At 49.9% G+C, this 122,659-nt stretch overlaps 2 protein-coding genes and 1 pseudogene across 2 annotated transcripts; 1 reads left to right on the top strand and 2 right to left on the bottom strand.

Annotated features, from left to right (window-relative positions):
- Positions 1–8,197: 8,197 nt before the first annotated feature.
- On the bottom strand, positions 8,198–68,478 carry UBASH3A (ubiquitin associated and SH3 domain containing A). The gene is made up of 14 exons (XM_058296285.2): positions 68,348–68,478; positions 67,028–67,081; positions 52,037–52,223; positions 48,309–48,507; positions 45,346–45,515; positions 44,093–44,301; positions 32,329–32,455; positions 27,354–27,453; positions 18,925–19,047; positions 17,121–17,213; positions 14,361–14,505; positions 13,987–14,093; positions 10,993–11,102; positions 8,198–8,753 (listed from the first exon to the last, which is right to left on the bottom strand). Exons 1-14 carry the CDS (start codon positions 68,458–68,460, stop codon positions 8,616–8,618), a joined length of 1,875 nt encoding a protein of 624 aa, XP_058152268.1. The 5' UTR covers positions 68,461–68,478; the 3' UTR covers positions 8,198–8,615.
- On the bottom strand, positions 36,616–39,680 carry LOC139438805 (pre-mRNA-splicing factor 38A pseudogene; annotated as a pseudogene).
- Positions 68,479–76,756: 8,278 nt separating the features above from the next.
- TMPRSS3 (transmembrane serine protease 3) lies at positions 76,757–108,933 on the top strand. Its single transcript, XM_023587180.3, has 13 exons — positions 76,757–76,845; positions 78,149–78,293; positions 81,718–81,828; positions 82,695–82,811; positions 83,267–83,390; positions 87,242–87,367; positions 88,738–88,781; positions 89,531–89,696; positions 100,800–100,969; positions 102,049–102,144; positions 104,600–104,742; positions 105,373–105,525; positions 108,306–108,933. The coding sequence occupies exons 1-13, from the start codon at positions 76,828–76,830 to the stop codon at positions 108,321–108,323; spliced, it is 1,431 nt and encodes a 476-aa protein (XP_023442948.1). The 5' UTR covers positions 76,757–76,827; the 3' UTR covers positions 108,324–108,933.
- Positions 108,934–122,659: the final 13,726 nt, after the last annotated feature.

Raw genomic sequence — 122,659 nt, 5'->3', positions numbered from 1 at the left:
TGGCTTTCTGTCTCTCTCTCTGTAATCATCCTGTTTATGAAGGACCCCAGTAAGAGGATTAAGACCCACCCTGGCTCATGCCTTAACTGAAGCAACATCATCAAAAGGTTCTACTTACAGTAGGTTCACATGCTGGATGGATTAGCTTTAAGACCATGATTTTCTGGGGTACATACACTTCAAACTACCACAAATGTCATTCTCCTTTATGTCACCAGTCTGTGCTCCACAAAATGACTGAATTTTTTCCCCAAGTTGCAAGCTCTCTGCTGGATTCAAAATGCCGATGACCTCACCATAGCCTTCCTACCCCTAGCTTGCCCAGCTGGGACACCAGGCAGGGCCTCTGCTCAATACCAAACTGTGAGACTGCCTTCTCTATGTTAATGTCCATGCAGATCCCTTGGAGGTCCTGCGGAAATGCACCTTCTGATTCAGGAGCTCTCCGGGGGCCTGCATTTCCAACCAGCTCCAGGCTACTGGTCCTCAGACCACAGCTTGAGAAGCAAGATGACAGATGACTTCTTTGGAGTTCCTTCCCTTTCAGAAAGGCAGGCTACATTTCTCCAGATAATAAACTCTTGGGTACTCTTATTTTTAATGATATTGAGGTGACCTGGAGCACAGAGTCAACCCCCAGAGCAAGAGCGCAAAATGGTTAAGCTATCACTGGGGCCAATGAAATACAGTGTACTTTCCGAAATCTATCATAAAATATAAAAAATATGGATTAGATAATTATATAAATAGTATTAATAATATATTTGCAATAAAATGTGTTGCCTTTCAGGAGAGTGTTTTGGGAAAAGTCTAGCTTCAGCTAGCTCACTCATAACTATTTCTCCTTTGGGATTTAAACTTGCTTTTGTGCTGTAGCTTCTGTGTAAAATAGTTTATTGAGCTAACAGATTTTCATTTCATTATAGATCACAGTGAAAGATAACGAGTTAATGATTGAAATAAATAAAAATGGGGGGGGGGGGTGAGGTGGGAAATCTGACCTGTCTAGTGATTAGTTTTTTGAATGACTTCTTGGAGACCTTCTTGCACGAAGGTCCACCAAGATTTGACCTTACTGAGTGTGGGTATGTGTGTATAGCTGATTCTTAGCTTTTTTTGTGGGGAGGGGGGCACTTAAGTCCTAGGGTGTAAATAGCATTCAACAGCTGGAAGTAGCATTTCCTTGGAATCTAGTGGGGATGAAAAGATAATTCTGGAAAGTTCCTGTGGCTGCAAAGATGTTTTGACACAGCTGGATTCTTGTCAGTCTTTGTGAGGGAGCAGGCTGCAAAATCAATGAAGGCTCTACAAATTAGGTGCAATTTGCTTATTTGATTCTCTCCACCTCCGCAATTTTCACTTTCAGTGTAAGTGGCTGACTTTGTCTTGCTTTGGAGGAAGCACGTGGCTCATCTAGAGTGGCTGAGGCCATGGGGCACCGGGGGTGAGGGAGGGCAGGAGGCTTCCAGCTGACCAGGAGGCTGGATGGCGGCAGAGAGGGGGGCCCTTCCCAGGTGTGGTCCAGATGCCAGACCAGAGGGAGCCCTGAGTTTATGCAACGGTGGGTTCTAGGAACCACTGTCCATCCCTGCCCTGCTTGCTGGCACCTCGCCCTGCTTCCATGCTTCCCCTGCCCTGTGACCTGGTCTCCTCTCTCTTCTGACCTTGTCCATATGTAGGTCTCAGTTCTGTCCTCATCCCATTCCCCTCTTAGCTAGACAGAATGTTGTTTTCTTCTGCAGGGAGTGGGCAGTGGGCTGAAGTGCCTGGCAGGTCGACCAAAGCCCCTTTCCACTAAAGCTGACCTCTCCCCAAAGCAGCATTCATGAGCAGCCAGTGGTGGCCTGGAGCTGGCTCATACCAGATGGCGAGAGCAGATTTTCAAGATTTCAGGCATTGTGAGAACAATTGCTAAACTATTGACAGCTTAAAATCAGCCACGGAGCATTTATACCACAAAAATGGGCAAACACTACAAACCCTACCTAACAGCCCACTTCCAAATCTGCTGGGGGAGAGAGGGGCTAGCCCTTCCTCTGGAATAGAGGAATGGGTGGCTGGTGCCCCCACTACAGAGCCGGTGAGCCTGAGGCACAAAGGGATCTGCCTAAGGTCGGGACAAGTAAAGAGCAGAACTGGGGCTCAACCCCAAATCTTCTGAATCCCAATTCGGTTCCTTTGGACAGTGCTGTCATTGATGTTCACATAAGTTGAATAATGTCCCATCTGTCACTGGGAACCGGTTCCGGAAGTTCCATGAGATTTACATGCATCTGGTGTCTGCTGGCACTTGGGGGATGGGGCAAGGGGAGTGAGGGACAGGGTGGGGGTGGGGAGATCCTGTTGCAGTTTTATACTGTGTTGAATCATACCTAATTCTGGGTCAAGGAGTCCACTCCAATCGTTTCCATCTTTGGGTGCTAATGGCACACTTCCAGGTTCTAGAATTTGGAGGGTGGGGGATTGCGTTGAAGGGACTAAAAAGACTAGAAACATTGCCACACAACCACCCAGAGAACGACCCTCCTCACAGAGCTCAAAGCCCTGTGGGGGTCGTGCTGCTCTCGGCCTCGCCCCAACCAGACTCCCCTAAATGGTCAAGGGCCATGTTCTCCTGAGGTCCAGCTCACACTTGGACTTCTAGTGGGCGGGGCCCCAGGATGCTGCCAAACATCCTATCAGGACAGTTCCATGATGACGAGCCACCCTAATGTCAAAGGGTCAAGGTCGAGGGCAGCCCTGAATGACCCGAGAGGCACTTTTGCGTGTAAACCACTAATCATAGATATGACCAAAAGGCATGTCCTTCCTGGGTGCTGGGGCTTGCAGGGAAGTATGTCCCCAGCCACCACTGCTGCCCATTGTGGGAAGCCAGGTCTACGCAAGCAAATCTCATCCCGTAACAAGGTGAGCCAGGCCCTCAGCGCCCACACTGAGCTCAGGGCGAGGTCCCAGAGCTGGGTGGAGGTGGTGGCCTTGCACGGGGTTACAGGAGAGCAAGAGCTGTTATACCCTATGGTTTGCTTTTTAACTTTGTTTATGGTGCTTTTTTTTTTTTTTTTTGAAGCAGACTTTAAAATTTTTAAGTTGATTGTGTCAGATTTTCCTTTTATAGTCCTGGATTTTGTGACCTGTATAGAAGAAACTTGTCCCACTCTGAGATCTTTTTTTGTTTTTTTGAGATTCTCGTGGTTTCTTCAACTAGTTTCATGATTTCATTTTTTTATACTTAAATCTTTGATTTGCCCAGATGGTGACCCAGTGATCAGAACATCATTTATTTACTCATCTAACTTTACCACACTGATTGATCACCAACTTTCTCCTATACCAATGCCCATGCCTTTTAGAACCTATTTTTTATCTTTCTGTTTATACCACTGAGCTCTCTTTCTAATTAAGCACTATTTTACAATGTTTTGATAATTATAATAAAATTTGATATGTTTAATATCTGTTGAGCTAGTTCTCTTTTCTTCCACTACTCTTCTTAGAATTGCTTTGTCATTACTGCATGTTCATTTTCCCACATGAAATTTGGGATCTCCTCTTCTCTCCTTGAACTATACTGTTCATGAGTTTATTGAGATTGCATAACTTGACAGATTGATTTAGGGAGTTTGGCATCTTTGTGATGCTGAATCTTGCTACTCAAGAACATGGTATGCCTTTCCAACCATTCGAATCTGCTTTTGGTTCCCTCAGCAGTATTTTAAAGTTCTAATCAGTTAACAGTAGGTGTATTCCTAGGCATTTGATCTGCTTTATTGTCATTGCCATGCCAATGGGATATTTTCTGTCATCATCATTGGTCATGAAGGCTATTGATTTCTGGATTTTCAGCTTGCGCTCAGCCACTTGTTGGAACTCTCTTCTCCTGGTACTTGCATGCCAGCTGATTTTCTGGGGGTTTCTCAGCATGTGCTGCCACCATCTGCAAATACTGACAGCTGGGCTTCTTTGCATGGGCTGGAGGGAGAAGGGACTTTGACTGTGGGAGGGGTGGGATGGCCTCTGCTCCCCCACCCCAGGGGGCTCCTTGGACTGATTTTGAGGCCTGAAGAAGTAGGAGGAGCAGTTAGGGCTGGAGGTGAGGGGCTGTTGTGTGGCTTTGCAAGACCCCGAGCTCAGGTGACAAAATATGCCCTCTCCCCCCATCTTCCTTCTCCCACCCCTGTTTCCCCCACCTCCATCTCTGTGGAGAGACGAGTGCAGCTCTGCCTCGTGAGGCCTGGAGCCCCAGCAGCTCTGGGCAGCAGGCTGTGCAGGGTCCGAGGGCCTCCAGGGGCCTCGAGGAAAGGGGCTCGAAGAGGGTGGGGGGTCCTGCAGGGCAGTGTGGGTGCCTGCAGCCACAGCTTCTTCTTGGGCCCCTGTGAGCCTCCCTCTGTCCCTTCCACCTGCCCCTGGGGCTGCCGGAAATACTTGGGGGAGGGTGTGGGAGGAAGAAGCCTGGGAGTCCAGCAGAGGTGGTTTTTCCATTTGTTTGTTTTAGGAGGTACCAGGGATCGAACCTGGGACCTTGTACGTGGGAAGCAGGTGCTCAACCACGGGGCTGCATCCGCTCCGTCTATGCTTTTTTAAATCCACCAACACGAATAAAATGTCTATAAAAATGTCTCACGTTAGCTGTGCTTTGGTGGAGGATGATGATGGCTGCTGCTTCTCTGATAAGGAAAGGGATCGGCAGCTGGACGTGTCCACCCCAGAATGCCTCCTCAGCTCTTCACCCGCAGAGGCTGCCGGCTGGGGAACCAGCACCCCAGGTAAGGGGCTGAGGGCCACCCAGCCCCTGGCCGCCCCTCCTTTTCCTTCCCCGTGAGCTACAAGGTCCATCCAAACCAGCATCCACGTCCCCCACGCCTCTGCGGGAGTGTGCCTTTCGAGGTCTGTTTCCTCGAGCCCACGGGCCAAGGCCATGGAGGCAGGCTCCCCACCGTCAGAGGACCCCACAGGGTCAGGGAGGCTCAGGAACACCCAAGGCTCAGCTCACGGGCAGGAAAGAGGAGGGGCTAAGGGACTAAGGGTTCTTTGTAGCACGGGATGACAGGTCACAGGGAGTAATGATAATCTTCCATAAGATACTGCCTTCTCGGCCATGCCCCAGCAGTCGTGGGCCCCAGGCCTCAGGCCTTTTTCAGAATGCTTCTTCTGGCACCTAAGAATGGCGGGAGTGAAGCTATCTGCAGCAGTCAGGACAAAATCACAGGGGAGAAGGAAAATGCTGTTTCTCACGTGCTTGGCTTTTTTTTTTTTTTAAGATTTATTTATTTATTTCTCCTCCCCCCGTTATCTGCTCTCTCTCCATTCACTGTACATTCTTCTGTGTCTGCTTGTCTTCTCTTTAGGGGCACCAGGAACCGATCCTGGGACCTTCCAGAGTGGGAGAGAGGCACTCAGTCTCTTGCACCACCTCAGCTCCCTGGTTTGCAGCGTTTCTTATTGTCTCTCCTCTGTGTCTCTTTTCGTTGCTTCATCTTGCTGCGCCAGCTCTCTGCTCAGGCAGCACTCCTGTGCAGGGCAGCCTTCACATGGGCCAACTCTCTGCTCGGGCCAGCTTGCTGTGCCAGCCAGCTTGCCTTCGCCAGGAGGCCCCAGCAATCGAACCCTGGACCTCCCATATGGTAGATGGGAGCCCAATCGCTTGAGCCACAGCTGCTTCCCTCACCTGCTTGGCTTTGAGATCTGAGATTCGAGGCCGTCTCGTTCTCCTTTGCACCCCACCCCAGCAGGGTCCCTAAGGGAGGCTCCTATGACATCCCATTACCAAGTCTCAGCCCTGGGCAGGGGGATCCGAGGCATGGTGGACCAACCCAAGCAGGTGACCGCGATTTAAATTCCGTTTGCTTTATTAGTACAACTTTTGCTCACAAGCACAAATCTGTCCTAGGAAAGGCCAGTGATGACTTGGCCCGGAGCAGTCCACACTGAGGAAACAACAGCGGACCTGGCCCGGGGCCGCGGGGAGGAGAAAGGCCTGCCAGACCTCAGTAAAACCGCGGGCTCTAGTGAGTAGGACAATTACTCGAACGGGCTTCCGCCAGCTGAGCCAGTGTTCTGCACCAAGGCAGGGTGCCATGACGGGGGTGTAGGAGCCTTGCATTTTGTGCATGACTGTTCTGTCAACCCACAGCTTCTCTGATTAAAGAAAAATGGAAGAAGGAAGGTCCTCCCAGTTTTCACTGCATCATGGCAGGATTTTCACTCTCAGTTGAAGACATCGTTGGGGTACCAGGGGGTCCAGTGTGGGGTGGGAGAGAAGACCCACTGGGGGGACGCCTGCCAGCTGCCCGGGCAGTGCCACGGCCTGAGCTACAGCGTCCCGGGCTGGCTTTCTGTGCCAGGCCCCCTCCTGGCCTCTCCCTCCTCTACCTGGCAGCACCCACTGCCCTTACCCCTAACCCCCCTCCACCCACCAGAAGCGAGTAAAGGGGAGGTCAAAGACCCCCGCGGGGTGTTGGCACAGCAGAACGCCACTGAATGTTTCACTTCAAAAGGTTTACTCTTATGCAATGTGCATTTTGCCTCAATTAGAAAAAAAAAACACTGGGAAGCAGATGTGGCTCAAGCGATAGAGTTTCTGCCTACCATATGGGAGGACCTGGGTTTGATCCCTGGGGCCTCCTGGTGATACAGAAAAAGAGAAAGCATGCCTCCATGACGAGCACAAGTGCTCGCAAGAGTGCCTGTGAGAGTACCCTCGTAGTGAGCCAGTGCCCGCATGAGTGCCTGCTTGATGAGCCAGTGCCCTGCGCAAGTGAGCCACACAGCAAGATGAAGAGGCATCAAAAGATAGACAAGGGGAGAGTCAAAGTGAAGTGCAGCAGAAACCAGGAACTGAGCTGGCACAATTGACAGGTGTAGCAGTTTGATATGTTATAAATTCCAAAAATAGATATTGGATTATGTTTGTAATCTGATCTGTACCTGGGCATGATTGAGTTATGATTAGGGCATTGAGTCTCCACCCCTTGGTGGGTGGGGACTCACAGATAAAAGGCACGGCAAAGAACAGAGTTGAGGGTTTCTGATGTTGGAATTTTGATGTTGGAGTTTGATGCTGAAGACTTAAGCTGGAACCCCAGGAAGTAAGCTCCCAGAGGAAAAAGAAGCCAGCCCCAGGAAGAAGGGAAGCTTGAACCCAGAGAAAAGCCCAGCAACGTAGGAACCCAGGAAGCCTGAACCCTGGCAGATGTCGGCAGCCATCTTGCTCCAAATAGACTGGGGTGAGGGAAGGAACTTATGCTTTATGGCCTGGTCTCTGTCAGCTCCTACCCCACATAAATACCCTTTATAAAAACCAACCCGTTTCTGGCATTTTGCATCAGCACCCCTTTGGCTGCCTAATACAACAGGGAACCTCTCTCCCCATCAGAGGTCTCCAGGATCGAATCCTGGTGAATCCTAGAGGAGGGAAAATGAGAAGAGAAGGTGACACAGACAGCAAAAACCAGCAGGATGGGAGGAAGGGAAGGGGGGACATAAATAAATAAATCTTTTAGAGAAACCAAACAAACCTCGTTGGTGCGAAAAACGTCACAGTACTTGCTGAAGGCATTTCATGAAGGGGTCGAGGTTGACAAGCCACAGACATGTACATGCCTACTTTCTTAAAAAAAGAAGTGAGGCCTGCACCAAGGGACCTCACACCTGGGCCCCCGTGTGTTCCGAAGGATGACTGTGTGTCACCTGAGCCACAGCCCCCAAGGGTGTCCCCAGCCTCAGCCCCAGGACCTGGGACCTGGCAGATGTGATGAAGTTAAGGATTTTAAAATGCTGTGCTGAGAAGGGTCCCTTTAAGAGGGAGGCAGGAGTGTCCGAAGCAGACACGAGCTGACAACGGAAGCAGAGGGACTGAGCGGGGCTGGTAGAGGCCGTGCTGCTGGCTTTGAGGATGGCAGGTGCAGGGCCCCGGGCCAAGGAAGGGGGCAGCCTTGAAAAGCTGGAAAAGGCAGGAATGGGTTCTCCCTGGAGCTTCCAGTCCAACCCATTCGAGGACTTCTCAACTGCAGAACTGGAAGGGAATAAATCTGTGTATTGTCAAGCCCCCGAGTCTGTGCTAATTTGTCACAGCAGCAAGAAGAAACCGACACACAGGTGTCGGCCCCAAGCAGCGGCTCCTGCTTTCACTTTGGTGGGTTTCTTGCATCATTTCACTGAATGTTATACCTTTTCAGGTCTGTGTGGGCATCGTTAAAGCATGATAGAAAAAGAAAAAGGAAACAGCATGGAAACTTGATCAATAAGAACATACAAAACGAATATATCCTTTTATGAGAATTTGCGATGGGTCTTTAATTCCTGGAAATTAGAGTCACGGCTACTCATTTCCACTCCAGCCAACACCGGCCTTCGTGCCACGGCCCCTTGGTGCACGTGCCGGCAGCGTGGCCCGTCACCCGCCCTCTGCTCTGAGCTCTGTGCGGATTCTCACGTGGCAGGCTCAGAGGTCAAAGCCAAGGGCAAATGTTCTGGAATGTGAAAGTGCACTGTGTGCTTCGACAAATGTCGTTAGGTGAGACCAAACTACCTTCCAAATAGCAGCAGTTTACAGCGTCTGCAAGCAGTTTGCCCCTCTTCATTATGAAGTGACTGAAACAACAAGGAACAGCGGCCAATCAGCTGCCCTGGATCCAGTTCTTCCAGTTGAACGCGGCGTTGGCCCCGTGGGTCAGGGTCCGCACGGGCGGGCTCACCAGCTCCCACTTCCCCCTCTCTCTATTTTCTTCGCAGAAGCACATACCCAGGGACGGGATCTGGAACAGAGTGTTAAATCCGTTAGGAATGTTTTCTGACACGTCGGTGGATTTCAGCCCGGTTTTCAGGCTAGCTGCTGGGAGGGCGGCGGGTGCAGCTGCCTGGAGCCCGGCGCCGCATTTCCCGCGGCCGCTCTCCACCGGGCAGGGGCTCAGGGCCACGCCTGGCACAGCTGGTGGCATCGGGCGGGTGGGGCCCGGGATGCACTCCACACCCTGCAGGGCACGACGGCCCCAGTAAGCAACTGTCCAGCCCAGCAGTGCGAGGCTGAAACCCCCGCCCAACTCTAAGGAGCGGTTCCCGCTGTCGCACACAGGGTCACAACAAGATACAGATCGGAGGAAAAATTCAGGCCAACATTTAGACGTCAATTCCGTCATCTGGCAAATGACTGCATAGGACCTGCTCTCCGTTTCAAATCCATTTTGATGGCATGTTTTCTTGTTTTTTCTAATTTTTCTCTCTCGTTGTAACGTCTAGGCGTACTTTGTCAGATCAGAGTGGAGGCTGGCGCTGACTCAGGGACGGCTCCCTTCTGCGTATGGGGGTGCCAGGGCAAGGCCCTGCAAAGCTTGTTTCCAGCTGCCCCCATTTGGAGGCCCAGGCTCGGCCGAGCCCCTGGGTGGATTTTGGGTGTGCCCGGGCAAGTCCAGCCCGTGTTGGGGGTGGGAGGAGGAATGCCAAGGGGTCCACCAAGTTTGGAAGTTCAAGGCTGGCATCTCAGGAGGGCGGGAGAGGCAGGGAGAGGGGGGATGAGGCCACCCAGATTTCGGGAGCAGTGGCAGCCACTTGCAGTTCTCGGCCAAGGTCTGGCGGGGGCAGTGCCATCATCCTTGCTGGGTGAGCAGACGGGAGGAGAGCCCCGGGCTGGGGGGCTTGGTGCAGGGGCACGAGGGTGAGCGGGGGGTGCAGGGAGAGAAGCTGACCGCATCGGAGCCCACTGGCCGGGGAGACAAGGCGGCATTTGCAAGGCCAAGAACAACGTTTCCCAAACAGGTGGCAGCTGGGACAGACCAGAGGGTGGGGTCCCCAGAAACCTCTGGGAGAACCGGGTCTCCTGTTGGGCGTCAACCATGGCCCAGGACCCTGGAGGGCTTGGGGGCCGCTGGGCCCTAACCGGGAAACGCCAGCTTGGAGACTCTCGGAGGGGAGAGGGCTTTCTCCTCAGCTCCAGAGGAAACGGAGCAAGGAAAGGGGAGCCGGCAGCCACCACTGGACACAACCGAGGGCTCGGGGCACCGGCTCTCTGACTCTCACCCACCCGGCGGCGGGAAGGCATGCTCTCTCTTCGGCAGGAGGTGACTCAGAGAGGCAAGGCACGGCGGGCGGTGGCCGGCCCGGGCCTGGGGGTCTGGCTCCCTGAAGCCCCCAGACCTTTGCAGGGGGCTCAGTGACACCTCTCTGCCTGCGCCTTGTGGCTAATAAGCTCTGGCTGGCCGTGGTCCTGTGACAATTCCACGCGGGGAGCAGGTGGGGGCGCCTTATGTCCCGGATGCAGCCGCTAGTGCACGGCCAGCTGCAGGTGCAGGGCTCACCTGGGGTAACTTGACCCAAAGAGACCGGGGAGCGGTCCGCCAGCCCTGCGCAGGTTTTGGGGGAGAGGCTGGGTCTGCGTGCCTGCCCTCGGCTCCCTGAGAAGAGCCAAGCCCTGCTCTGCGGCCGGTGCTCACCAAGCCCCCACCGTCCTGTGTTCCTGTTTGCCTTCTGTTTACTTTCTTGGCAAGTATTTTCAGGCAGCCCCCAACTAACGCCAGGTGCCCCAGCAGCCACTCCCAACCCATTTGTCCTGTGGCCGGATCTCTGTGAAGGCAGGAGGGCTGGAGGGTCCTTCATCTGTAAACTGTCCCTGGGTCCCCAAAGAGAGTCAGCCCAGAGCCTCTCCTTCCTCCAACTGCTCATCCAGATTGCTCACCTTTATGCAACAATTGTCTGACTACGGGAGTTGCAAAGAATTATAATATGACTTTAAAAAAAAACCCAAACGACCCTGTGCCTTGCTCTTTCTATTGTGCCGGTAGCAAATGAGCAAGGTTGCAGCGATGGCCTGAGGACGGACGCGCTCGCCGCCAGCCCCGCCGGCAGCTGTCCTTTGCAAGAGCGGGGGCGGGCTCTTGGGGGACAGACAGGGCCCTGCCGCCCGGGGTTAGCCCGGCCCTTGCTCATTCTGAAAAGGAGTGTGATGACCCTGCATCTTCGGGTGCTTGGCCCAGGGGCCCAAGAAGCAGCGTGTGCACCTACCTTCCTCACCAGCTGGGCAAAGTCCCCGCTGCCCCGCGGCGGCAGTCCGAGGAGGGGCCGCGTGCAGGAGTCGAGCGCGGAGCCGTGGCTCACGACCAGGATGACGCCCGCTAGAGAAGAGAGAGCACCTGTAGGGGACCAGGGGCGCCCGGCCCACGGGGTGGAAGCCCGTTCGAGTGCTCCCAAGCCTCGGGGGCGGGGAGAAGTGGAGAAGAGGGGAGGCGGGTGTGGTGGGCAGGAGCTTCATTTGCATGGCATAGGGTTCTTCAGAGTGCACCCCAACTCTCACGCAGGGTCTGGGGGCGGCAGGAGCTGCCCATGAGCCTGCCCTGGATGCACCTGCTCGTGGGCAGATCTTCTGGGCTTCAGGTTTCTTAGCCGGTTGATCACCAGGTGCTTTAGATAAGAACATCCAGGATCCCGAGCCTCCCTCAGGTGACAGGGGGTGTCCTGAGCCAGCCTGGGGGAGGGTGTGGGAGGAAAAGCCCTGTGCATCTGCTCCAGCCCGGACAAACTGGAGCCGGGAGCATTGGAGCCGGGCTTGGCGGGTCAGGGAAGATGTCCCAGGGCCCCCCACGGCTGCCAGGCAGGGCATGTCAGAACTGGGTGCTTCCCTCTAAGGATAGTCCTGAAGCAGAGCGATCCGTTCAGGTCTCCTGCGTGACTGTACCTGCTGCCTGGTGACACTGAGGGTGAAGCCCCAGTCTACTTCTGCTGTGTTGTTTCCTGTTAACTCCCTAGCCTTCTCTTTGCTCCCCAAAACCACCATGTGGCTGCCAGGAGCTGGACTGAGCCTGGACCCGCGGATCTGACCCTTGTCCTGCTAGCTCTAGCTGGGCACCCAGGGCTGTGAGCCCTCTGAGCTTCAAGGTCACCCCGTGTAAATGGAGGTGCCCATGCTCTGCACGCTGTCTGGCAGACAAAGTTTGGGGCAGGGTGTGGTATGTCCCGGCGATGGGTGCTTGGTAGCTTTCCCCCGGCCCAGCTGGGTTTTTTGTTCGCCTGCCTCTTACCTCCCTGCCTTCACTCAGGCTCCCCTTTCCCGGGCCACCCTTTGCCTTCCAAATCCTGCTCATTCTACCGCTCAAATGCCGCATCCCCAGAGCCCAAGCCATGCATGCTGAGGCCACGTGTGAACGGGTCCCGTGCACACTGCAGCGACAGTGCCCAGACAGCAAGGGATCTGTGCTGCGTTCCAGAAGAGCTTGGGGTCATAGGGAGCCTCTGATGGTGGTCCTTGAAAGAGGACCATCCTGTGGACATGGGAATGCACCCAGGATGGAGGCTTGGCACGGGGGAGCTCCAAAGATGGGATCCCAGTTGTGCAGTTGAACAATTTCATCTCATTTCCTCTCTCCTGGGAAACTGTGGCAATAATTGTGAATGATGAGTTGGACAGTTTGTCCAATGCCACCAAGGCGTGGATTCTGAAAGAATGTGCCCCAGGGTGCTGATGGGTCAAAACAGGCAGAGTGAAGGAGCCTTCCACTCAGGCAAGTCTGGGGGATGCCGGGTTGGAGAGGTTAGAGTCTCTGCAAGTTGTCTCGTGGCCCTTCCAACCTCAGGGTGCTCAGGGCTTCGTCAAGGGAAGGCCAGCGCTCAGCTGGCCCCCAAGTTGTTGCCAGTAGCCCCCACTGTCCCTGGGATGAGGGCTGGACAGTGCACGTGGGGCAAAGCCGGCGTGGTGGAGCCCGGTCTCCTCCTAAATGCCTTCCTGCAATGCAACGTAACTGAACATTGCACGCACTTGTGCTTCTTTCTCTGACAACATTCTGAGCTTCTCGAGGGTAGTGAGTGTGACTTATTCACCTGTATTTTTCTCAGAACGTTCTATTTGGGAGTTGGCACATAGGTGTGTTCACTATACACTTGCTAATTTAAATTTATAGAGATTAATTTTTAACTTTTTCTTATGGAAAATTTCAAATATACACCAAAGATAGGTTTAGTGATTCCCCATGGACCCATCACTGTGTTCCAAGGATTGTTAACATTTTGCCCACCCTTTGCCATCTGTCTACCCCACCCCCTTTCCCCTGCGGTGCTGTAAAGCACATCCCAACCACAGCACGCCGTAGACTATATCTCCAAATGATAAGCGCTTTTTTTATTCTCCTCTAACTCTCATGCCATAATCATGCCTAAAAAAGTGAACAAAATTTCCTAAATATTAATGTATTAGTCTTTTGGTTTCTAAGAAGCGGCTGTAAGTTATTTATTTGTTTTAGGAGGTACTTTTGAGAAATAAAAGCATAACCTTGCAAAAATATCTAACGAGCCACTCCTGCCCCCACTTCTGTGAATCAGCCCGTGAGAACATGGCCTTGCAGGAGAGTATCAAACGAACGACTCCTGCCCCCTGCTTCTGTAATCTAACAAATGACTCCTGCCTCCCGCTTCTGTAAATCAGCCCACAAAAGCACGACCTTGCACCTGCCTTCTGCTTCTGTAACCCCGCTTGTAAATTTCGCTTAGCAATGCATTAGCCAATGAGCAAAAGTCATGCTGCTCCCACATAAAATCCTATGTAAACCTATGGAAACTAAAAAATGGGGCTCAGAATTTGGCGATTGACTCTCCTCTGAGCCCGTGCATAATAAATCTGTTCCTCCACCTCTCTGAGTGTCGTTCTGGGTTTCTCTGTCATTCAGAACTCCTGGCTTTGCTGCAACAGTACCAGGGATTGAACCAGGGACCTCGTACACATGAAGCACGCACTTAACCACTGAGCTACACCTGGTCCGTGCCGTAAGTTATTGTGTGTAGACCCTGCTGCCCTGGGTCTCAAGGCACCCAGCCTGGATTTGGCGGAGGCAGTGAGTATGTACCTGGGCACCCCACTACTGCAGGGGCTGTGATGTCAGGTGCCACTGGTAGGGGCCAGGGGTAGGGACATGACTAGTTCAGAAAATCGGCCAGTTTCCTCCCATCCCAGAGGTAAGACCCCAAAGCCCAGAAGGGGGGAGCTCACCCCGAGGAGGTGGAGGCACTCACCGTCCTGAGGGCAGCTGCTGACGATGCGTTCTATGCTCACGGAGCACCTGTTGATGTACTCGTCGTAGCCCTCGGCCGGCGTCAGGGAGGACAGTGGGAACACAGGCCTGCAAGGAGCAGAGAGGGGTCGCGGCCACCCGGCACACTCGACCGGCTCAGCTGGAGAAGAGCGCAGCCTTCAGCACGGCTCTACCTCTAGGCATGGCGCACAGCCAGCAGGGAGACTCCAGCTTGGCACTCAAAAACTGGCAATAGGCTGCAGTTTAAGGTCAAGTATGCCTTTTTACTGTGTACTAGAGGGGTTTTGGCAAAGAGCCAGACGTGGGAAAAGAACTAGAAAAGTCTCCGGAGCAGAGGCCTTGAGAATGGCATACCTGTAATCAACGTCGACGTGGAAATTTGCCTCTTTCAGCTCTGCCAGTGTCATGAAGTTCGGGATGATTTTGCCAGCTTCCCACTTGGTCCATTCAAAGATTCCAGGTTCCACTCTTACCTTCACCCTTTTCTCCAGCCTGAGCTCTGCTTTCGACAGGATACAGTTGTTTACCATCTTGTATGTCCATTTTGGAACTACGTAAATAGCTTTCCTTCTAGGTTCTAGACTGTTAAACACACATCTAAGTCATACTCAAAAACTGTTATTTTCCATGGCAAATAGTGTCCTGTGGTTAAACACAGCTGGGCTATTTATGAGACAACAACTGCCAGGAAAGTGGAAATCCCCTGTCTATCAGGGAGGTACAGACAGACAGCAGGAGCCCTCTGAGAAATGTCAGCCAGTGGGAGAGTGTGGGGGAGCCTCCCAGGAGCTGGGAAGGGGCCCCCACCAGCAGACCCATCCTGCTGCTCACCCTGAAATGCTGCTCTACAGCTAAACCCAACACCATGGGCCTCGGGGCTAAAACTCTGGGCCAAGATGGGAGCAGACCCATAAGGAGTTGGCCAATCCAGTGATGAATGGAAAAGATGTGGCCAAGCCAGGGAGCACCAGCCCGATGAAAACTTAGAGCAGGCTGAGCGAAAGGTAAAGGGTGGGAGGAGACCATCTCCTGGGCCATTCTGTTCCTTGTAACTCACTTTTCCCAAGCATTCTGTACCTTAACTGATAAAGAGCTTATAAAAGGTAAGGTCATCTTTCATTGATTGGGGGGCACCTTCATATTTTTATTCAAAATGAAAAAAGTGTCATTAAACTCAAATGCTAAAAATAAAATGATTTCCTAAATGTATTCTATGCCATTGGAATGGGCTCCTTTGTCAAATACGTTCAAAAAGGTTGTTAAGCCAAGTTGAGCAGGCCCCTGAGTTCTCCCTTAAGCCTACAATGTGCTCCTTTCACTGAGAGTAGACTTTAGGCAGAAGCAATTTGGAGAGCTCCCCCAAGGGCGCTGGCCCAGATGTCTTTCTCTTAAGGACATCTCATAGGCCGCTGTTCTGTGGGTCAGAATTTGGGAAGTGGGTCCTATGGACAGCCAATGACCTGGCATTTAAATTAAGTTTAGCATATTAGCATTTCAGGTGCCAGTCCAGAAAACAGGTGGTTGATCATGGTTGGGACTGAGAGAGGAGGTAGGTGTTGGGGATTCAATCGTGCCCCCCACAAAAGACTTGCTCAGGCCTGAATCCTTGTTCCTGTGGGTGAGAGCCCAGTTGTGAATAGGTTGGAGATGCCAGCATGAGTGGAGGAGTGGGCTCGTCTGTGAATAGCATTTTCTTGGGACTTATTTAGACCAGAGCCAACCGAACCAGGTGGGCCTCAATCCACATGGCTGGGGCCCTAATAAGGAGAAGAAATCCAGACAGAGACACAGAAGACTGATCCCGACAAGCAGAAGCTGGAAGGAGAAGCCATGTGCCGGAGGCCGAGGCACAAGCCGAGGAGCCCCCAGGATCGGGGCAAGCCAGGGTCCCACGCTACAGACTTTGGAGAAAGCATGGCCTCTTGAGACCTTGGTTCTGGATCTCTAGCCTCCAAAACCACAAGACAATACGTTCCTGTTGTTTAAGCCAACCCATTGTGTGCTATTTGTCAAAGCAGCCTAGAAAACCAAGCGAGCTGGGTATTCTCGTTTTTCTGAACTAACACAGAATTGACAAACCTGCATTCTTTAAAAAAGCTCTAGATCTTAGTATGTTCACAATATTCTGCTTATGGAGTGAGAAGGCAATGAGATGCCATGTTAAAGTCACTGTCAGAAAATAAATTTAGGAGCTTTTAATGTATTAGAGACAGAAGTAATAGAAGTCAGGAAAATCTTCACAAAAAAGGGAATTACATAGAATAAAGAGAGCCATGAATTGTAATAAAGAAGGAATAAATTTATGAGAAGTGTTTTTGAAGGTCGAGGCCATGTGCTTTGGTGATGAAGGCTAGCCAAAAGAATATTCACCTTCTTTTTGTTCCTATGATGAGAGGTTGGGCAGAAAAGGGATATTGAGGTCACTATGGGAGGAAATCTTAGCTGCACCGTTGAAGTGCCAGCCAGGTGGGAAGCAGGGCTGTCTGTGATGTTTCCCGCATGCTCACTGGTGGGCAGCTAGCCGAAGACCAAAATCAAGCTGGATTGGAAGGTCCGTGGGAAAATAACAAGCATCTTACTAGGCGTAGAACCAATCGAGAGCCCTGGGTATTGAGCGGTCCCTCCTCCCACACACAGGGAGGGGGCAGGGCCTCAGGGAGGGGAGCAGAGTGGGGGACCCCCTACCAGGCTGCCTCCTCTGGGCAGGACCTTGCTGCTTCTGGAAGCTGTAGTGGCAATGGTCTCCTAATGGAGGTCAGCTTCGGCCATGCTGGACAGCTCCTCAGGCAGGTTCCCTGCCAGGGGAAAGTCACGCATTTGAGCTTAGAAGGGACCATGGGAATTCCCAGGGCTATGGGGTTTTGAATGGCTCTTTCCAGGTGTTTTTCAAAAAGTCAACAAGTGCTCACAGACCTAACGACACTGCATTCAAGAATCGGTCACGGGACCGTGCCTGCTAGCAGTTCTCAGAGGGCTGCTGCCTAAGTGCTTTACGCTTTTGATGTGGCCACTCATTGCCAAAACTCCAGTGCTTACCTCCGCTCACTCCCTCTCCCCTTGAGAATAACCACAGATTCGAGGCAATGCGAGACTCTCGCTGAAGCTCTCACCCACCTTCCAGGATGTGCTTGGCTGTCTGCACGCAGCGGAGGGCCGGGGAGGCAAAGACGGAGGTGATTCTGACGCCACTGTCCAGCAGCGCTTCCCCTGGAAAACAGCAGGTGCACGAGCCCCTTCAGCGTTCTCACCTGTGAGGGGTGGCAGCTGGCTTCCTACCTGTGGCCGGCAGGACCCAAGATGCCCCAAGAGTGCTGCCCCCTTATGTAAATACCCCGTATGATGCCTCGGGTAAGGAAGGAAGCTGTGACTGGGATGAGTTGTCACTCCCACGATGTAGTCACAGTGCATGGAGAAAGGAGATTACCCTGGGTGGGCAGGATCCATTCAGGTGAGCTCTTCCCAAGCAGAGGTTTCCTCTGACTGGCCACAAAAGTCAGAGGGATATAAAGCAAGAGGGCCTCAACGTGCAAGAAATTCTCCCTTGCTGGTATCGCACATGGAGGGGTCCACGTGGCAAGAGGTGAGGGCAGCCTCAGGAGGCAGAGATGGCCCCTGGTTAACAGCCAGCAGGGAGAGAGAGCCTCAGCCCTACCCCCCACGGAACCACAGTCTCCCAACAACTAAAATGAGTTTGGAGCTACTTCCAAGAGCCTCCAGATGGGAACTCAGCCCAGCGCTTGGAGATCCTCTGCTCAGGATCTCAAAGCGTCCAGCCACCAAACTGTAGAACTGCGAGCTAATAATGGTGTTGTTTCAAGTTTGTGGCAATTGCTAAGCATCAATAGAAAACACACACCACCCAAAGTTCCTGGACGCACAAGCCTGTAGGCCATATTTCTTCTTGTAATATTAAAAGGCCTGGTCTCCCTGCATCTGGAAAGGAGACGGTCTCTGCAGTAGAAACCCTGCACAGTGCCACAGGCCGGTGAGGTTAGTTGGAGACTGATGGTGGCTCACACAGACACCCATGCACAGACATGACCAGATCCAGAACAGCGACGGGCTGGCATCCTCACCAGCCATGAAACGCACCTGCGAAGTACACTAAGACGCACACACGTAGATGCACGTGTGCTGCACACACACCCAGGTGCGCACACACAGCATGGGCAGACCAGAGTGTGCTGTGGTGTGTGAAGCTGGCTCACGCAGACCTGTGTCCGTGTCTTCCCAACTCCACGTCCAGTGACCTCTTATTGGCAGCTTGAAGTAAGTCATGGCGTGAGGGCAGTTTTGACACCACTGAAATCAGCAAGTGCTACAAACCAGGGCTTCCCCTCCCTGCCCAGAGAGCTGGATGCTAAGCGTATACCAGCCCACCACTGGGAGAGGAGTGGGAGAGCTGGGCTCTAGTCACTTCCTTCAATCAACCAGCTGTGTGGTTTGTCTCTCTAGATTTGAGTCTCTTGATTCATAAAATGAAGACCAGATGAATCTCACGTTCTCTTTTGTCCTTAAAAGGCAATTGTGTAGCGTTAAAGCCCCAGACATAAAGCAAAAGCCTAAAGTGACATTTCGAAGGAAAGCCATTTTTCGTTAAAAATGACATCATTCGTGCGCGCAGCGGTCGTTGATTTTTCCTCCCTTCTCTTGTCCTTTCCACACCTACCTTCCATTTCGAGTTTCAACATGAATCCCCCCAGCACCCATTCCCGGTTAAAATCTCTGCTCACCCATTTACTAGCTGAGCGACCTCGGGCAAGTTACTTGGCCTCTCGGGGCCCCAGCGTTCTCATAAGCAGAGTGAAGATCAGCTAAAGCTGCCCTCAGCTTCAAGTCGTAAGGACCCAGCACACCTGCGCTCTAATCACAGCTCTGAGTATCGTTACCATTCCTGCGGCACGGCCCTCAGACGCACCTGCAAGCCTGGCCTGGAAGATTCCACACGATGACAGCGGCGGATCGTTCTCGAAGTCCCTGCTTCCGTTCCTCCGTCTGGGCAGACTGCAGGGGAAGTTCAGGTCTGGCCTGTAGTATTTTCCTAAAGCGGAAGCAAGGGTCAGACGTTCAGCTTCCTCAGTTGGGGTGCTCCCCAAATCGAGACCCGTGGTTATTGTTATGGTGGAACTGTGTCCCCCAGAAAGATCCAGTAAAGCCTGCACCCCGGTTCCTGTGAGTGTGACCTTATCTGGAATTAGGCTCTTTGCAGGTGCCGTCGGGTTAAGAAGAGGCCATACTCGGGTGGCCTAACCCAGGGGCTGGGGTCTATAAGAGGAAATCTGGACACAGAGATGCGGAGAGGAGAACCCACGGGAAGGTGGGTGGAGATGGGTGGGCGCGTCCACAAGCCGGGGGTCGCCAGCAACAGCAGCGGCCAGGAGGGGCGCACGGAATAGACCCACCTCCGCGTGCACAGGAGCAGACCTGCCGAGGCTGTTCAGACGCCGCCAGACGGTGGAGAGCGCGTCCTTGCTTTAAGCCACCCGCCTTCTCAAGGCGGTTTTGGGAAATGAATGCAGTGTGCATTTAAATGATTGCTGCCTGCATTTGTTCTTGAATATGATCCATGATGTGGCTCCATTTTAGAAGGAAGTGCGGCCCTGCTGCGCTGGCAGCGTTTCCTCTAGAACAGGAAGCGTAGGCTGAAGCCCTAGGAACCGTGAGAGCCTCTTTGTCCTCCCCCAACTGTCAGGAAGATTCACTTGTGTTACCTTCCCGAGAGCTTCCCCGAGAGACCAGGTACCTTCCCGGAGCGATTTAGCTTGACAAGAATTGAAGTTGGCCTCAGTTAATTAGCTGACATTTGACCCATTCCCATGGCTTTGAGCGTATCAGATTGCCTAAGGGACAGAACGCATATGGCAGGAAATGCTCCTGCATTGAGCACTGTGCAGCCAACTGCTTGAAGGCTGGACTGTAGATCAAGGGGATTCACTGGGACCCTCCCGTTCCCTAAGAGGCTGCACAGCATTATGTATGGCTCACTTTGGGTTTGACCTTGACCTCTAAGATCCAACAGTCGGGCCACAAATCCCAGACCAGCAGTTACTAGTTGTGTGACTGGAGGCAAATTATTTCATCTCTCTTAATAAAAAGAGGAAAATGATAGAGTGTTTTGACGCACCTGTGAGAAAATGCAAAGAGCCTCTTGTCTTATTGCAAGTGGTCAGGTAGTGAGAGGACTGCTCTGTCACCACGGCGACCCTTCCAGAGGAGACTACGCCCCTGGAAGCCCCCCACTCCCGCCTTCTCTGGTTTGCCCCCAGACCTGGCTACCCCCTGGTTCTGGCACCCTGACTTGCCCGAGACCCACTTCGTGCTCCAGGGCAGCCCATTCCCTTGCTCTACCTGCATCTGCCCTGCCCGCCCTCCTCACGACCCTTCCAGCCTTTCATAAGACAGAGAAGAGGCGGCAGCCGCTTCACCTGCCTGCATTCTCAGGTTCCGTGGAAACTTTGGATTTCCCTTGGCAGGGTCATAGCCTTCTGACTCATGAGCTGTCGAGGCCTGTACTAAATACCAAAGCCCCAGCTGGAGTTGTCTATTTTCTGTTTTTCTCCTGAGGGACGGTCTCTCAACTTCACCAAGTGGCCCAAGATGCTACTTTCTCTATCTAGGTCTTTTGCTTTCGCCGACACATCATCGGTGGTCACTGCGGGAGGCTGAGAGCAGAGCTCAGAAGACGATTCTGGTGGGAGATGTCTGCAGAGTACAGGGTGCTTGGAGCCCACACAGCTGGGGTGTGGGCGCCTTCCGAGAGTGTGGGTGCTTGGGCCAGAATGGAGCAGAAAGGAGGGAAAGTGGGATCAAAGGAGAGGCCAGCAGTCCCTCCCCCAAAATGCTTTTGTGTCCACTTGGGTTGGCCACTCCAGGGAAGCGTGCAGCCAAATACCCCATTGCAATTTATTTAAAAATGTAACATGCAAAATTCAGACAAATTAGACTGTTGTTATGCACTTTACCAAGGTCTTCTTTACCTTATAAAAAGATATACGGGTTTCCTTTAAGTTGGGGATTTCTGATGCCTTTAAAATTTTTTCCTGTCTAGGTGACTTGAATTTTGTCCAGATGACCAACTATTTTTTTTCTTTTTTTACAGAGCCTGAGAACTACTTTTGGTGTTGATTGTTTTGTGTTGGCTTTCCACGCCCATCTCCCCTAACACACCCTCCCCCCCACACACACACCGACAGTGTGCCAGTTCAATCTGCAGTTTCAAGAATGGTTTTCATTACAAGAAAGTTTCTTACAATTATCGCCTTGAATGCCAACTCATCCTCACCTCCGCCTGTGGCCTTGTTATTTCTTCTCGAGCCTCTGTACCTCTACTCGATCTTATTTTCTTGAGACGACCATATCCTCAGTTATTGGAGTTCCTGGAGATGTTCAGCTGGGATGGGATTTGCTCAGAGGTTTTCTGGTGTGTGCTTGTCCTCTGCCAATGGGCTTCCCTGTTCAGAGTCCCCTTTGTTGTCTCAGGCAGGTTCCTTGAGATGACTGCTCCTTTCTGAGTGAGTGGAATTACTCTAGAGCTGCCGTTTGCCGGAAGGCAGTGCAGGGCAGGGCAGGGCAGCATCTGTCAGCAGGAAATCCTCCTGCTAGTGGTGAAGGCCTGGTGACTGGTGGTTTCGGTGTGACTGTGTGAACTGCCTTAGCCTTTCATTCGCCTCTCTCCAGGTTTCCCCTTCTTGCAGCTCAGCTGCAAAGATTGCATATCTGCACATCTCCTTCTTGGTCTGTGTTTCTGTCACCAGTCTGTGGTGACCTATAGGGTTTGGGGAAGCTTTTTTTTCATATAATAAACTTTATTTTTAATCAGGAAAGCCTTTGCTCTTGGTCCATGCACCCTGATCTTGTTGGTCAAAGCAAGGGGTAATCCAAATGGTCAAAAAGCTCATGAAAAGATGCTCGACATCACGAGCCATTAAGGAAATGTAAATCCAAACCACAATGAGATCCCATTTCATACCTACTAGAACGACTGCTATTAAAAAAGTGAAAAATAGCAAGAGTTGGAGAGGAGGTATAGAAAGTCTTATCCACTTGTTCTTTGTTGGTAGGAGTGTAAAATAGTGCAGCTGCAGTGGAAGACAGTTTGATAGTTCCTCAGAAAAACAGCATAGAATTACCACATGACCTGGCAATCCCACTTCCAGGTATATAGCCAAAAGAATTGAAAGCAGGATCTTGAACAGATATTTGCACTGTTCATAGTGACATTATTCACAATTGCTAAAAGATAGAACCAACCTGAGTGTCCATCAACTGAGGAATGGCTAAAAAAATTACATAGAATGGAATATTAGTCAGCTGTGAAAAAGAATGACGTTCTGAAACATGCGACATGGTTGAACTTGAAGACATTATGTTAAACTGATAAGAACAGATAATACATTTGATCTTAGCTAAAAGGCCAGAGGACTGGAAATAACCATCCCAGGGTCCACAGGATGGAGTAATAGAATATGGATTAGAGTGGACTTACTGGTGTTCTGCTGTGGAACTATTGTGATTAGTAATGGAAGATATTGTAGCACTGATGTGGAGAAAGTGGCCATGGTAGCTGCTGATGGTAGGGAGAGGGAAGAAGAGATATGATGTGGGGGCATTTTCAGGATTTGGAGTTGTCCTGGGTGGTGCTGCAGGGATGGATGCTGGACATTGTGTGTCCTGCCATGGCCCACTGGGTGGACTGGGGGAGAGTGTAGACTACAATGTAGATCACTGTCCATGTGGTGCAGCAGTGCTCCAAAATGTACTCAACAGGTGCAGTGAACGTGCCACGATGATGAAAGAGGTTGTTGATGTGGGAGGAGTGGGGTGAGGGGCATGGGGGCATATGGGGACCTCATAGTTTTTAAATGTAAATTTAAAAGAAAATAAAGAAGAAAAAAAAAGACATCATGTTGAATGAAATAAGCTGGACATAAGAGGATAAATATTGTGTGATCTCACTGATATGAAATAATTAGAATAAGCGAAATTACCAAGTCTGAAGTTACAATTCAGTTACCAGGGGCCAGGGTCGGGGTAGATAATGGGAATCCATTCTTTTTTCTTTTTAATAGGAGGTACTTGAGATTGAACCTATGACCTTGTACGTGGGAAGCAGGAGCTCAACTACTGAGCTGCATCTGCTCCCTGGGAGTTAATTTTTTTTTCTTTTTCTTTTCTTTTCTTTGTGATCTGTTTTATTGGGGTATAGGAGATAGGGCTTCTACTCCTCCTAGAACAGTTTCTGCAGCTTTTTCTTCTTGGAGCTGCTCTTACTGCTGGCAGCCTCCTCGGGTCTGCTGCTGGCAGGCTCCTCCAGCGAGGAGAGCTCCTCTTTTTCTTGGAGGCGCCTCTTCCGCATCACTAACTGGCTTCTCTTTGGGCAAAGACGTCTTCCTCCTGGGGACACTTGGGCTGCCAGTGGTCTCCTCAAGGTCACCACTAACCAGCTCCTCCTTGGACTTTCTCTTCTTGGCTTGGAGTGCGAGGCAGACAGTGCTCCCATCCCGTTCTCCTGAGGCACCTCCCGAAGCTTCTGCTTTTTCTTCTTTTTGGGTTTCCCAGTTGTCTCCTCACACTCTTCTGGAGTACTGCTGTTGATTTCTGAAGATGTCAGAGCAAGCACAGCCAGCTGCTGCTTTTCCTTCTTCAACCCTTTCTTCTCCTGTTTTTCTGGCTTCCTAGTAACCTCTGCAGCTGCTTCCTCTGCCTGAAGCACCGCCTCCTTCATGACATCGGATTCTTGCGTGGAATCTCTCCTGTCATGTAGGACAGCCGCCTCTCAACCTGCTCTCGAAGCTTCTCCCCAAATACTCTTCTTTTTTTAAATTTTTTTTATTTTTATTTTTTTAAAGATTTATTTATTTATTTAATTTCCCCCCCTCCCCTGGTTGTCTGTTCTTGGTGTCTATTTGCTGCGTCTTGTTTCTTTGTCTGCTTTTTTGTTTCTTTGTCCGCTTCTGTTGTCGTCAGCGGCACGGGAAGTGTGGGCGGCGCCATTCCTGGGCAGGCTGCACTTTCTTTTCACGCTGGGCGGCTCTCCTCACGGGCGCACTCCTTGCGCGTGGGGCTCCCCCACGCGGGGGACACCCTTGCGTGGCACGGCACTCCTTGCGCGCATCAGCACTGCGCATGGCCAGCTCCACACGGGTCAAGGAGGCCCGGGGTTTAAACCGCGGACCTCCCATATGGTAGACGGACGCCCTAACCACTGGGCCAAAGTCCGTTTCCATCCCCAAATACTCTTGTGGGCACCTCCGAGGAGCAGCCAGTCCGTGAGGCGAAGCTGCGTTTGTTCGCCAGGTCCCCGGAGAGGCGGCCCCTGCTCTTGGTGGCTGCTCGGCCAGTGAGAGTGGAGTGGAGAAAGGGTCCATATTTGGGGGTGCTTCCCCTCATCTTCAGGGCTCTGGAGCTTGGTCCCCCTTGCTGGGCCCTGGGAAGTCATTCATAATTGGGGCAGAGTTTCTGTTTGAGGTGACAGAAATGTTTGGGTGATGGTCGCCCAACATTGTGAATGTAATTACATATCTGAATGTGGTTAAAAGGGAAAATTTTAGGTAGTGTATATATTGCTAGAATAAAAAATTAAAACAAAAAAAAATCCGCAAAAAATAACAAGCACAGGATTATACAACATAAAGAGCCAACCCTAATGGAACCTATAGATTAAATAATATTCTCTCATCAATTGTAACAATGGTACCACACTAATGAAGTGTTGAAAATGGGGGTGATACACAGGAACTCTATTTTCTGCATGATCTTTCTGTAAACCTACAACTGCTCCAATAGATAAATAAGTAAGTAATTTAAAAAAAAAGCCAGGGGTAACTGCCCTTGTTCCTCTGGTGGAGGGGCGCTGCATCCGCCGAGGTCCGCTGGTGGCAGCACAGTGTCTCCATGTTCCCGTCACGGGCGGGAACTCTCATCGTCCTTGACTCTTTCTTTGTATACATAGGTCAAGGTTTGGGATTTCAAAGAGCTCTCTCACTGTATTAGAGTCTCCTGCTTCTCATTTTTCTTCTCTGCTTGTGGGAAAGAGAGGAGAAGGGACAGAGAAGTCTTCCAGCTTTAAAACTAGAAAGCGCTGGGATGGGTTTGTCAAAACGACTTGGCCCTGACGTTTGGCACTGCCTCAGAGCGGGATTCTCTGCCCGCGGAGCTCTCCCCAGCCCCTGGTCCCCGGGAGGCTCCGTGCGTGTCTCGGCTCCTAAGTCTTGAGGGAGGCCCTGTCTGGTAGCCTTGGCAGTGACGTCGGCCTCTGTGCCACGGAAGCCTGCAGCCGGCCTCGGGGAGTGGAAACCCTCTTGGTCTGATGAAGCAGTGGGCGCCTGCTGGCGTTTGAGGGTCCCCCGCTGCCCTAGAGTTGAACAGCCTCTCTGCGCTGTGTGTTGCGATGGAGGACCCCCTGAAAGTGTTTCTGGTGGGGCTGCTCCTCAGACAAGCACACACGCAGCCTCCTGCAAGGTCACCCCACGTCTGCAGGGCTCGTGGGCCACGTGCTCGCCTGCACCACTCCAACCCGCCCGCCCCCAGTGGTCAACCAGTGGTGGTATGTGGACACTGTCCAGTGACATCCTGTGGGCCCAGATGCTGGATGGTCAGTAATCCCAGGCCCCAGCACCAAGCCTGCGTAGCACTTTGTTGTGGCCATCCCATGGTCGTGGCTCTGGGCCATGCTTGATGTGACAGGGCAGGCCCTGGTTCCTCCAGGCCAGGAATGACTCTCATGGTGGCCCTTCAAAAGGTGGGTAGTCACAAGGGTGAAGCTGGGGCTCCCTGAGTTTGGCCACAGTCACTAGGCTGGGCCTTGCCACTTGCTACTCTCGGGGTGCACAAGAGAAATGCAGAACTCTTCCCTCAACAACCTTGTTCCCCGGGAAATCACCAGGGCAGATGAGCCCACCTTAGGTGGGGTCAGCCATTGTCTCCTGACCTCGCCCTGGACGTGGAGATGCTGACCTGACCTTCCAGGGTCTGGGACAGGTGTGGGCCTCCTGGGGGACCCAGAGGGCTCAGCTAGCTCAGCTGCTGGGATTGGATTTTACGCTACGCTCAATGCTTAGTCTATGTACTTAGACCTGGCTTGAGATGGTGGCACTCTAGACCACTGTGGCGGTTGGATATTACTTATGAATTCCAAAAAGGAGATATAGATTATGTTTGTAAACTGGTCTGTTCCTCTGGGTGTGATACCCTTTGACTGTATTAGAGTCAGCTGAGAGGTCTGATTAAATTATGTTAAGATTAGGGCTGTGATTCAACGACATCATTAGAGTGTGACTCAGCATCGAGTCCCAGCCTCCTGTGGGCTGATAAAACAGACTCTCACTCAGAAGGAGACACACAGAAGCAGATACGCAGGAAGAGGGAGTGCTCCACAGACATGGTCCCAGGAAGAGAGATGAGCCTGATGCTCTACAGCTGACCTTGTGGGGAGACCAGAGCACCTGAGCCCAGACAGAAATGAGCCCCCTGGAAAGAAATGAGCCCCATCCCTGGGATAGAAACAGGCCCTATGCCAGCCTACAGCTGAGATGGGAGGAAGCTGGGACCACGGAGCCTTAACAGAAGGGAGGAAGGCTGAACCCTCACAGATGTCGCCCGCCATCTTGCTTCAACATGTGGCAACAGATTTTGGATGAGAAAGTACCTCTTATGGTACCTTGAGTTGGACTCTTTAGGGCCAGGTGACTGTAAACTCTACCCCAAATAAATCTCCTTTATAAAGCTCACAGATTTCTGGTGCTTTGCATCGGCACCCCTTTGGCCAACTAATACAACCACCCACGAGGGGAAGTATGTCATTTAGATACGGGCCTGTGGACTTGTACTTACAAGAACCATCCTTGACCTTGGTGTCCAGAAGGACAACGTGGGGGTGAGAAAGACACAAGTAGGAGAATACGCCCACCTACTGGGCAGCACAGTCCAAGGGACAGCGGCAGTTAGGATCAGCTTGGAGGGATGGAAGACCGAGAGACGTGGCATATGCCAGCAGCTGGGGGTCAGAGACCACAGGCCAAGGAGTCCTGCTCTGAAGTCGGGGCCACAGCCTCCAACCAAATGCCGTAACCAGGACCACCCGGGCACTCAACTGGCAGAACTGCTCATAATTTGTAGCCATCCCTCCACCTTCCAAAAGCACTGGGGGCAAGAGGCTCACATACAGCAGGTACATTCAAGTGCAGCTGTGTGATGCCTGTGGAGAGAGGTGTAGCCTATAAACCTCCCACGTCTGTCATCTCCACACAGACGTTCTAAGGGAATGGTGCCGTCCTAGGAAAATTACAGAGGTGGTCCAGGTTAGACCCATCCTGGTCCGTGCTGGGGTGCTGCCTGGGCTCTACCTACCGTCTGGGGTGGAACACTGCTGGAGCCACGACTTCCCGAAGATCTGGTCCACTCTCTCCCCGTGGCGCACCACCAGGACGCTTCTCCTCATGATCGTGGCCTGGGAGCAGGAGAGAAAGAGGCAGGCGGGCTTCAACATCAGAACGCCCGACTTCTCAAACAACGTCTCTCCTAGGCAGCCCGCAGCTGGCCTGGACGTCGAGGCTCTTCCTTCCTTGCTCAGCAGCTAGAGCACGACTTACCAAAGCCATTCCAATAAAATCACACCTGCCATTGGAGGCAGGAACCCCTTTAACTTCTTCTGGTTTTTAATTTCCTGGGCACTATAATAACACCGTGAAGGAAATGAAGAGAACAGCCCACCCCATAGCACTTTCCTCTGTTTGCTTCTGTTTGCTTTTTCCCATGGCCTCACCCCTCTTTAGTGCCTGTGACTCCTGAGGACATTACACATATGTATTTACAGCCTCTCCTCTTTGCCGGCACACCTCCTCTCCTGAGGAGCCTTCCAGGACCATCCCCGTGCTGGTCCATGAAGGACGGTCCCCACTCTGAGTCCCTTTGCTGCCTTCTTACAGCTGATCTTCCTCAGTTGGGCTGAGAGCTGGGGAGGGCAGAGTTCCATTTTGCTTTACTTATGCCCCTGCCCCAAGCCCAGGAGAGTCAGAGTGATTCACTGTTTCCATGGCCACTTGTCAGGGCCATTCTCCTGCAAGGCCCAGGTGGCCACTGAGCCTCCTAATTGCCTGGGGGGCACACATCCACCCCCTGGTCTTGGGGAGGCCTGCACTTGGGAGAAGCAATCCAAGGCACACACATCAGGTGGTGATGTGGGGTGTGGTCTGTGGTGGGATGTGGGATTTGGAGCTGTTGGTACGCCCAGAAAATCAAGTCCTTAAAGCTAATCCATTCCTGTGGGTGGGAACCAACCTTGAGTAGGACCTTTTGATGAAACTGCTTCAGTTAAGGTGTAGCCCAGGGTGAGTCTTAATCCTCTTACTTGAGTCCTTTATAAGAGGAGTGAATTTCAGACAGAGAGAGAGAAAGGTCCAGAAGCAAGAAGCTGGAGGCAACAAAACCCAGAAGAGAAGGGAGAGCCCAGCAGGTGCCATCACGAGCCTGGCCATGTGACAGAGGAGCCAAGGGTCACCGGCAGCCAGTCTTCAGAGAGAAAGTATCACCTCTGATGCTTTGATTTGAACATTCCCACTGCCCCAATCTAAACGAATGAATGCCCGTGCTTTAAGACACCCCGTTTCATGGCATCTGCTTTGAGCAGCCTAGGAAATTGAAACCCCATGGAGGCCCCTCCTCAGGGGAGCTGGGCCTGGCTCACACCCCCGTGCTGGGAAGGAAGGGTCCACTTGAGAGGTACCCTGGGCACACTCCCTGAGAACAAGGGGAGGGAGTATGCATGAGAGCTGGTGGTGAGCCCCTGGCCAGAGGGTTGGGGGGCAATGTGCTAGGTGCCGAGGGGCCAACACAATGGCTGTGTTGAGGACAAACCCCTCTGGGAGCCAGAAATAACTGGCTGAGACCCAGGCCCCACCCTGGCAGCCGGCGTGGACCCCCCACTTGCTCCCTGATCTTGCCCAGCCCCAGCGAGGCCCACGCAGCACCAGGCCGGGCTGTCTGGGGGACTATTCTAGATTGAGGGGCCCCCTTCCTATTGATGGCACAGCGTGGGGGCCCCATGCTTGACACCGGGAGCAAAGCCACAGATGCGGGGTCCGGTCCTTGGGGGTCCCCAGTCCCGCTGGGGTGTAAGGACAGAGGTGGAAGACGGGTCACAGGTGGTGGGGAACAGGGTAAGACAGATGACACCTGCTCGGGGGCGGGGGGCAGGAGGGTCTCTGGGGCCTGGCCAAGCCTGGAGCCAAGGTCCCTGGGTGGGAAGGGTGGGCAGGCTGCCCTTAACGAGGGGGTCTGCCTTTTTGTCCCCCTTGCTTTTCTCAGGTGGAGCCTCCTCCTCCAACCCCGCCCCACCTCGGACCACACAGCTCTCCGAGGCAGCGCTTCGGGCTTAAAATGAGAGGTCATCTTTTTTGTGTCTTTGCTACTGAGTGGGGCAAAGCAGGGAGGTGACCAGACATGGTCATCTGTGCCTAAACTAGCACGCCAGCCCAGGGTCCCTCTCTGATTCCCCGAAACCCCAGGAGAGGCAGTGACTCATTTCAGAAGTAGCCAAAGCTACTCATAATCTCTTTTTGGATTTGGATTCTGCTAACAGTGGCTGAACCTCAGGGCTCTGGCATCAACCAGCTGTTTCCTTGGAGACGGTCTCGGCTTGAGATCAGCGAGGAGCAGGTGGCCCCAGGGTATCTCTGCACAATGGGAAGTGATGGTGGGGCTGGGACAGAGGGGACCCCATTAAGTAGGGCTCTGATGAAGGGTGGGGGCAAGCTCACCTGCCCACAGGTGTGCTGGGCAGCCCCACGGGCTTTTCCTGAGAGCTCAGCAGCTCCTGCCAAGTCCCCCCAACTCCTCGCGGAGACCACGCTGACTCTCCAACTGCTTAACGCACTGGACCTTTTCTGAGGGTCTAGCTATATTTTGAGAGGTGCACGAGATGGGGTACCTGTGAGCCGATGAGAACTTTTGAGGTCCCTGGACATAATCAGCCAGGGCTGCTGGCAGAAGTCGAGGCAGACCTTCTCCTGGGAGGACCGCGGCCGTCTAGCTGGGCCCACAAACCCGCCCCACGGGCCAGCTGCGTTTGTCTCACGATTCTGCAGCCGGCTGCGCAGGCCTTGCCGACGGGGAGGCGGAGATGCTCGTTTTGTTCCTTTTCCCGAGAATGGATATTAGAATTGAAAGACCCTCCCCCTGCCTGCCAGCTTGCAAGACACACACTCTCAACCTCAGTCCTCCCGGGGACAAGCTCAGGGGACGGTTGAGGCACGGGATTGAGCTGTGGGGTTCGGGAGCTGAACCTGAAGAGCTCAGGATGTGAACTTTGAAACACGGAGGGTCATCAGGATGAAGAGAAAGCTCCTCGGGGACCGGAGGGGACCCAGCGCTGGGCCTTGCGGGTCAAGAGAGGGCTGCCCTGATTCTCCAGCCCGAAGGCGCGGCTGGCTTCCCGCGGCTGCCGTGGCGAGCTGGGGGCTGACAGCTCTGGCATTGACTCGTCTTCGTTCTGGACACGTGAAGTCTGCAAGCGGGTTCCCTGGGCACGGCTAAGAGGCTGGCAGGTCCGCACTGGCCCCAGCGACTCTGGGGAGGGCCCCACCAGCTGGCTGCCGGCGCCAGCATCGCGGCCTCCGTGCCGTGCTGTCTCCTCCTCTGTCCGCCACGTCGTCCTCTGCCCCCTCTCTAAGGCCACCTGGTCGGATTTAGGGCACCCCTGGCCAGGGCAGAACTATCTCCCCATCTCAAGACTTGCACCCGCCACGCCTGCAAACCCTTTTTCCTTATAAGGGAGCTTTTATGGGCTCCTGGGATGAGGAGCAATGCCTTGGCACCACTGTGCAGCCCCTTACAGGTGCTGGGTAGAACCTGCTGCCCACACAGAAAGGGCGACCTGGGACAGGTGAGGTGGGCTCAGTTCTCAGGGAGGCAGGTGTCAGGGTTTATCCGGCGAACGCATCGGCTCATTTAGCCACAGCCAAGCCACGAGCTGACTTTTCTTCCAGAAGCCCCCTTCTTCAGTCTGGAAAGGGCATAGCCTCTGGGGGGACCCTGGTGGGTGCTGGCTCTCAGCAGTCCCCCTCAGGGTCTCTGCTGGGTCTCCCGGCCTGGGCAGCCGGGTCCGGGGGGCTCCCGCTGCTTGGCTGCTCCGTGACCTGCAGGTCTCCGGCTCCCCGTCAGGGGCGCTCAGCCCAGGGCCGCCCTGCTCGCCACCTGTCCCCCTGGCCCACGAGGGCTCAGTGTGGCCTTCCAGCAGTGGCCGCCAGCACCTTGTGCTCAGCTCCTGTTTGGAGCCCCAAGGCGGCCTCCGGGAGGCGGGTGGGTCCTTGGAGAAGGAGCGCCACCCGCGGGCCCGGGGAGACCCAGGAACGTGTCGCGGCCACCCGTGGACATTCCACCATTCGCCGGGCCGGGTGCACGGGCCGAGCCAGCTCCAGGGATCCCAGAAAGGGCCAGGGCGGCCGTCGCCTGGCCCTCCGGACAGGCTGGCTCACTTGGCCGTGGGCACCTGGCGCCGGGATCGTCGTCCTCCCCACCGCCCAGGGCAGGAGGCCCCAGGGCAGTGGGGTCCCAACCAGGCTCCCGGACCTCTACGAGCCCCAGGAGTTGCGTCCTCCACACGGGCAGGAGGCGGGGATAGCCCCTCCTGGGTGCGGGGGGCGCCCCGGGCGCCCAGTCATCCCACAGCACGAGGGACACAGGGTGGGCCGCGGAGCCACCGCGTTGGGAACAGCGCAGCAAAGAGGCGGCTCCCCGGGAGTGGGACCGGCCAAGGTCCTGCCTGCTGGGAGAGGGGCTCTGGCTCCGTGCTGCAGCCCACCCTGGCACCCATGGGGCCCGGCCAAGGATGCAGGGCCCTTCGGTGTCAGAGGAGAGCCTGTGGCGAGGCCCTGGCGGCCTCCTCCCCTCGATTGCCCCCGCGTGGGTGGCAGTGCTGGCGGCTCCCACCTCGCCCCAGAACCCCTCACCCCGCCCAGCCCTGACTTCAGAGATGGGGAGCAGAGACCCCGGGACGTCCCCAGGCCACACGTCAGCTAAGGGGAGGAGCGGGTGAGAACTCGGGGTTCCAGGCCGTGCAGGGGGGTGGGAAGCGGCACGCACGGGCCGTGGGGGGGGGTCACCCCTGCCTAGGCCGCAGAGGAGGGCCCGGCCCCGTCTCGCACCAGCAGGAAGGGCCGCCTTACTGGGCCACCCCCAGGCTGTTCTCTAGGGGAGCAGAGAATGTGCTTCTGCAGAACAGAAGTGATGCCGGAGAAGCTGCGTCTGTCATGCAGTTAATATAAAAGTGCGGTTTTGCTTCATTTATGTAAAAAAGAGAGAGAGAGAGAGAACCATGAGTGCACACCTGTAAGGCTTGCACACTGCTGGGATTCCTCGGCGTCGGAGACGGAGAAAATTCCCCGTTTCGCCTGCCGCTGGCTTCGCCGTCCCTTCTGGAGTTCAGGTCCATGGCCAGACTGAAGGTGTACGTCCTGCGGGAGGAAAGAGACGCTGTGGACAGAGAAGCGATGGATGGCCGTCATCCCAACGAGGGAGAAGCCTCTGCCTGCCCCTGGGCGTGCCTGAGCTTGAGGGGCTGCGTGACAGCTGAGCAGACGCCGCTTCTGGGGGGATAAAGCGACACAACGCGCACCAGGTAAGCGGGGGAGCGGCGGGTGGTGACTCCCGAGTAAGGGGTGCTTGTTCCGTCATCACTGCCCCCGGCCTCTTGGCTCTACCTTCTAAAGGGGTCAAAAGGGGTGAAGGTAGACAGAGGTGGATGTGGGGATTCAATCATGTGCCCCGAAAAGATGCGTTCCAGTCCTAACCCCCTGCTGCGGTGTGAGACCATGTGTAAACGCACCTTTAAAATCGATTCTATTAGTTAAGGTGTGAAACCAGGTGTAAACGCACCTTTATAGATGTCAGTATTAATGGTGTGTAAATGCACCTTTAAAGATGCTCCTGTTACAGTGTGGACCACGTGTAATGCATCTTTAAAGATATTACCGTTAGTTGATGTGTGGACCGTGTGTAAACCCGCCTTTAGAGATGTTGCTGTCACTTAGGGTGTGTAGCTGCACCTTGAAAGATGTTACTCTCGGTGAAGGTGGGGACCCGCGTGGACCCGGTGGGAACAGCCCGAGGAGAGGGAGCAGGCGGGCTGAGGGCACTGTCAGGCCAGCTGAGGCCGGGGTCTGCGGCCGTGTGTGGGCCAGCAGGACGCTTGGTGGGACTTTAAGGGCGAAGACCTGCTGGCAGAGGCTTTCGGGACAGCGAGAGGAGAGCGAGTGTGGGCGGCAAGGAGCTCAGCAGTAATGAGAGCTGAGAGATGGGGCGCTGGTGGCTGGCGGTGGAAACGCCGAGAAAAGTAGTGTTCGCCCCCGTCTGGGAAACCACAGCAGCTGGCTTGCCGGCGAGCACGGCCCAGGGGTCCCGGGGCGAGCTGCTGCCTTGAGGAAGGGGCCGGGGAGGGGGTGCAGCTCCCCGGGGCGGGGGCCTGCACCAGGGGGCCGGCCGGCTCTTCTCCGACTCTGCGTGCAGGTGCAGAGGCTGGCAGGTGGGCGGTGGGAGCTTGTGGACACTTTCCTCTGACGCTTTCACCTGTTGTGGTGAACTGGCAAGCAAGGGCATCTGAGCAGAGGCGCGCGTGGGACGTCCAAACGGACGGTTTGGGTGGAGGTGCGGGGGGCGTGGGTGGACTAGGGAAATGGGTGGGGATCAGTCAGCACCCCAAGGGAGGCCAGCGCGGGGGAGGAGAGCCTCCTCCAGCACGTTCCACTGGGCAGGTGCCGAGTTGGCTCTCAGAGGGTTGGGATTTTCTAGGTGAGTCAAGGAAGCAGAAGAGGGAGAGGGGGCCGAGAGGGTCAAGGAGGGATTGCCGTGGCGGATGCGGGGAGGGCTGGGGAACAGGCGTCGCTTTGAGGGGTGGCTGCTGCTGGGGCGGTGGGGTAGGGTGTTTGTGTGCTTTTGTCCACTTAAGTTGCAATACTTGGTCTATATGCAGTGCTGTGCTCCAATTTCCAGTGTTACTAAGATGTACTAGAGAACACTTTAATGGCTGCATAATATCATGTATCATAATTTCAATAACCATTTTCCTAACAGAAATGTGGCTGCTTCCGTTTCTCAAAACAAATTTCAGAACCTGACGAATATCACTGTCTGTAGACCTGACGTGCTCCTTAGATTGGATTCCGGAAGGTAACCAGAGGTCAGGACTGTTTCCACAGTATATTAGTACACTATATACTAGTATCCTAGTACATTCTATTGGTATATACTACTAAATTGCGTTCTAGAAATGTCCACCCTCACCAGCTCTGCAGCGTGCACCTAATTTAAGACTCCCTTTCCGGGGTCAAGGGGAAGGCCCAGATACCTCCAAACAACAGGCCTCCTCACTGGTCCCCTGAGAACTAACGGGCGGGGGTCACAAGGCCACCAGTGAGGACAGCCAACAGCTGAGCCCCTCCCCAGCATCAGGAGGGGAGGGGCGGCGTCGCCCCTGCTGCGCGCCACCACCTGTCTCCTCTTGCTACTATTTCTCTTTTCTTGTTTCTTAACAAATCCTTTACTCCCTTGCCCACCCTAAAAAACACAAAAAGCCATGCTCACCAGGTTAACATTGCCGTTACATTTTAAAAAACGATCTTTTCCGACTTAAGAGGTGAAAATGGCACCTCATTTTATTGGGCACCTCTTTTATTACTAGTGAGCGGGAACTTTTATTTTCCATGTATATCTCAGCCAAATGGGTTTTCTCTCCTCCTCACGTTCTTTGGCCATTTTCCTCCCGGTCTTACTGCTTTTCTTAGCAGTGCTGGAGTGAACTCCTCATGCAGGAAGAGCCCGGGGGACGCCCTCTCGGCCAGTTAAATGAAAAAGCCAGGCGCGTGCCCGCAGGCACAGAGGTGCCCGAGGCCACAGAGCTCCGGGAAGGGGGCCGCGGGCGCAGAGGTGCCCGAGGCCACAGAGCTCCGGGAAGCGGGGCCACGATCAGGGCGGGGAGGAGGAAGCGGGCGCCGGGTCCTCGGCTCGCGTGCCACCGTGGAGGGAGCCTGGCTTTCCTCGCACTTTGCTGTTCTGAGAAAGGCGTTTTTCTCTCCTTGCTGTGTGCATTGTCATACGCTTTATGATTTTTTAACATACAGGAATCTGAAATTTTTAAGCACTTAATCATTATTAGAGACAAATCTGTTAAATCTTAGTTAAAATCCCTCCCATTACTTCTGTGCATTCAAAGTTCTCAGCCACACAGAAACGGAAATAGATCTATTTAAACTACCTTCTATTTTTAGATGATTCTCTTTCTCCTATTTAATTCTCGAGGCTATCAGGACTTGATGTCAGAGTCTGAGGTGAGAGGCTATAAATAACATTTATTTGATATGCATTTCTCCATACATCAAGCCGGCTCTCTCTTATCTAGTCCATCCCACCGAATCCATTTTTGTTTTCCTGAGGCCAGGACCATATACAGATTTATCACATCTCATTAACATCTGGCAGGATAAGTAGCTCCTTTCATTATTTTTGTTCTTCAAATTTTTCTCAACTCTTCTCTTCTTCCAGATGAACTTTACATTCAACCAGTGAAATTCTAACAAATGACCCCTGCGGGCTTTAGCCTGGAATTTCATTAAATCTAAAAATTACTCTGGGAAGAATCCATGTAGCCACACGATTGGCTTTTCTCAACCATGACCGTGGCTTGTTTCTATTTATTCAGCCCGTTTGCAAATGTCTGTAGTTCTCTGACAAAGGGCTTGAGTCCCCAAGATTCTCATAAAACCAACCAACAGTAGCTCCAAAGCTCCCATGCCGAGAGCCTCCTACAGGTGCAGAGCCTGGAAATGCCTCCTTTCTCCAGTTCTCCAGCCCACAGGCTCCACCCGCAAGCCCTTCCCTCTCCCTGCCCGGTGGGGCTTTGGTTTAGTCGATGCCTTTCTCAAATTGTCTGCCAGTTGTATCTTCCCTTCTCACCTCGTCGTTGCCTGTCCTGTCTGGACCTGTGAACCCCTTTTTGGTGGGGTCCATTTCCAATTGACCTACTTTGCTTGAATCCTCTCAGTGTTAGCTCCTGTGACAGCCAATTTTACATGTCACCTCGGCTGCGTTAAGGGTCTAGTCATTTGGTCAACTCTGGCCTGGATGACACCGTGGCGGTGTCTTGTAGATGGGCTTGGCTTCGTAAAGAAGGTGACCCTCAGAAGGTGGAGGGGCCTCAAGCAATCAGTTGAAGGTCTGGAGAGCAAAGTCCTGAGGTTTCCAGAAGGAGACGCTCTTCTGCCTCAAGACACCCCATCTACTCTTTCAGGGGCAGGAATGTATCAGGTTTAATAACAAGTTAAAAAAGGAAAGGGCCGGAAGATGGCCACATACTCTTCTTTAATCCATACCCCTCCCCCCCAAATCCTCTCTGTCCTTATAAATTTAATCTGAGTACAGTTAAGGCTGTGTGTACAAAAGGGGTCCAAAGCAGCCCTTAGGAAGCATCTTCTCCTAAGCATGTGGATTGTTCTTCAAAAAGAGTTACCTTTACCAAGCTCAGCACCTCTTCATTTAAAAGGCAAATAAAAACAGGAGGTGGAAAGCTGGCAAGTGAGAAATCAGATGTTCTCACAGCTACCTGGGCGCAGCCCTCCATCCTTCACACAGACACCCTCATGTCCACTATCATCCCTCTCCTGCTCTTCCTGTGGCTCCTCTTAGACCCTTCTGGGGACTCTGAGTGGCTCCTACGTGTGTGACCATGGCTATGACCTGGGGACTTGAAGCAGGAGCTTTGCTGTCTGTCTTGGGACCTGCTGCGGTGACTTCTCTGACTCTTGCTCCGTGGCTTTCTCGGTGACAGAAAGAGCTCCTCTTTTGGGAGATGGACTCCACCTTCTGGGAGACCAGCTTCTACTCCTCCTGTCACAGTACTGGGCTTGTCCATGTCGCGGTCGCGTTGTGGGTGGTGCTCGGGTGATGGCACTCTCTCTGCCTGCTCGTCCTCCTCCTCTCCTTCGCTGGGCCCCACCATCCACGTCCTCTTCTAGGGCACTAACCTGAGGCTCCAGGGGCTCCGCTTCGTCCAACACACTACGTTGCTGCAGCCGGCACAGACTGATGTCACCCATCTCTCACGGTGCAGCAGCTCGTCACACTCATCCACGTGCATCTGTTCAAGCTTCCCATTTCGTTTCTGGCTCTTGATTTTCTAAGAGTCATTGTACAGAGGTTCCAAGGACTCGCAGCAATCAATTGCAGTGCCCATCAGCCTCATGCAAAGTGCCCCCAACATGTGAACATACTCAAAATGTTCATTTTTGATAAACCCTACAGTGGTATCCTTCTTGGGTTGAATGTGCAACATCTTCAAGGTCAAGCACAGAATGGGGAGTTGGCTTTATGCTGTCTCCATGGACGCCATCTACAAATCTTAACTCCATGGCTTTATCAACTACTAGCTTAGCAGTAAGTCCAAGGTACCCTCTCTCCAGTACTTGGACTCATAGACTCATGCCTGAATGATCTTCTCCACCAGATGTTGAGGGGTGGTGCCATGGATGCTATTCCCATCTTGCCCACACTATCTACTCTTCTCCAAATTTCCAACTTGTTGGCCTCTCCACTGGATTTCAGACTCAAACCGTAGTATCAGCTCTTGGTGGAATTTCCAGCCTGCTGCCCACCCCACAGATATTGGGCTTGCCAGCTCCCACATTGCATGAGCCAATTCCCTAGATAAATATCTTAATATATATACATATTTCTCTTTATATATCCTGTAGGTTTTGTTTCTCTGGAGAATCCTGACTGACGCAGCGGCCAACAGACATGAAACACACACTTCCATCGATCAATGATCATATGTGTTGACCAAGAACGTATTTCCCTTTTCAAATGAACGCACTGTGAGTCCAGTTCCTGCAGTCCCATGTAACACAGGAAACGTGCTTTTCCCTCCTTCTGGGGGAAATGCGGGGGCGCTGCACCTCACTTGTGGCTCCTTGTGCAGGCAGCAAAGCGTTGCTATCTATAAATAACACCTGTGAAGCTTTACAGTCAGAGAGAAAATGGAAGTTTTTTTGGCTAGTCTTTCAAATGAAATGTAATCAATGGTGGTGGTAGGAGAAAAGACAGAGTTAGCATTTAGTATTTCTTGTGTTTCTCTTTAACTTCAGAGAATCACTCAACGGTTGATTTATACTGTGGGAATATACGTGTTTAAATTCTCCTTTGTCTGTAAAAAGGGCATAGCTGCAGCTTGTGGGATTGCACGGGATGCGTATCTTGATTACGTTGGCACTACTTGCCGCCAACGAGCTCTGTGGTTTTCGAGAAGCGATTGACGTATTCAGTGTTGAAGATCTCATCTTGGCTAGCAGATGATAAGCTTCTCCTCAAGCTCCAGGGTTCGTGGGCCTTTTGTGCTTTGTCTCAAATTTTGCTCCCTCCATTCTGCGATACGGAGAATTGAAATCTGCGTTGTGATTTCTGAACACACACCCTCTGCCTCCCTCACCCTACCCCACCCCCTGACGAATCAATCTCCAGATCCCATCTGATTGCTCTCTTTATCAGAATGGGCAGATATTGTGGGATTTTTGTTGCAGAGGAAATCTAAAGAGTCCCAGAAGCATCTGGAAGAAAGGCTGGCAGAGTTGTATCGGTGATGGGAGGCTGTTGTCCTATTGGCCAACTAGCAAGCGTCCTATCTGCAGTCATAGCTGGAAATGCGCTCTGCATTATAGAGAGGGTGGGAGGTGCCTCGCGGCGGAATTTGTGACACCAGCCACTCTTGTTATGGGGCTGCCCATGCTGAGATGAGTATGGAGGTGCAGGCTTGTAGGAGTACCCATCCGAGCACCTCCCTGTCTGTGCCCACAGGTGTGTGCTAGGCTTGGGATCTGGCCATCTGGCCCCATCAGCCATGCGTGTATGCCAAGACATTCAGAGACCATTTTCTGATTTAAATGTTTAACAGAGTACATTTTGGGAGGCTTAAAAATGCATAGCTAGTAACATTGAGCTGAAGAAGGTCAACCACCACACCAGGGAGCCAAGAGTGCCTACAACTGAAAGCAGGAGGATTGCATCCTGCATCCAGGTGGAATCTAAGCCCCCTCTTGATATAGATGTGGAGTGGACACAACCATTCTAAGGTCCACAGGATGGAGGAATAGAGTATGGATTAGAGTGGACTTGCTGGTATTCTATTCATGAACTATTGTGATTAGTAATCGAAGAAAATGTGGCATTCGTGTGGAGAAAGTGGCCATGGTGGCTGCTGGAGGTAGGGAGTGGGAGGAAGAGATGTGATGTGGGGGCGTTTTCGGGACTTGGAGTTGTCCTGGGTGGTGCTGCGGGGACAGTTACTGGACATTGTATGTCCTCCCATGGCCCACTGGGTGGACTGTGGGAGAGTGTGGGCTATGGTGTGGACCATTGACCATGAGGTGCAGTGGTGCTCAGAGATGTATTCACCAAGTGCAATGAATGTCTCATGATGACGGAGAAGGTTGTTGTTATGGGGGAGGAGTAGGGTGAGGAGGTGGGCGTATCTGGGGATCTCATATTTTTTGAATGTAACTTTAAAAAAATAAAGACAAAAAAATAAAATAAAATATAAAATGAAATAAAAAAAGAAAATAAATGCCACCCTTAAAAAAAATGCTTAGCTAGGACAACTGAGTCCATCAGCCCTTGTTACCTGTCATTCTGGCCCATAATCCCATATCACAAATAAAATTTGTCAGGGTATCTCACTGCTCCCCAATGAGAAGGGGGGAGCTTAAAAAATGGAACCAATCAGATACCCCTCCACATCGAGCCCAGCACTTGTATTTTCTCTCCGCTTTTTGTGACTTTTGTTAACGTTTATTAATTCCCAAGGAAAACATGTCTCTAGAAAGAATAGTCCCAGAAACATCAGGGCCAGAGGCTGGGGGTGTTATGTTGGTGATGGGTAGCCCATGTCTAAAGTATGAAGCCGCACATATCACAGCCACAAGCTATAGCCTTCACTGCACAGTTCTAAAAAGGCTTGGGTTGCCAATTGTCGGGTGGTTCTGCCGTGATCAAGAAACTCTCCTGGAGATGTGCAAGGCAGCAGGGGCTGCTGCTAGAATTCAGATGGCCAGTTCGGGTATAACTTGTGTCTGCTCACCTGCTAGTCCCTAAGTGAGCTATTGAATTGGTGACTAAGGAAGTTAGTTCTAAAAGGAAGTAAGCGGCTCCGTAAGTCTTTGCCCACCTACGCTTCTCATCTCTCCAGTAGCAGCCTGCATGGATTATATCACAGACCTTTGTGATTTTGATGTGGCCACTAGACCCAGGGACAGGTCTCCGCCAGCAAAACTGTGCTGCTCCAGAACGAGGGGTCTGCACGTCCCTGGGCTGGCACCGGGTACAGGAAGGCTCGGCCCAGGACCCCTCAGCACTGGGTGGAAGCTCCGTCCCAGCTTTGTCTTACTTCTCTACCTTTATTCTCCCTTTGGTTTGCTTAAATTTAAAATAATTAATGCATTTTTTAGAATAAGTAATAACTTTACATGGTCCAAAAAGGAAAACATTGTAAAATAATACAAAGTATAACTTATTTCAATGCCTTATTTTTACTTAATCGTATCTTCTATTGGCAGCTTAAATAATGGTCAGAAGCGTGAGGTTTGGATCAGGATGACGTTTTGAGTCCTGCTTCCTCTACCCGCTAATGAGGTGAACTTGGACAAGTTATTTTCTCTCTCTGTGCCTCAGTTTGTTTCATCAGCTATAAAATGGAATAATAATAGTGCCTGCCTCATGGATTAAATGAATTAATAAAGGTAAACATATGAGACAAAGCCTGGCACAGGGTAAATGGGATATAAGCATCTAGAGCTATTATGCATCTCTTAAGCTGCTTTAAAATCATTTTGAATGGGATGGATTATAAATCAACACATCAGTAAATAAACCACATGACTGTTGCTGCATTTTCCTTCCCTATTTGTATTTTATGGTTCCCAGTGTTTATTAATTAGGGCAAGGAGTTAAATGGCTGTAAGTTAATACAGAAGATCACACTGTTCCCAAACCCCAGAGATGCTGGAATGTGCTGTGCATTGACTTGTTATGTTTAGTTGGAAAGCCTAGGGGCACAAGTGCTAATGAAACTTCAAGGTATTAGTAGATTAGCAGGAAGGCATGTAACACTTAAAGAAATCGGTCCTATCACCTATCTCTTTATAAAATTATTTCCAGAAAATACTTCCAATTTTTAACAACTCTTTCTTGCAAAATCCAGTCATTTGTTCTAAGAGCTTCTATTAAACACTAGTGTTAAAATTTTTTCTTTTCTTCTTCTTCTTCTCCTGTTTATTTGTTTTTTGGTTTGGGATAAAGTGATAAGCAATCATTTACTTCAGTTCTTCAAAATGCATTATATCTTAATTTGCTCAAAATGCTAGTCCTATTAGTTATGTATCAATTCCCTGGCGATTTTTAAGTAGCTTTCAATGACTATCCAAATAAGACAGCATGACTTTCATGGTTTTGCCTTATATACCACTCTCCATAGCAAGTAGTATGGGAAAATGTTCTGTGGCTGTAGAGATGCTGGGAAACTGTTTTCCACAGCCAATGTCCAGCATGGATCTGAAAATGTGTAGATTGAGTAGATGGTTAGTGCATTGTGTTCAACATAATAATTTGTTTATTTGTAGGAGGAAAAAACACCTAACTGAGTCTGTGGAGGTTTTTAGGAGAGAATTAAGAAACCGAGTGAAATAGTGAAGCAGTTTATAGCATCCTGCCTGGAGGCAGGGGACGGCCGCGCTACGTCACACCCCTCCGGAGGCCCAGGAAGCCCCAGACCACAGCAGAGGGTGTTTGTGTGCCTTCTCCCCTGCTCCTCCCGCTTTTATTCAGTTGTTCCAACCATCTGTTTTATCAGAACCTCCTGCATGATCCTCTACCAAGTACCCACACGAAGTGGTGCACCCCCTCCTCTCCTGACCACGGGTGGTGTCACTTATGCACTTTGCCTTCCACTCTCCCAGCCCTCGGAGGAGTGAAGGCCTCACAATAAAGCTCTTGGAACACCTTGCAAGAGCTCTGTGGTGTGTCAAGTTGGCGAGACTGAGCTGCTGCTTCCAGAATTTCCTTCCTAGCACGTGTCTGATCAGGGTGGGCTGACAGCCCCATGAAGGCTGGGGGAGGGAAGGCAGGCGGCCGTTACTTTATGGCATACACACACCTTCTCCCATGTATTCAGTCGAATGCTAATCAAGATGCTGCTGGGAAGAGATTTTGCAGATGTTGTTAAAGTCCCTAAGCAGGTGGCCTTAAGTTAAACAAAAGAGAGATTATCCTGGCTGGATCTGACTTATTTAGTAGGAAGAACTTAAAAGAGAGCTTAGGTCTTCTCTGAGCTTCTCTGAGCCGTGTCTGCCATCACCCACCCATCTCCCTGGACTGTCCTTCCTATTTGTCACTCGTGGACAGTAAGCTTTGGCTCCTGCCCACGGGTTCCTGACCCGCTGGGATCTCCCCTTTCTGAGTCCCTGCTCTCTCTCGGCTCCAACAATCGCATCACGCAAGTCCTTGCAACAAAGCCACATATTTATTTAAATATGTACGTGTGTATATAGAAATCACCGGTCTGCTTCTCCAGCGAAATCTTACTGATATTGAATTTGGTATCAGGAGTGAGATGCTGCTGTAACAAACAAAATAGGGAAGCAACTTTGAATCTGTCAGTGGGCAGGGGCTGGAAGAAGGTTGAGAATTATGATAAAGAAAGCCTGAATCACCTAGAACAGATTGTTGGTAGAAATATTGTAGGGGTCCCCGAAGTAACGTGCAGGGCTCAAACGATGTTGCTAGGGAGGATCAATGAGTGCAGAGAGATGAGGGTGTGGTCACACGTGTCTGTACCTGCAAGCAGGCAGAAAGGAGCTGATGTCCCGATAAGCAGAACTCTAAGAAAACCTTCTTCAAAGAATTTCATGCCTGATAGCCCCTCTTCTGAGAACAATGACCTAGTTCACTGCTTTAACTAAAGCTTGTGGTGCCAGCTCGGGGCCTTGGCTTTGCCACCAGCTAGCCCTGGCCCACCTGGCCCTCTCTAATCTTGTCTTTGTCTCGATGTGTCTTTCTTCAGCTCCCGTCACCTCCTCGTAGGTTCTCAGTTCCCCCGCGCAGGTCGTGGCAAATATACAGGTGAAATGTGCTCAGAGAGTAGGGAGACGCGTGAGATGGGAAACTGGAGGAAGGGGATCCTTAGGTGGTGGCCAAAAGCTCACTTAGAATTTCTGTCTGTGGAAAGCAGAACTTCTAAGCAATGAAGCTGGTTATGTGAATAAGTTTCCAAACAAAGTGATGAAGGTACCATCTGATTTCTTCTTGTTGCGTAGAGTAAAATGTAAGAGGAGACAGGTACACTGAAGGAAGAACTGTTAAAAAAGAGACATGCCCTGATGAGGCTGAAAATTCTCAGCCTTTCCAGATGATGCTGAAGACGATAGGATACAGAGATTCTCAGGCTGACCACGAAGCAGCAAACTGCCCAGGAAGGGAAATGCATTCTGCCAATAACCCTGTGAGCATGGCAGGGGACCCCGGGCTTCAGGTGAGATGTGGTCCCAGGGGACACCTTGATTACGGCTGGTGAGACCCAGAGCAGAGGATCCAGCTAAACCGTGCTCGGACCGTGACCCATGAAGACGGCGAAATAAACAAGTTCTGGGTTAGCTGTTATGTTGGGGTAATTTATTACCCAGTAACAGAAAACCAGTGACACATCTCAGGACTCTACAGTGATCGGGGGAATAAAGAAACCCAAGCTGGGGGACCTCCGATCCTAATTTATTGTGCCCATAGGAAGGAAGTAGCGTTCTGTCATTGTTTCGGATTAGCATCTCAGAAAAGTAATAGGTGGAATAATTCCTATTTTGAGTGCACCAGCAGAAAGCCACAGATCGATCGAGATGTTTACTATACACATACAGAGCAGATTTTGTCACCAAGGAGAGCACAGTCCTTATCCAATGACGGAATGTTCTAGAAGCACACACACACCTCTACCACGGTTTCCACTTGGGTAGTCTCAGACCCCTGCTCTGAGAGCTGCACGGGCTGCTCCCGGAGGCGGCACTCACCTGTGCTTCACCCAGGTGTGGGACTCGCCGACTCTCTCGGTGTAGTTCTCGGGCAGGAAGCCCCGGCAGCCGGTCCGCTGGGAGGTCCCGATCACCCAGCCCTCGCTGGCTTCCTCCTGCTGCGTTGGGTCCACGAAGATGTGGTCCCCGGGACTTAGCATCAACTCGTCCTCGTTCTGGGGATTGTACTGGAAAAGGACCCTCAAGGTCTGGGAGACAGAGGAGCGGGGTCATTTCTCCAGCCAGGTTTGCACGGGGAAAGTCGGCTTTGTCTACGCCCGTGCACATTCTGCCTCTGGCTTTCGGGCCCCCCTGATGTGTCCTCGCCCCCGAGACGTCACCGCAGCCTCAGTCTAGCAACGTACACCGTAGAACCTAATGGTATGTACGACTCGCGTTCTTCCAGGAGATTTAGAAATAAATTCTGTTACACGTATTTCTGTCTTAAAGTATAACCAGACTGTCACAGCCACCTTCCTCCCATGAGGTTATGTCTAACTTCTCTTACAATAAGGAACGAGGTGGGTTCATTCATCCGCCTTTCTTGGCTCAGAAAGGAGTCCCGCATGCTTGCTTTCTAAAGCCAGCAGTTTATGGGGGAGTCTTGGCATGAGGCTTCACCCGAATCATTATTTAAAACAAATCCTGGCATAACCCACTGAATGCACTGGGGGAGAGTGTGAACTACAGGGTAAACTATTATCCACGTGGTGCAGCAGTGCTCCAGAATGTGTTCACCGAGTGCCATGAGTGTGCCACAAGGACGGGGGAGGTTGTTGGTGTGGGAGGAGTGGGGTGGGGGGATATATGGGAACCTCTTATGTTTTTTAATGTAACATTTTTTTGTGATGGATGTATCTTTAAAAAAATACAATTTACAAAATGATGGGTGTGGGGGAGTGGGGAGTGGGTTATATAGGTTCCTCTTAGGTTTTTTATGTTTTTTAATGTAGTGTTCTTTGTGATCTACTAACTTTAATTTAAAAAGTGTAAAAAAATGTTTTTTAAAATGAAACAAATCCATAAGCAAACTGCATTTGTCATCCTTTGCAGGGCTCTCTTTTCATATCAGAAGTGTTTCCGTCTGATTCTGACGTATACACATCCGCAGCTAGGACGTGCAAGTGTTGCACCAATGGCACAAGAAAGCCAGCAGCCCTAGAGAAGGAAGACCAGCCCCGCGCCCGCAGCCCTGAGCCCGCAGCCCCGCGCCCACAGCCCCGCGCCCGCAGCCCCGCGCCCGGTCAACTCGCCTGGTAGTGCACGAAGCGCATGTCTCGGGAGTAGAGCGCGGCCGTCCACTGGCAGCCGGGGTCCGGGTGGACGGCTCTGGCCAGCTGCTCCAGCGTCCTCTGGTGGTGGGGGTAGAACTTGTGTGCCAGGGTCAGGTGCAGCTGCTTGGTGCAAGGCTTCACGATGCAGTCTGCGAACACCGGCACCACGTGGGCCATGTCAGGACCCCGGCCCTCCGGCCACACCCGCCCCCACCCCAGGTCAGGCAGCGGGGGGGCCCCTGCGCCTTCTGCCCCTCCTCACTCCTTCCTCCGCTGCCCCGGCCGGCCCCGCACTTGGGGACCTCTCTCACGTGGCTCACCTTGTAAGGGGAGATGGTCACAATTCTGCACATTGTCCCAGGAAGTGGGAAAGAGGGGCGTGTGGGCATGAGGGTTTAGGGCCTTGGGGCCCACCGATTTGCAAGTCATTTGCCCAAGCAAATGGTTGAGGTGCACAAAGAGAAAACGCTTTCCTTTCCTTCCCGCCTCTCCGTCAGTCCCTGGGCTGTGGGAAAGGCCTGCTCCCCGAGCCGGTGGCTTTTCCTTAGATTTTAGAGTCGGGAAGAAAATCCACCGGCTGCCAGACTCTGTAAAACGTGGGGCACAGGCAACACTTGGCTCCCTTTGGTCACAGAGGAAGCGCCCAGAGGTCCGTCCCAGACCCCCTGCCAGCCCCGCCTCTCTGTCCAGCCCTAGCTCATCCCCCCGGGTCGCAGGCCACTGGCGTCACCAGAGCAGCTGGGATCTGATTTCAGCCGGCCGCAGAGCAGTTAAGGTCCCGGGGAGGCGGCGTTTTAATGGAAACAGCGCAGGCTTTGGTATCAGGTAGACTTGGCCTTCAACCTCATTCTGCCGGTGTTAGCGTCTCGGCCTGAATCAGGCTCAGTTTCCAGCTCAGCGACACGAGGATGACAACGGCTGCCTGCTGGGCTGCTCTGGGACATCAGCCTGCACACTTAGGCCTCGAGGACCTGCTCGGTCAATGTTAGTTGCCTGTCCCCTCTCTTATTCTAGGAAACACGCAGCCAGGCTCTCCTCCTAGAAAGTGCCATGGGGCGAGGGCCTCAGGCCGGCAGCCCGAGGCCCACATGCCCCTTCCATCCAACACCCTCGAGTCCTTGGGGCAAAACTGGCCATCGAGGTCCCTAAGCAAGCCCTGAGCTGCAGGGGGTGGGAACGCTAAAGCAGAAGAGCGTGTGGGCGCTGGGGAAAATCCTTTTCTCAGATTATCTAGCGGTGGGGGAGGAACGGCCCTGCCCCAAGAGTCAGCGGGGGCGGGGAAAAGGCCTGGGGCTGGTTTCAGCGGAACCGCTGAGTCACACCCAGCCTCCCGGGGGGGGGGGGGGGGGGGGGGGGGGGGGGGGGGGGGCCCTGGGTCCCTGGTCTCCGCTTCTCTCTGTGGCTCGTGTCCGTGGGGACCGGTCTCTGGGGAGGGCCAGCATGATCAGGGTGCCTCAGCGGACGGGGACACTCAAGGTCAGACCAAGGGCACAGGCCACCGCAGGGCAGGGCAGAGTGGCCTTGGGGTCAGGGACGGACGTGAGGTCAGAGCCGGCTCCTGGGAAACAGGGCCAGTCAGTGGGGAACTGGCTGGGTTCTAAATGGCTGCTCAAGTGACCACCGCAGGCCGCTTTAGCTGTCCCAGCCTCAGTCTCCCATCTGTAAAATGGGACCAGGGGTGGGAAAGTGAGATGCTGAGCCTCAAGGCAAGTGGCTGGTATATGGTATGCTTGTGTCAAGAATCCCATTGTCCTTTTAGAGGAGAGGACATAAGAGTCATCATTTAAACTCACATTTACTTAAAGGAGGCTCATCCAAATAGAGAGGCAGTAACTCTAGTCGCCTGTCGGATGTGGCTCATGGGGGCATCAGGACACCAAGGGAAGCCCAAGTGCCCGGGTTACGGGGGCCTCTGTGTTTCATACCCCACCTGAGCACAGGGCAGACACCTGAGCCGGGCAGGGGGCGGGGCGGGGCAGACACCTGCCTAGCAGGTGCTTCAGCCTCTGCAGGTTTCAGAGTGGCAAATCATTGAGCACCTTTGGTGAACCAGGAATTAGCGGGGGATACTTCTCAGAAACTGGCTACACTGTTTCAATATCACCAAAGAGTCCTCACCACTTTGCAGGTAAAGAAAAAGGACTTCGGGACTTCAATTAAGGCCACACCCCTTATCAGAGATGAACGAAAAATCCCAACCCAGATCTTCCCATGGCATGCCCAGAATTCTTTCCACTAAACTCAGCTGTCCTCTCCATCTCCAGACCAGGGCTAGAGCTTGAGAAAAGGGCAATTTGTTGATTCTCAAAGTGAGCCTAGATAGTTTTTCCCACAAGAAGTCAAGAAGGGAAGAGTATGCACACGCTGAAAAAACACAACAATTTAGGACTTGTGTTTCACACGCACGCTGCCCTCTCAAGGAGAGATGCCCACGTCAGATGAGGGCTGGGAATGCCCTGATGGCCCTGTGTGTGCCCCAGCTGGCAATGAATGCACACAAACACGCACGCTTGGTGCTTGGGAGACCCGTCTGTGGAGGTTTCCCAGGCTGCGGGAGGAGAGCTGGGCGTTTTGAGAAACCACATCAATGCAAGGAAGGCTGGTGCCACTTAAAGGAAGGACCACTGCTGGTTCTCAGACCCTTTCTATTTCCATATACAATCGAAGGATCTACTGACTCATTAAAGAGCCTAGAGTTAAATGGCACCTTGTGAAGGAAACGGGCTGCAAAGTGTGAAGCCAGCACCCAATGTGGGACATTTCCCATTTAATGCCACCATCTGTGCATCGAAGAGCAGCCTGGAATCTCTGCTCTGTGGACTCGACCACCTGCTTTGAAGGTTTGGGTGCGCATAACCACGTGAGACAAAGCACCCCGCTATGACTGGTGCACCCCCCTTATGAACTGGTTCTCGGGGCTGCGATGGGTGGGGGCTGCCTACCTGCCAAGACGGACGCCTCTGTGGCGAATGTCACCGCAAATTCCCGGATGGCGTCTGCAGGGCTGTCGTTGATGAAGAAGCCGAGGTAGCTGATGGAGGAATGGAGGACCAGGGGCACGGCTGAGGGGAAGGAGCTCAGGACCTTGTCCCCCGCTCTCTTCAGAGCCTCGTACAAGCATTCCACCTTCTGGTCTTCACACTAGTGCAAAAGACACGCACAGCATGGCTCCCCATCTCTTGTTAGAAAACCAGTTATTAGAGTAATTAATAAAAATTATGGGGCAAAGTGAGACTCTAACGTTCAAAACATGACAACATCATTGTTTCTCTAGTCCCTGGACATTTGGGGCTATGGTTTTTGTCCATGGGTTTGACGAGCCACTTAGATAATTCAGGTGAAATTTCTTGGGGGTGTGGAGTGTCCTCCGGCCACCCAGGCGGGCAGCCCCTGTCATCTGACCACCGTCCTCCCTCCGAGGGGGGCTGAAGCAGTCCCAGCAGCACACTGCACACAGGCATCTCCTCCGTGCCTCGGCGTCAGTGTCCCCGAGCTGCTGTGACGACGTACCACGACCCTAAGACAACAGAAACGTGTTCTGGGGGCCAGAAGCCCCAAATCAAGGGATCGGCAGGGCTGCGCCCTCTCCAAAACCCCTAGGGAAGGGTCCGCTCGCTGGCTCTTCCAGCTCCCGGGGGCCGCTGGCCTTCTCTGCCCATCGCCCCGTGGCCGTCTTCCCTCCTGTGCCGCGGCCAGAGTCCAATCTCCTTTTTGAGGTGGACACTGGTGGTTATGGCTTAGGCCTCATCCTGATCCAGCTTGGCCTCGACTTAACGAATCACGTCTCCAAAGATCCTGTTTCCAAACAAGGTCGCAGGGACCTGGGCTTCAGGCCCCAGTATGTCCTTGGAGGGGACGTGCTTCAACCCCCGACACCAGAGTCCATTGCTTTGCTCAGGACTCCGTCGTTCAGCTTCTGGAGATGTCCAGGAGACTCCGGCGCAGCCGTGGGGGTCCCTGAAGGCAGTTGGCCCCGATTCCTCAGAGTGGAACTGCAGGTCGTGGCTCTGGTCCCTGGAACCCCCACCCTGTCCTTCCATGTGTCTCATCACAGCGCCGTCTGCAGGCTCCTCTGCCCACGACGTCCTGCTTTCATCCTTCAGATTCAGATTCCCAAATTCTCCAAACTCTGGGTGGATCCAAGCCCACCCAGACTCTTTCCCACCTCTGCCCCCCCATGCCCTCTGAGCCACGGCACACAGCTCTGTCCAGCCTCTGAGCCACCGCACACAGCTCTGTCCAGCCTCTGAGCCACGGCACACAGCTCTGTCCAGCCTCTGAGCCACCGCACACAGCTCTGTCCAGCCTCTGAGCCACGGCACACAGCTCTGTCCAGCCTCTGAGCCACGGCACACAGCTCCGTCCATCCTCTGAGCCACCGCACACAGCTCCGCCCAGCCTCTGAGCCACCGCACACAGCTCCGTCCATCCTCTGAGCCACTGCACACAGCTCCGTCCAGCCTCTGAGCCACCGCACACAGCTCCGCCCAGCCTCTGAGCCACCGCACACAGCTCCGCCCACCCTCTGAGCCACCGCACACAGCTCCGTCCAGCCTCTGAGTCACCGCACACAGCTCCGTCCAGCCTCTGAGCCACCGCACACAGCTCTGTCCATCCGTGCTCCCGCATGGTGTCTTCCCCTGCTACTCCCCTCCTGGAAGCAATGGACACCGTGGGGAATTCCGCCTGGGAGAGCCTGACTCCGAGGCCCGAGGCGCTGGCCCCGTGCAGCCTGCCCTGCTTGCTCTCCCCGCCCCCACACACGCTCTGGACCCGACAGAGCGTTGAATGCCCATCTCCATCTCCCTCCTAGGCTGGAGGTTCACTAAGCACGTGCTTGTCTGTTTTATCTTTTAGCCCCGCAGCGCCTCTGTCACACTCCTTTCCCTGAAAGGGGCCTCAGTGACCCACGGCAGAGCTGGAATGATGGGGGAGTGGGGCATTACCTTGAGAGGAGGAGGCAGGGGCCATGTCACGTGTGCATGTGTGAGTGCGTGTGAGGTTGTACATACGTGTGCATGTATATGAACGTGCGTATGTCAGCATGTCTGTGCACACGTGTCTGTGTACGTTCATGTGTGTATGTATGCATGCGAGTGTGCATGAGTATATGGTGTGTTTGTGTGCATGCATGTGAGAGTGTATACTTGTGCATGTGTGAGTGTGTACATGTACATGCATGTGAGTGTGTCCAATTATGTGAGTGTGTATGTGTGCATGTGTGAGTGCAGGTATTTAGATGTGAACAAGAGTGTACGTGTGTATGATGTGAGTGTGTACGTGTGCAAGTTTTGAGTATGTACGTGTGTGTACATATACATGCATGTGGGTGTGCATGAGTGTGTACATGCATGTGGGTGAGTGTGTATGTGTGCATATATGTGAGTGTGCATGTGCACGTGCATATATGTGAATGTGCATGAGTGTGTATGTGTGCCTGTATTTTGTGTACATGCATGTGTGTGTGTGTGCGTGCATGTGAGTGTGAACTTACTTGCGTGCACGTGCCTCAGTGGGTTAGAAACAGGAGCGTGGGCCAGTGCCTGCCTCCTCGGTGCCGTGATTGAGTGAGCATGACTTCCGGGTGTCCTCTCATCACCCCACTTTGGCTGACTTTCATCTCCTGGGTGCACTCCCAGCACAAACCAGCAAGGAGTCTGACTGTCTCAGAGGCCCACGGAGCGCCGTGTGAGGTGGCCAACTCTTCCTGAGTTGCCTGGGACTTCCCTGGCTTGGCACTGAAGGTCCGGCCTCCGCAAACCCCAGCCCCAGGCGAAGGCAGGTGGCTCGGCAGGTACGGCTTCCCTGGGACGCAGTAGGAAACTCTCCCTGCAGCAGCTTGCTCTCCTCTCTGTTCAGTGCTGCGGAGCCTTGACTTGCAGTTGGAATGGGGCCTTGGGGGTCCTGGAGCTCCGGTGGAATCCCTTGAAATGGGTGGTACAGGCAGAGTGTGCCAACGGTGGGGCAGGATGTGATGAAAGCTGGGTGTGCCCCTCTCCAGGTTTCTATGCTGGGGGGTCACAGAGGAAGTGGCTGCCTGTCGCTCCTTCCCTCTTTCACACGCCTCCTTTGAATCTTTCCAGTAGCCCCCCAGCCCCTCTCTCCTTTCCAGGGCCCTTCTAAAGCTGCCCGTTTGGCCATTTTCTAAATCGGAGAACTGACTCCTTGGGCAGGGAAAGCCCCACGCTTTCCTCAGCTCATGCACCACACATGTACGCATTTATGAAGCGCTCTTCCGTCTGAGGCACTGTCTCCTCTCTGAGGGTGCAAAGATGAGTAAAGCATCCTTCTACCACTGCGGGACTCAACCCTCAGGGGCACAGAGCTCTGGCAGATACACAGCAATATGCCATGGTAAGAGCCACTAGAGCTATAACAAGAAGACGGTGGGAGTACAAAGGGCAGCAGCTCCTTCTATCCAGGGGACTGGGGAAGACTGAAAAAAAAGTAGGGCATAAATGAGTTGGGTCCTGATGGATGAATAGGAGCTAAGATGACTCCAGGGAGTAAAGTAAAGGACAAAACCAAAACAGTGCCATATAACACTGCAGTTCTGAACCACGCTATAAAAACAAGCCACGAGGCTGCCCCTTCGCTTTGTCCTGCCGTTACCCCGGGGAGACACCACCCGCTGGGGCACTGGCGCTAGCACCGGGCGGGGCCGACTCACCGTGAAGAAGTCACAGAGTGTCACATGCGGGAACACCTCGTGGGCTCTGTTCTTGGCGCACTGACGCTTGCTCTCTCTCCAGAACTCCTGGAGGTTTTCCAGCAGGGGCCCCGTGGGGCAGAGGAAAAGAGCGTATTCCTGGGGTATGGGGTCATCCAGAGAAGGGTCGTTGGCGTGACAGTGCAGCCTGCAACCGAGAAAGGCCACTTTCACCTGGCGTGGGGACAGCCAGCAGCAGCGACAGCAACTCTAAAAAAGGGGCCGCGCCGAGCGCCGTGCGCAGAAGGCCACGTGCTGCCCGCTCTCGGATGGGGAAGGCGGGCCTTGCCTATGCCGCAAAGCTGGCGCCGCCAGGCTCACGCCCCAGGTCAGTCTGATTCCAAAGCCCAAATGCACAGGAAAGGAAAGAAAGAGGACAGCAGAGGGTAAAGCCTGGGCTTCCAACGGTCTTTGCGGTTCAAGCATCTCTTCAGTATTGAAACATTTTATGGGGGGAAAATCACATTTTCCTTTTTAATTTCATACTTCACATAGAAAAACCAACTGCAGAAACTAGATAAAAATTTATGTGGTGATTATGTTTTCTTTGGATTCAGAAAGTTATTCAGATCACAAGGAAAGCTGATACACAACCGCCAAACTACACATTCATTTGCACTAATAACAAAAACAGAAATAGAAACAATCACAAAATGTCATTTTTTTCCTATCTGTGAAACTAACAAAGATTTTTTAAAAGGATAAAAGTTATGCTCAGTTGTGTCAGAGGTGAAGCAAGACTTAATTAAGGATGGTGTGGTAAAAACTTTCTATAAAGCAATTTGCCAATCTGTATCTGCACCCTTCAAACTAATAACTCTACTTCCAGAAATTTATCCCAAGTAAAGAGCAACAAGTATAGACTAAAGTGCATATATAAAATATTTATCACAGGGTTGTTTATAATAGGAAAAAAAGGGAAAAACAAAATAAATGATAGCAATTCTATTTATCCTGTATTCATTAGAAATCATGGTTTTGAATTTATAATGACTTAGGGATGTGCTCATGTTATAAAAATAAGTTTGGAATGCAGGATACAACCACACGGGCAAATGATTTGGCATTGACTTGTAAAGTTGGAAACCCTAAACACAGACGTGAACCTTGAGAGATCTCCCGCGTGTGTGCCTGGAACCACGCACAGAGGGTTCACAGCATGTTTTTTTAATAATAGACAAACAATAACAACAGAAAATAACCCGGGGGGAGGCAAGATGGCGGCTGAGTGAACTTCCCGATTACTAGCTCCTGGGGGGAATCGGCTGGGAGGCATCGGAGACTCTTTGGGACCGGCTGTCTCGGGATTTTTCCTGGTCCGGAGGTGTCTGGACATCGATTTGGAGGGAAGGTAACAGAGAGGATCCATCTGTGAAATATACACGGAGATCCCAGCTACGTGTGGAGGACTCCCTCCTTGGGTAGGCGGAGCCGAGGCAGCTAGCACTGCGGCGGGTGGCGGGCGGGAGAGCCGAGCCGCGCTGCGCCGAGGCGGCGGGTGGTGGGCGGGGAAGCCGGGTCCGGCCGAGTCCGGCTGAGCCGCGGCGGGCAGGGGGGCCGAGCCCGGCTGAGCTCGGCCGAGCCCAGCCGCGCCGCACCGGGGTGGCGAACAGGAGAGCAAAGCCGCGCTGCGCCGCGCCGGGCGGCGGGCGGGAAAGCCGGCCCGGCCGAGCCCAGCCGAGCCGCGGCGGGAGGGGAAGCCGAGCCCAGCCGAGCCGCGGCGGGCGGCAGGCGGGGGACCCGAGCCCAGCCGAGCCCAGCCGAGCCCAGCTGAGCCGCAGCGGGCGGCGGGCGGGGGACCGGAGCCCAGCTGAGCCCAGCCGAGCCTGGCGGCGGGGTTTCTGTTCTTTGTTTTGTTTTTTTTTTTTATTATTTTTTTATTTTTTATTTTTTGTTGTTGTTGTTGTTCTTGTTGTTCTTTTTTTTTTTTTCAATCCTCTCTTTCTTGTCCCCAATATTCTTCTTATACTATTTTACCTTAACAATACAATAGGTCCTACAGGAAATACCTCACATTTGCTGGGTTTCCTCACCCTCCACTGCCTCATTTCTCTGTGAATAGATTTAGCCTATCTACACTATCCCCTTTCCCCTACAACTTGATATCCTCCACCATCTGCTATCTCTCCTATATTCCATCTCCCTTTCTTTGATCCACAAAGTGTCTAACTCTTCATTTCTAAGACCTTTGTTTAGTTTTCCATCTGGTATTCGTCCCTGAAACTATTACCTTTCTTTTCTCTTTCCCTCTCTCACGAAAGCAATAGCCTCTTAGTACGTACCACATTCCTCCCATATTCAGTCATCTACCTCATTATAGGTACTTTCCTACTACTATAACTCTAAACAATTTACATGATCTAACCTCCATCCTCCCAGAACTCATATTGTTGCTTTGTAAACATATATCACCAATACTACTTCACACTTTTTCCTTCCTTACACAATTGCCTTTCCCCAGCACTAATACTTTCCTTTAAAGTGAGCTTAACTAGCAATAAGAAATTGGAATAAGAAGAACAAAGTGACAAAGAGAAGATATAACACTTACGCAAAAACAACAGCTAATTAATCTCCAAGACTAGACAAAGAAGCTAAGGAACTGATTAAACCCGTCAAGAAAAAATGTTGACAAGACAGCAACAAAAATCTACAAACCAAACCAGTAATCAGGAAAACATGGCTGAATCCAATCAACAAACTGAAAATCAGGAAGGGGGGCAGGACTTCGCACAAGCAATGAAAGATCTCAGAACATTTATCACCGACAAATTTGATGAAGTAATGAAAGAGGTTAACAGCGTGAAGACAACACTTGGAGGGGAAATTGCAGACATGCGCAAAAAAATAACAGATATGATGGAAATGAACACCACAATTCAAGAAATCAAAAATACACTTGCAGCAAATATCAGCAGACTAGAAGAGGCAGAGCAGAGAATTAGTGATGTGGAAGACAGTGCATTGGAAATCAAACAGATAGTAGAAGTGGTCAATAAAAAGGTAGAAAAAATCCAGATAGGACTTAGGGACCTGAATGATAACGCAAAACGCTCAAACATACGTATTATAGGCATTCCAGAAGGAGAAGAGAAGGGAAAGGGGTCAGAAGGAGTGTTGCAGGAAATAATGAATGAAAACTTCCCAAATCTACTGAAAGAGACAGATGTACATATCCAAGAAGCACAGCGCACTCCACTGGTCATAAACCCCAACAGGCCCACCCCAAGACATATACTTGTCAAATTATCCAATGCTCAAGACAAAGAAAAATTCTAAAAGCAGCAAGAGAAAAGAAAACCATCACATACAAGGGAAACTCCATAAGATTAAGTGCTGATTTCTCATCTGAAACGATGGAGGCAAGAAGGCAGTGGTATGATATAGTCAAGGTACTAAAGGAAAAAAATCTCCAACCAAGAATACTCTATCCAGCTAAACTAGCATTCAAAAATGATGGAGAGTTCAAAATATTCACAGATAAACAGAAACTGAAAGAGTATATCAACAAGAAACCTCCCCTTCAAGAAATTCTTAAGGGAATTCTGCAGGAAGAAAGGAAAAAACAGGACACTCAGAGATGGAGGAGAGTGTAAAAGCAACAAGAAAGACAAAAATAGAAGGGGAAAATAAAATAATACAAACAAAATATAACAAACACAAATCCAACCAAAATATGGCTACCATAAATAACTCTCTAAACGTAATAACACTGAATGTCAACGGATTAAACTCACCTATCAAAAGATTCAGACTGGGACACTGGATAAGGAAATACGACCCATCTATATGCTGCCTACAAGAGACACATCTTAGACCCAGAGACTCATGGAGGTTGAAAGTGAATGGCTGGAAAACAATCATACAAGCAAACAACAACCAAAAAAAGGCAGGAGTAGCTATATTAATATCAGACAAAATAGACTTTAAATGCGAAACAATTGTGAGAGACAAAGAAGGATACTATATTTTAGTGAAAGGGACAATTTGTCAAGAAGATCGAACAATCATAAATATTTATGCTCCTAACAAGGGCGCCTCTAAATATGTGAGGCAAACACTGGAAAAACTAAGTGAAAGAATAGATGCATCTACAATTATAGTGGGGGATTTTAATACACCACTATCAACTCTGGACAGAACATCTCAAAAGAGAATCACTAAAGAAACAAAACATTTGAACAGTATATTAGAAGAGCTGGATCTAATAGACATATATAGATCATTACACCCAAACACAGCAGGATATACATTTTTCTCAAGCGCACATGGAACATTCTCCAAGATTGACCATATGCTAGGCCACAAAGAAAGGCTTAATGAATTCAGAAAGATCGAAATCATACAAAACAATATCTCTGACCACAGTGGAGTCAAGCTGGAAATTTGCAAGGGACAGAGACCCAGACTTCACACGACAATTTGGAAATTAAACAGCACACTCTTAGAAAAACAGTGGGTCAAAGAGGAAATCTCAAAAGAAATCAATGACTACCTTGAAACAAATGATAATGATAACACAACATACCAAAATTTATGGGATGCAGCAAAAGCGGTACTGAGAGGGAAATTTATAGCCATAAATTCATATATCAAAAAAGAAGAAAGAGCAGAAATTGAAGAATTAACTGCACATTTGAAGGAATTAGAAAAACAACAACAAAGTAACCCAACAGGAAGAAGAAGGAAGGAAATAACAAAGATAAGAGCAGAACTAAATGAAATAGAAAATAAGAAAGCACTTGAAAAAATAAACAAGACCAAGAGCTGGTTTTTTGAGAAGATCAACAAAATTGACAAACCTTTAGCGAGACTAACAAAGAAAAAAAGAGAAAAGATGCAAATACACAAAATAAGAAATGAGAAAGGTGATATCACCACTGACCCTACAGAAATAAAGACTATCATAAGAGGATACTTTGAAAAACTATATTCCAACAAAAATGACAATTTAGAGGAAATGGACAAATTCCTAGAAATACATAAGCAGCCCATACTGACGAAAGAAGAAATTGATGATCTTAACAAACCAATCACAAGCAAAGAGATAGAATCAGTCATTAAAAATCTCCCAACTAAGAAGAGCCCAGGGCCAGACGGCTTCACAGGTGAATTCTACAAAACATTCCAGAAAGAACTAACACCAATCCTGTTGAAACTATTCCAAAAAATTGAAACAGAAGGAACACTGCCTAATTCCTTCTATGATGCCAACATTACCCTAGTACCAAAGCCAAACAAAGACACCACAAGAAAGGAAAATTACAGACCAATTTCTCTAATGAACCTAGACGCAAAAATACTTAACAAAATACTTGCTAATCGTATTCAACAACACATTAAACGAATTATACACCATGACCAAGTGGGATTTATCCCAGGTATGCAAGGATGGTTCAACATAAGAAAATCAATCAATGTAATACACCATATAAACAGATTGAGAGAAAAAAACCACATGATTATATCTATAGATGCAGAAAAGGCATTTGACAAAATACAGCACCCCTTCCTGATAAAAACACTCCAAAAGATCGGAATACAAGGAAACTTTTTGAACATGATAAAGAGTATATATGAAAAACCTAAAGCCAACATTGTTTACAATGGCGAAGTCCTGAAATCCTTCCCTCTAAAATCAGGAACAAGACAAGGATACCCATTGTCTCCGCTCCTATTTAACATTGTCTTGGAAGTACTGGCTCGAGCACTGAGACAAGAACCAGATATAAAAGGCATTCAAATTGGAAGGGAAGAAGTCAAAATTTCATTATTTGCAGATGACATGATCCTATATATAGAAAACCCTGAGAGATCTTCAACAAAGCTCCTAGAACTCATAAATGAGTTTAGCAAAGTCGCAGGTTATAAGATCAATGCGCAAAAATCAGTAGCATTTCTATACACCAATAATGAGTAAGATCAGGAGGAAATCAAGAAACAAATACCATTCACAATAGTAAATAAAAAAATCAAATACTTAGGAATAAATTTAACTAAAGAGGTAAAAAACTTATACATCGAGAACTATACAAGATTGTTCAAGGAAATCAAAGAAGACCTAAATAAATGGAAGAATATTCCCTGTTCATGGGTAGGAAGACTGAATATTATTAAGATGTCTATCCTACCAAAACTGATCTACACATTCAATGCAATCCCAATAAAAATCAACACAGCCTTCTTTAAGGAACTAGAAAAACTAACTATGAAATTTATTTGGAATAAAAAGAGGCCCCGAATAGCCAAAGACATATTAAAAAAGAAAAACGAAATAGGAAGAATCACACTTCCTGACTTCAAAACATACTACAAAGCTACAGTAGTGAAAACAGCATGGTACTGGCATAAGGAGAGACACACAGACCAATGGAATCGAATTGAAAGTTCAGATATAGAACCTCATGTATATAGCCATATAATATTCGATAAAGCCACCAAACCCTCTCAACTGGGAGAGAATGGCCTATTCAACAAATGGTGCCTGGAGAACTGGATAGCCATATGTAGAAGAATGAAAGAGGATTACCATCTCACACCTTATACAAAGATCAACTCTAGCTGGATCAAAGACCTAAATATAAGAGCCAAGACCATAAAGACCTTAGAAAGCAGTGTAGGGAAACATCTACAGGACCTTGTAATAGGAAATGGCTTCATGAATATCACACCAAAAGCACGAGCAGCAAAAGAACAAATAGATAAATGGGACTACCTCAAAATTAAAGCCTTCTGCACCTCAAAGGAGTTTGTCAAGAAAGTAAAAAGGGAACCCACACAATGGGAGAAAATATTTGGCAACCATATATCTGATAAGAGACTTATAACTTGCATATATAAAGAACTCATATATCTCGAAAACAAAAAGATAAACAACCCATTTAAAAAATGGGAAAAAGATTTAAACAGACACTTCTCCAAAGAAGAAATACAAATGGCTAAAAAGCACATGAAAAAATGCTCCAAATCCCTAGCTATCAGGGAAATGCAAATCAAAACTACAATGAGATACCATCTTACTCCCATAAGATTGGCAGCCATGAAAAAAACAGTAGAATACAAATGCTGGAGAGGATGTGAAGAAAGGGGAACACTCATCCATTGCTGGTGGGAATGCAGAAGGATCCAACCATTCTGGAGGACAGTTTGGCAGTTTCTCAAAAAATTATCCATAGATTTGCCATATGACCCAGCAATACCACTGCTGGGTATATACCCATCAGATCTGAAAACAAGGACACAAACCGATATATGTACACCAATGTTCATAGCAGCATTGTTCACCATCGCCAAAAGTTGGAATCAATCCAAAAGTCCATCAACAGATGAATGGATTAATAAAATGTGGTATATACACACAATGGAATACTACTCAGCTGTAAGAACCAATACACTACAATCGCACGTGATAACATGGATGAACCTTGAGAATCTTATGTTAAGTGAAGCAACCCAGGCATTGAAGGACAAATACTATATGACCTCAATGATATGAAATAAGTTAACTGCCTCAGAGAGCTAGAGTCTGGAAAAGTGGCTTACTGGAAATCAGGGGGTGGAGGAAGGATGTGAGTTAATGTCTGTAGGGGTGGAATCTGTGATGAGCTGGGGGTAAGTATGAGCACAAAGAAGGGACAAAATGGGGGCAAGGGGTTACCTTCGGGTGGGGTTTTCTGGGTTTGAGGGGGGCTGGGGATGGGAAGAGGGGTAATATGGTCCAAGAAATAGGTGGGAGGGAGGGGCAACATACAAACATGGGAGAGTGCCAGAAGTTTGTTGAGAACTAAATGTTGAGTAAAACGTATCAAAGTATAAGTAGGAGGGTCACCTGGTTAGGACGCTCAGGGGGTATGGTCTGATGCAGGACGGACTCCGGAGGGAATAGCTGAAGGCTCATTTTGCCAAGGTGCGTTCTACCATTGGGTGGGGTGGACCCATATCCTGGGGAAGACTAATGCCGTCGAATAGAGAGAACTGTATCTCTCGTGAGAAAGGACGGCTCCCAGGGCATTAGATTGGCAGGCGTTGTGGGCCCTAAGGGGAGGGGAAAATGTACGTGCAATGGATAGAACAAAGGTAAATAAGGGGGCAAAAGAGGAGTTATGTGAGAGTACACGAGGATGAATATAAAACAGCTAATATTACACCAAAAACATATAGGGGACGACAGACTAATAATGAAAACCATAAGACAAAACATAGGATAACTAAAAAATTTAGAAAACTGTACAACCTAAAGTATGGACCACATAGTAAGCACAAATGTTACCTTGTTTGAAAACTATAGTTTCGGAATCTGTACATCAGTTTCAGGAAATATGATATGAATAAGTTAAAAGATTATTGCTGTGGAAGGGAAAAGGTTTTATGGTGGATCTGGGGAAATACTGTATATTGTATATACGAATTTTGGTGATCTAAGACTCTTCTGAAGCTGACATTATGTTGGGATTCACTTTACGGGAAGTTTTGTATCACAGAGTGGTTCAACAATGGCAGCGGAGGAATACTGATATGGGATGTTATTGACAGGATATATATGGTTGACAGGGAGTTATACAGGGCATATGCCCAGGGTATATGGTAATGTCTATATATACTCATAGTGGAAACAATTAAAAACAACAGCTGGGGGGGTACTGGGCTCCTGGCCGGGGGGTCACTGTTGTGGGCCCTGGGAGAGCAGCGGCAATCCTCCAGGTGCAACGGCAAGAACCAGGAAGGAAGGAGGGCCCAACAGTGGGCCCTTGATATTAATGGCTACACTTTTGAGCCTATGCACCTGCAATAAGAACAAGGCCTAGAGTAGCATTGTGCCTGGGGGTTTCCTCCTGACAGCCTTCATGTTACTCAAATGTGGCCACTCTCACAGCCAAACTCAGCGTGTAGATGTGATGCATTCCCCCCAGCGTGGGACACGACACCCGGGGATGAACCTCCCTGGCACCGAGGGATCACTACCACATACCAGCTGAAGAAGCAACTAGAAAATGACCTTGAATTAAAGATTCAATGCGGAACAGCAGAATATACCTGTCTACATATAATAACATGACTTCGGGAAGCGGTTTGACCTAATGTAAGGGGGAAATGGAGAGGAGAAATGAGATTATAAGGCTGTGAGTCTCTAAAAAAGAGTCTGGAGGTTGTCAGAAGGAATACCCCTATGTACAACTGAACAGAGTCTAAGAGACAGATAAGGTAGATACAACCCCAGGTATTGGTTCTTTTGAGGGATAAAGAGACCCACGGGTTCTATGGTCATGGCAGAAGGGGTTCACTGCCATGACAGATGGCCCTTCTTTGGAGCTGGTGTTTCTGCGTGATGGAAATGGACTCAGAGGGGATCTCTTTTCACAAGACTTGCATGCTACTTTATTGGAATTGTATTTGGTGCTGAGTTTAAGATATATGTAGGGGATTTGAATCTCTGGACTGATAATATGATACCCAGGCCCAGAGCCTCAACAGACTTTAGCTCCTACACTTTGACTTATTGGACTTACTCCACTCAGCTAACATGGAGTTGAAGAAGGTCAACCACCACAGCATGGAGCCTAGAGTGTCTACAACTAGAAGCGGGAAGAGTGCATCCAGTACCCATGTGGAATCTAAGCCCTCACTTGACATAGGTGTGCAATGGACACAACCAATCCAATGTCCACAGAGGAAATGTGAAATGGGTGTGGGAACGGTAGCCATGGGGGCTGCTGGGTGTGGGGAACGGGAGGAAGAGATGAGATGTGGAGGCGTTTTCGGGACGTGGAGTTGTCCTGGATACTGCTTCACGGACAATTACGGGACACTGTAGATCCCCCCAGGGCCCACTGGATGGAACGTGAGAGAGTCTGGGCTATGATGTGGACCATTGACTATGGGGTGCAGTGATGCTCAGAGATGAACTTACCAGGTGCAATGGATGTATCACGATGATGGGAGAGAGTGTTGCTGTGGGGGGAATGGGGGGCGGGGGCGGTGGGGTTGAATGGGACCTCATATATATTTTTTAATGTAATTAAAAAATAATAATAATAAATAAATATTAAAAAAAAAAATAAAAAAAAATAAAGTGAAATCCAGTGACAAAAAAAAAAAAAGAAAAAGAAAATAACCCAATGATGCCATCAGGGAAATGGATAAATAAATGGGGACATAGTCACATGATGGAATACCACAGAGCCATGAAAATAAATTACAGTTCTATGCAACAGCATGAAACTTAGCAACATAACGCTGGTTTGAAAAAGGAAGTTGCAGAGGACTACTTAACGAAATTCTTCATACGACTCAAAAAGGAAGCAACTCTAACCAAAACATTGTCTACAGACACATCCATATTAAATAAAGCTGTTTTTATAAGCAAGATCAGTCTTCAGGAAAAGACGGTGCATGTGCATGTAGTTTTATTTCTTCCTAAAGCTCACTAAAATAACAGGCAAGGGACTTTAAAAACAAAGCTCCAAACCCACAATGACTGGGAGAAGAGGAGAGGAAGCAACACCACCACTCAGCAGGTGGAAAGCAGAGGTGTGAAGGAGGGCTGGCGGCAGTGGGGACAGTGGAAACACCACAGGGCGGTGTTAGGTCCCCCGGTCCCCTCCTCACTTTGCACAGATGGCAGACGCCTGGAGGACGACTTTCTTGCAGAGGGTGAAAGAGGGTGTCTGACCCAGCCTCTTTCTTCCACACAGCTCGTAGATATGAACCGTAACACCTTTTCCTTCCAGGCAAGAGACTATACTATAAGAATCTTCACCAGAAATTTGGCCACCCCTAGGGGACATCTAAAGACAGCTCTGGGGACTCCGCAACAGCATGCCAAGTCAGATAACCCTGCAGCGAAGCTGGAGGTCAACAGGAGACTATAAATATGAGTGGACAGCTGAGGATTATCAGGCAAACGTGGGAGCCGGTAAAATAAAAATTAGAAGAAGAAGAAGGAACTTGGAGTATAAAGACTAGACAAGGGGAAGAAAACTTAAAATTGTTATCCTCAGAAAGATAAGAGAAGCTATCTCAACCACTGAACAGACAAAACCAAAATGAGACAAAACAGCCTGTTATCAAAAAGGAACAACCAGAGAACCAAAAAGGGCTCTTGGAAATTACAAACACATCAGCAGAAGTGAAAAATAAAATAGAAAATCTGAAAGATAAAATCAAGGAAATCTTCCAGAAAGGAGAGCAAAAAGAGAGATGGAAAACATGAAAAAATTAAAATGAAATTGGAGGACCAGTCCAAGATAATCAATATCCACATAATGAGAGCTGTAGAAAAAGAAAATTTAGAAAGTGGAGGGAGAAAATAATCTCTAAAATAATTCAAGAAAATACTCATGAGCAGAAAAGACGTACATTTGCGTATCGATAAGGCTCAGCGAATGAAACATCAGAATGCTGGCAACCAAGAGAAGGTTGCTTGGCTTCCAGAGTGAAATGAGAAAGATCATACCTACAGGTCAGGAATCAAAATAGTTTTGGGCTTCTCAACAGACGAACACTTAAAAGTAGAAGCAATGGGAAAATAATTTTCAGCCTAGTATTTGATACCCAGTTAAACTGGTAATCAAGGATGGTGGTAGAATAAAGCCATTTTCAGATGTGCAAATGTCTTAAATTATTTTTCTCTCATGTCTTCTTTCTCTGAAAGGTGCTGGATGATATAATCTGCCAAAGGTATCTCATAACCAACAAAGAATAAGGTATAAGTTTCAGGAAGACAGATCACACACATGAGAGAGGAAGGGGATGTCCCCAGGATGATGATAAAGGAAACCCTAGGATCCACACACCTTGCACAGGGGAGAAATGATACAAAATAATAGATGAGCAGGCCCAACGGGAGATTTCTCCAAAAAGATGAGCTTGACAGTGAACCTGATGCTTCTGAAAGTCTTGAGAGGAAATGCCAACAGCTGGGAGAGAGTTTGCGATTGAATTCATAAGTATGCAGAAAAGCAAGAAAATGGTGGAAAAAAAGGCAATTATGAACTCCAGGAAAAACAAAAACGTGTGCAGAAAGGAAAATTATAATGTACTACATCGCTCAGCTGAATGGTGTTCAGAGCCACGGAAATGTAAACACTGATTATGGATCTAACTAAGATGATGCAAAAGTTCTATACTGTGAGAATGGGAAAGGTGCATGCATGCTGGTGATGAGTGGGGGAAAAGAGGGTATACAAAGCCTAAAACCGAAAAATCTAGAAGCAGTGGTAAACAGGTTATGTTATTTGGAGATGTGAAAACAAATGCCCAAATAATCATCCAGAATAGGTGAAAGACATTGAGAAGAAGAAATGAAGTGGGGGACAGGTGTCTGGGGGGGAGAGGGAGGGAATATTACTTTTCCTAATAAGTTTTGTAAAAATCTTGACTCTTTTCTTTATGTGAATGCATAAATGCAATAAAGATAAAACATTAAAACCGTGCTTACAATAATAGTAATACATTAAAAAGTGCTGGAGTGACAGCTGGGGGCTGTGACTGTGGAAGTCACTTTGACTCTCTGTGCACTGATTTCCTCCATCTGCCAAATGGGGAGCGTAATCTGTTCCCAGCTCTGCTTAGCCCTGCATCCCTCAATGTAGTTTATATGTATAATTTAGTAATTGGAAAGAGGTTTGAATCCCTTGAAAAAAGTTAATAATATTTTTAAAATACTCTCTATATATGTATTTAAATATAAATATTTAAATTCTATATATTTAAATGTTCTCTCCATATATAAATACAGGTATTAATACACATATATCACATGGCAAAATATCTCCTATTACTACATTTTTCCCCAAGTCTTGCAATTACGGATATTTTTTCTGCTGACTTTTCAGTTTTTAGTTTGTTTTAAATGAAGAACATACATTACTCCTATGAACAGGATAAAAATTCCTTTGAGCCCCTCTCTTCCTCCTTTGCGCTGTCCCAGTGCCTCTGCTTTGTGTTGGGCCTCAGGGTTGGGGATGGAGAAAGGGGCTGGGGTGTCAGGGAGACCATCCATTCCTGCGCTTGCTTTTTGGAGGGAATGGGACAGTGTCTGCTGCCCAGTTTGTTTGTTTTTTAATAAAATTATAATAATTTTAGTTATATAAGAATACCTTCTCAAAACATTAATACGGAAAAAGCTCTACCCCTTCATCCTGATTCCTCTCCCCCTTTCCAGAGGCAACCCCAATTGTGACTCTGCTTTGATTTTTTCCAGAAATTTAAGCAACAGGTGCACAGATAACATTTGGGTGTGCTTTATATAAATTATAAGCTACTGATCAAACTATTCTGCGGCCTGTATTTTCCACTGAAAAATACACTTTTGATATTTGCCCCTATTGATACATGTATAGCTAGTTAAGAGTGCTTGTCAGTGTGGATGGTATAATATTTTAAGGGCTGTATCTTATTCCCCCACCTACATATATAATATTTCATTTATTGATTCCCATATATATTAATGGGCATTTAAATTGGTTTTCTTTTTTAATAACACCTGTTTTTTTTGGGTCCTTCATGTTTCTCCAGGGAATACACCCACTGCTATGAGGTTGGCTACATGTTTAATTAGGTGATTAATTTTTTTTAAATTATTTATTTATTATTTATTTATTTATTTAATTCCCCTCCCCTCTCCCGGTTGTCTGTTTTCTGTGTCTTTTTGCTGCGTCTTGTTTCTTTGTCCGCTTCTGTTGTCGTCAGTGGCACGGGAAGTGTGGGCGGTGCCATTCCTGGGCAGGCTGCACTTTTCTTCGCGCTGGGCGGCTCTCCTTACGGGTGCACTCCTTGCGCGTGGGGGTCCCCTACGCGGGGGGACACCCCTGTGTGGCAGGGCACTCCTTGTGCGCATCAGCACTGCACATGGGCCAGCTGCACACGGGTCAAGGAGGCCCGGGGTTTGAACCGCGGACCTCCCATGTGGTAGACGGATGCCCTAACCACTGGGCCAAAGTCCGTTTCCCCTAGGTGATTAATTGACACCCCTCTTACTTAGTTAACTGGCATTCCCGATTGCCTGGCACGGTGCCGTTGGCAGGGGAGCAGGTGGACTGGCCTCACTCCGCCAGCCCTGGAAGCTGTTTTGTTCTAAATGGCCCTTACTGGGTACCTCCCTGATTCCTGGAGAGCCCAGGCCCCCTCTGGCCGGCTCGGCAGCCCCGGCTGCCCCCCAGCCCCGGAGAGTCTCCTGGACTTCTCTGCTGAGCTGTGGGTGGGAGCCGCCCATACGCTCCTCACTGCAGCGGGCTTGGCTTTCAACTCCAATCTGGCAACTGACGTTAGAGTTAGACAACCCAGGACGTCGGGAGCATTTCCCTCTGGCCTAGCGTTTTGGGGGAGAGGATGGAGGGTCCATGGAGAACATTCTGGAAAACTAAGAGACCCGTAATCGCAGAGCTCCGCCCTCCTGCTTTGGGGAGGGCGGTCCGGCCTTGTCACACCTGTCTCCTTGCTTTCTGTTTGATTTTCCCCGGGGGGCCACGGCTGTGTCGGGGCCCTCCTGCTGGGGCGCCAAGGTGCCTCTGCACTGGACCAAGCTCTGGAGAACAAGGAGCGCCCCTGGATGCCAGGGCAGGAGGCTGAGGCCGGAGGCAGCCGCTCACCCCCTTCAGAGCTCCCCGCACCCCGAAAAGTGGGGCGTCATGGGCAGCCAGGAAGTTTTCTTACCCTCAGGGGATAGCCATAGAGAAGGGAAATCTCTATTCCAGATCAGCAAAAATAACTCTTCCCTATTTATTCGGCAAATCACATGAACCATTTTCTTCTCTGACAGTCCAAGTGTGACTGAGTCAGACGTGAGCTGAGCAAAGCTGCGCTCAGAGTCCCTCTTTCCCTGGCGCACGGGGTGCCGCTGGCGGGCGTGGGGGCAGTTTTAAACTTCCCCAGCAGCCGGGGTCCCTCCCACGGGGCACCTGAGTCTGCCCAGCGCTCCCTGCTGAACGGGGCGCCGCGCTCGGGCCCACTCACCACTCGGAGGCCTCCTCCGCCGTCCTCCGCCCGGTTGCCGCCAACGCTTTGAGCCTGCAGGAAAGAAGGAGCCCGCGAGCGCTCAGCCGGGCTTCCCCGCGGAGGGGAGGCGTGGGTAGTGGCCGGGGTCCTCCCAGGCCGTTGGGCTCTGCTTCCCCTGCTCCTGGATGCCAGGCTGCTGCAGCTGGCGCACACGTGCCCGGGCCCTCCTCCCCCAGGAGCCACCTCCACGGCCCTTTGGAAATGCCAACCTGCCCACGTTCCTGGGGGGCTCCCACCACCAGCCTTTTGCCTGGGTCCGGGGTCCTGGCTGTCTGGCCTCTGCCCGCTCCTGCCATCCCACCCCTCTCCCCCCAGCACAGAGCTGTTCGGGGGTGCTGGAGTTGAAGGCACCTCCCAGCCCCAAAGGAGACCCCATGGGGAACTCGTCCGGTTCCTTTGAGGCTGAGAAGCCTCCCCGGCAGGGTGGATCTGCAGCCCCTCCTTTGTCTCCCACTGCCACCCCCCCCCCACGTGCTCATCCTGGTCTCATCCCAGTTAACCTGCACCCGTCCCCTCTAGATGGCGGGTCCCTGGGGCTCAATACTGACCCCCAGGCCTACAGCCATGTGGACAGGCGGTGCCAAATGGAACAGAAGGGACGCTGGTGAGGGTAGACCGTCCAGGAAGAGCTGGGGCTGGTGAGGAGCCACAAGGTGGCCGCCAGCAGCTCCTTGGGTGGGTACCAGCGGGCGTGTGGCTCTCGGAGCAGCCTCTGAGAGGCCTCCTCTGAGAGGAGGGGCTCTCAGGTGAGCGTTTGGCCTGAGGACCTTCTCCGTGCTGGAGGAGGTGGGCACCGACGCTGTCCCTGCGGTGTGTGAGCCATGCTGCCTGGTCCTAGCCACTCTAAAGCTTCTCCCCAGAGGGCAGGCTCTCCCCATGCCGTTTAGAGACTCGGTCCTGCTGCAGGCCCCGCGGCAGCCCCCAGCCCCAGAGACTCCCGTTCAGACACCCTGAGCCACGCACGAAGCGGGCACCGCCAGGCTGGGGCCTGACACGTGGGGGGCAGCCACCAGAACAAAGGGCGTCCCGCGGGCGCAGGTTTCAGGGTCCCCTCGTCAGCCAGCAGGGAGGGCTCAGCGCGCTTAGTGGGCAGAGGGCTTGATGTCGAGAGCCCGTTCCGCGAGGCCAGGCGTGCCATCGCGGCAGGACGTGGGTGCCCTTGAGGCCAGGCCACAGCGGGGTCTGGGCCTGCGGCCCGGGAGGCCGGCTCGTGGGGTGTCGGGGGGCACGGGGCACGGGGGGGCGGGGTGCCCGGCCTGGGCAGGTGGCGGTACTCACGCGGTGTGCGCTGGGAAGCCCCGCGCCAGGAGGGCCTCCAGGGCCGAGGAGGCGCTGCGGGCCCTGGGCCTGGCGGAGACCTTGGCGTAGAGCTGCGTCTCCCCCGCCGCCATCTCTTCCTGCCGCCGTGCAAGAGTTCGCCTCGCAGACTGAAGCGGGCAGATAAAGCCAGAGAGGGCGCGGGGGGAGAGAAGGAGGCTGCGGAGAGAAACCTCAAGCCTCTTTTGATGTTTCTGACAAAAGCTAATATCCTGTTTGCAGGAGCTCGGGGCTGTCGGCTCGCCCTGGAGGACGCTGGAGCAGTGTCAACCGTCCTCGCGGTCACCACCCTGGAGTTCAGTTTCAGAAAGTCCCCCTGAGCCCCTGCCCGGGATCGGCGCATACGCTGACTTAGGGGGGTTGGGGGCGGGTCCGTGGGAGAGCCGCGGGGGGAGGCAGGAGGGCAGGGGGCATTGGACTGGGGTCTCGAGTGACTCCGACTGAGTCTTCGTGTCCTTATCTGTAAAACACGGCGTTGCCTACGCTTGATCTATTGTCCCTGCTGGACCTAAGACTGGCCTTCTATCAGTCATCCATGGACTCCTTTCTCGATGTTGGAAACCTTTGAAGTATAATAAAGATAGAGTATAATATGGATATAATATGGATATAATATGGATATAGGGCACCACCTACTTGAATCGCTCAAGGAATTTTCATAAAGTGAACACTCATGACCAAATAGCCTCAGGACAAGCCATGAAACAGTCTCCCCAGGGGACAGTGGTTTCGGGTCTGGAGACAAGTTCGTCAGGTTGGGGGAGGGGTGCCCTTGACGTGTAGGAGGTCAAGGTCAGGGAAGCTGCCGCACATCCTGCAGTGCCCGGGGCGGTCCCCGGTGCCAGAGGCTGAGCTTGGGGACCTGCTCCGGAACCTCGCCAGGCCGCCCCGAAGCACCCCTGCTTCCCATGCCCAGCCTCCTGGTCATCTGCTCTCTCCTCTGCAGAGAGGACCGCTGTGGCTCCTTGTACGGGACTGTCACCTCTTTTAAACCTTGTGTGAATAGAGCCACGGAGTTGGCAGGTTCTCCTTCGTGTCTGCTCTCTGGCCCAAAAGCATGACTGCAGGAGTCACCTACATTGCTGCAGCCACGGGCAGCTCACTGCCACTGCGGTGCGTTCCACTGGAGGAGCTGAGCATTTATTTGTCCGTTTCTCTGTTGGTGTCCACCTGGGTGTTTTCCAGTCCGTTTGCCTCTAGTATTGTGGCTGCCATGAGCGTTATTTTGTGTGTCTTTCAGCGCCCAGAGCTCGCATTTCTGTGTCAATCTAGAATCTCAATTGCTGGGCACTAAGGCACGCGCAGGTTTAGTAGAAACCGCCAAGGAGTTTTGCAGAGTGGTTGTACCGGTTTCCCCCTTGCTGGTAGTGGGCGCGAGTCTGGCTGTTCCACGCCCTTGTCCACACTGGGCGTGGGTCAGCCTTTTTAATTTAAGCCACTCTGCTGGGCATGTGGGGGTATTTCGCTGTGATTTTAATTTGCGTTCTTCTGATATTGTGCCCCATTTCACACATTTATTGGTCGCTTGAATATCCTCTTTGGGGAGGTGACTGCTCCAATTTCTTCCTTTTTCCATGAAGTTGTTTGCTTTTCTTTGTCACTTTTTTGGGAACTCTGGGGTCAAGACTTTCATTGCATGCATTTGTGGGTGATATCTTTTTCCAGGCTACTGTTTGCCTTTTTATTCTCTTAGTAATGTCTTTGGATGAAAAAAAGTTTTTAAATTGATTGAAATTTAAGTTATCAATCTTTTCTTTTATAGTAAGAGCTTTCTGTATCCTGTTCAAGAAATGGGTTGATTCCACGTTGGTGAAGATTTCCTCCCGTGCTTCCTCCCACGTACTTTTTTACGCTTGCCATTCATGTTTAGCTCTCTATCCATTTGAATGAATTCTGTGTGTGGCGTCAGGTGGATGTAGAGTTTCATTTGTTTTCCTAAAAGCTAACCATTGACAAGACCTTTGGTCTTTAAGGACGTTACTGTAAATCAGATGGCTGTATACTAGCTATCTGCCTCTGGATGCTGTCACAGGCCCATGTCTGGTTTGTCCATTTTTGTGCCCACAATACACTGCCTTATTATTATACTGTCAAACCTTCTGATTTTGTCTTCAAGGTTGGCCTCTTCTAAATCATGTAAATCTGAAAATCAAGTTGCCATAGCAGGGTATTGGAGAGTGCAGAAAACCCCATGCATATATGACCAACTGATTTTCAACAAGGGGCCAAAGGAATTCGGTGGGTGAAAGTGTCTTTCAATAAATGGTGCTGGAAAAACTGCATGTTAATGTGAAAAAAATGAACCTCAGTACTTATCTCATATCATATGCAAAACAAGCTCAAAATGTATGATAGACCTAAAAGTGAAAGCTAAAACGATAAAACTTCTAAAAGAAAACCTAGGAGAAAAATCTTTGCTTTGCTGGAGCTTGTGAAGTTTTCCTACAACATAAAAAGCCTGAACCACAAAAGAAAATTTTGTTAAATTGGACTTCATCAAAATTTAAAACTTTCTGCTCTTTAAAAGACACAATAAGGAAAATAAAATGGCTTGCCACAGACTGGGAGAAAATAATCACCATCCATTTATCTAACAAAGGACTTGTATCCGGAATATAAGAAGAAAAACAGCCCAATTTCAAAATGGGCAAAAGACCTACATGGATATTTGACAAAGAAAGCTACGTGAGTGGCCAGGGAGGAAACAAAACGATGCTCCACATCACTAGTCATCACGGAAATGTAAATTAAAACCTCAATGTGATACCACAAAATACTCACTAGAAGAGCTAAACTTGAAAAGACTAACAGTACCAGGTTTAGACAAGACTGTGGAATAATTGGAACTCTCATACGTTGTTGGTGGGAGTGCAAAATTGTCCAACCCCTTTGGAGACCAAGTGGGGCAGTTTCTTTTAAAGTCAAACAATATTTACCATTTTACCTAGCAGTTGCATTCAGGTATTTAACAAAGAGAAATGAAAATGTGAGTCCTCGGGAGGGTCTGATTCATAACAGTCTGAAACTGGAAATATCCAAATGCCCATCAATTGGTGAATTTTGGTAAATTCCATCACGGGAACAATACTTAGAAGGCATGCTGATTCATGCCACAACATGCAACAGTTTATTTAAATGTTTATATATATCTAAACTAACCTATAGTGACAGAAACCAACCAGTGCTTGTCCAAAACTAGGGCACGAGGGAGATTTTGTGGATGATGGAAACGGTCTCTCCTCGTTTGGTAGTGATTATGTAGCTATATATATTTTTTCAAGCCTGACTGAACCAAACACTTGAAATGGGTGCATCCTATTGTACATAAATTTAACCTCACTAAAATAAATTAAAAAAAGAAATGGAAGGGGTACTAAGGACAATAAGAAGCAGTAGGTCAATTTCTACCCACCAAAGCCTGCTAGGAATTTGTTTGGGATTATGTTGAATATATAGATCAATTTGGGGATATTTGTCATTTTCACTCTATTAAGCCTTCCATTCCATGAATATGATATATCTATTTATTTTGAACTTTAAAATTTTCTTAGTAATGTTTTATAGTTTTCAGTGTCCTGCAGCACTTGTCATTAAATTTATTCCGGAGTGTTGCATGTTTTGATGCTATCGTAAATGGTATTTTCAAATAATTTCTTTCCAATTGGTAATTGCCCATGAATAGAAATATAACCAATTTTTAAATATATTTTCTTCACATCCAATGTCTTGCTAAATTAACTTATTCTAATATTTTATAGATTGTTTTAGATTTTTTATGCACACAATTATGTCTTCTTCAAATAATGACAGTTTTCTCTCTTCCCTTCTAATCTTTACATAAGCTTCATTTCCTCTTCTTGATATACTATTTTAAGATCCCCAGTACCATGTTGAATGGAAGTGACTTTTGAGGGTAGATACTCTTTATTAGGTTAAATAAATCACTTTATATTCCTAGGTTGCTGAGGTGTTTTTAAAAGTTCACTGATAGAGATTGGATTATATTAAATGCTTTATCTGCATTTATTGAAATGATCATATTATTTTTCTTTTTTTTTTAGTTTTTTTGTCTTAATTTTTTTAATGTTACATTAAAAAAATATGAGGTCCCCATATGTCCCCCACCCCCCTCACCCTTCTCCTCCCCCCATAACCACAACCTCCTCCATCATCATGAGACATTCATTACACTTGGTGAATACATCTCTGAGCACCGCTGCACCTCATGGTCAATGGTCCACATCATAGCCCACGCTCTCCCACATTCCACCCAGTGGGCCATGGGAGGACATACAGTGTCTGGTAACTGTCCCCGCAGCACCACCCAGGACAACTCCAAGTCCCGAAAACGCCCCCACATCATATCTCTTCCTCCCACTCCTTTTATTCAGTGAGTGAGGTAAATTATACTAATTTCTGAATGCTAAATCAACATTGTTTTCTTTGGATAACTCCCCTTCATGATAATATAGTGTCCTTTATATATATCGCTGAATTTAATTTGTTAATACTTTGTAAATGGCACCCATGCTTGTAAGATTGCTTGGCCTGCTATTTTCCTTTCTTGAGTGTCCTTGTCAGGTTTTGGTATCATCAGAGTGACCAACTCGCCCTGATTATCTTGGAATATCCTGGGGTTAGCACTGAAATCCCCTACCCCGGGAGCCTGCTCAGTCCAGTTGAACCAGGAAGACTGTCCACTGCCAGGGCCCGGGTTATTCCGGCCTGGTGAAATGAGTGGGCAACAATTTCCTCTTTCCCAGTTCCTGAGTTTTTGTAAGATTGATATAATTTCTTCCTCATATGGTTAAAAAGACTTCTTGGATGGCGGAGGACTTGGCCCAGTGGTTACGGCATCCGTCTACCACATGGAAGGTCCATGGCTCAAACCCCGGGCCTCCTTGACCCGTGTGGAGCTGGCGCGTGAGGAGTGCTGATGCACGCAAGGAGTGCTGTGCCATGCAGGGGTGTCCCCCGCGTAGGGGAGCCCCACACGCAAGGAGTGTGCCCCGTAAGGAGAGCCCGCCCAGCGTGAAAGAAAGTGCAGCCTGCCCAGGAATGGAGCCGCATACACAAAGAGCTGACACAACAAAAAGAATCACAGAGTCCCTTGCCGCTGCCAACAACAGAAGTGGACAAAGAAGACGCAGCAAATAGACACAGAGAGCAGACAACCGGGGTGGGGGTGGGGTAGAAGAGGAGAGGAATAAATAAGTAAATAAATCTTAAAAAAAAATAAAATAAAATAAAAAGACTCCTTGGAGAAGTCACCTGGGCCTAGAATTTCCCTTGTTGGGAAGGTTTTAATTATGGATTTAATTTCTCTAATAGATATTGGAGATTTCTTCTGGTATATGTTTTTAAAATTGCTTTTTGCCTGTGGTGGGTGAGGTAGGGGAGCCCTGTATAATGTTGTGCATGTTTGTTTTGTAAGCTCACAACTTCTACTATACACCTTGTTTATGTAGGTTCATGTATGAATGATAGACTTCAATAAATTGTTTTTAAAATGAAAAATAATGCTTTTCAGTGTGCTTATCCATTTTATCTAATTTGTCAAATTTCCTGACAAACAGATGTCAGGTCTTCTTTTTTATTTTTTCAATTCTGTTTCATAATTTTCTGGTTAGAGGTCTTGCAATATTTATTAGATTATTTTTAGGCATTTGATAATTTTTGATGCCATTGTAAATTATATCATTTGAAAATTTCATGCTCAAGCTCTTTGTTGCTGGTAAATAAAAATAATACTGAGTTAATATTATTTTATATTGATCTTACATCCAACTAATTAATTATAATAATTTATCTTTAGCATTTTTAAGGTACTCCATGTACTAAAATAATTTTGTATGGGAATAAAGAGAGTTTTATTTTCCCTTACCAGTCCATATGCCTTTTCTTCCTTAAGCTCTCTCTTTCTCTTTCTTCCTCTCCCCTCCTTTTCCTCCCCTCCCCCCCCCCCTTTTACTTTCTTTTCTGCCCAGTGCACTAAGACCTCAAATAAATGTGGAGTAGATGTGGTAACAGGGACCTTCCTTGTCTTGTCCTCCGTCTCAGAGGAAAAGGTTTCAACATTCCACCTTTAAATAGATGCTTGCCACAAGTTTATTATATTTTTTATAATGTTCTCTTTGTTTGGGGAATTCAAACGATAAAATAATTTCTTAATCACAAGATACACATTTAATTCGAAAGTCAGGAAATAGACAAAGCCTGTTCCCAGAGGGGGGTGGGGGGGAAGATTTTGGTTCTGAAATACGGCCTCTACTAAAATATCTTTTTCTCTTCTAAGTAATACACTCTTTTTCAGCAGTCATATTTATGTTTACAAATATTACAAAATAAAACATTTTACTCATCTTGAAGGAAAAAATGTCTTATTTGTGGCAGCCAGCAATTGCCCTGCCTAGCCTGACCCCTTTCTCACAACTTGAAAACTTACCCTCCAAGCCCCATGGAGAGAAGACTTCCCTGCTGACAGCTGCTGCTGCGTCTCCCTTCGCTTACTAGCGGGGCCTCCTGGAGGCGCAGAACGTGCCGTACCCCAAGCTGCAGGCAGATGGCTACGCAGTGCCTCGGAGCCCTGAGGCAGCTCTGGGGTGGGCTGCTGGTCCGCAGACCCCTCTCCAAGAGAGCTCGGGGCCCTGGCTTAAAGAGTTCCAGGCGCCAGCCCTGAGTACCTTTCTCTCTTCCCTTAAAGTCTCATTTTGTGTTGGGTAGAAGTGCTTTGACACTCAGGGCCCTGAGACACCACTTTCTGGCTGCGAAAGTCCAGTCTCCCTCTGGGTCCTCTCCCAACTGCCCCGGCAAACTGGCTGGACCGTTGACCAATACTTAAGAGGACTGCTGCCGTGACCTCATGACGTTTGTGGCCACCTGCCATCTCTTCAGTTACCGTGAACTCACATCTCGTCCTGCGCCGGGCACCGCTGGCGCTCGTGAAGGACACTCGCCCGTAGATGCCCATCAAGGGTGATCCCGGCACCTGGAGACACGTGCGGAAGCAGAGAGGGGAAGACGTAGGCTCTAAATCTCCTCTGGCCGTCTTTAAGCAAATGTCCAGTGACTGGAGACAGTGGTTAGAGAAGATGTATCGGAGGCAGGAGTGAGCTGGCAGGTGACCTGGCTTTCCTATGTGGCCTTACATTGTGAAGACATTGTCAGGTGCGTGGGCAGGTGCTGCGAGGTAGGAAAACACATCGGAATTAAAGGACTCCTCCCTGAATATGTGTCTGGCTGTTATCAGCAGATCCTGCTGACTCTACCCTCATACTCAAGCCCCAGTCCAGGCGGTTCTCTCCACCTGCACCACGAGCACCTGCTCCAAGCCCCAACCCCACGGCCCAGGTTTTACAGCAGCCTCCCGCCAGCGCTGGGTGCCCCCCATTGCCCCTACCACTGCACACGTGCTTGCCCTTCTCGGGCCCTCCGCAGCTTTGCACCCCACTGAAACCAAACCCGTGTCGTCACGGCGGCCCCCACCCCCTCCACCTGCCCCAGAGGCCTCTCGGACGTCGCCTCCACCTCTCGCCCTCTTTCACAGTCTTCCTGCCCCCCGGGCCTTCTCGGGTTCCTCGGACACCCCAGCTTGGCGCTCTCCTCTGGGCCTTTAGGGACTCTCTGCTCAGAGCAACCCCCGCAACGTGTGCCGTCCTCCTGGGACCGCCCTTCACCCCCACCCCCCGTTACTCCCGACAGCTCCCCTACATGATTCCTCATTGCACTGTCACCTTCTGAGGTCCCGCGTGCACGCCCAGAGCTTTCCTGCGTCCAGATGCCCAGCACGCGGCCCAGCTCCGCGAGTATCTGCTGAGGACACGCGTGCACGTTTCACCGCGGGCTCTTCCCCACGCGTGCCCGGCTTTCCAAAGACACGGCGCCGGGGGTTCGTTCTTTCCTGAAAACACATCCTCCGTGTAATTGTGTGGGGAGGCCCCTGCAGAATGGACCGAGGAGTCCTTCAGAGTGTCCCGGCCACAACGACCGCTCTGGGTCCCCTGTCCGAGCAGGGTGGCTGCAGGTCTCAACGTGGAAGCCCAGTCCCGTGAAGGGGCAGAGCCCCCCCCCCCAGAGCATCCCCTGCCCCTCCTGCAGCTGCTTGGCCAGGCCTCTCGTGGGCTTTAAAATAAAAGGAGGACCTGTGTTCCAACCACTCTCCTATGGGAGTTTCTGGAAAGGTTGGTTATCTCACTTACTAATTAAAGGGAAGTGGCATTTTCCCCTCCCTGGGCTGGGCTGCCCCACACCGGCTGCCACCTGATAGCCCCCACCGGGTCGGGTTACGCACAGTGCCGCAAGAAGCCATGAGCCCCAACGGTTGAGCCGACAAGGCTGAGCGACCTGGTGAAATATTCCTCCGTTGGACTCACTTGTTGGCGGCCTGCTTACCATCGCTCTTATTTTTATGATGAAAAAGGAAATCATTTCTGCTTTTAAGGATGGCAGCTCCAGAAATGGTGAGTACGGCGGGCGTGGGGAGAGAAGGTCGTTCTCCACGACGGCTTCTCGACCTGGCGACGCCAACCCGCCACCTATGGCCCTGAGGGAGGGGACCGTCCGGCTCAGCCTTGATGTTTCAGAAAGCGTTTTTACCATTGGTGCTTAATCTTTTTATCAAGTGAAACTACACACTTTGCCAGATGCTGAGTAAGCAACAAGAGCCACAAGGACCAAAGTCGAAAATGGCCGATTGAGAATTTCCTGCCCAGGGGACGCTTGAAAGCGCTCTCACTGTGGAAATGAAACAAGACTTGTTAGCACCCAGCCCTTGCTTAGATGTTGCTAGGACCAAGTCAGGCAGTATAAGGGCAGAGTTGTTTTTAAATGGCTTACTAGTTCCGTTTTGAAGTTCAAACGACTCAACCAGCGTGACCGGAGAGGAAATGAAAATGGATGACCCAAGTATCTGCTTTGATCTAACCAGGAGCCTGTGGGTTTCAGCGCTTAGTTCTCGGAGAACCCATGCCTCGTCCCGGGCAGGTGGATTGGAATTTAGTGGGGAGAATCCTGCCTCCGCCCCTTTCCCAGTCCCCGGGGACACCTGTGAAAGGCCACCGGCCTCTTGGGCGGCGCTTTCCATGGTGTTGTCTCGCGGGAAACAGAGCCTCACTGCGGCGGTGGCGTGAGGTGGCGGTCCCAGCGCGTCTCACCTCGCCAGGTGGGGAGGGGATACTTTCATCCTGAATTAGGTCATCCCCGTGTGAGCCAGAAGGGCTGTGTTTGTGGGAAACTGCTAACCCCGGGGCCGAGCACACCTTTCCCCGGTGCTATGAGCATTCTCCGGGAGCGGACAGTATGTGAGTATAAACCCTTCTCGCGTGGACGGCCGGCGTACCACGTACGCGGGCAAAAACTCGAGTGTATGTGGGACAGGCAGTGGACAATCACGAAAAGAGCTGGAAAGTGCTTTGAAAAGCATGTTTCTTCTTAAAAATCATCATGCAGCTTCTAAATGGTAAAATGGCATATCTCTAAAGATGTGCTATCCAACGGATTTTAAGGGTGGTTGAACCAACAATGGAAAAGTTGTTATTTTAGTGGAATTAAGTTCAGGGCAGTACTTTGTAAACTCGGAAAGCTCTGTAAGCTGCCGTGGCTCAGGGAAAAATGCGTTCTCACTAGACAAATACCTTGATCAATCGATACTGAATGTGCTTTAAGTGGGTGGTCAAATTTCTAAGATTTAAAATATGATAAAGATTCATCTGATGGGAGAACTCTCATAGGGAAGAAAATTCTCTTTGTTTCTCTGTGGCTCAGGAGGTGGACGTGGAGGTGGAACCGCATCTCAGAGGTCCTGAGATAGTCACCATGGGGGAAAATGAGCCACCTGCCTCCGAAACCCCCTTCTCCTTCCGGTCGCTGTTTGGCCTTGACGATTTGAAAATAAGCCCTGTTGCACCAGGTAGGTGGAACCAGGTGGTCCGCTCTGCCTTCTGCCAGCCTCTCCTAGCTCGGTAATGAACACGGCCGGTGGCACTATCGGGGAAATATCCCCCAGGTGTTCCCAGACCCACAAGCCAGGATGCAGGCATTTCCTGAGCTTTACAGACTCCCAGAGAGAAGGGGCGCTCGAGAGGGGTCATTTCATTCAGCTGGTGAAGCAGTGTCAAGTCCCGGGAGATTGGGGTTTTTCCACTCTGGTTGAGGTCTTCAGAAACTAAGACTTCATAATTGCCCCCAATAGCCAGCAATTGTCTCTTCCAGAAATTTAAAATAAGCTGGATGTCACCAAAGGTATTAGATGCCTGGGTTAAAATCCAAGCGAAAGTTGGTCTTGTAAATAAGTCACAACTGCTTCCAAAAGCCTGCGCAACTGGGATCTTTTTGGCAGGAACCTATGGGACAGCCAGGAGTACTGAGCGCCTGGGCTGAAGGCAGGGGCACCACGGGGGCTATGGCGAGGCGGGTGCTACCCTAATTTGATGGCTTCTAAGCCATCTGGGCAATTGATGTGGGGGAGTGGAGAGTGTGGGCAGGAGGAAGAGCAGGTTTTAGTAAGTGAAAAAGCAATCTGCTTAAAATGCAAGTAAAATATAGCAGAAATATAATTGAAGGAAAAAAATACCCTACAATCACTTGACTTGTAAGAGAAATCCCATTGCAGTCAATGAATCATGCATCTTGCATATTGTATTAGTCAGGGTTCTCTAGGGAGACAGAATCAACGAGGGCTATCTGTCGATAGTAAGAGATTTATCAGAGTCTCTCACGCAGCCATGGGGATGCACAAGTCCAGGTTCCACAGGCAGCTGCAGCCAGGAGCTCCAGGGAAAGTCCAGTGAAGGTCCTTGATGAGGTCTGGGAGACGTTGGCTGTCCAAAGACAAGCTGGGAAATTCTCTCAATGCTGGAATCACTTTCCCTTTTAAGGGATTCAACTGATTGGGTTAAGCATCACTCGCTGATAATAGCAGTCTCCTTGATTGATGTGATTGTAACCAGCTATGATTTATCACTGCAGTAAAGTCAATGGTGACTAAAGTCCATAAATGCCCTTGTATTACTGTTAGCCCAGTGCTTGCTTGACCAAACAACTGAGTACAATTACTTGGCCGAGTTGACACAATAGCATCATACATATTTTGATAGTAGAACAAATTCAGACTTGGACGAGTGGCAGCTCAATCTGGTAGAGACACATAGCCTGTAAATGAAAGAAAGCACATTAGCAGTCAACGGTATGTGTAAGTTGCTTCTAATTGTTTCTTTACAATTAGATTTCTGGAAGTGGAAAAGTATGCAACAATGTGTTGTTCATTATAGAAATTAAGAAAACACAGTTAATTGAAAAGGTTTTTAAAATGACACACAATTGCACCATTACTTAGAGATAATCCTAGTAATACTTTATTATTGGGTTTCTTGACTTCCTCCCTATCTCTCTATATTTCCTTTTGGGCAAGAGATAGATCATTTATACTATTGTGAAATTCTTTTTCTTTTTTACTTAACCTTATCATGTTCATCTTTCCATGGTTTTGAATATTCTTCAGAAGTTGGAAAACTATGGTCCTTGGGCCCAAACTGGCTTACCACCTGTTTTTGTAAATAAAATTTTATTGGAACACAGCCATACCTACTTCAACAAATATTGTACATGGCTGCTTTGACACCATAATGGCAGAGATGAGCAGTCACTGCAGAGACCATGAGGCTTGCAAAATGTAAACTATTTACTCCCTGATCCCTTTTCTATACCATTCCACGGTATGGGTATACCATTCATTCATTCACCAGTCCTGTTGTTGGGCATGTAAGCTCTTTCCAGTGCACCAATATTAAAAATGTCTCTGCTCTGTGTCCTTGTACTAGACATTTGTTTACACCTATGACCCTGCCTTAAAGCAACCTTTGTTGTTGTGATATCATTCATTCTTTGATCATTCATTCATTCAACAACTATTTATGGAGATGACTGAGTCCCTGTCACTGTCCTAAGTCCAAGAATGTAGCTATGAACAAACCACTGGGCATGTCCTGCCACGTCATGTCGCTTGCCACGTTCATGAAGGGCACTGCCTGTGCTTCCATGCCTCCCTTCTCTTCTCTTGCCCCTCTTGCCTTTTACGTTCTACTTGTTCTTTTCTCCCTTTCCTCCCATTCTACCTCATTTTACCACTTTTGTTTTCAAATTCCATTTTTTAAGCATCCCCGAATGATATCAACTGTTGTATGTCATTCTCTTTACGGCCAGGTTGTGAGTCCTAAAAACAGGCAATGAGAGACCTTTTTGGGTCTTCTGTGTGTGACCTGTCAGCTCATTATCTCCAAGACTAGGAGAAGAAAGAGTCTGAGTAACTGTGTGACTCAGAAGGCTTTTCTCCCTTTTCTGGACCCCAAACTTCCTAATTTTTAATGAAGGCAACTATGGTATAGATGTATCACCAGGACTCATGAGATGATTTTTGTGAAATGCCCTGTGGTCGCTGAGAGTAAAGGGTGTTCGCGGAAATTCTTCTGGTTGCCCAGAGATGTTTATACTTTTTGCATTTCTTAATGCTCTTTAATTCTTCTTTTCCACCAAGTTCTCCCGGTTCTTTGGGCAAAAACTGCGAAGGGGCTGAGGTTTTTACCCTATTTGCATGGATGCTGGCAAAAGACACGAGATTCCTGGGTCAGAGATGATAGACTTAATTACTCACAGCGAAGCAGGCAGCCTGAGCTCTCATGTTCAGCTCAATTCTCCTTGCCCCCCAAGTACCACAGAGGTGACACAAAGTGGCCCAGGTGTACACTGCACATGCAGTGGGTTTGCATTAGAGCTGAAGAATCCAGAGCAAAGGAAATGTTCATCTCGTATAATGGGCTGCAACCAATCTGCATAATGTTTGCCCTGGAGGGAGGCACTGTGTTGCTTCAACTGGACAGTGAACAAGCTGCCCCTTGCTCTGGAGATGTCATCGATATGTCCTGAGGCTGTCTGCTTTACTCATGTCCTTGAAGAGATGGTCTGGAAGAAAGGCAAGGCATGGGAGCAGAGAACTATGGAGAACTGTCTCCCAACAGTTCTTTCTTTTGACCCCCTCAGAGATCCCAGTTTCCCCTCTACCTGGAATTACCCCATCCAGGGCTTATCTGTCACCATTGGGAGTTGGGGCTGATCTTCCCACCCCCTAACCCAGGCCATCAGTTGAAGAGGGTGGGGCTGATCTTCCCAGGAAAGAGGGTGCCCCCTTAGTAGGCTGTCCTTTCTCGAATTAAGGCAGCCTTCTTTGGGGGCCGACCTCTGTATAGAGGGAGGGGGGAGCGTTCAGCTGCATTTTAAGTTTCCTTCATTGAAGTGGCTGTTCTAGGCTTTCTGCCCTCTCCTCTCTCGTTGGTTCTCAGATGCGGATGCAGTTGCTGCGCAGATCCTGTCGCTGCTGCCGTTAAAGTTCTTTCCCATCATCATCATCGGCATCATCGCCCTGATATTAGCCTTGGCCATCGGTCTGGGCTGTGAGTAGAAATCTCTCCTTGGTTGGTCTCCAATGCTCACTTGAAGCTTTTCACCTTTCAAGAGCTCCCTCCCCCACCGTGGCATGTTGCCACCTCTCAGCCTTAGTTCCTGGAGGCCAGCGTCCTTTCAGTGTGCTGACCTCGAGGGTCATTTGCCGGCAGGAATGTAAAACCTGCCTGGGGCCCGGGAGGGCTCTTGGCCACGCTAAGTCCCTCGTCACTGAGGAACCTGCCCGGTTAGAAACATCCAAAGGCAGCTGATGAAATAGAACCCCGCAGGCGAGAAGGCGGGGTGTGGGCCCCGGTGCAGAGGACAAAGGGGCCCATTCATGCCATGCTAAACACGCCAGCTATTTTTAAAATGAGGTACATGCAGCTTGGGGGAAAGTGGGTCACTTGGAGAATCTCTCAAGGGCAACAATTTCTCATTCTCTCTTTTGAGTCCCAGGTCAGTTTAGTTTGCCACTCGCTCGGTGGCGTGGTCCACGGTTCATTCCTGAATTTTCACCGAGTAAGAGGAAATGGTGGGTGGACGGGGCGGCCCGGCAGCCCTCCACCAGGGCACCGTGCTCAGCTGGTCAGCCCACGCTCCTGCAGTTTCTCTCTTGACCGTGAGCCCTCCGGAGTCTAAATTCAGCTAGGGTTGTGGCTTCCAGGCCAGTCACCCGGGGAGACACAGTGAGACTCAGCGCCCCACTCCTGGAGCTCAGCACAGAAACTGGGTTGAGAGGAGTGCGATTTCAATACAGGCTCCATTATTCATGGGCCAGCGCAGGCCCCGCGGCAGGCAGGGGACGGCCGCCCCCCGGCCGCGGCGCACGCTGAGCGAGCCCTTCCACCGCCTGTCTTCTCCCCTCGCCCCCCAGTCCACTTCGACTGCTCGGGAAAGTACAGGTGCCGGTCATCCTTCAAGTGCATTGAGCTGGCGGCGCGCTGCGACGGGGTCTCCGACTGCAAAGACGGGGAGGACGAGTTCCGATGCGGTAATGGCAGGCGCTGGCCCGGCAGGAGCGGGCGCGGCAGCTGCGCCGCCCCCTGGCCTTTCACTTCTGGGAAGCGGCTACCGGCCAGGGTCGCTAGGGCCCCGGCTGATGCTCAGTGGGCGTTTGCCCCCGGGGCTCCTGGGCCGGGCCATCGGGGAGGGCAGCCGGGCGAACGTCCCGCTGGGCACCTACACCAGCCACCAGGGGAGGCCGCCGTGGGCCGGGAGCAGGTCCCGTTTGCCGGGATGGAGGGTGTGAGCTGGAGGGTGTGAGCTGGAGGGTGTGAGCTGGAGGGTGTGAGCTGGCCCTCGGGGGATGCCGGGGCAGGAGTAACTCACGGAATGAGCATTGCTGTCAAGGTTAAGGGCGTCAGGGCGTGCGAGGCCGCAGGGTGAGGCCCAGGGCCTCGGGGCTCCCCCGGCCGCTCACGGCCTTTCCTCGCGTTTGCCGGCCAGTGCGGCTGAGCGGGCAGAAGGCCGTGCTGCAGGTGTTCACGGCTGCCGCCTGGAGGACCGTGTGCTCGGACGACTGGAAGGCGCACCACGCCAGCGTCGCCTGCGCGCAGCTGGGCTTCCCCAGGTAACCGCAGGAGCGCCGCGGAGGGGAAGCCAGCACGAGGCGGGCCGAGGCGGCGCGCTTCCCCTCAGCTGAGCCCTGTCTCAGCCAGCCAGAGGGGCGCTGACGCAAAATGCCAGAAATTGGCTCGTTTTTATAAAGGGTATTTATTTGGGGTAGGAGCTTAGAGATACCAGGCCATAAGCAGAAGTTACTTCCCTCCCCAAAGTCTATTTGGAGCAAGATGGCTGCCGACGTCGGCGAGGGCGAGGGCTTCCCGGATGCCTACGTTCGTTCCTGGGGCTTGCTTTTCTCTGGGCTCAGGGTTCCTCCCTTCCTGGGGCTGGCTTCTCTTTCCTCTGGGAGCTTACTTCCTGCGGCTCCAGCTTAAGGCTTCAGCATCAAACTCCAACATCAGAAACCCTCAACTCTATCCTCTGCCATGCCTTTTATCTGTGAGTCCCCACCCACCCACCAACACCCTCGTCATAACTCAGTCATGCCCAGGTACAGATCAGATTGCAAGCATAATCCAGTACTTCTTTTTGGAATTCATCAATTATATCAGACTGCCCCAAGCCCTTAGCAGGGGCTCGAACCCACTGCCCCGCTCAATCTACGACTACTCCGGGGTCAGTTATCGTCTTCAGTTTACAGGTGAGAAAACCAAGGACCAGAAGACCTGCCCCAGGTCTTGCAGGAGAGGACGTTTGGGGGTGCTGGGGGCAGGCAGGACTCTAGATGCAAATGTTCAACCAAGGGCTTGGGAGCTGAGAAATAAGCCACCAGCACCTCACTCTATAGCTTAGACAGCAGCTTCTGGGACATCCCGGCTGCTTCTTGGAGGTTGTATCTACCTCCATGCACATTTCCCAGTGAACCCCAAAGAACTGCTATTTAAAACTTGGCAATGTAAAGAAAACAGCCATTCAAGACAGTTATTTAGCAACATGGAGAAGAAATGACGGCTGCAATGGAATTGTCACTGCTGAGGTTTTGGTGTTGGCTACATGACTTGCAGTGCTGGGGAAACACCTTCCTGCCCTGTGCAGGCCTCCTCTGCCCGACCCCCGCTTTAGACTCCCTATAACGACCACACTTCCCCGGGTGCCCACAGCTCCACCCTCACCCCTGCTGCTCTCGGTGCTCGGAGCTGAAAGCGGGCAGGCTCCTGGAGTTCCCACACTCATCTCGGGAACTGAGCGAGTTCCGAGAACTTTTCCTTTTCCAAGGAAAAGGGGTTCCTCAAGCCACACTGCTCAGAACCTCCATGGAATTTTGCTTTTCAGATGTGGTGCATCCTGTTTTCATCTCCCTTTCTCCAAAACCAGTGAAACCCAAAATGTCCTGGATTCGTGAGCTCTGCCTCATTCCTACTCCTTGTCCACCAGATTCAAAAATCAGCTACCTTTCAACTTTAGTGACAAAAACAAAAATCCCTCACACAGATACCTTCCTGGGTACATAGGATTTCCTCCCCCAATAACAAGGAGGGAGCGCCCGCCAAGCACACCCACCACTGGGACTATCAGCTGGTGGCCCTGGCCTGCTGTTCCCTGCTGTGCCTCTTCCTCCAGATTTCCTTCCCTTCTCCCTCCTTCCCCCAACCCCCGAGTGCACCCCCCACTTTCCTGGCTCCCAAGGCCTCTCTATTTTGTAGAACTGCACAGCTCAACCCCTTCCCCTCCCCCACAACAGAACCATGGGTGCACCCCCTGCCTGGGCAGGAGTTAGGGACCACCTCGTAGCTGGGAAGCCCTCAGGGCCCTCTTCCCCCCAGGCCATTAGTAAACTATTCTTACCTACCCCAAAATGTTCCCCCTAAGAGGAAGTCTGGGAAGGCGTCCCTCCAGCCTGCGACCTAAGCATTGCTTCTTTTCCTTGCTATGAACTTGCCCTTTTCTTCCCTAGCCTAGATTTACTTCTGTATTTTTGTTTGTTTGTTTTTCTTCCCACTTCTCTCTTTAAAATCCTTCTTGAATCGTCTCTGCTCTCCTGTATCCCGTGTCAGATATCTGTGACCAAAGAAAAGGTGGACTGTGGAGCTGGAGGGCCTGGGGTTAAAATCTCAGTGCACACTCAGAGAAGTTCAGTAACCTGTGCCTCAGTTTCTTCCCTTAGAAGACACAGAGAATAATAGCATCTGCTTTAAAGGGGTGTTGTGAACCATGAGAGAGCTGAGGCAGTGTCGGAGTGAGGCTGGCGTGTAGGAACGCCCCGGGCGAGGTGGTGGGGATGGCTGTTGTTGTACCACTTGAGACTTGGCCGATCAGTGGGTCCCAGTTCCACCCTTCAAGGTCTCTTTGCATATCACGCCCCCCACCTGCCACCCTGCCCACCGCATCAGGATCTGTCCATCGCATTAACAGTTGGCTCTTTCACGCCAGCACGTGCCCTATCAGCGAGCTGAGCAATACCTGGGAGTGGCTGGAGTGTTGGCTACTACCCGGATTGCATTTTCCTCAAAACTCAATGTTGACTTTACTTTGCATTCCACGTATGCGTTCCCCAAAGCGTGTATAACAATCTGAAGTCGTCCTGTTTGATAAGCTCCTGGGTTAGTGAGGAAAGCAAGCCAGGTGCTTTATGTTTTGTTCTTTCCATGGAGAAAAGAAAAAAATGGCTCTTTCCTCACTGCCTTCTGTTTGTCCATACGTGATTTTAAACATTGCCCTCCTCTACCATTGTTCTCCAGGGCCTGCTCTCTGATGCTTTGAACATTTACTTGTCCTGGTGCCACCTGGTCCTCTCCCTGCCCACGGGAAACCAGGCCAACTCTGGCAGACTGGGGAAGCCCCTCTTTCTCCCCCACCATGGTTACCAGGGGGTTTGGCATTCCCATTTTTGGTGCCCACCTAAAACGCCCCCATAGATCTGTGCCCAGCTCCCTCTGGGACTTGCTCCAGGCCAAACAAAGGTCAGCCCAGATGTCAGGGTCAGGATGGAACTCATCCAACTACTTTGGTCAGGAAGTGGTCTTTCCTCTTGAGGTTGGAGCCCACGGGGCACGGGCAGGGCCCATTGGCAAAGACTGCTCAGGGTCTGGGATGTCTTGCTAAAGTGCATGAACTTTGATTTACTGGCAAAAGGAGCCACCGACAGTTTAGAGACAATATTATGTTCCCCAGAACAATACAGTCAACCCACGTTATTCACAGAGTCTGTATTTGCAAACGCATCTACTTGCTAATGTTTCCTTGTATCCCCAAAGTGAATTCTCACAGCACTTTTTTGCTCATTTACGGACATGCATGAAACAGTGAAAAAAACTTGAGTCACCCAATATTTATGTTCCCAGGTGAGGTCAAGCAAGGTGAAACCCTCTGACTTCAGCTCTCAAACTGTGAAAGCCTGTCCTTTGTGTGATATATTTAGTACCTTGGATTTCTCCCCCATTTTTGTGCTTTTCTTGGTGATTCTGCCATTTAAAATGGCTCCCAAGTGTAGTGCTGAAGTGCTGTCCAGCATTCCTGAGCACAGGAAGGCTGTGACGTGCCTGGCAGAGAAACTTGATGTGTTGAATAAGCTTCGTTCAGGCAGGAGTTATGGTGCTCTTGGCTGAAGAGTTCAACTTTAATGAACCAACAATATGTATTAAATGAAGTGTCTTTAACAGAAATACACATAAAACAAGGTTATGCACTGATCGGTTGAAGGAGATGCTATGAACAGGGGCGCAAGGGACCTCGCCACGTGTTTCCTCCAGGAGCAGAGGTTCAGTGTCACCAACAACTCGGTGTTAGCAGCAACTTTATGGAGTGTAACGACTGCAGTTGACGAGGCTCAGCGGTCCCTGTGACGTTGGGACTTGCTTGCAGGTTGACTCCCGGCACAGAGTAGACGCACACAACAACCTGTTTCCAATGTGCCCGCAGCTATGTGCGCTCAGACGAGCTCAGCGTGAGCCTGCTGGAAGAGCAGTTCCAGGAGGACTTCGCCTCCATCAATCACCTCTTGCCGGACGACAAGGTGACAGCGCTGCACCATTCCGTGTATGTGAGGTAAGCCTGCGCGGGGCGGCCGTGCTCTGCCCTGCTCTCAGGCCACCCACTGCATCCATAAAGCTGTGCCTGGCTCCACGGGGCCCCGAGAGGCACAAAGTGCAAGTGTGGGGGCTCAGCTCCTGGGCTAGAGGGGGCAGGAACACCAGACCGGGGGTGCAGGGAGCTAACCCCCAACGCAGAGGATCATGGCCCAGCAGAGAAAGGAGGTGAAACAGTGAAAGAGAAATCATGACAAGCACATAATACAGGTAGTACTGGGCCTGCAACCTACTAGGCATTGCATATATGCTTAAGGAAAGAAGGAGGAAGGGAAGGAGGGAGGGAAGGAGGGAGGGAAGGAAGGGAGAAGGGGAGGAAGGAAGGAAAGAATGGAGAGGAGCGAGGGAGGGAGGGAAGGAAGGAAGGAAGAAGGGAGGAAGGAAGGAAAGGAGGGAGGGAGGGGGGAGGAAGGAAGGAAGGGGGAGGAAGGGAGAAGGGAAGGAAGAAAGAAGGGGAGGAAGGAAGGGAAAAGAAAGAGAGAAAAACATATCCTTCTTTGTTGACAAAGTACATTAATAGCCGTGATTTGTTTTAGAGTTTCTCCTAACAGTTTGTGGGGAAGGTAAAAACAGGTGCCTCAGATGACAAATAACGTGCCTGAGGAGTCACCTGTCCTGCCCAGGGGAGGCGTGCGGTGTTCTGAATCTCTGTGCCAGGCTCCAGATGTGTTCTCTGCTCTGGAGACAACAGGCATTTCAGTCTGTCCATCCTGTAACTAAGAAGCTGCCAGTCCATAGGGGACAGTCCACCTCTGGGGTCCCCAAACCTCTGTCTGGTGACACGAGCTTCCTCTTGCATGACCAGGCAGGGGCTTTCAAGGCAGGCCACGTCTTAGAGGCCGGGGGTCCCGTTGCCTTCATTAGAAGAGCAGTGCCCCGGCCACGCGGCGGGAATGGGGGCCGTCTCCTCAGCCGCGGGCAGCCCAGCTGGCGGGACTTCCTGCCAGGAGAGTCCCGCGGTCCATCAGGGCACTCTGCGTCCCCAGGCCGGGACACACAACACCAGGGTAAAACCGACATCCGAGTGACACCCCTAGGTGTTTACATGATAGAGCGCGTTACACACCTTTTACTATCACTTCTGTAACACTTGGAAATACTCAGCAGCCCATCCCATAAGCAGTACTCTGCTGTGAATCGAGCGCTTCAAAATCGATTGTGTGCCCTCATGCTACAGCTCACGTTTAAAAAATGGCTAAAATGCACTCTACAATCAAGAGCACAATAGAGTTTATTTTCTTTTATCCCAAAATTAAGTAACAAAAAAAAAAAGCCAAGTTCACGGGCCTAGGGTATTGCTCACTAAGCCTCTTCTCTTTCCCGCTTTAGGGAGGGATGTGCTTCAGGTCGGGTGATTTCCTTGCAGTGCATAGGTAAGAGTTTCGTGGAGAATCAGGGGCAGCAGGCTCTGGCCGGCAGACTCCTCTCCCCCTCCCCTCTTCCCCTCCACGGACCACTCTGATTTCCACCCCAGGGCCACATGGGAACTCTGTGCCCTGCCACCTGGTCTAGGGTCTCAGCAGGTCCCACCTGTCGGGGGTGGGAGGCAGCAACCCGTGACTGCGGGAGCAAGTCCACGAATCCTGCCTCTCCTTAGAGTCTTCACTTTCCCTTCCCGCCCTGGAAAAGTCCGCAGAGGCTGCTCAGCCCCCCAGGCCCCGCGGCAGGCACCCCTTGCTCCCCGTGGAGAGGACCCACACTGGGCAGGGGCTGGGTCCAGAGAAGTCAGGGAGATGCGCCTGGCTCCCACAGTGGCCTGAGACCCCTGTGCCTGCTGTAGCCACCCCAGGGACACAGGCGTTAGGGAGAAGGGGCATGGCCCAAACCCTCAGGCACACCAGGGAGGCTCTTTACTCTGACTGCTCTTCTCACGGCTTCCCCTCTAGCAGCCCACCCACCTTGCTGGTCCATCAGGTGTCCGTCCCCCGAGTCCCGTGACGCTGTCCCTCTCTGGAACCTTTCCCCATCCTGCCCCCTCCACTCTGTCCCCTCTGCACACTACTCGTCCTGTGAGGGCGGCTGCCAGGCTGGGGGATGGGGGAGCAGGACTGTGGTGGGGACCCCGCTTTCCCCCAGAAAAGTCTTCCAGATGACCCCCCGTGCCCCCGTTCTCCCCCTGCAGCCTGCGGTCAGAGAATGGGCTACATGTCCCGCATCGTTGGAGGGAACGTGTCGTCCCTCACGCAGTGGCCTTGGCAGGTCAGCCTCCAGTTCCAGGGCTACCACCTGTGCGGGGGCTCCGTCATCACGCCCCTGTGGGTCGTCACGGCCGCGCACTGCGTTTACGAGTGAGTGTCCGACCTCGTGGTATGGGTCAGGGTGGGACGGAGAGCAGGTCCAGAAAGCGGGGAAACAAACAAAGTCATTACAGATCTCATGAGCGGGGAGCCCACTGCCACCTCCCCGTGCATCTGGGCCAGCACCATGGGATGGGCGTGGCTGGCGACCTTGAGCTCACTTACGGTTTTTAGACCTGCAGCTCTTACAGAAAAGGTGAGAGAGGAGGAAGGAAGCTCTCTTGCAGGAGGCAAACCACCGAAGTAAAAGAGCCTCAGTCTTCCTGTGTAGCTAATTACAATAGGCAAAGTTACAGTCAGGTGACAGACAGGGTGGAGTAGAGTGAGGGCAAAAGAGTGTATGGGGTGGGGGAGGGGAGGCAACATTGAGTTTCCTTAAAGCAGTCTCTCTTGGGAGCTCGGGGTACAAGAAAACCACAGAAAGGTCTTCCAACTTCAGTGGGTAGGCTTTTGGTCCACCAAGATGGTGGAGGTAGATGCTCCAGCAGGCTGTTGCCCCAGAGACTCTTTGGACAAGCAGAAAAAACTGGCAGAGCCATCTCCATCAAAACTCTGGAACATAGCTAAAGGTCTGCAGTAACTGGATAAATGCCAAGCCAGGAAAATCCAGTTTTAAAATGGTAGGAGAAGCACATGGCATCCTTAATGGCCCCTTCCTCACCCCTCTCTGGCACAGTGGAGAGCCAGCCAGTGCTCCAGTTGTGGGTCCCTGGTCCTGTTCTACAGAACCCAAAGTAATGACAAAAAGAAATCTGAAAAATATATACAGAAAGAAACAAGAAGGGACTCAAATGGTACAATCCCCCCCAAAAAAGTTGTAATAAATTTGGACGTATGCATTAATGGAATCATTGAGGGTCAAAAAAAAGTATGTCTCACAAAGACCAATTATTTTAAATATAAATGGATTAAACTGTCTAGTCAAAAGGCAGAGGTTTTTCAGAATGGATAAAAAAGCATGACAACCAACAGACTAGGAGAAAATATTTGGAACCACTTCTCTGATAAGGTTTTTTTTTTTTTTAAGTAAACTTTATTTCAATTTCAAAAATAAAGTAACAAACAAAAGGCGGCTTAACATATTATGGATGCCTTACTCTAAAAAATTCTGTCTGGCATACTTATCTCATTTAATCCTAAAAACAAACTCAACTATTTCTCCAGTGTTCAGAGAGATACATAAATGAGCACAGATTGGTTCAATGACACGACCAAGCTATGCTTGTTAATGAAGAAAATGAAGGGAAAGATGCTTAGTCATACTCATACCTCATAAAGCCAAACCCCATATTCTTTTGTTACCTTTTAGCATTAATACAGTACCTTCTTTACCCTCAGCTATAAAAATATTACAATATTACTGCTAACTATAGACTATAAGTTACATTAATTGTATTTCCCATGAATCACCATATGCATAACACCTTGTGTTTATATTATTAACCATAAACCTCATCTATCACGAAAATCACTGTTAATATAGTCCCTAGATTATCCTCTAGCTTTCTTTCTTTTTTTTCAAAGATTTATTTTTTATTTATTTTTCCCCTTACTGCCCACCCCCCAGTTGTCTGCTCTCTGTGTTCATTTGCTGCGTGTTCTTCTGTGACCACTTCTATCCTTATCAGCAGCACTGGAATCTGTGTTTCTTTTTGTTGCATCATCTTGTTGTGTCAGCTCTCCGTGTGTGCAGCACCATTCTTGGGCAGGCTGCATTTTCTTTCACGCTGGGCGGCTCTCCTTATGGGGCGCACTCCTTGTGCGTGGGGCTCCCGTACGCGGAACACCCCTGCATGGCAGGGCACTGCTTGCGCGCATCAGCACTGCGCATGGGCCAGCTCCACACGGGTCAAGGAGGCCCGGGGTTTGAACTGCGGACCTCCCATGTGGTAGGTGGACGCCCTAACCACTGGGCCAAGTCCGCTTCCCTTTTTTTTTTTAATGTTAACCTCCCTAGACCATCTTTTAGCCACAATCATATTTATAAACCTGCAGTATTTGTAATACTCATTATAATGTGCTATCATCAACTAATCCATTACCACATATATACAATTGACCTTATTAAATAATCTACATACATTCAGCATCAGCTCCCCATTCTCTACCCACATTCTGTCTCCTACTAACCTATACTCTGTAGTTCAACTCTGTAAGTTTATTCATCATATTTAATTCATTTTCAGTGATACCATACAATATTTGCTCTTTTGTGTCTTGCTTATTTCACTCAACATAATATCCTCAAAGTCTCTCCATATTGTCAGGTGCTTCCCCAGTTCATTTCTTCTTATAGCTGAAGAGTATTCCATTGCATGTATATACTACGTTTTCTTTATCCATTCATTGGTTGACAGGCACTTAGGGTGTTTCCATCTTTTAGCGATTATAAAAGTGTCGCTATGAATATTGGTGTATAGATATCTGTTCATGTCCTTGCTTTCAGTTCTTCCAACTATATTCCTGGTAGGAGGTTTGCTGGATCAAAGGGCAGTTCTATATTCAGCTTCCTGAGGAACCACCAAACTGACTTACACAGAGGCTACACCATTCTGCATTCCCACGAAGAGGGAGGGAGGTTCCTAATTCTCCACATCCTCTCCAGCACTTGTAATTTTCTGTTTCGTTTATAATGGCCATTCCGTCAGGCATGAACTGTCTCTTGTTGCCGCCTTTATTCTCTGGTTTGGATGGAATTCAGAATGAAGAAACACCACCTCAGCACAATCAAACTTCATTTAATCACAGCTCAGTACTGAACGCAAACCTGGTCAGGGCAATGATGGAAACACCCCCTGGCGTGGCTGCACAAGCGTAGCTGAGGCACAGGCCTGGCCGAGGCACCGGCCTGGACTGAGGCACCGGTGGAAGTGCCTTCAGTGCTACAGCTCAACCTGGGCCAAGGCCCAATCCTGACGGAGGTGCCTGTGGAAGCTCCTTTGGTTTTACAGCTCAACCTGGGCCAAGGCACAAGCCTGGCTGAGGCAGTGGTGGAAGTGGTTGGTTGGCTTTGCAGCTTGGCTTGGCATTCGATGTTCATTGTCCCAGCTTGGCTCGGCATTCTCAGCTTGGTGTCGCCTCTCACAGCTTGATGTTCATTGTCACAGTTTGGTTGGGTGGCTTGACTCGGTGTTACAGCTCGGCTTGCAGCTCGGGGTTCAGCTTGGCTTGGCTTTCACAGCTCGATGTTCCTCTGGCTGGGGCAAAGATGGAATATGCACTCAGGGCTTCAGAGCTGCTCTTGATATAGTCTAGCTGGGTGACCGCCCCTGGGGGTGGAGCCCTAGTTGCAATGTTCTGATTGGTCAATCACTGGTTTTGAGCAAGGGCATTGGTTAGGATTTGAAAACCAAATTAGCATATTACATAAGTAGTGTATCCTAATTGGGAGATGCTGATTGACTGAGTATTAATTAAAGCAATGAATTCTATTGGTTGAAAACTCTCTTACCCTGTTGGGTGACTCTCTGCCTAGGAGTCCAGGCTCAGTTACCCGCGTGTTCCTTCACTATCTCATTGTAGTTTTGATCTGCATTTCCCTAATAGCTAAAAGCGAGTGATGTTGAATGTATTTCATGTACTTTTTGGCCTTTGTATTTTCTCTTTGAAAAAATGTCCATTCAAATCTTTTGCCCATTTTTAAATTGGGTTGCTTGTCTTTTTGCCATTGAGTTGTGTGATCTCTTTATACAATACGGAAAATCAAACCCTTGTCAAATATGTGGTTTCCATAGATTTTCTTCCATTGAATAGGCTGTCTTTTAACCTTCTTAATAAAATCTTTTTCTCCACCTCCCTCCCCCTAGCCCTGCCGTTTTTGTTCTCTGCATCAACTCACTGTGTGATTTTTTGTATCTATTTCTCTTTTTGTCTTCTCTTCTCATCTTTCTCCTCTAGGATTCACTGGGATTCAATCCTGGAGACCTCTGATGTGGAGAGAGGTTCCCTGTCACTTGTACCACCTCAGTTCCTGGTCTCTGCTACACTTCACCTTGACTCTCCCCTTCGTCTCTCTTTTGTTGTGTCATCATCTTGCTGCATGACTTACTTGCACGGGCACTGGCTCACCTTGCAGACACTCGATTTGCTGGGCAGGCACTCATGCAGGCACTTTTTTGTTTATTTTTTTACCAGGAGGCCCCAGGGATCTAAGCTGGGTCCTCCCATATGGTAGGTGGAAGCCAAATCCCTTGAGCCACATCTGCTTCCCTTAATAAAATCTTTTGAAACACAAAATGTTTAATTTTGAGCAAGTCCTATTGATCTATTCTTCTCTTTCATTGCTCATGCTTTGAGTGTGCAGTACAAGAAACCACCACCTACCAGAAGATCTTGAAGGTATTTCCCTACAATTTTCTTTTAGGAGTTTTATGGTTCTAGTTTTTATATTTGGGTCCTTTATTCATTTTGAGTTAATTTTTGTATATGTCGTGAGATAGGGCCCCTCTTTCTTTCTTTTGGATATGAATATCCTGTTTTCCCAGCACCGTTTGCTGAATAGGCTCTTCTGACGCAGGGCTTGACAGCCCTTGTCAAGAATCACCTGACTAGGCTAGATGTGAGGGTCTAGATGTGAGTTCTCAATTTCTTTCAATTGCTCAATCTGTCTATCTTTATGCCATACCATTTTTACCACTGTAACTAAGTAATATCCTTTAAAGTTGGGAAGTAAGAGTCCTCGAACTTTGTTATTCTTTTTAAAAAACGTTTTTGGTTATTCGAGGGTCCTTACCCTTCTGAATAAATTTGATAACTGACTTTTCCAATTCTACAAAGACAGCTGTTGGAATTTTTATTGGGATTGCCTTAAATTTGTAGGTCAGTTGGGATAGAATTGACATCTTAATGATGTTTAGTCTTCCAACCCATGAACATGGAAGGTCCTTCTATTTATTTAGGTCTTCTTTGGTTTCTTTTAACAATGCTTTATAGTTTTCTGAATACAGGTCTTGGTTAAGTTTATTCTTAAATATTTAATTCTTTAATTTGTTGTTATAAATGGATTTTTTCCCCTGACTTCCTGCTCAGATTGTCCATTAGTAGTGTGTAGAAATGCTATTGATTTTTGCATATTAATCTTAAATCCCACTACTTTGATGACATTATCTATTAGTTCTAGTAGTTTTGTTGTGGATTTGGGGGGATTTTCTAAGAACAGGATAATATCATCAGTCAATAGTGAAGGTTTTACTTTTTCCTTTCCTATTTTGGTAACTTTTATTTCTTTTTCTTGCCTAATTGTTCTAGCGAGAATTTCTAGCAGAATATTGATAACAGTGGAGACAGTAGGCATCCTTGTCTTGTTCCTGATCTTAGCAAGAAAACTTTCAGTCTTTCACCACAGAGTGCAATATTAGCTGTGGGTTTTTCATATATGCATTTTATCATATTGGAAAAAATTTCCATCTATTCCTTTCAGAAAGTTTTTATCAAGGAAGGATGTTGTGTTTGTCAAATCTCTTTTCTGCATCAATTGAGATGATCATGTAATTTTTCTTCATTGATTTATTAACATGGTCTATTATACTGATTGACTTTCTTACGTTGAACCACCTTTGCATAGCTGGTATAAAACCTACTTGATTGTGGTATGCAATTTTTTTAATGTGCTTTTGGATTCAGTTAGCAAGTATATTGTTGAGGATTTTGTATCAATATTTATTAGACAAATTGGTCTTCTCTTTTTTCATAGTATCTTAATCTGGTTTTGGCATTAGGGTGGTGTTAGTTAGCTTCATAGAATGAGTTCGGTAGCATTCCTCCCTGTTCAATTTTTTTGGAAGAGTTTGAGTGAGATTAGCCTCCCTTCCCTTCCCTCCCCTCCCCTCCCCTCTCCTCCCCTCCCCTCCCCTCCCCTCCCCTCCCCTCCCCTCCCCTCCCCTCCCCTTCCCTTCCCTTCCCTTCCCTTCCCTTTTCTTTTCTTTTCTTTTCTTTTCTTTCGTTTTCCTTTATTTTGTTTCTCTCCCCTTCCCCCACTCCCACCCCCCCCCCAGCCCCAGTTGTCTGTTCTCTGTGTCCATTTGCTGCTGCTTTTGTCTGCTTCTGTTGTCTGTGGCATGGGAATTTGTGTTTCTTTTTGTTGCGCCATCTTGCTGTGTCAGCTCTCTGTGTGTGCGGCACCGTTCTTGGTCAGGCTGAACTTTCTTTCGTGCTGGGCAGCTCTCCTTATGGGGGGCACTCCTTGCGCATGGGGCTTCCCCACACGGGGGCACCCCTGCTTGGCAGGGCACTCCTTGTGTGCATTAGCACTGCACATGGGCCAGCTCCACACAGGTCAAGGAGGCCTGGGGTTTGAACCTCGGACCTCCCATGTGGTAGACAAATGCCCTATCCATTGGGCAAATTCCGCTTCCCTTAGATTGTCTTTAAATGCTTGATAGAATTCACCTGTGAAGCCATCTAGTCATGGACTTTTCATTTTGGGGAGGTCTTTGATGACTGTTTTAATTTTTTTACTTGTGATTGGTTTGTTGAGGTTTTCTATTTCTACTAGGGTCAGTATGGGTTGTTGGTGTGTTTCTTGGAATTCATCCATTTCATCAGTGCTGTCTAGTCTGTTGGTGTACAGTTGTTTGTAGTATCTCTTATGAGCTCTTTTATTTCTGCTGGGTCCCTGGTAATGTCCCCCTTCTCATTCCCAATTTTATTTATTTGCATCTTCTCTCTTTTTTACTTTGTCTGTCTAGCTAAGAGTTTGCCAATTTTATTAATCTTCTCAAAGAACCAACTTTTAGTTCTGTTGATTCTATTTGTTTCCTATTCTCCATTTCACTGATTTCTTCTCTGATCTTTACTTCTTTCCTTCTGCTTGCTTTGGAATTCATTTGATATTCTTTTTCTCCCAGGTATGCAGTTAGGTCTTTGATTTTATCTCTCTCTTCTTTTTTTTTTAATGTAAGAATTGAGGGCTATAAATTTCCCTTTCAGCACTGCGTTGCCTTTGCCTTTCCTGTAAGTTTTGATATGCTGTGTTCTCATTTTTCTTGATATGTTTACTGATTTCTCTTGCAATTTCTTCTTTGATCCACTGATTATTTAAGTGTGTATTCTTTAATCACAATATATTTGTGAATTTTCCCTTTTTCACCTATTATTAATTTCCAGCTTTGTTCCATTATGATCAGAGAAAGTGCTCTGCATAATTTCAATTTTAAAACTTTTTTGAGATCTGACTTATGAACCAACATATGATTTATCTTGGAAAAAGATCTATAAACACTTGAGAAGAATGTATATCCTGTTGTCTTGGGTATAATGTTCTATAAATGTCTGTTAGACCTAGTTCAATTATAATATTTTTCATTCTCTCTATTTTCTTATTTATCCTCTCTGTGAATGTTCTATCCAACACTGAAAGTGGTATGTTGAAATCTATAAATATTATTGTAAAGACTTATATTTCTCCCTTCAGTTTTGCAACATCTAATTTAGATGCATAAATATTTATTATTATTATTTCTTCTTGGTTAATTGTCCCTTTTATTAATATATAGTGACCTTCTTCATCTCTTATAACAGTTTTGCATTTAAAATCTCTTTTGTCTGATATTAGTATCACTACTCCAGATCTCTTTTGATTACTATTTTCATGGAATATGTTTTCAACTATTCCATATCGCTTGCTTGTGTTCTTGGGTCTAAGGTGAGTCTCTTGCAGGCAACAAATAAATGGCTCATATTTTTTATCCATTCTGCCAGTCTATGTCTTTTGATTGGAGTGAGCAATCCATTAATATTCAGTGTTGTTACTGTAAAGTCATTACTTACTTTCATCCACTTTATCCCTTGAATTTCCTTGTCATAACTTACTACTGCCTGTCTTTTAACCTTTTCATCACTCTTATTTATAATCTTAATTTCTATACTCATCTCCAAGTCTCTCAGTCTTGTCTTTTCCTTTCATGCTCTAACACACCCTTTAGATCTGGACTCTTGATGACAAACTCCAAATTTTCATTTGTCTATGAAGACTTTAAACTTACCTTCATGTCTCAAGGATAGTTTTGCCAGATAAAGAATTCTTGGCTGGCAGTCTCTTTCGATGCCTTAAATGTATCATACCATTTCTTTCTCACCTCCAAGGCGTCTGATGAGGGATTGCCACTTTGTCTTATTGAGGCTCCCTTGTAACTGATACATTGATTTTCTCTTGTTCTCAGAATCGTCTCTTTATCTCTGGCATTTGACATTCTGAATAGTAGATGTCTCAGAGTAGGTCTAGTTGGATTTATTTTGTTTGGAATACATTATCCTTCTTGAATATTGATTTTCATGTCTTCCGTAAGAGTTGAAAAATTCTGGGTCATTATTTCCTCAAGTAGTGTTCCTACCCCTTTTCTGTTCTCTTCTCCTTCTGAAATACCTGTAACCCATATGTTTGTGTATTTCATGCTATCATTCAATTCATTTTTTTTCATTCTTTTCTCTTTCTTTCCTTCTGCCTTTTTAAGTTCAGTGCCCTGTCTTCCCATTCAACTATTTCTATCTTCATCCAATTCAAATCTGCTATTGTATGCTTCTAATGTATTTTTTTTTTAAGATTTATTTATTTATTTAGTTCCCCCCCCCCTCCCCTGGTTGTCTGTTCTTGGTGTCTATTTGCTGTGTCTTGTTTCTTTGTCTGCTTTTGTTTCTTTGTCCGCTTCTGTTGTCGTCAGCGGCACAGGAAGTGTGGGCGGCGCCATTCCTGGGCAGGCTGCTCTTTCTTTTCATGCTGGGCGGCTTTCCTCATGGGCGCACTCCTTGCGCGTGGGGCTCCCCCACGCGGGGGACACCCTTGCGTGGCACGGCACTCCTTGCGCGCATCAGCCCTGCGCATGGCCAGCTCCACACGGGTCAAGGAGGCCCGGGGTTTGAACCGCGGCCCTCCCATATGGTAGACGGACGCCCTAACCACTGGGCCAAAGTCCGTTTCCCTAATGTATTTTTAATCTCATCCATTGTGTCTTTCATTCCCATAAACTCTGTTACTTTTCTTTCAGACTTTCAAATTGTTCTCTGTGGTTACATAGTATCATCTTAATATCCTTTATCTCTTTAGTTTCTTCAACCCCTTAAATTGATTAAGAAGATTTGTGCGAACATCATTGATTAAACCCTGTGTCTCATCTGGATTCTTGGTTTGTTCCTTTGACTGAGCCATATCTTCCTGTTTTATGGTATGCCTTGTTTTTTGTCGTTGATATTTAGGCATCTGATTTGTTAGTGATTTTACTCAGTTGATCAATTTCTCTCTCTTGCCTAGTGGTTTTATTTCACAGGTCTTCTTTGAATTTTGGTTCAATTTTTTCTAAAACTTTTAAGATTTCCCTGTTTAAGTTATCAACACAAAGGCAGGGAGCCTCTAATGGGTCTCCTATCAGATCTGAGTTGCCTGGGAAAGAAACTAGAGAGAAAAGCCCGTCTTCCTTCACTTTCCTTGCTAGCCAGTAGATGGCGCTCTGCAGCAAATGTTCCCACAGGGACGAATCCTTCAGTTTCTGTTAACTGGACCTTAGGAGCCAGCGATTCAAACTGCGTTATGCTGGTTAAACTCACTGAAGAGAAACCACACTCGGCCTCAGCCCTCTGCTGCACCCAGGGAGGAATACATCCTCTCCCCTCTCCTTGCTCACTCAGCTGCAGGCTTTACTGAGGCTGTTCACCTTGGGGTTGGGGATGGGTGGTGTTCCCAGCCCGGGGGACAATTCACATCCCCAGTCCCTGGATAATGCCTGCCGTGCTTTCCTGGTCTGCAGGTCCCCAAAGAGCTCCCTCAGACAGCTTCAATAGTTTCTCCCCAATTTTGTATGGGAGCTGCACCCTGCCTGAGCTACTCTGATGCCATCTTCCCAGAACTCTTGGATAAGGGTTTAAAATCCAGAATATTTTAAAAATATATTACACCTTAACAACAACAATGCAAACATCCCTATTAAAAATGGTCAAAAGTCTCAAGTAGACATTTCTCCAAGAAGATATACAAATGGCCTATAGGCACATGAAAAGATGCTCACATTAGTATCAAAACCACAATGAGATGCCATTTTACAACCACTGGAATGGTTACTATTAAAAAAGAAAAAAAGAAAAGGAGTTTTTTCCTTGGTGGGAATGGAAAATTATGCAGCCACTATGAAAACCAGTTTGGTGGTTCCTCAGAAATTAAACATGAAACTATATGATCTGGTCATTCCCACTTCTGGTTATATATCCCAAGAGAACTGAAAGTAGGGACTTGAACAGGAATTTGCACACTGATGTTCACAGTGGCATTAGTCACAATTGCCCAAAGATGGAAGCAGCACAAGCTTCCCTCAACTGATGAATGCATCATAGACAAAACGTGGAATATTATTCAGCCACATAAAGGAATGAAACCTTGATGTATGCAACAACATGGATGGAGCTTGAAGGCATGATGTTGAGAAACATGAGGCAGATACAAAAGGACAAATACTACCGTAAGATCTTACTGATATGAAATAATTAGAATAAGCAAATTCATAGAGTCATAAACTAGAATACAGGTTACTAGAGGTCATGAAATGGGGAATTAATTTTTAAATGTTGCAGAATTTCTGTTTGGGGTGATGGAAAATTTTGGTGTCCTTGGGCACCGGCAGCCTGGGCACCTGAGGCCAACGGGGTTGTCTTAGTTTCCCAGGGCTGCTGTAACAAAGTGTCACAGACTAGTTGTCTTAAAATAACGACTTATTGTCTCACAGTCCAGGAAGCTAGAAGTCCAAGATCAAAGTGTTGGACGAGCTGGGCTCCCCCTGAAGTCTACGGGGGAAAATGTTCCACGCCCCTTTCCTGGCTTTTGGTGGTGGCTGGCGATCCTTGGCATTCCTTGACTTGTGGCATAACTCAACCCCTGCCTCTGTTGTTACACAGCCGTCCTCTTTCCATGTCTGTGTCTAAATTTCCTCTTCATATGAAGACCCCACTCATATTGGAAGAGGGCCCATCTAATCCAGCTTGGCCCCATCTTAACTAATTACATTTCCAAAAAGGACTTGAACATGGGTTTTGGGGAGACACGATTCAACCCAAAATTAGGGGTTAAATGGTTGGGTTTCTCCTGTGCTTCACCTCTTGGTCTCCCCATTGCAGCCTATACCTCCCCAAGTCATGGACCATCCAAGTGGGTCTGATTTCCCTGCTGGACAGTCCAGCTCCTTCCCATTCGGTGGAAAAAATCATCTACCACAGCAAGTACAAGCCAAAGAGGCTGGGCAATGACATCGCCCTCATGAAGCTGGCCGGGCCACTCGCATTCAACGGTATGTCTGGGTACCTTGGTTGTTCTGTTTCTTTTCACTTCTTTCAAGATGATTTGCAATTGCTTGTTTTTTTTTTGTTTTTTGTTTTTTTAAAGATTTATTTTTATTTATTTAATTCCCCTCCCCTCCCCCGGTTGTCTGTTTTCTGTGTCTTTTTGCTGCGTCTTGTTTCTTTGTCCGCTTCTGTTGTCGTCAGCGGCACGGGAAGTGTGGGTGGCGCCATTCCTGGGCAGGCTGCACTTTCTCTCGCGCTGGGCGGCTCTCCTTTAGAGGTGCACTCCTTGCGCGTGGGGCTCCCCTACGCGGGGGACACCCCTGTGTGGCACGGCACTCCTTGCGCGCATCAGCACTGCACGTGGGCCAGCTCCACACGGGTCAAGGAGGCCCGGGGTTTGAACCGCGGACCTCCCATGTGGTAGACGGACGCCCTAACCACTGGGCCAAAGTCCGTTTCCCTGCAATTGCTTGTTGAAGCATTTTTATGGAAGCTGATTTATAATCCTCTTTGGATAATTCCAACATCTGATTCATCTTGATATTGGCATCAGTTAGTTATCTTTTCTCATTCAAGTTGTGATTTCCTTGTTCTTGAAATGATGGGAAATTTTTAACTGTATCTCAGTGTTCTGCCAAGCAACTTACCCTGGTCTGGACCAAAAATGGGCCAAATCTGACCCATTGCCTGTTTTGTTTTTTTTTTTAAGCAAAGTTTTATTGGAAAAATCCACACCTTTTTGTTTACATATTATCTGTGGCTGCTTTCGTGCATGAATGGCAGAGTCCAGTGGTTGCCACTGGAACCATGTGGCCAGCAAGGCTGAAAATAGTTCCTACTTGGCCCTTTACAGACGAGATTTGCTGGTCCCTGGTCTAGGCTTACGTTACCATCTTCTATGGCTGTTTTAAGTTTTAGGGATTATAGTGGTATCCCTGCTCTGAATGAGCAGCTTTCAAATTACCCAGGGCTTGCCCTCTTTTGGGAGTTAGTTTGTGCTTTTTCGAGACACAACAGAGGTGTGATTGCTTTCTCAGACTAATGCTTCCAACGAGTTGAGAGTAATTGTTTCCCCTTTTAACAGAGATGATACAACCAGTTTGTCTGCCCAACACAGAAGAGAATTTTCCTGATGGGAAAATGTGCTGGACGTCAGGATGGGGAGCCACAGAGGATGGAGGTCAGTGGTCTGAAGTCCAGAGCCTGAGCCCAGAAAGCCCAGAGCTGAGAGGGCCAGGGTGGGGACCCACCCACAGCACGCTTCCCTCCAACGTCTCCATGTAATTTTCCTATGTGAAGTCCAGATGTCCCGGTCAGGGGAGGAAATGCCAGCTGTGGGAAGCACGCAACCAGCTGAGCAAATGGTGGATCATAAACCCTGGTTCCATTGTCTTGGGACAATGTGAAATTGCAGATACTCTCTGGGCAGAAATGTCAAAACCAAGGAGAAAATGGATGTCCATTGGTGGACAGAAGTCAGAGAGTGGTAATTTTGCCTTGTGGGACTTCGGGAGAAGTGTTATTTCCTCCTACAAAGATCAAGGAGAAAAAGCAAAGAATCAGGATCTTATTGTTATAGTAATCATGGAAATAGGATTGCCAATAGTAAAAGATGCTAATGTACCCTGAACCATATGATACACCAATAAGGTCACAATCCTTAGGCTTTCCACCATTTTGGGTCACAGATATGGTCAAAATTCTTAGATTTTTCCAAGAGTTGCTTTCTTTGTTATCGGGATGGTCAGTGCCTTCTGCTCAAGGTCTATTAGTTGTGCCCATCCCCTCCTGAACGTCCAGGCCACTGGGACCTACTCCATCAAAGTATGTGCAGATCTTTCATGCTCAGACCACAACCAGTACCCTCAGTGGCGACCCAGCCTGGGTCAGCGTTGCTCACATTCTTTGTAATTTCCAGCTCACGCACTTGGCCAAGTCCTGGTTCTGTGCCAACACAACTGGTCTAGGGGCCTTCAGCTTTGTCAGAACCAGCCCCCTGCACCCCTGTGGTTTGTGATGAGAGCAGTGTCACCAATCCACACTTCTTTTCTTGTGCTGAGTTCTTACGAGCCCTTATTCAGGACCAGCCCCCCCCCCCCCAGAGTGACTGTAATTGCAGTAGACTCAGAGAGGAGGGGCAGGAGAAGAGCTCCATTCTCCAAGAACCTTCTGGACCCCTCTGCATACTGGCTTATCTTGTTATGATTCAGCCGGTCCCTCAGAAGGCCCGCTTGGTCCCCTGCCCCAGTGCAACCTTGTGTCATCCACACGGCCTGCTACCCGCCCTGCCTGCGTTGGCAGCCTCTCCCACAAACACGCTGAGCTGCTTCACCGTGTACCCTGCTACTCTGACGTTCATCACGCTTGAGCTGAGCGTTTCAATGTTCTTCTGTCCCGACCTCATAGTAGCCCCTAGGGGGGGCCTAGGACTGTGTCCCTCTGGAGGGAGTAGGGACAGATATCCTACTCCACCCAATGTCCTGGCCAAGCAATCCCTCATGAAAGGATCGTAGCCCTGAGGGTGGGTTCAGGAAGCCAGGAGAAAAACCAGGTGACTCACGGTCACCTCACCTTAAGATAAAGGTTAGGAGGAGCACAGAGCTACCTGCTACCTGGTGATAAATGCTAGAGGATGGAAACAGAACATCCTCTCCCGTGAGCTAGAAAACATGAAGGTAACTGGGCTTACAAACAAGTAGTTAAGTTAGAGAGTTTCGAGCTCTTCTCAAGTTGGTCCACCCCCAGTGTATGTCCTGGAGCTGCTGTAAAAAATTAGCCCAAATTGAGTGGCTTAAAAAAACACACGTCTATCATTTACAGTTCTGGAGGCAAGAAGTCTGAACTGGAGCCCACTGCGCTAAAATCAAGATGGCGCCAGGGCTGGGCTCCTTTCTGGAGGCGTCAGGGAAGAAGCTGTTTCCTTGCTTTTCCAGCTTCTAGAGGCTGCCCTCACTCCTTGACTTGTGGCCCTGCCTCCGTCTTCAAAGCCAGCAGCGTGGCATCTTCCTGCCTCTCTCTTACTCTGCCTTCTTGCCCTCCTGTCATCATGTCTCCTTCTCTAACTCTTATAAAGACCCTTGTGCTTAACCCAGACCCATCTGGATAATTCATGGTCGTGCCCTGTCCAAGAGCCTTAAATTTATCCTATCTGCAAAGTCCCTTTTGCCACATGAGGTCATGCATGCACAGATTCTGGGGATTAGGAGGGGGACATCTTTGTGGCCACTTATCTGCCAGCCACCCCAGGTTCATTTAGTAGCTGTGTGTGACCTCCGAGACCCTCAGTCTTTTCTTCTGGAACACGAGGTATAAAAAGGCTGGTATAGGCTGGTGTGGGTCGAGCGTTTGGCTCAGACTTGGTCCCCGGAGAGACGTATGCTGGCTACTGCTGTCACTGCCCCATCCATCGCTCTGGTTGCCTTGGGGAGATGATCATCCATGCCCTATAGCAGCCAGGCTCTGAGGCTGGGTGGCATGTCACAGCAGTCTGCCTCTCCTCGTCCCACCTGAGAGGTGTGGCCTTTTCCACCCCTGCACCCAGCCTGGTGGGTGCCCCCTCAGCGCCTGAGCCCCCGAAGTGGGACCTGAGCTCCAGCCGGCTGCCTCCTCAGCACCCCCGCCTCACTTTGACACAGGAGACGCCTCCTCGGTCCTCAATCACGCGGCGGTTCCTCTAATTTCCAACAAGATCTGTAACCACAGGGACGTGTACGGCGGGATCATCTCCCCCTCCATGCTCTGTGCCGGCTACCTGAAGGGTGGCGTGGACAGCTGCCAGGTGAGGGGCCCCCAGCCCCGGACCCGACACCCCAGGGTCTCAGCAGCCAGGGGCAAATGGCCCCTCTCCTACGGTGGCACGGCCTGGTGACAGGCCACCCGTGTTTCTCTGTGACAGACAAAAGCAAATTTACAGGGCGTGGGAAAGAAGTTTGCTCAAGATAGCGTTCTCTTTCCTGGCGGTGGGGCCCGCGTTTATCGGCCACCCCCTCCGCTGTGGGCGCTGGGTGACGGGGGGCCCCATGGGCAGCTCCCTTCCCAGCATCCAATCACAGAGTTTGCCGGGGTTCAAGGTGGGGGGTGCAGGTGGAATCTGGGTCTCCAAAAGCCACCCTGGGTGGGAGCTCCGATCCCCCCGCCGTGCCCCGAGAGTGTCCCCTCCCCAGCTGCCCGCCGCCGTCACGAGCGCAGCGTGCCCAGGACCTGGGAGGGAGGGGCACCCTGAAGGAAACCCGTCCTGGGGGGGCAAAGGGATTCCCCACCCCGGCAATGCTGGACCGAATCCTAGACGGGCAGAGCCATCCTGGTGCCATGTCGGGGTGGCCACGTGCAGGGGATTCTGCTGCCACCACGGGGACGGCCAGCCCGCGCGGCGCCCGTCCCATGACCTTTCTCTTTCCTCGCCGTTTAGGGAGACAGTGGGGGGCCTCTGGTGTGCCAGGAGCGGAGGCTGTGGAAGCTGGTGGGGGCGACGAGCTTCGGCATCGGCTGCGCCGAGGTGAACAAGCCGGGGGTCTACACCCGCATCACCGCCTTTCTGGACTGGATCCACGAGCAGATGGAGGTGGGCGCCCCTCCCCGCCGGGGCCCCTGGGCCTTTCCTCCAGCCCCCAGGACCGAGCCCCTGTGCAGGAGCAGAAGGGCGGCATGAGCGGCTGGCCCCGCAGGCGGTGACTCTCCTCCCGGCGCCAGACGCTTGGGGGGTGCTGCCTTGGGGGGTCCCCCCGACGGGCACGAGTGGGGCTGATTCCCAGGGCTCCCTGCCCACATGGTCTGTGCTGGGGGGCACGCGGAGGGGACCCACGCTGGCTGGGACCTGAGGATGCGTGCATTTCATCGCGCAGGGAGAGGAAGCTGGGGCGGTCGAGCAGGAGCCCCGTGGGGTAAGGGGGCGGGTTGAGGGTGCCATGGGTGGGGCGGAGGGTGGTGGGCGCTGTGATGGCAACTGAGGTGGAGAAGGGTGGGCCAAGGACCCAGGACGGCCACGAAGGGGCGTGGACCTTGCCGGGAGCCGGGGATGGGATGGAAGGTCCCATCAGGGGAAGCCCGGCCCCTCTGTGCTTTGGGGGAGGGGGCTCCCCACGGGGGGGAGGGAGGCAGGCCCGTGACGGGCTTGGCTGGACCGGGGGGCAGGGGGCGGCCTGAAGGCACCTGGACAAGAACTGCTGGGTGCCAGGGAAAGGGTGAGCCACAGCCGACTCCAGGCCCCACGCACGCCCACCGAGGAGGCCGGGAGGCCAGAGGCCGAGGACCTGGCCAGCAGCGCCTTCCTCGCCTGTGGGCGCCCGGCAGCACTGGCCGGCTTGATCGCAGGTGCTGCGCCCACATCGCTCCTGAGGCCCATCCAGAGACTTTTTTAAAAAAATAAATGCTTTAATTTGAAACAGCTGGCTAAAAAAGGCCACCCAACTCTTACTACATTCAGACGTTAATTTCTCTTTTTCCCCCATTGAATTTTTGCCTTTAAATGGAAACTACACAATGGCTCCCCTCCCGAGAACTGGGCCCTGGAGCCCGAGACGGCACGGGGCCACTGGGGGCGGGTCTTCCCTGGCAGGCGTCACCAGCAGCAGGGGGTCCCAGGTGCCCACAGACACCCTGAAGGATGCACATCACAGAGGCCGACACCCAGCCCCTCACGCGGTGGAGGGGCTGGGGAGGAGCGGACGGGGCACGTGGAGCCCACGCTCGCTCTGGGGAGCCTCCAGGCAGCGTGCCGCGTCGTGCATGGCGTCTTATCCTCTCCCCTGGGCCATCCTGGGTGGCAGGTCCTTCCACCCCCCAGGCGGGGAGCGGCTGAAGGCCCCAAGCTATGAAGGGCAGAGCGCGAGGCTACCCCAGATCCCCGACGCAGCCCCGTCACACGCTGCACAGCCGAATGAGCCGTGTCTCGGCGCCGGGCCTGCGCCAGGCTCTCCCTGGCTCTCGGCTGTAAATGAAGAATCCCAGGCCTTTTGCCAGGGACGCCAATTAGGGGTCTGGGGCAGGGATCCCCCAGTGGTTTTGATACAGGGGTCTTCAGAGAACACTTTGAGAGACATGTAACATCTCATGCACCTGTTCGGGAGTATGTTGGAGAAAAATGGTGCTCCCTGGGACACGGAGACTGAGTGCAGGCAGAAAGTTTATTGGGAGGCTCTCCCAACGGAGGGGCTCTGAAGAACAGACTTCAGCTCCCCCCATCACAGTGGGGGTCTGAAGAGAGACTTCAACCCACTCCTGGGAAGGGGGCGTTTCAATTTATACAGTACATTCCTAGGCGGAGAAATGATAATCGGGAAGGGAGTTGAGGGTCCGAGTGAGCGTAGGGGCCAACAGGAAGCCCTAGAGGTGAAAATTTCCCCTTGTATGGCTAGAGGGTAGTGGGTTAGGGAGCTAGGTTTTCTTGGAATGTTGGAGGAGTGGGTGTTCCTTTGCTCTGTAGGGAATAAAGGTTTTTTAAAATCTCCCTTTGATATGCAGGCAGTGAAGGTCTCCATCTCCCTTTACTCCCGTCTCTATGTGGTTTCTTTGTTCAACCTTTGGGGAAGTGAGCCGTGGCCTCAGACACGTAGGCTTATGGGGAGGGGGCTTGCCTTTCCCCAGGGCATATCAGGGGGAACTGAGCCACAGCTTGCTGATTATTGCAAAACTCCAACAGAGCAGTTTGTCAGCTATGGGCAGAAGCCGCCTCGGGTGCCCGGGTCGGATGCTCTCTGTAGGGCACCTTAGCTCTCAGCACCTCCAGCCCTGCCCAGTGTTGGCCTGGATGAGATCGTGGTCAGCCGTGGAGACACCCTTTCCAGAATTCCTTGTGACGAGACCAAGACAAGGTTTCCTGTCCCACGAGGGGTTTTCTGAAGGGTCTACATTTTCGGTTGCTTCTTTCCAACATAATGCAAAGGTCTTCCAAGAGCTCCCGCAGCTTGAGGGGAACAGCTGTATTTAGCAGTGGATGATGGCCCTGCCTTCCACACCATCTTCATTTTAGTCCAGTCATTTTGTCTATCGAGTTAGGGTTTAAAACAAGACCTTTCTGACTCCAGCTGGCACTTAAGAACATGACTCTAAGAACTGGGAAGTTCATGTGAAACCTGGAAAAATCCCAGATCAGTGATCAGAACCGCAGCGGTGCTTCCGGGTGGAGGCGCTCCTGTGGGGGGAAGTTTTCCACGCTTGTCCGGGATCTGCCCAGAGCCTTGTCCTCCTTGACCAGAGCTCAGCCTTGCCCCTTGACCATGCCTGTGACCCATCAAGGGCAGCTGGAGGCTTTACCCAAGCTAGAATGCAGGTGCCCCTGGCTCCTAATAAGGGAGATGTGTCTTGAAGAGCTGAAAAAGGTAACACCTATGTTTCCATTTTCAGAGGGACCTGAGAACTTGAAGAGGGAGAGGACAGCCGCCATCTCGAGCTCCCGAGAGGGAATCAGTCCCACCCTTTCGCGGAAGCTTGTGGAGACCCTGGACCCGAGCAAATGCCTCCAGGGCTCGGCGTCCTGGTCCTCCCAGCAGAGCCTAAGGAAGGAGCACCTTTCCGTTCTCTACGCCTAGAACCACGGCTTCTGAAACCTCCCACCAGCCCCTGGGTTTGTGGGCTAAAGTGGCCTTGACCTTCCTTTCTAACTTCACTAAGAACAAAGGAGGAATGCCTCCCAAGGGCTGCGTTTTCCCATTTGTCCCCTTGCTTTTATCCAACAGGGATTGTTCAAAATTACTGACCAGACGGACAAATCTCACCTGAAAAGGAACTGACAGTCCCTCGAGAAAGGACTCACCCGGATGAGCAGGAGAGTGTCCCCATGGAGTTAGCTGTGCCTATCCCATGGACCAGAACCAAACCAGCATTTCCTACTTCTAATGTCTCTTTTTGCACGTGGGAAACGTAATCTATTAATTCTTCGTTTGAATGCTTGCGTTATTTCTTTGTAGCATTTGGTGCTCGATGTATTATTGTCCCTTGCTTCCGAAGAACATAGATCCCTTTAGCCCGCTCATTAGCTGGAGCTTGCTTGAGTTAATATGATAATGCGCATGAATTGGAATCATAAGCTCAGTTCCAGAGGCTTGATTACTTTGATCTCTTCTCTGTATCGATTTTGCATTTTTCTGTCAGAATACGTTTCTCACAGATCAGAATAACTTCATATTATGTCACAAGACTCAAGGCCATGTAAGAAAAGACGAAGTAGGGGAGCAAGACGGGGCCATCTAAACCCCACCCCACGTGTCCTGAAGCTAAGAGTGAGGGCCATGCATCTGCAAGAGGCCAAAGGCTTTCCCACCTCAAGGTACTGGCCCGTTAATCTACCATGCACCAATGCACCTGCAGGATTAGAGGTCCCCCCATGTCGACCTTCCACCTTCTGTAGCCCACCTAAGATGCACATGACCCAGAGGGGTTACTTGTTATCCTTGCCTAGTCATACTTTATCACAAATTAATTCATCAGAATATGAATCAGAGGCCTTGAGGCAACAGTGGCCAAGGTGAGTAAGCTTACAGGACAGCGCAGAGGTGAATCACATGCCCCAGGTAGGGAGCGGCCCCCGGGAGCAAGGTGAGGGCAATGAGCCGCTGGGATGTGTATGGGGTGGGGTAGAGGAGGCAGGGGGTGCTAAAGGCGCAATGGCCAGTGAACAATTGTGTCCAGAGTCAGCCCACTTTGTCTGAGTTTCACTGTATCAGAGTCATCACAAAGATCTCTGTATATGTCAGAAAACCACAAGGCTGTTTTTATTTAGGTATGTCTGCCCAGCTCTCTGGAAGTACTTGTAGCTCATGTATCTCCGACCCAGGTTATAAGAGATTTCATAAGCGATCATCTCAACTGAGCCAACTGGACTGGATTGCGTGTGGGGTCAAGAGAGATGTAGTTCAAGCTGTTGTGGTTTCATCCTTCTTGAGCTGCTGTCGAGTTTTGCTAGGAAGTCATTAACGACCCGCCATCTTCCTTCAAGAGGTCTCGTCTAAGAATAACAGCCAGCAGCTAATCCGCGTTCCCGCGTGCCTGGTCCACTCGGCGCCATGTCTCGTTGCTTGGTTGTTTAAGCTTCATGACAACGTCATGAGCCGGGGGGCTGCCACTGGCCCCAGTCTGTAGATGTGGAATGTGGGATGTGGAGAAGTTACCTGCCTTCCCCGAGAACTCCCAGCGCCGGTGGGGTAGCTAGGATTCAGGGGAGCCAAACTCTTCGGCATCAGAGTCTAAATGGACATGGGGTCCCCACTTTTAGCCCATCTGGAGGCACTTTAGTAATTCCAAGTTGTGTGTGATCAACTGCTCCCACCTCTAGAAAATATTTGGTCTCCATGGAAACATTTGTAGGCTGATGGGGTGGAGCTATTGGCAGTTTGACTCTTTCCTTGTTCACAACGTAGTTGCTACCTCACCCCTGACAGCTGTGCCAGAGTGGGATCCAGGGGAGAAAGTCGCGGCTGGAGCAGTCCTAACCTGCAGCCACTTCTAGAGAAGCACTAAGAGACCAGGTCCGGGGCTGGCCTCCCTGGCCATCTGGATCCTGAAGAAGCACCTGTGGCCTGGCCCACGAGCTTCCTGACTTAGCTCCGCACTGAGCCCCTGCCTCCACCCAGACATCCAGGACGGGCCATGGGAAACTGCTTCTCTCTCTCTCTCTCTTTCAATACTTTAATATTTGATATGGCTTTATTTTAACAGTTTTAGAATAATTATAGAAAACAAAATGTTAGAGAAAGCTTGGAGAAAACAGTGTTAAAAATTGCTCAACTTAAATAATGCCTTTTGGCCATGGGAACGGCCACAGGAGGGTCTCTGCACTGAGGCTGGGGTCTACGTCCTTCACGACCTCCGTGGAACAGCCGCCTGGCGTGGCGCAAGCCCGTGCCATACTCACAGAGGCGTGTAGCCCCCGAGGCTAGCCCTCTGCATCTTGGGCTGGCCCAGCAGCCCCTTGGTGTGGAAGAAGGTTGTGTGTGTGTGTGTGTGTGTGTGTGTGTGTGCACGCACGCGCGCATGTGTGTGTGTGATTTCATTGGTCTCAGTGTGAGAGATCACGAACACACCACAAAGCCCCAAGGCTCTGGCTGCGAGAAGTGAGGGTGGTGATGCACAGCAGCCAGAGGCAAGTGCCTCATCACCGCCTCCAGCGCCTGGAGAGCCAAAGGAATAGGCAGGTGACGTGGAAATCGGGCAACTGTCGAAAAGAGTAAAATCCCTGCTGCCTAAATATGAAACAACACTGACTTCAAATCAACCAATTGAGGCAAACTCAGAAGTCACTCATTGGGCGATGCTTTCCCCCACGAAGCTTGCTCCCCTCTTGGCGACTTGGACGGGGTGTTCTCCCTCCCTTCAGGCAGAGTCCATGGCCTGTCCCGCTCCGGAGAGCGTCTTGAGATGGGCTGAGTTCCGATTCGTTCATCTCTCAGTTGCCTAAATAATCTGACTTTTTTCCTGAAATTTATAGAGAAGTCAGGCTTTGTGTGGGGCTCCCAGGTGAGTGTGTGTGTTAGTTTTTATGTGTATGCACACGCACGGTGGCACTTCGTGGCAGTGTATAAGCATTTGTTTCTGACCCTGTCTCCCCGCGTATGCTGAGAGCTCCTTGAGGATGGAGTCGGGTGCCACTTTCCTGTGTATCATTGGGAGCCAGAAGATGCTGCAAATGCTAATGAAATGAGAGAAGAAGAGGACTGGACAATAAACGTACCGCCAGTGGACTCCAGCCAATGCTATTCTTTCACAAACCAGCACATACTTCATTTGGAAATTGGTGAAAATCAGCCTAAATGTAGCATTTAGAGTGATAATCAGGTCTTCACTTACAAATGCAAAACAGCCACTCCGTGTGTGAAAACCGAACCCTGCGACATCGCAATTTCTCTCATCAAAATCATGTAAAAAACAACCAGAAGTTTAGTTCACAGAAAAATGGTCAAAATAATATCACTAAGGGCTGAGAAATCACAAAATGGGGGTCCTTTTACTTTTTATTTTGGAAGGATAAAAAGGAGAGAGATGTCTCTTGGAATCTGTCCACTAAGAATTGGTGTCATACGTTCAGGATTGAGGAGTTGGACTCTTAAGACACGTTTTCTCTATCAGGGTCTTTGACATTTTCTTTGCTTTTCCTTCTTTTGCATCCAAGGTGCAATCTAGAAACTTCCGCCCTGTCTCTCACCCTTAGTGAGGAGCGGGGCACGGTGAAGGGAAGGCTGCAGGGGCAGGGTGTGCTTTGGGCACTTCCTGACCCCTTTCTCCTCGGGGAGGTGCAGCCCTGCCCCTGCCATGCGGCCATCCCTCATCTCTCCTTGGGAGGGGTCCAGCAGAGCCAGGTTGCCTCCAGGCAGGGGTCTTGGGCAGGAGATGCCCTGGCCTGCACGTGATAATTTGCATGGTATTAACGGCTTCCAACACAGTATTGAGACTGCACGCGTTCTTCCGGGGGCACTGGGACCCAGGAGGTTCCCTAGGATTGGAGAGCCCCCCTCAGAGTGCCTCCCCGGCCTGCCCACCAGCTGGGGCTCTACTGCTGCATCCAGCTCACACTAGGCTGGCTCGAAGGGAAGGCAATGCAAAGATAAAGGTAGAGACACAAGAGGGGAGACAAACCTGGGACCAGGGGGCTCGCAGCTTCTGGAACTGAGAGCCTCAGTCATAGTTTTCCCATCGCATTTATTGGGAAACTGCCAAGCAGCTGTTTGCTATCTGAACTGCAACATCATTTACAGTAACAGGGAACAAGTGCAACATCTCACAACGGCTACATTTAACAGGTGTAACATTTACAATAGCAAACAGGTAAGCCAGTTTCCCACAACACTCCACCCCTCCCCAGCCACAGGAAGATGACCAGAGGGGGCATTCGTCCCCAGACCCGCCACCCTCTCCCAGGGACTCCTGCACCTGCCTGTGAGCTGCTGGAACTTTGGAGGTCACCCTGGAGCAGACCAGGGCTCCTTCCTGCTGCCCACTGAAGCTGCTCCTTCCCAAGGCCACGGGAACCGGGCTGGCCTGCCAGGCGGGCAGAGGCCCTGAGGCCAAGGCTCCAGAGCGGCACCCATCTCCACCCAGAGCCGGCAGCGCCTCCTCCGGGGTGGCTTGTAGGAACAATTCCATGTCCCCCGCGCTTCCCCGAGGCTCAGGCCAGGCTCCGCCTGAGAGTCCTCTCTGAGCGGTGGGAGCCCTGCGGCCTCGATTCTTATCATCTTGGCACCGTCAGGACAGAGCAGGGGCCGGGGCAGCTGCTGAAGGCTGAGGACTTAGTTCAGCCGCCTCCTGGGCTTATTCGCATGCTCTTGGGAGAGAAGGTCTTGCCAGCCACCCAGGGAGGCGGGGAGGAAAATCGCCATGAAAAGTAATTTTTTTCAAGGTATTTCAGGTTGTGTAGTTGCAAGAACTATGATTTCAGAAACATTCCTATTGGAATAAGACTTTTTAAAATGGATATTTTTATCAAGATAATGGTAGATTCACAGACAGTTTTAAGTGTCGCCTGAGAAATAACAGACTGAGCTGCAAGACGACGAAAGCGTTTATTTGGGGTCTTAGAATTGCAATTCGGGAAGCACAGATTCAGACAACCACCACACCAGAGAGCCAAGGTGCTCCTACAGCTGCAAGCAGGAGAACTGCATCCATCATCCACGTGGAAGCTCTACATCAAGAGGGGGACTGGACTTCACCATCCCAGGGTCCACAGGATGGAGGAAGAGTATGGATTAGAGTGGACTTACTGGTGTGCTGCTGGGGAGCTATTGTGATTAGTAAGGGAAGAAAATGTAGCACCTATGTGGAGAAAGTGGCCACGGCAGCTGCTGATGGTAGGGAGAGGGAAAAAGAGATATGATGTGGGGGCATTTTCAGGATTTGGAGTTGTCCTGGGTGGTGCAGCAGGGATGGATGCTGGACATTGTGTGTCCTGCCATGGCCCACTGGGTGGAATGGGGGAGAGTGTGGACTACAATGTGGACCACTGTCCACGTGGTGCAGCGGTGCTCCAGAATGTATTCACCAGGTGCAGTGGATGCGCCACGATGATGGAAGAGGTTGTTGATGTGAGAGGAGTGGGGTGAGGGGGGTGGGAGGTATATGGGGAGCTCCTTTTTTTTTTTTTTAATGTAACATTTAAAAGAAAATAAAGAAGAAAAATATAAAAATTAAAAATAAAAGCAGCTTCAGGAATACCAAAAAACCAAAAAGAATGTCAATAAAAGTACATAGCACTGTGAAGACAAAAAAAAGATAGCCAAATTGAGCCTGGTCTTGGGGCTGTCAAGCAAGGGTTTTTAAAGAAAAAGAAGATTACATAAGTTGTTTATGATTGGTGGCTATTCAGGGCTGTGCTCTCCGCACGTCCTTCAGGTCAGACAGTTGACTGATTTCTTGCTCTTGTGGTTTGCTTGTGGTGTGCAGATGTCCTCGGGGTTTTGACAAACATTTGCTGCTTGTGGCTCTGCAGACTTTGCAAGTTTATGATATCCAGCTGAGGGCTGCCTGAGAGGACCCTCTGACTCTGGTCAAAATCTCTTAGCCATTGTAGATTTATTTTGTTTTATTTCTTTTCACACAAGGAACAATCCTCAGAGAATCCTTGCACGCTCTGCCCGGCTTTCCCCAACGATAACATTTTGCAAAACTATCGCACAATATCACAACAAGCCTCTTGACTTGGGTACAATTCCCAGCCTCACCCAGGTTTCTGCTTCCATCTGTGCTCGCGTGTGTGAGTGAGGGTTCAGTTGTCCACAGTGTTATCACGCGTGCAGGTTAGTGTGCCCACCGCCAACGTGCAGATACGGAACTGCTCCATTATCTCAAGGACCATCGTACTGCCTTGTATAACCACACCTGCCACGTGCACAGCCCCTCCCCGTCTCTAACCCTATCTGGTCCTCCATTTGTAAAGTGTTGTGATTTCAAAAAAGTTTTATAAATAGAACTGTACAGTATGTGACCTTTTGTAAATCGGCTTTTCTCTCACTTCATAATTTCCTGGAGATTCATGCAGGTTGTTGTGTGCCTTGATAGTTTGTTCCTTTTCATTACTGAGAAGTGTTTCATGGTGTGGCTGGACCACAGGTAGTTGGTCCTTTCACCATGAAGGGCATCTGGGTTGCTTTCAGTTTGGGGCTATCACAAATAAAGCTGTTATGAGCATTTGAAGGCAAGGGTCTGGGTGAACATAAGTTTTCATTCTTCTCAGATAAAGCCCAGGAGAGCAAGAGATGGATCAGATGACAGTTACATAGTTAGCTTTTTTAAGAAACTGCCACTTGTTTCCCAGAGCTGCTGCTCTATTTTACATTCCCATCACCAAGGCATGAGTGATCTAATTTCTCCACACCCTCACCAGCACCTGGTGTTGTCACTTTTTAATTTTAGCCCCTGGGATAGGTGTGTAGCGACAGCTCAATATGCCTTCAATTTGCATTTCCCAGGAAGTGGATGTGGCTCAACTGATAGAGTGTCTGCCTATCATATGGAGGTCCAGGGTTCAAACCCAGGGCCTCCTGACCCATGTGGTAAGCTGGCCCACATGCAGTGCTGATGCGCACAAGGAGTGCTGTGCTGCTACACAGGGGTGTCCCCCTCGTGGGAGAGCCCCACATGCAAGGAGTGCACCCCTCAAGGAGAGTCACCCCATGCAAGAAAAGTGCAGGCTGCCCAGGAGTGGCACCGCACACGTTGAGAGCTGATGCAGCAAGATGACACAACAGAAAGGGACGCAGATTCCTGGTGCTGCTGACAACAAGGCAAGCAGACAAAGAGGAACGCACAAAGGATGGACAAAGAGAGCAGACAATGGAGGGGGAGGGAAGGGGAGAAAAATAAATTTTTAAAAATCTTTTTAAAAAATTTACATTTCCCTGATGGCTAATGATATTGAACATTTTTCATGTGCTGACTTGTCAACTGTATATCCCCTTTGGCGAAATGTCTCTTCATGTCATTTGCCTGTTTTTTTATTGGATTTCTCTTTTACTATTGAGTTTTACTGAGCATTCTTCTTAGTTTGTTAATATGGTGAGTTATATTGATCGTTTTATGAAGTTGAACCAGCCTTGCATTCCTGGAATAAGCCCCCTTAATTATGTTCTTTCTATACATTGTTAGATTTGGTTACCTAATATTTTGTTAAGAAACTTTGTATCTAAGTTCGTGAGAGGTATTGGTCTGGAGTTTCCTTTGTTTTTGTCTGGTTTAGGGATCAAGGTAATAATGGACTCATAAAGCAAGTTGGAAAGTGTTCCCTCAACGATGGGGATTGAATCATGTTCCCCACAAAAGGCATGCTCAGGTCCCAACTCCTGGTCCTGTGGGTGTGAACCTGTTTGTAAATAGGACTACCGAAGCTGTTCTTAGTTAAGGTGTGGCCAGACCGAATGAGGTTGGGCTTCATCCAACACGGCCAAAATCCTAATGAGCAAAGGAAACGACACAGAAAAAAGAGAAGCCACGGGGAGAAGCCAGAAGCTAGAGGTCAACAGAAGCCAAAAGAGATAAGACACTTCCATGTGCATGGCCATGTGACAGAAAAGCCAAGGACCCAGGATCCCTGGCAGCCGGCCCTGGAACGCCGCAGTCACTGGGGAGAAAGCATCACCCTACTGATGCCTCAATTTTAGTCTGCTCTAAACCTCAGAACTGTGAGCCAATAAATTCCCATTGTTTGAGCCAATCCATTATGGTGTTATTGTTCTAGCAGCTGGGAAACTAAACATTCCTGTTCTGTTTTCTGGAGGAGATGGTGTAAAATTGGCGTTAATTCTTCTTTAAATGTTTACTAGAATTCTCTGGTAAAACCAAGTGGCCCTAAATTTATTTTTGGCCGCTTTTAAATCAAATTTATTTTTTTAAATGGTTATAAGGCTATTCAAATTGCCTATTTTATCCTATCTGAGGTTTGAGAGTTTCTGCTTTTCAAGGAATTCGTCTATTTCTTCTAAGCTGTCAAATTTATGAATGTAAAGTTGTATTCCCTTGTTTTCCTTTTGATGTTGTCTAATTTTGTCAGGCTGCTATGACAAATATCCTACAATGGGTTGATGTGAAAAGCAACCATTTGTTGACTCTTGGTTTTGGAGCTAGAAGTCCAACATCACGGTCTAACAGGCCATGCTTTGTCCTGGAGTCTGTAGCATTCTGGGCTGGCTGGTCACAGTCCTTGGGGTCCCTGGACTGGCCTCTGCCTCCCACCGCATGGTGGTGTCCTTGGTCTCCCTCCAGCTTTCTCAGACTTTGGGCTTTTATGTGGCCTCCAGGAAAATGGATTAAGGTCCACCCTGATTCAGTTGGGCCCCACACATGGGCTCTTAGCAGCCCCTACTCACAATGAGCCCACGCCTTAACTGACCGTGCATCTTCACCGGGTCTGCTTAGAAACGGGTCCACATGCACGGGAATGCAGAGCAACCTGAAACCATGCCTTTGGTTGGGGTACATGAGTCAATCCCCCTCCCCGGCTTCAGGGTCTGTAGTTAACAATCGCCGTTCCATTCCCAATATTAGTAATGTGTGTCTTCTTTTGATTTTTGTCAGTCTTGCTATAGACTTGTCAATTCTACTGATTTTTCCAAAGAACCAGCATCTTATTTCATTGATTTTTCTCTGTTTTCCAATTTTCAATTTCACTGATTTCTGCTGTCTTTATTATTTCCTCCCTTCCCTCTGCTTGCTTTAGATCTGCTTGCTCTAGTTTTTTGAGGGAAGAACTTAGGTTATTGACTTGAGATCTTCCCTCATTTTTAATGTATGTTGGAGCTATAAATTTTCCCTTTCAGCACTGCATTAGCTGAGTCCCACAAATTTTAATATGATGTGTTTTCATTGTCATTCAGCACTATGTATTTTTAAATTTTTTGAGCCTTCCTTTTTGAATAGTTAGAAATTTTCCTATTTTCTGTTATTGATTTCTCATTTGATTCTACTATGGTCAAAGAACACACTCTATATGATTTCAATATTTTTAAATTTGTTGAGGTTTGTTTTATGGCCCAGTTTATGGTCTGTTTTGGTGAACATTCCATGGGCATTGAAAAAAAAATGTGTATTCTGCTATCATTGGATAGAATGTCCTGAAATTTTCAATTAGATCCTGTTGGTTGATTGTGATTTTCGGATCTTCTAGATCCTTGCTGATTTCCTATCAGTTGCTGAGAGGAGGGTCTTGAAGTCTCATCTTTGATTGTAGATTTGTCTGTTTGTCCTTCCAGCTCTATTCATTTCATGTGTTCTGAAGCTCTGTTGTTTGGCACGGAATAATGGGTTTGCAAATTTAAAACTCAAAACAATTTTTTGAAAGCCGTGTGAAACTTTACATGCCACAGTTTTCTCCTGGACCACGCTCAACCTCTCCATCACGCCATCCTCGGTGTGGAACATGGGACAGCTCCAGGGAGGCCTACGTTTTCTGAGGTCTGGGTCTCAGAACAAACTTTCTCTTTTTAATTTAATTTAAAAAAATCTTTTGTCATCATCTCCTCGTGTGAAAAAATGAGAAAGACTAAGAGTCAACTGCTAAGCAACATTTGGAACATTCCATCAACTCTCCAGAGAACCATGATGTTCCCTTTAGAAAGCAGAACGTTCCAGACTGACGAGTGGGGCCCAAACTGTTCACCTCCGTGAGAGTTCAGGAGGCCTTTCTCATGGAGCATGGGCCACGTGCAAATCTGAGCTCGTCAGCCCCAAAGCCACCGCTCCCTCCCGCTGAAGCAAACGCGTGAGAATGCAGGGGAGGGAGAGCAACATTGTGAGGAGAACCTCGGCTCTCTTCTAATCTGTACTTTAAAAAGTTAAGTCATTCAAAACTTTTGCATTTAAAAGTTATTGGGAACACTTTACGGTGGCACCATGCAGACGGAAAAGTGAGTGGCATGTGTAGGCTCCTGTTTTAAATGGTTCAGTCCTGGGGGTCTTGGGGGTGCCATTGGCACTTAAGAAATTAGGATGCATGCTTTTAGGAAGCACCTCGTTGCTTTTAAGGTGAAGCAGCCCCGAGAGGTGAAGCGGTGCCATCCTGCAGAAGGAGCGCCGAGCCGGGCGGGAGTGGTCAGGAGACCTGGACTCCCTCCACTGTCCCTACACTGAGCAATCGCCTGGAATTTCCCTTAACCTCCCCCCACCCTTCCCAGGGTCTTTTATCACCTGCCTGGGCTAAATTTCAGGTTTAGGGAGACAAAACTGGGTTCTGGCTGGGGAGTTATTTTTGTCTGCTGTTTTGCATAAAGGTCCAATACAACTCGGATGACAACAGAGGTGTAGACATTCTGAGTTTTGACCCCAGGAGGTCTGGAGCGCACGTACAGGCTGGAACACCACTGACAAACAACACAGAGAGGTGGCTGACTCCACCACGCCTCAGTCCAGGCCTCTGACCCCGAGAAGAAGCAGGGACAGATGGACGCAAAGTCCCAGAGAAGGACACGACCAAGGAGAGAGGCCGTGAGCAAAGAGGCGTGATCCACATACTTCCCGCCCAGGGGATGGACGATGCACTCAGACGCTTGCATGCCAGAGCCCAGCCCTCAGCAGCTACAGTCAGAGGAAGTGAAGAAAGGTGAGGAAACAGGATTAAAAAGTATAGAAATAAAGTGTAATGAATGGCCAAATCCAGGACCTTTGTCCAATAAATGCACGTCTTCCTGTTGGCCGATCTTGGCCGCTCACTAAACCGACTGGCCTGCTGTCCACCACGTCTACCTCTGGGATTAGAAAACATCAGAGCAGGGGCTGGACCAGTCAGCTGCCATGCGTGGCAAGTTCTGCTCACAGGAACTCAGCTGTAGTTCTCCTTTTCTCAGTAGGGAAGGGAGACTATTTCCCATCAGTCCAAGCCAGAGAGGAAATCTTCCCACCTGAAATAAAAACTACACCCGCATGCCTACGTCTTGGTAGCCCTGGCCTGCTCATGACTCAGGACCGTATTCCAAGGCTCAAGCCGGGAGGGTGGTGGGTGGCAGGAGGGCTCACGGCAGCACCGGTCTTTGGGCTGCACCCACCGGTGCTCAGGTCAGCAGAGGTGCAGCGCTGAGGCCCGAGGAGGGCACCCTGGGGTTGCAGCAGGCCTCTAGCCAGGGCCTGGGAGAGGGGTGAGGGACACAGCTCAGGGGGGAGGGCTGGCCCCGACTGCCCGCCACTGGGGCAGAGGCACCTGTTCATGGGAGCTCCCGGGTCCCTGCTTCACCTGGACTCCCTGAACCTGCTCGAGGAGACAGCAGGTAAACTTCACACTCACCGCAGGATCAACAGCACCTGGCTCCAGCCGAGGAGGTGCTGGGCCCGAGGGCCGGAGGGGTAAGTGCAGCCTCAGGGCTGGGAATCGAGGAACCAGACACTCCTTTCCCACCTCCCGCTCCTACGTCGTGAGCTCCCTGGAGGCCAAGGCAAGGGCTTGATGTTCCCTTTTGGAGCCTTCAACAACGGAACGGACAGCCCTGCCGTGGCCCCGTTTCCCCGAGCTGGCTGGGTGCTGAGGGCTGCAGCCGGGCTAGGTCGGGGCAGGGGCTGGGGGCGCGGCGGAGCCCCCGGTGGCCCGCGTTCCCTTTGGAACAAGCCCGCCCTCGCGGGGTGAGTTCACGGGCCTCCTGGAGTTGTGGGGTGCAGCGGGGGGGGGCTCAGTGGGCAGGACCGGGCGGCTTGGCTCCAGAGGCTGCCAAAATCTAAGAGATTTCCCCCGGCTGTGTTTAACTTCAGGGAAGGGCGAGGCCACGGCCAGGCACCGCCGTCTCGGGGGGCAGGGCTCCCGGGCCCCTCCAAAGTTAAACACCCGCCTCTCCCTTTCACTCACTGACTCACGGACGGGCAAGGCTGGTGAACTTTTTCTTTCTTTTTTGGGTGGGAGGGAAGCAGAATTATTTTATTTTTTATAATAGTTTTTTTTTCTATTATAAAATTTAATTATGCTCGTTATAGGCATTTCAACGATCAGGAAAGCAGAATCAAGGGAAAAAGAGGTAACATAATTTCTCAGCTACACTCACTAAGGAAGATTATTTTTTCTTCTTTTTTTTTTTACTGAGTTGTTTAGAAAATTTTGTCTCCAGTGCTTTTTGCTCTAACACTGTAACATGATATTTTCTATGTTAGTACAAATTCCACAGAAATACACAAGTGATGGTTGCATGGTATTTCATCATGTAGCTAAGCCAGCATTTGCTAATGAGTCTTCTGTTGTTGCTAATGAGGATTGTTTAGACTTTTTCACTGTTATTAAGATTCTTTTAAATGAACATCTTCATGCAAAATGATTTTTCTGTGCTGAGGATTCTTTCTTTATTACTTCCCAAAAGAAGATTTACTGCATCACACGATGTATTCTTTTACTCTTGGTGCAAAGTACCATGTTAATTTCCAAGTAAGCAATGCTGATTTCCACTTGCTAAGTATGTGGGTGCCCATTTCACCCTATCTTTTTCAGTAGCAGTGAATCTTCTTATTAAAAAAAACACCCCAAATCTGACAGTGTGACTGGCTTGAACATTATTACTTTAAGCTATTTCTTTGATTACTAAAGAATTTTCCCCATTTTTCCTATAACTTTTAGGCATTTGCTTATTGCCCTTTAAGAATTTTATGTTTATGTTCTTTGCCTCTTTCCTTACTAGGGTAGGTGAAGAGCTCACCTGTGTGAGCTTTATGTCTCAATGCTACTAAATTTTTCCGTACATGTTTGCTCTAAACTTTTTCTAGTATATTTTTAATTTTTCAGTATCCAAAGGAACCAATCAAATTTGCTTTCTGCCTATATATGCTATACACATTTTGACGATTTCCCTTATTGTCAAAAGGCTCAGAAATACCTCAACCATCAGAAATTAGTAGTGCTATTTACCACTGTTTTCTTGAATATATAGAAAACGTAGCTGCTACAGTAACTGCTTCAATTGCTGGTCAAATGGCTGAGGTCTGTAATCAGAGTTCCTTCCTACTTTGTTTCCCATTAGCTTTGCTGGCCCCCCAGCGGGACATGATTACTTACCTGGCAGGGTGGCCCCAACCTTGACACCGTAGACTGTGAGCCCTTTGGGGTATTAATTGGTCTGCTCGGTTCTCCACCAATTGGGACTATCAGACAAGACGGTGTTAAGAGATGCCCCAGCCACCCCCTCGGCCGCCAGCCTCCTCCTGGCTCCACCGCCTGGCAGCCGCTGATTTCCCCTTGGTAACGAGGACCGAGCACTCGAGCCAGCGCTGCTCCTCTGCTTGCTGGCTCAGTGGCCTGAAGAGCCCAGGATGGCCAGAGGGCAGTCTCCACTGCCAAGTCCGTGGACCCCAGGGCACGTTTCCCAGGGGAAATTCTCTGCACCCAGGTCCATCGCACCCAGGAAGCACACGGTCATGGGGGTGGGAAGCAAAACTCTTCCCGTGGTCACATCCTCGAGCGGTAAGAAAAGCCGCTCCTGCTTCCACTGGTTGGTCTCTGGACAGGTGCCTTTTGGTTACACCGGAGGGGTGCCCCATGCCGGCCCCGGTCTAAGATGCGTTCTGAGTTCCAGTCCCCGGCTGGTTCCTGCGCCTTCGGCAGATGGTGCCGCCATCCTGTGAGGCCAGCTGCTCACATGGGAAGACCGGTGGGTTCCGTGGGCGTTTCCTACTTCCTCACCCTAAAATGTGGGTTAGGCTTTCTGGAAGCTCACAGGTGGTGGCTTGTCCACAGCTGCAGGTCGAGAGGGCAGGTCGTCCCGGGCAGCTCTGTCCCTGCCCCTCCGCGGTGGACAGATCCAGCGCTCCCGGGGAGC

Source organism: Dasypus novemcinctus, chromosome 4 (genome assembly GCF_030445035.2).
Source record: "Dasypus novemcinctus isolate mDasNov1 chromosome 4, mDasNov1.1.hap2, whole genome shotgun sequence".
NCBI lineage: Eukaryota > Metazoa > Chordata > Mammalia > Cingulata > Dasypodidae > Dasypus > Dasypus novemcinctus.
The sequence above is the reverse complement of the archived record's forward strand: the minus strand, read 5'-3'. Positions and strand labels throughout refer to the sequence as shown.

Excerpts from the sequence above, each read along its gene's own strand:
- UBASH3A (XM_058296285.2), bottom strand. The coding sequence starts at position 68,460 with ATGGCGGCGGGGGAGACGCAGCTCTACGCCAAGGTCTCCGCCAGGCCC. Across the intron at positions 67,082-68,347 it reads GGCTTCCCAGCGCACACCGC|GCTCAAAGCGTTGGCGGCAA; the intron begins GTGAGTACCGCC and ends TCTTTCCTGCAG. Across the intron at positions 32,456-44,092 it reads CACACCTGGGTGAAGCACAG|GACGTACACCTTCAGTCTGG; the intron begins GTGAGTGCCGCC and ends TTCCTCCCGCAG.
- TMPRSS3 (XM_023587180.3), top strand. Across the intron at positions 78,294-81,717 it reads AATAAGCCCTGTTGCACCAG|ATGCGGATGCAGTTGCTGCG; the intron begins GTAGGTGGAACC and ends GTTGGTTCTCAG. Across the intron at positions 81,829-82,694 it reads CTTGGCCATCGGTCTGGGCT|TCCACTTCGACTGCTCGGGA; the intron begins GTGAGTAGAAAT and ends CTCGCCCCCCAG.